At 29.7% G+C, this 103,041-nt stretch overlaps 5 protein-coding genes across 9 annotated transcripts; 2 read left to right on the forward strand and 3 right to left on the reverse strand.

Moving 5' to 3' along the window:
* Positions 1–606: 606 nt before the first annotated feature.
* Positions 607–26,632, reverse strand: LOC107443233 (uncharacterized). Of its 4 annotated transcripts, none has more exons than XM_016057031.4 (5): positions 26,252–26,632; positions 9,067–9,321; positions 5,322–5,528; positions 4,205–4,336; positions 607–989 (listed from the first exon to the last, which is right to left on the reverse strand). In XM_016057031.4, exons 2-5 carry the CDS (start codon positions 9,295–9,297, stop codon positions 891–893), a joined length of 669 nt encoding a protein of 222 aa, XP_015912517.1. In that variant the 5' UTR covers positions 9,298–9,321; positions 26,252–26,632; the 3' UTR covers positions 607–890. The 4 variants fall into 4 exon arrangements, with proteins under 4 accessions (XP_015912517.1, XP_015912515.1, XP_015912518.1 ...); XM_016057029.4 differs by lacking the exon at positions 26,252–26,632 and adding an exon at positions 23,962–24,069 and having other exon boundaries at positions 766–989; XM_016057032.5 differs by lacking the exon at positions 26,252–26,632 and adding an exon at positions 16,777–16,908 and having other exon boundaries at positions 766–989.
* Positions 26,633–27,914: 1,282 nt separating this feature from the next.
* LOC147810826 (uncharacterized) lies at positions 27,915–32,570 on the forward strand. The gene has a single exon (XM_087162101.1). The coding sequence runs from the start codon at positions 27,915–27,917 to the stop codon at positions 32,568–32,570; it is 4,656 nt and encodes a 1,551-aa protein (XP_087018227.1).
* A 2,199-nt stretch (positions 32,571–34,769) lies between these two features.
* On the reverse strand, positions 34,770–52,751 carry LOC107443237 (uncharacterized). Its single transcript, XM_087160836.1, has 4 exons — positions 52,325–52,751; positions 41,981–42,187; positions 37,975–38,100; positions 34,770–36,520 (listed from the first exon to the last, which is right to left on the reverse strand). Exons 1-4 carry the CDS (start codon positions 52,457–52,459, stop codon positions 36,443–36,445), a joined length of 546 nt encoding a protein of 181 aa, XP_087016962.1. The 5' UTR covers positions 52,460–52,751; the 3' UTR covers positions 34,770–36,442.
* Positions 52,752–69,588: 16,837 nt separating this feature from the next.
* On the forward strand, positions 69,589–91,958 carry LOC107443230 (uncharacterized). 2 transcript variants are annotated; one of them, XM_087160838.1, is made up of 13 exons: positions 69,589–69,718; positions 73,279–73,366; positions 74,372–74,533; positions 77,332–77,413; positions 78,889–78,956; positions 81,278–81,363; positions 81,952–82,004; positions 83,951–84,140; positions 86,023–86,362; positions 86,485–86,603; positions 88,871–89,038; positions 90,353–90,445; positions 91,740–91,958. In XM_087160838.1, the coding sequence occupies exons 2-13, from the start codon at positions 73,279–73,281 to the stop codon at positions 91,878–91,880; spliced, it is 1,590 nt and encodes a 529-aa protein (XP_087016964.1). In that variant the 5' UTR covers positions 69,589–69,718; the 3' UTR covers positions 91,881–91,958. The 2 variants fall into 2 exon arrangements, with proteins under 2 accessions (XP_087016964.1, XP_087016963.1); XM_087160837.1 differs by lacking the exon at positions 69,589–69,718 and adding an exon at positions 71,650–71,820.
* A 6,231-nt stretch (positions 91,959–98,189) lies between these two features.
* LOC107443236 (cytochrome b-c1 complex subunit 7) lies at positions 98,190–98,756 on the reverse strand. The gene has a single exon (XM_016057036.4). The coding sequence runs from the start codon at positions 98,646–98,648 to the stop codon at positions 98,307–98,309; it is 342 nt and encodes a 113-aa protein (XP_015912522.3). The 5' UTR covers positions 98,649–98,756; the 3' UTR covers positions 98,190–98,306.
* Between the last annotated feature and the right edge of the window lie 4,285 nt (positions 98,757–103,041).

The following is a 103,041-nucleotide window of genomic DNA, read 5'->3' on the forward strand; positions in this document are numbered from 1 at the left end:
TTCTAGACATGCTCTAAAAACGATTTTTTTTTCCTAGCTACTGAATAATTTTTTCTGTCACTTAGATAAAAAAATTAAACCCCATAGAACGTACTATTGAAAACAGTCAGGAAATAAATAAGCAGAAAAATATCATTTACTTTTGGATAATATACCAATTCTTTAGGAACAATAATTTTCTTGTGTTAACCTTAATAAAGTCCAAAAAGTGTACGTTTTTCATACCTTGGGCCAGTCTCAGTATTGTAGATTAGTCCTGTCCAAAAGGTATGTAACAGCCCGATTGACGTCTTACTCATAAGATGTAAAAATTTTGATGCTCTTAGTAAATATATGAATTTTTAAAGTAACCAATAAAGATTATTTACTTTTCCGCTTATTATTAACTTTATTTAATGCAGCTTACACAGGCTACTCAAAAACTAAGTTATAATAGCATAAACATCGAAATTCAATAAACTAAGTTAACAGAAATATATATTATTCAACAATTGACAACAAGGTCAGTGCCGTTCTGTAAATTAGACCAATTTTACTTACTTTCAAAAAAATCAAATGTTAATGGCAGAATTCGTACACAAAAAAAATTATTAATAGTCAAACGTATAGTGTAGTTCCCACAAAATGCTTTAATAAAAACTTTAACTAAGTCCAAAAGGAAAACACTCTTTAAATTAAATTTTTTGGGAAGAATTCTAAAAACATATATTAAGGTCCTTGACAATGGAACATCCTGCATATAAATAATAAAATATAATGACAAAATAAATAACTAGTCCCATTTATTTCAGTGACTTAACATAATACTTATTATCACAATTAATGAAATTTTGTATAATGACTTAGAATAAAACCGAAAAATATTTTTTTTTTCAATTTTCAAAAGAACACTAGACATTATAGCTTTCAGGTCGCTGAGAGATCTTGTGATACCCTAAAAAGCAGAGAGCACTCATTCCATACGACACGCAAGCCAGAAGACCAAGGACCTATAATAAAGCAAGAATTTAGTACACTGTTATAGTTTTCAATCTAAAATTATGGTAAAATAGCAGGTAGCAATTGGTCCATCCAATTAACCGTAAAGTTTACGGAAAGAACATTTTTACCTCTACGGTTTTGAAACTGTTTACAACTAGAATGGTTAAAAAACCATGAATCGGTCGGACTTTGAATCTGTTGTAAATAAATAAAATAATAGGCTTTTTTTGTGTTAAGCAGCTTTATATAATAGCGATCTATGCGTGGAGGAGAGTATCGTATTTCAATAACTCAGGGTCAGAAATTGGGGAGTGCAGGACATTCCCCTGGAGAAACTATTCATGTGGTGAAGGGAATAAAGAAAATACTGTGATGTGAACGCTGGGATTCGAACCACGATCTGTCGGTCATGATGCTCATAAAATAACCCTCTCGGCTATAATTTGTATCCAGCTGCTAGGAACTAAATAGCTTCATTAAATAGGTTTTAATTAGTGCGATAAAATTCGGTTTGTTCCGTATTTGGTGAAAGCTTAATAAATGGTATTTCTCACACTTGACAGTTTGAATACCATCTTAGTTATTTGACAGTTTTGTTTGCGTATGATAAAATATTAATTAAATAAATGAATATAATGAGCAATTTCTAATAGTGTAGTACCCTGTTTCAGAAATATTATTACTATAAAAAATCTAAGTATTTTATGTGTAAAAAAATGATTGAAAAAAATCATATAAGAAGTACCGGTACTTCAAACAAAAGGATAACTTGTAGTGTATCTAATTTTGCGAGAAAAAAATTTTAAAATATACTCATATATTTGAAATTGAAATTTCCTTTGAAACACAAAGTGTAAATCAGTTGTTGGCGACAATGCTAAACGTGCAGTACCTGTCTCTTATAAATGAAATAAAATATTATGTAAGCATAGCAAATAATAAAAGAGCAAGATTTAATATAAATATCGATTTTTCAATTTCGTAAAATAATATATTCGATTTACAATAGGGAATATTTCCCTATCGTATCTGTTTTCAACGATGTATAACTTTATATAACTTAATTGACAAAAAAGGAAATATATTAAAAAATAAAACACAAACACTAAATTGCTTACGAATCCATAGCTTCAATTAAATATTTGCTATTTTAAGTAAGTTTTTTAAGAATTCAGCTAGAAAAATCTTTAGAAAATTTCATTTTCTTTGTGGTCGTTAGCATTGTTCGTTTATGTTTGTAAACATGGTGATTTCTAATTTTTAACAATTCGAAATAAAGCCCTTAGAATAGAATTAAAATTGTGCGTGCATTTAAAAAAATTTCTACATTTGTCACAAATAAAGCATAAAATCCCATTAACCAAGAAGAAATTAAATATTGTTCATACATTAATGGAAGAAAACGTTAAAGATATTTTGAAAACATTCAAACTTGAACATGTTAGAATTTGGACTGCAAATAGAGAGAGAGAACATCATATTTATTATTCAGAGTACTAGAATTTAGCAAGGCGGTTTTTAATAGAGAGGATAGTCTGCAGACAAATTCTTAATGCTCATGCATATTCTAAAGTTGAATTTCTTTTCAATTTTAGCAAAATGGCAAATCAAATGTCAAGTTCTTCAACTATATAGAGTGAGTAAAATATAAAACATTACACCTTAAACAATTTTTGACTAAATTATCAGAGTTTTAACTACATTCATATTTTTATAATTTTTATTATTTGAGTAGATTACCATTGTCAAATGACTAAAATAATTACGCAATCAGGCACAAAAACGTACTTTCTCTCAATACATTTATACATCTTTATCGAAGAAAGTGGATTCTCGATCCCCCCCCCCTAAGATATGGGAATCCACTAACTGAAAAATATAGTTTTGCGAGTTTTCCTATAGGTCTTTAATTTAATAGCGTATATTAACATATCTTTGCCCAATAACCTAAAGAATGATACACGATTTGAAAAATTATTTTAAAAAGAGCAAAAGAAGAAAGAAATTTATCATTTACTCTGTTCTGGTAAGAAAACGAGTGGACTTGTTATCCCCATATTTCAGAATTAGTAACTAAACATGTCAACAGATGTCACTACCAATATCTAAATGATATTTTCTGAGAAATTATGAAACAAATGTTTGTTTTCCGTTGCCATTCCAACTGAAACATTTGCACTGACATCTGTTAATTTTTTCTTCAGACTGCATCACACTGTTGTTTCAAATGTTAGTTATTTTAAAAACTTCGTCTCATAATTTTTTTTCAGTTAGCAGCGCCCTTTATTGATAAACTTTGCAACTAATTTCGGTACTTGGCAAAAATCAATTTTCTGGTGATTCTGGAGAAGAGCGAAAAAGCTGAATAATTATATATCATCTTAATTGAGTGATTTTTCTTAATTGATATTTTAACTTTTCGGTCGTTTTATGGCACACCTAACAATATTTAATTTAATAATTGTTGGAAGAGTTGAGCATTATCAAATATATAATTTCGACATCCTCTTCATCTCTATCTTGATCTCAAACAAATTATATAATTTTTAAACAAAAAATAATCTAAAACTTAACTAAAATAGGTTAAATCATCCCGGAAAAGTAAAAATTCAAATTCAATTCAAGAATTTCTAAAATGCATCAAATTTTCTTTAAAAAATTTGATGCATTTTAGAAATTATTCAACTCATTAGATTCTTATTATTATCGAGCTCCTTTCTTTAAAATTGTTAGATTTGTTGTTGGCAAATGCCAAGCTTTGACTATCATACCATTAGCTTTCATACCATTAGCTTTCATACCATTAGCTTTCATACCATTTGCTTTATCATACCATTAGCTTACTTTTGAGACAGATCATTAAAATTTCTGAGTGCTTTGCACTTTTTAAAGTGTTAACCATGGAAAATTTACCAGAGTCACGTAAATAACACAAGGAAGAATCTATAAAATTAAATCGAATTAAGTAGGCAAACAAGCAATCATGCCCTGTCAAAAGTCTAAACCTTGCAACGGCTACAGATCTTGGAAGATCTGGGACAAGATCATCCGCATGAAGGAGTACACTCCATTGTGTTAGATTTTTATTATTTATTTGCCTAGTTTAAGGTTAAAAGATTTTGAGATTTTGGAAGATCGAGTAAAAAAAATACTTTTACAGTGTTTGTTTTTTATTTTATTCATTGATTCAAAGTATTCAATTGATGCATAAAACGAAACTCACCGCTGCAGCATTTATCGTTCCATAACCACGTTCATTCTCATATCTTGTACTGTTTCTGCTATAGACATTAGACAATAAATTGAGACTCGATACTAAGAAAAGGAACGAGTAAGCAACATAGTAAGTCAGCTCCTAAAGTAGGGGAAACAGTAACTGGTATAAAAACATAATGAAACATCACTTAAAGTACAGTTCAATTTTCAAAAACATTTTAGAAAATATTGATTTCGAAATGCGATTTCTTTATAAATTTTATAACAACAAACTATAACTGTAAGGTCTATTAACTTTTAAAACTTTTTCTGACAGTTTTTGTTTTACTCGGCCAAGTTAATTTCATTTATTTCATCTCATTATGAATCATAAATAGTTTTTTCTTTGCTCAGTATCTCGCGCACTCAAATTAGCAAATCTGAAATCATTTTCCAGATAGTTAACAATTCCTTTTTACTCAGATTTTTACCAAGCTTAGTTATTTGAACATGATTTTTATCAATGAGAATTTTCAGGTATAGAGCATACCAATATAAATTAACTAAGTTTAAATGATTTTCCAGAGAATCATTAACAGTTTATTCTTACAAAGCACAATCAGTTAACTTTAGATTTCCATCACATGGCTTATTAACAGTTCTTCATTACTTTATTCGGCCCTGGTTATTAAGTTATAAATTATTCCCTATTAATTAACAGCCTATTCTTAGCCATCCAATTTAAAAACTTCCACCTCACAATTTTTTAATGTTAATACAAAATATGATTATTAACTATGTTAACCCTTCAGGACTGATGGCAAAAGGAAAAAGTGCTTTTCCAGGCCCCCACTCTCCGAGATTAGATATACTAATGAAGAATATAGTACATATTGTACTATAATACTATACGTAACGAATACGAGAGTGCTGAACTGAGATCACGACCATGCGTTCTAAGGCCGTTAGAGTCAAAATGGCTCACTTCACCGAGAAACGAGAATCTCGCAATCATGGTCCTGAAGGGGTTAAACAAGAAAATAATAAAATAAAGTATCCCAATCAGGATAATACAAAGTCTGATTACAGGAGCTAAAGCAAGTAAATGAGTATATCTAGATCAAGATTTAATCTCTTCAACTTACGTAAATAGTTTTATACAACGCATTCGCTGATTTTTCTGAGAAGAAGCAACACATGACAAAAATAATGGATTGTATGAAGGCAGAGCAGCCAATTACAAATGCAAAGGTGTCGCTTGATTTGCAATAGAATCCAGGAAAAGAGGTTCCATCAGTAGTAGTATGTCGACATACATTAGTCAAAAGAGAGCACACTAGCAGGCTTAGAACCTAAAATTAATTATAGATGGATAGATATAAAAGGAATAATATTATCGTTAATTATAACATTATAAGAAAGAATCATATTATGGACAATTATCATAACTATCATTCATCACTACTATCACTATCACAACAACCGAACAATTATCACTACTTGTAATTTTAAGGAAATGCTATTTAGTTTTATGTCACTATTAAAACAGCACTTTTTTTCTTCTATAGTGCTGATTCACTAGAAGAAAATCCACTGACAGTTCAGAAAAATTTTAAGACAAGTTTAATTATAAAAATCATATTATTTTAGTTAACTGCAATAATTTCCGTATCTTTAAAACAACTTCAAAAATTTGGCGAGAACCGAGCATTGGACCTCTGGAAACTAAAAAATGTAAAGAAGAGATCAAACTCGAAGTGTGTTTTATATGGGAATATTTCTTGCATGGGAATATCTCCCAATTTTCTAAATAGCTGTTATTTCACCGACACTGCACTTTTTCTTTTGACTAACATAAAACCTTATTCCACGTCAAAGACATAGATATTAAAGTTATATCATTTTGTTCCTTAATTTATAGTTATTAAAAAATATTAAAGTATAGACTTTTACTTATAGGAAGCACACCTTTAAAGGATATTATTTTAACAACCACAAGCAAGATCTAATAGAAACTCTGCTTTTACAAATCGAGTATTAAGTGCTCTAAAGCTGTCTAATTTTTCTATTTTTATCATTCTTGTTCTAACTTTTTAAAGTGTCAGCAATGCTGTAATTGGGGTGGAACGTGGGAAACACCATTCCCCGGAATATTTGGTTTGCTGCAGTAAAAAAAAATATTTTTTTTTCCTTTTCATTTATTCTTTCTTTCCCCTTTATTATTTTTTTACGAAGTGAAACAAAAATTTCTGCTGAAAAGAAAATTTCCCTCTGACAGAAGTGTCAATTGTACTAATCATATTCAAAAGCGCGAGTGAGCTTTCAAATCTGATTGGCGCAATTTCTTAACTCGTCTGTAAACAGACGCAATGAGAATATAAGAATAGACCTATTAAAAAAATGTCATTTTGGAAATATTCATAATGCTTAAAACTTTGACGTAGCTGAAAAGCTAAGTAATAAACGTAAATACTTAAATTGAATTTACCAATGTTTAAGGAGAACAAAGTCTTTATACAAAGTTGTTTTAAGTTGATTTCATGTAGTTCGAAAATTTTTGAATATTAAATTAGATTATATTTCTTTATAACTCTATTTTACATATTTCATAATTTGGTAAGCAAGAAAACCAATCTAAGAGCAAATAATTATGGCCAAACAATAAAAAGGAGGGGCTCATAGAGATCACTTACTTTTTATTTAAATAAAGATAATTTTTAAGTAATTTACACAACTTATTACAGATGTGAACTTCTCTTGCTATTAAGCTCTAACAAAGCAAATCTGTGTCTTTTTTTGTGTGTATATGCGTAGATAAATATTTTCTACCTTCAAATTATCAAGACAAATAAGTAATGCATTGTACTTCTTAAGTCCTAATGACAAATTATGTACTCACTAATATTTTATAAAAATTTATATAGTTTATTATATTATACAATTATTTTATCAATAGCTTTAATGACTAACACACCAAAGATAAAAATATTGCAAATTGGTAGCAAATCCCCTCTTCGAAAATAAATAACTATTTTTTTTAATTAAAACTGCTCAATTAATTTAAACTGGTTGTTTTTAGCCACAAAAAATCGGTCAACTATGACATATACCCTATAGGAATTTGAGTTTCCCCAAATATTTTTTCCAACTACTGCACTGAGTATCGGAATTACTTCTTTTTTATGTAACAAATTATCTTTTTCTGAATCAAACGAGCGAGAGCGTCAATGTCAATTATATTGATGGTGATAAATCAGTCCTATTCAAGAATTCTTATTTCAATTAAAGATAAAATAAAACAAAAATCATTAAAAAAAATTTAAAAAATCTCTCTTACTTATTTATTTTTTACTAATATTTATTTACATGAATCTCAAGCATTTCAACACAAAGCCATAGGCTGTAGTCCAGTTTCCCAATGCTTCTAAACATTACAAAGAAAAACAGCTTGCGTTGCGCATGCAGAAATACGTTTATTGTCCATAATTTGTCATATAGAGTACAAATAGAATAGTTAGACCAATTTTATGAAGATGAGCATATTCAGACGACCGTATTTATCAATATTCGATAAAAGGCAACTGCTACGTGACAAAAAAAAATCTGAAACACCGGTGAGACAATCCGGGACTCTCTCCACTAGCTTCATTTGATATTTAAGTTGTTATAGTTGTAGTTAATTTACGTCGCACTACAGCTGCATAATGGATTATTGGAGACGGTCTGGGAAACATTCCTGAGGATGATCCGAAGGCATGCCATCACAATTTTTGATCCTCTTTAAAGGGGACAAACCTCCTTAGGGATATTTAAGAGACAAACCTACTTGAACTGTTTTATTAATAAATACTGTGAAAAAAATGAATAACCTGGTTTTTGCTTGATCAGAATTAGAACAATACTTCTATTTATTACTACTAGGGAGCACCGTGACAATTCAATCCTGACACAACAGTAACTTCACAATTCTAACTGCAATTTAAATATCAGGTTTATATCCAAGTATGAGGCCGCGATAGCCTGGTTGGCAGGGACTGAACTCACGCTCCTCAGAACGTAAGTTCGAATCCAGCCGGCCGAAGACTACTCGTGTAGTAAATGGTAACTGGTGCAAGTTAAATCTGGCGGGTTGTAAAGACCTCCATGTCCCCATAACAAATTATACCTCTGGGGGTACTGAATTGGAGATTGATCGTTGTCTAATTCATCGTTGTCAAAATTATGATCTATGAATGTATGAATTGATGCATGAATGGGTCCGCCCTGTAAATAGGTGTGACGTATGGGTCTGACAGAAGTTGAATTCTCGGCTGTAGATGGCGCCACTGGAAAACAAAAACACCCATTGCCTTAATGGCCTACGACGACAACAACAACATATCCAAGAATGTGTTTACAAAAGCAGTGCAAATAAAGTTGCTTAGCTGTTTATACACCTAGTTCATAAACCTAAGATTTAATACCATTTGTTTTTAAAATCACTATGTCTAATAATTGATGAACTAATAATTAGTTTCCTATCGAATATCTTTTCTGAGCACGATTGCACTGAAAAGGCCGAGTCATATGATATCCTTGACCAAGTCATATGACAGGCTGAACTTTTAATGTTTCAGTTATATGTGGGTCATTTTCAGGAAAACAGTCATTTTAAATTAAGTTAATGAAATCTAATAAAACTACAGGGAATTTAAATTCTTAATATTATTGCAATTTTTAATTATATTAAGATAAGAAAAATGATTTTAATTTATTAATGTGAAACAGTTAAGATTTTTTAAACATGAAAGAAACTAGACTTCGTACGCACGAAATGCGTGAATTTGTTGTTTAATATAGTATAAATTAGTGTCGCGATTCCTTAAAGAGAGAAATGATTTATGAACTTACCACCTGGCATATATTTAGTATTCCTCTCACACTTTTTAAGTAGCCGACATTAATATCAAAATTGTCAGCATACCAGTGCTTAAACTTCTCTCCAAAAGGTTGACGTTCTGTTGGAGGACCTGCTTCTGTTTGGGATGCCACGGTAATAGAATCTGCATGCTGAAGATCTTCAGATTCCTTTCCCGTGGATTCATCGGTAAGTGATTCATCAGAAGTTTTTTTCTCAGCCATAAGAAATGATGCTGCACCTTTATTCTGAAGAATATCGAAATTATTTTAACTTCTAGATTAAGAAATAGGTTTCAAACATTAAGATTCAAGGAGGATTTATACCGTAACTAAACACCAGACAATTTTTAAATGTAGACTTTGTAATTAGGATGCAAAATGATGGCTAGGATCATGAAAGAGAAAGCCGTTTAAAATAGTCGCATTTAATAAACACCCGTTTTTGAAATTAAGGAGGCATTAACCAAGAAAGGAATGCGAAAAACATTTGAAACTTTTTATAAGAGTCCAAACATATTTTTTGATTTTTATAAAAAGGTTAAATATGCAAGTCAGTGTCTGCGTTTTTGAACTGCTTATATACTGCTATTCGTAAAGCTTGAAAATCGTTAACGCACCTAATTAATTTCAAGATTAATGTGATCCGTAAAAGTGTTAAATCAAGGATTTTCCGAATTTTACCTAGGTTATGTGCACATAAAGTCTTCTGTATTGTTGAAGCTCATAAGTTCGTTTCTTTCATTTCCCATCACGATTCTTTGACATTGACATTGTGGAGGATTGTTTTAACTTAATTTAAAAAGTAGATCAGGTATACTTAATGATACGTATAAATGAAGCTAACCTACGTGAATGAAGCACAAATAATTTCACCAAAATGGTGGTTCTATAGTTTCCCTTCTGGAGGCAAGAACTTTCCTCCATACATTTTGCACTTCGTCATTGAGGAAGAAACAATTTTCGACACTGCGACACATTTTGAGTTGCAACACTGAATAATTTCTAAAAGACCCAACACTGGTCTACTTTTGTGTCGTTATTTGTGATTTATTTATGTTGGTTGGCTTCATTAACTTGATTCTTCAGATATCGACTTATAAATAATTTATTTTTCGATTTTTAAAGAATCAAGTTAAATGAAGCTAATCAGCATCTATGTTAATTTAAGTAAATTTTCGGGTTGAAATAGCCTGGCTGGTAGGGTGTTATGCCCATATCCAAAAAGGTCATGATTTCGATCCCCACCTATCGAAGATTACCTGTGTAGTAAATGGTGACTGATGCACGTTAAGGTCTGGTTTCTTAGGACAAACGCCTTATCTGAGCGTCAGCGGGACGTCAACGTCCCGCTGACGCAAAATACTGGTTTGTTAGCTCAAGACCTGGTTTCTTAGAACTAGCGCCTTATCTGGGCGTCAGCGGAAAGTTGACGTAGAGCTGACGCCAAAAAAATACTTTTTTGTTAGCTCAGCGTGAGCATTCGGTCCAACGCAGACATTATCTCTCATTGCGCATGCGTTAATAACGTAAAAAAATATTTATTTTGAATTTGTATTGATTTTGTTATTGTCGACCAGTGTTTTAGAGAACAAATAATGACTTTGTCCAACAAAAAACACATTACAGCTGAGTTAAATGAATTGTGCTATGTTTAATGAAGAAGCTACGTTTAATGTCAAAATCAAAATCTTGACTGATTTCAATGTTCTGTTGGATGTTGTCCGCCATTGCTTCTGTGGTTAACGTCACGTTGTAATCCAACTGCAGTTGAGTTTGACGGCAATTGTAGTTCAAGATGAGCGTTCGATGACGTATACTATCAAACTTACAAATGGACCAATCAGAGGTTAGCGCTGATTTCCAGCTGACGGCATCTTGTCCTAAGAAACCAGGCCTTTAAACTTCAATCATGTGGCTGGGATTGCCTACTTGATAGGGTATTAAACTCATGTCCAAGAGGTCATGAGTTTGTTCCCCGCCGGCTGAAGAATCTTTCAGTAGAAAATGGTGCCTGGTACACGAGAAATTTGTTGGGTCACAAAGTCCTCCAAGTTCCCATAACAAATCAATACCTCTGGGGTACTGAAATGGAGATTGGTGGTTCTCTGGTTCAGGTCAAAATCACGATTTGTGGATGAATAAATGGCTGGAGGAATGGGTCCACCCTTTAAAAATGAGCTATGACGCATATGTGAGGCTGAAGTCGTATTCTTGGCCATAGATGGAGCCACTGTAAGACAAGAAACGCACCCTCCACCTTAAATTCGCTTGGTTTCACTAAGCAGGCTTGCTGGTATTGGCAAGTGACATCGGAAACAACAACAAAGAAGTGTTTAGTTTAGACGGACGAGTGCTTAGTTGGAAATGTGTAAATTAACGAATGTCTAGAACGAAATGTGAGATTATCTAAGTATTATAATTTGCAAGATCATAATGGTAATATAAGTTCAGCAATTTAACAGTTTTTCCTAGTTAATCTGAATACTATCAAGATAATGTACTGAGTAATTGATTTATCTTTAGCGAAACACTTGCGTTCAGTTAAAATACCTAATGTATACCTTCCCAATCACAATAAATTTTACACATTAGTACCTACACGAAAACCATGTTTTCTTTCCACATAAGCACTCTTCCTAGCAATTTAAAAACGTGGTTCATCATCATAGTGCGATATTTCATATACAGTTAATCTGAAACCACTTTTTTGGAAGACACAATACACTATTACTTCTTTTGTATTTAATTCGTTACAATGCAAAACATATGTACTAATTGTATTTTTGGTAAAAATTAAGTTTCAAATATCATTGTATAAGTTGCTTTTTAATCTTCATTCAGTTTTCTTAAGAATAATAATTTAATTTTCTTAATGAAAATATATGTCAACATGCTTTGTAACACAATATGACATCTTATTTTCCCTTTTACACACGTTTCGTTTAAGAAAAAGCCAGCTTAATCTACCCCTAGAGTATTCATTTGTTAAAAAACTCTTTTTAACATGTATTTATCTCAATATGGAACCAGAATACAACTGGAAAAAAATCATAATTTCCGTAATTGACTAATATTTTTCAAAATCTCTTTATTCTTTTAGCCTAAAAGTAAAGTTCGCCAAAACTTCGCAGTACTGTCGCATTTTAATTTTTTAAAATTTTGTTCAAAATAAATCAATTATTATTGCCTTCAAAATCTAAAAACAGAGCTCCTGTTAATATACGCTTTAGTATAGAGTTGTACTAAAAACATTCTCGAAAACAAAGTATTTAATAATATTTATACAGTACTCTGGCAGTAGTGTTTCATTCGTATGTTATTATTTTTATATATTTCTGTAACAATGATGATTTTAAAAAATGACGTTTTATTCAAAGTGCCTTATTTGAAGTATCATACTTAAACAAAAATCTAAATAATCTCATAGTACACACTCAATTGTTACTAAGATTTAAAAAAATAAAATTATTTTCACGCATGCGTCAGAAAATATGGAACAAATTATCTGGCAGTATTGTAACAGGTAAAAACTTTGCTAAATTTTGTTTAATAATTATGGTGTGTAGCTAAAGCTAATATTTATGCAGATTAAATAAGCCTTTTTCTACTATTAAGATAAGACTTTTTATTCGTTTTGAAGCAAGAAAGTATGGAAATATTGTATTTTTTCCAAATAGAACTTACCAGCTACTATGGTACTCAAATCAAATATGATGCAGAAAAAATAACATATTAATCAATTACAACATCAATAGGGAAAAAAAACTGCCGTAAATTTAAATTTTTAATATGTCGAGAATAACTACTTACCAAGAGATTCATTCAGAAACTCAAGAATTGTCAAATACATATATAAATTCGACATTTAACATCAAAACACTTTTCTAAAAAACTTATATTCTTTAATAAATTTTAATCACTTATGCTAGCCTAGCGTTATTGAATTAAATAAATCGCTGTTTATCAAAACAATGTGAGCTACAAGTTAGAATCATTTTCGTGACATCAGCGAATATTCTGTGACGTCACGAATTAAAAAAATATTAGGAATACTGACCAACGCGATTTTTTGATTAAACGATTTCGCTCCAAATTAGCCGTAAGAAAAATGCAACTATCTCCAAATAAAGTTTAAGCACTTTTTAGCGGAAATGCAATTGTTTCTCATCTTTTGATATTCTTTTGATATTTTTAGTGGTACTTAACGATTTTAACATAGTCTGAAATTTAATTCTAGATCACGTGGTACAACAATGGGATACGTAGAGGTGATGTAGTGTAGGTATATCGACCCAGATTGGTTGTTGAAGCATGGCATTTGTTTATGTTAGCAACAGTTCTTTTCATTCTATTTCGAGTAAGCCAAGCCACTCGAGCATCCATTTTCTTAAGTAACACATTCTATATTCTTTCGCAAAGATTACTTCAGATAAGTTTCAATTATTTCCCTATATATATCTTACTTAACACAAAGACAGGCATAAAATCATGTAGAACATAAACAATCTAATTATGCATCGAAGTAGCCAGGTACACAAAACAAAAATATATCACTGTTTCAATAAAATACATAAACAAATAATGAACCAAAGTTAAGAAAAGACGTAGACAAGAAAGAAGTATATTTCAACAAATTTGATGAGCGATAGGGCACTGTATTTAATTCACTTCACGTTAATTAATATTCTAACTTATGTGGAGAAATTTAGCTACACTTTAAAAATTCATTTTGTTTATAAACAGTCAGCTGGTGCAGACGTCATTGGTTAAATGTGTGGGACTCCGTAATCTCCTTCTTCTTGAAGTGCAAGTACCCAATAAGGTACTATATTTTAAGACAAGAAAAACTTGGCGGAGTTGTAGAAACTACGGTACAAAATATTTTGCCAACGAACTATTTTTTTTCCTCCATCGCTATAAATTAAAATAGAAAATAATTTTTTCGAAATATATACTTGGCAAAGTAAAATGTTACTACTTGATTTGTACGGCGACCACAATTAAAACGATGCCAAGAATAACGCCAAGCTAGAATTATTCGCTTTTAGTTTGAGGCTTCCATGTCTCCGTGATTGCTTTCAATCATAAATCATAGGGCTTGTCTTTCCCATAGGATTTTCACCATATGAATTCCGCAAGATAAGACTCTAGAAGATGACGAACCGTGCTTCTTTTTTTCTAAGGTGAAAAGATGCTTTTTTTTTGTTGACGACTTTTCACATTGCATTTCCACAAGCTTTCATTCACATAGAGTTTAATTTCGTGACCATTTGCACACATTCGATATCGGGATAGTTACTCCTTTTCCTGGAAAAACGGAACGGCATCTTCTTCATTCCTCGGTAAATTAAAAATCATCAACATTTTTTTTCAATGTTTAAATGTAAAAAAAAATTAGTTACTATGTTATGTGATTTGATTGCAAAGCCTAAATGGAACTAAAAGTGAAAGTGGTTACTCTTAGTTTGGCTACTTTGGCGGGTTTTATTTCATGATTTGGCGATTTAATGCGTTTGCCGTCGAAATCAAATAGTATCAGTAAAATATATTATTGAGAATTTTTTAATAAGAGTAACTTAAAACAACTTTTTGTTTTAATTTTAATTTAACTAATAAATTACAAAATATTCATCGGATTTAATAATGACTCGCAAGAGATATGTCTAATTCTTTAAACACAATACTAGAAAAAAGCCGGAAATTATGATTTGAGCTAGAAATAATTAGACGATAAAAGCACATTCCTCAATTCTGGGCTTATTTTCTAACAAGAAAAACAAAGGTCTTAAGAATAAGTTATTAAGATTAGATAAAAGTACAACTTTTATTATACTAAAATACGACTTTTTTAAAATTCGATTTCTCAAGAACTATTTAATAAAAAATAATAAATATTTATTAAAATTTATCTTTTGCATGGAGCAATCATTGGGCAAACGAATTTTATAATTGTGGGCAAAAAATTGTCAATTCGCCTTAAAAGTTATCGAGATATGGGGAAATACGAAAAAAGTAAAATTAACATTAAGGGGTCCAAACTTTCGATCGTTCTCCTGGTGAAACTATGGGGACCATATTTCACAGATTGCGGCTACCTCTCATATCTTGCGGGTCAGAAATCTGAATTCGTCGAAAAAAAGTTATGTTTAGGAATCATTAAGATTGAATTCTAGAACGTAAAGATCCGATCAAAAAGTTATTTAGGGTAATGCATTTTTATTTTATTTCTTTGGGTGCACTATGCATTTACAGATTATACACTGGGAAACAATTTTTTTTTGTTTTTTCTACCAGGAGATTTTTAACAAATCTTATATACCTTCGTATCACTGATTTCAAATCGGTTTCTCACTCCAAGTTAAACTTTTTTAATGACTTCTTAATTCATTTTTCGTCGCAATGTTAAAATTTAAAAATGTTATATATAGCAAGAGTCAAACAAATGGTGCGACAAACTTCTGGGGGACTCACATCAGGAATAAAATTTCATAGTTTATTCGCTTGGCTCTAAACAGGTCATGGAAGGGAAGCGCCCTTAGCCGCATTTGACGACATTTCCTAGCATGGGATCCTATGCATTTATAAGCCTGATGAATGTTCCCTCTGAAGTGACCCTAGAAATTTGCCCTAACATTTATGCTACCCCCTGCTATGTATGACTTTTCCAGACTTGTATTTTTCAACAAAAAATAGACTAAAATGTCAGCTTAAAAATAATCTATGTAGCTTCAAAAGCTAAACTAGTTTCAGATTATAAATCCCCATACCCGAATTAACCCTTTAGTGGGCCATTTATTTCTGGTAAAGGTAAATTAATTTCTGGGATTGAAATTCATATAAGAATAGTAATTGATATAAGGAAAGAAAACTAATTTAGCTTATAAAAATTAATTTAAATTTTAATGCTATTTTTTTTGGTGGTAAGTATATTTACCACGACCTATTAGGAACTTATTGATTTTTATTTTTATTTATTTATAAAATAAATTTCAGAAATGGTGCAAACTTCAGAAGGAATTATGCATTTTATAACTTTTATACTTTTTCTTATATTAAAAAATGGTTGCCAATTTTATTCAAGCGCACTTCAAGAAAGCTGAAGTTATTAACAAATGGAAACCTAAATTAAGAGTGGAAGAAAAGTTAACATGGACTTTAAAAATTGATGGTAAGTATTCTTACCACGGCTTTAGAAAGGGTTAAGCAAGATCTAGTATTTGTATAAATGCAGAAATACCAATTTTCTCCGCTTTGTAATAAAATATTTTCTAATGGTACCGAAACTTATCTTTCGTTTAGTTTTTTTTCTTACTTTAAGTAATTTTTTCAGTAATACATATCGAGAAAAATTATCATATGAAATAACACTTCTTTATTGCTGTAATCTCGCGGTGACATTGTTAAAAGTAAACGTGATATACCTTTTTCTACAAGTTTTATTATTTAACTCTCTACCAATTTATTTTAAATTTTGCAGAAAGCGGAGCAGTTGGCATACCCCAACATTATTATTTATGTTTCTTCAAAAAGTATTACGGCTATCATAATATTATAATGCATATTTTGTTTATTTCAATACTATTATGGCACCCTATATATAAATAGCAGCTTATTTTCAGAAAGCTGCAATAAATAAAAATGACAAATACATAATAAGTGAACTTTTCCCTAATTGAAAATAATTCAAGGTTTTTTACGAACCTTTCATGATATTAACTATGTTGGCCCATGATCACATCGCAGACATTAATTAGACAATCAATATTTTAAAAACAGAAATAATGGTTGGTTGACTAAACAAAACGTAATGAGAGCAATAAGAAAATGATGTTTTGTAAAGAACAAATGAAGTTCCATGCGTCAGAATTCGTAAAATCGAAGCAAAGTGATACGGGATATCTTGAGCTTTCAGTTCGAAAAAAAATTGCAACGAGATACGGCGACCCGTGTATGTTACATCATCGTTACGTTTACGCCCTACGTACGGCAGACGTAAGCAAAAAGTTTGCCTCGTTTCTTGTACACACATTTTGAAAATTGCGCATTCATAAAAAAATAATAACACTTTAAATGAAATAAATAAAAAATATTAAAATAAGTAATTAATAAAATAGTAAAATAAATAATTAACCCTTTATGAGCCAACATCCTCGAATCATTTTCTCGCAATTAATGAAAAGAATTGGAAATCAAAGATAAATCGGAAGTCGTCACGGAGAAATCTTCAGAGGAAGGCATTGGCTCACATTGGGCTGTGTGCCCAACTATGATGATGATGAGCCAACGTCCCTATGAACTTCTTTGAAAAATTATAGAGACTGTATGGTGGCCCGATGGCTGAGTGGTATCACTCATGCCATTGGTCCTTGGTTTGATCCTAGGTTGACTCAGGTTGACTCAGCTTTTTATCCCTTCAGTGGGTTAAAATGAGTAGCAAGCATGCGTGGGGACTAAACAATGGGGGTTCCGCGTTCGGCTGACCTCCCAACCGGAGCGTCTACTCTTTAACCTCAGTGTCCAAGGTCAAGAAAACTGAAATGGGCACAGTAGGCCTTGGCCCTCTATGGCCTGTCGCGCCATTGAGTTTAATTTGTATGGTAACTCAATCGTAAAATTTATCTTGGAAACACAAGACATTTGCGTTTACTATAATATTAATCACATAAACATCAATGTCTTAATCTGAAATAAGATCAATACGGCATTTTAAAATTTAAGTGGTAACCAACACAGAAAGCATCAGATTATTTTAACTATAAAAGCATCATCACTCTTTGCAGAAAAATGCTTTTTTTGCATCTTTACCAAACGCTGCCTTTTTGCAACAACAGAATGGAAAGCATTATGATTGAAGAATATATTGAATGCAGCTGCTTTTATTTATAATTTAATACATTTGTCAAATAAACTCTTTGGCAAAACAATATTAAATATGATTTTTTTAAAGAAAAGGACAAATGCTTCCCAGTGCAACGTAACACAAAATAGCAAAATAGAGCTCAGAGCTGAAAAATTTACAAATTATCTCGAGCTGTAGTTTGATATTCGGATCCAGTTTAGCACAATCTATTATGTTTTTTTTCTGATTTTTAAAAAAAAAAACGATTGTCTGTTTTAAATTGAAGGAAGAAATTGTGTATTTGTTTTGAAAAAAAATTTATGGAATGTCATGTTTTTTGTTGTGACAGTGCACCAAATAATGTCATAAATACAGTGGTAATGAAAACTTTAACCCTTTCGCGCCGACTGTCACAAATACGTGACAGCAAAAAACCGTATCAATCAGGGTAAGAAGATAAAACTGGTAATCAAAGTATTTCTTTAGCAGTTTATTTGTGGGGGAAGATATAATTTTTTGATTTATTTAATTCACCATTACTTTGTTCAAAATAAAACTATTTAGTTATACTTTGAATTAACATTGATTATATATATGATTAAACTAACAATAATTAAAATAAAAGCAAAGTAAGTCTGTCAAATTAGTAACGACTACATTTAAGTTACCGTTTTTTATTTAATTGCAACTTGATTCTGATTTTGTACGAATGCTTTTCTGAATCACCCGTCCCCAAGGAGTTAATCTATATGGTAAAATTATTTGGTACATTGACAAGTAAAAGTCATTAATTACTGTAGATAAAATACTTTTGCCATAATGTCAAAAATTTTAAATACTTAGAAGCTCAACGCCTGGCTGAAGGCTAGACGGAAAAGAGGAAAAGCTGGTTGTAAAATCATTTCAATTTTAACTTATTTTCGGGATGTGTAAATCTATTTTCTTCTAAACTCTTCAACATTATCTACTTTTTCTCAGGAAGCATTTTCTCTTATAAGCATTTTTATATATATACTATTGTACAAAAAATTCCGGTAGATACTGAAATGTAATGCTTCTCGAAAAATTTTTTGGAATGAAATGCTTTTCGTACCATTTTTTGCTCTTTTCCGTCTTGGTATATACAGAGAGTCCAACTTGCTCCACTTTGTAAAAAAGTATTATCTAGTGGTAACGAAATTTAAGTTATACTTAATTTAGTATTTTTCATTGTGAGTTATTTTTTCACCACTACGTATCAAAAATTCGAAGTATCTGATGAAATTCTATTTCATTACAATTATCAAAATGACACTTCTAAAAAGTAGGTGTAATTATTCTCATTCTACAAGTTTTACTATTTAATTCGCTACCAAAGCGTTTACAGAAAGCGGAGCACTTGGCATTTCTCTATATGTAGGCTCTTAGCCTAGGCTCAACCCCGTGCTAGATTCGCTTGCCATTCCCTGTAATCGCTTCTCATTCAATATTGTTTATTCTTCCCTTAAACGTCAATATTTTATACAAACAGAGATGCCAACATGCTCCGAACAGCGGATAAATAAATATTTTCGAGTGATAATTTTATTATGTATGATTCTTGGTTTAGTTAATTTAATTTAAAAGGTTTTTACTCACCACTACTTCTAAATAATTCAAAGGTTTATGAAATACGTCATTCTATAACTGTTACACGCGTTGAACCTCCGAAAAGGTTAAAAAAAATTAACCGAGATTCTACAAATTTTAATTTGTAATTCTCTTCCGTTTTTTAAAAAATTTTGTCAAATACGGAGCAGTTGACGTCTCTGCGAAAACAAAAACTATTTTATTCTCAAAATAAATAATTATTGTAGCTTTATGTTAAAACATTTTGTCAAAGTGGTAATTGTATCGAAATAGGATTTGAAATTACCTGGATATGAAAATTAATCATCTGAACTTGAAAAAACACATTGTGTGACTCACTAAAAAAAAAAAAAATGAGAAATTATTTTACTCGTTGTCAAAACGTATAACGATTCAAATAGAGAACGGTTCGTATCGCTTTTTATTAGTTTTCTTTTTCTTTTTAAAAATTTCACTATAAATAATTAGATTTATATCTGGCAGCATATAGTCATTTTTTTTGCTGCTATTTTTGTTTGACATCTACAAGAGCGCGCGAGCTCTTAAAATAAAACAATAAAGATCTCGTAAGGAAAAAACAAATTTTTATAACAATGGATAAACAGAAAATATTTAAAGCTAAACAGCTAAAAACAATCACGAAAAAGCACAGAAATCTGCAATAACTTTCTATCAAATTGAGACTGCTAAACAAAAATTTTCGTTAAGATCACAAATAGATATGGCTTTTCAACACATCAAATTTTAACTCCGTAGTTGCATTTCAACAGGCTACAGATCAACCAGACACTATTTTTTCTTACAAGTGAAACAGTTGATAATTTTCAAACTAGTAGTTGAATCTTAATTTTTTTTATTTCGTTTTATTTCGTAATTTCTAGTTTTAAAGTCTTATAAATTTTGTGCAGCAACATAAAGCAAACAAAAAGATAAGAAATTCGAAAAAAGGCACTTAAAATTGCAGCAACTTTCGAAGAAATTAGAATTTCGAAAATAACTCTGTGTTAAGTTCATAAACAAATCTGACCCTTTCACCATACCAAAATTCAATAATAAAGTTTCATTCCTGCTGGCGGTAGAGTGGCCCGTATGATGTTTTTTCTACAAGTTTAATAGTTACTATTTCTCGATCTAATTATCAAATGGTAAAGTTTTTTACTCCATGTATATATTTTAATAGGTAATTTTATGTTTCTAAATTTTTTAGCTTTTACGCAGAAGAACAAAATGTAACGTTAAGTTGACGTTGTACACGAATCGCTAAATTGAACAGCGACAGCCCTCACGATTTTTTATTATAGAGAAATTTTCACAAGAGTAATATTTAGAAAAAAGTGACTTAGATTAATAAAATAAATGAGAACTGTAAATCTTTAGGGAGGGTGATGTAAGCGAAGCAAGCAATATTTTTTAACTGAACATAATCAGATTTTGAGGGGGGGATTTTATTGCGGCGAGAAACAAAGAGGATTGCTATACAGTCATGAAGGTTCGTTAGTGGCATGGAACAGGGGCTCTGATGCTAACTTATATTGATGCTAATATTGATGCCAGAGCCGTGATGGTTCAGAGGATAAAGCGTTCACCTGCCAATGAGGTGAGCCGGGTTCGAATCCCGGCGATACGAATTCAGCATCCGGTTTACACCGACCATAGTGCTGACGTAAAATATCCTCAATGGGAGACGGATCATGGATTAGAATGTTTACAGACGAGCCCAAAAATTGCCCTATCAGATTTGAAAGCTCACTTGTGCTTTCGAATATAATTAATACAATCGGCACTTTTGCGAGAGTGAAATTTTTTTTACCAGAAATGAGCAGAAAGTTTCGTTTTACTTCGTAAAAGAAATAATAAAGAGAGAAAGAAAGAACGGATGAAAAGGGGAAAAAATGAGTTTGAAATTTTTTTCGAATATTTTTTTTTTTTTCACTACAGCAAACCAAGTATTTTGGGGAATGGTGTTCCCCGCCAACTGCAGCACCTTAGTTATTGCATTTCTGGTGTAAAAACCATAATTCTGGTAATAAAAACGTGATACATTGTTGCCCTGTTACGGTTGGGTATAGAATAAAAAAGAATGAAAAGCTGCTAACAAGCAAGTGATAACAATTTAAAAAAGGAAAAAACTAAAAATTAATGGCCGGATGAAAAATATAGTGGTACATTTTTGAAGTGGTGTTGCAAATTTTACAACCCAGAAGGAATATTAATTTTTTAAAAAGTTCCAGAAGATAACAAATATATTTTACAAAAGACATACCTCCTCTCCATAGAAGCTATCCAGACCTAGGATGAAAACAAAAAACCATGGCTAGTGAAAATGAAGTAGTCCAGTTCTTTTTTTTTTTACTAAAACATTGGTGTTTATTGGATCTTTATTAGGCAGACATCTAAAAATTACCACAGCGATGCACAACATCTTATGGCACAACGTCTAGCAAATATGGTAACTAGTGGTAGCTGGAGCTGCAGATCGAACTATTTTCAAAAAAGGAACAGCTGCCGATATTTTCGGGACTTTCCTTTGACAGATTAAAACAGCATTGCAATAAAGCTAGAACTGGCTGTGAAGGAGCCCATCAATGGCGGTGTCTGGGTAGCGGATCATATTAAAAGCAGGAGATATCCCAAGCATAAAGCTAGAAATAACTGTGAAGGAGTCCATCAATGGCGGTGTCTGGGCAGCGGATCATATTAAAAGCAGGAGATTCATCAGGAAATTACTTAGTAGACATTAATCAGAGAAAAAGAAAAGCACAGCAGATTGACTTGCCAACATGGCGGTAGACGGGACGCCATCCCAAAAGATGTTCTCTTCCTCAAAAAAGAGGAAGGGGGGAAAAAAACGTCCTGCCAGGGAGCAGCGTGACGTTGGGGTGATGAAAGATTTTGAATGCCCCGGTCATCTTTCGCGCGCTCTTTTTATAAGAGCAAAAACTTAAAAGTTGAAGTTGTAGTACATGTTGTGCAAGTTAAAGTTAAATTATCTAAAAATTACGAGTTGAGACGAAAAAATTGATTATACGTTAAAAGTTACGGTTGAGAAACACAACATACACGCGGAGATGAAAGATGCCGACAACCAGTGCGAATTCTCAGAAACGAAAAGGGTGGAATGTTCTAGAAGAAAAGGGGGTTTGCAAGGAGCTGGTAAGGAATTTTAGGGGGAGAATGTCCAAATTGCACCTAAAGCTTAAGGGGCTAAAGAAAGATGATGAAATAAAAAAATGTATTATAAAATTATAAATTAAGTCGAAAGAATTAGTATTTTGATTTAAAAAAAAACAGGATATTTAGAAAATTAGGCTGTGACCTAATGTCACAATTGTATATTTAAATCATTCATTTACCGTTCATATGGAAATGGCTTACAAGAAATTCCAGTTTCCAAAATTATAGTTCTTATTACCAAATATTTAATAAAAAATTCAAAACTGAAAAGTAAAAACTGAACTAATGATTTTATGCCATAATCTAAGAAATCATGATAAAATTATCAAATTTTGCCACTTTTACTAAATTTTATCACTATATTTTATGGTTAATTTAACCAAAATCATTGGCAAAATGCTTCGGTAAAAAATCAGGTAAAAAATCGGTAAAAATATTTGTTGTTCCCGTAGAGCCGAAAATTTAACCATATTCCTGTAAATACACAAGTGGGCGACCTTTGTGCTAAAATACAAACTAAGGGCAACCTTCATCAGTGCAACAGAAAGAAATGAGAGAAAATAGGGTAAATATAATGCCCTTTGAGCATCCGAAACAGCTGTCTGTATTTTACAAATATTTTTGTGCTCTTTAACGTTGTTTGCCTTAGTTCATATTCCTGTAGTTTTGAACATATTTATTTTTCGAAGTGTATGTAAAAGAATGTTATCGACTCGCAGGATTCGAAAGAAACACGGATATTTATATTGAGTCAAATGCATTTGCAATTGCTGACAAAGGTTCATCGTGAACAGGGCTCCCACTGTCTGGAAAAATTTTCAAAGTGTTAGCAAAAGTGACATATATCTAGATGTTTTAAGCAATCAATAAATATTTAATTTACTACAGATATACGTGGGTACAAAAAATAACTGAAGAAAAATTTCACGATTCACAAATGAAAGATACATTTAAACATTTTTCAATAGTCTTGAAAAATATTAGTTACCACTCATTAATTTTTTCCAAGTCGTGAGAACCCTGGTGAAGTAATTAATAATAAGGCAAATATTTAAGTAGAAACTATAAAGCGTTAAAAGCAGGAAATATCTGTAAAACTTTACTCTTTGAGTACAAGTTTCTTTTCTGTTGTATTCAGCATAGTTTATTTTAATCATTACAACTACCTGAAACTATTTAGGGAGTTATGAATCGCATTTCATAATAAAGTAAACAAATTCTATGTATGCCATAAAAAAATTAAGTAATATTATTATTAGAATTACCTATTTTCACCTCTCATGACGTAACTTCCATATCCGTAGTAAATTACTTCCCGGTTGAAAATAATACCTAAAACGAGAATCTTCTGCTGTATTTCTACATTAGATTCGTTTCGTAATCCTTTAGATAGTAAATTAATCATGATTACGAAATAATTCTCGAAATAGACTTTAAATAAAACTACCAAAGAACATTACATCATTCTGTAGTAATTACTTTAGTTTTAAGAAATGGAATTGTAAAATGAGTTGATCGCAAATTTAGTGTATATCAAATATAAGACTTAAAAGAAAAATATTTTTAAATATTTATTTTTTTTTATTTGTAAAAAACTGCATAAACAAAATAGTATATTAACAGTCGTAGAGAAGGGGGAATATTGTTTCTCTTGTCTAAGACTGTTAAAATTTTGATTGGTGACTGTTAAAAATGACAAGATAGTCTAAAAAAAGCCTCTTTTTTTAAGAGTTTATTAATAGCGTAATAATTAATAACACAGAAAAAGTCCGTTATAACTGCAATTCACAATAGTTTACGGAATTGTCATTATATTGAACTTATCTTTATAAACAAAAATACATATTTAATGTAAAAATTGCAATTAAGAAAAGAATAAATGATAAAATAGTCTAATTTATTTCTTCTCTATTTATTTTGAACAAATATTTTGTTTTAAAATACACATCTGCTGTAAACTGCTTTGTCTACAGTTGTAGACGGGACTAGAAACTTTTTGCAAGATGCAAGAAAAGAAATAAAGTGCAATAGCTTTTGACGTCATTTATAATGCAGAAAGTTGATTTAAATAATACACTGTCAAGAAGATAAATAAAAAAGCATGGTAGTTTAGTGAATAACAAGAGATGTACTTTTTTTATTTTTCAATAAAAATGAGTCCTAAAAATAGCAGAAGAATATTTCTTTTGCCTAGAGGCAAATAAATTAACCAATAGTCCCTCTAATATATTTGCCTTATAAAAATTAAGAGTTAGTATTGGAAGAAGAAAATAAGGTAGAATGATATTAGCTTTGTATTATTTTGCATTGACACCAGAAAACAATTAGGAAAAGTTTACTATTTTTCCCTTTCTGTTATAATATTGCTCGTTTGAACAAGAGGGGGAAAAAATTTTACCACAAAAAAAAAGATTGCGCCGCAATAATTTTTAATTCGTTATAAAAAAAAATTTCTTTAATGTAAGTATTTCGACTGTACACAAAGAAACAAAATTCTGGTAAAATTATCGTACTGTATGGTCGTGAGATTTGTGGTAAAAAAATCATAATTTTGATTAAGGAAACCAAAATATACGGTATTAAAATCCTTCGTTAGGTAATTTTACCGTTCATACGGTAACGGTTTACCGGAAATTCTGGTTATCAAAATTACAGTTCTTATTATCACAACTTTAGTAAAGATATTCAAAACTGAAAAGTATTATTTTGTCGAATAAATGGTTTTTATGCAGTGTTCCAAGATATTATGATAAAATTACCAGATCTTACCTCTTCCCCAAATTTTATCACAAATTATAAAACCATATTTTATGGTTAATTTTCGCCAAATCATAAGCAAAGACCTTCTATAAAAATTCTCAAGCTTTCTGGGGTTTCCATAGAGCCAAAAACACATCAAATTTTACTATATTCTGGTAGTTTTGACTATATGTTTTTTTCACAATATAGCTTGCAAACTTATCGTAACATGCGGTACTCGTTACTTCGAGCATCACACATATTATTGTTCATATTATTCTAAATATTTTGGATTATAAAAGAAATATTATATGGTATACCATTCATTTGTGAATTTTTCCTTTCATATGGTGACGGTTTACTGGAAATTCTGGTTTTCAAAATTATAGTTCTTATTGTCATAAATTTAGTAAAAAATACAGAACTGAAAAGTATATATTTAACCGAATAAATGTTTTATGCCATGCTCGTAATTATCGTGATAAAATTACCATATTTTACCTTATTTTCCCAAATTTGATCACATATTATAAAATCATATTTTATAGTTGATTTTCTCGAAATCATAACCAATGACCCTCGGTAAAAATTCTCGAGCTTTTTTGAGTTTCCATATAACCAGAAACACATTGAATTTCACAATAATCTAGAAGTTTTGACTACATGTTTTTTTCATAGTATAGCTCGAAAACTTTTCTTAACATGCCGTACTGATTATTTCGAGCTTCACACTTGTTATTGTTTATATCATTCTAAATACTTTGAATTATAAATGAAATATGAGGTGCGTTTAAAAGAAGTTTGGAAACAAAATACCTTTATTCTCCCTCAGGACATTAGTAGGTCATAAATGTACTCTTGACATCATTGATAAAGCTGAGAGTACTATAAGTTTCTTCTAATGCGGATGTCATGCGTCTTCAACGAGTGCAAAATAAAATAGGAACAGGCTATGTTTATATACAACGAAGATATCCATGATAATTCTCACCGATGCGATATCCATCGGCTATCTCGAATCAGCGTCGGTCGTAGCAACTTAATATTGTTTATCGTCACATTTAAGAATCAATCATGTTTATCATTGGTTCAAGTTTGAAGCAAAACTTCATGTTTATCCACTTTAACATATGAATTCGGAACAGGGTTTTCCCATATACCCGACAGCTCGTAACAGACTAAATCTGCACCAGTTACTTGGGTTTTCAGCAACAAGCCGTCTTTCCATGGATCTCTTTCAACGCATGCGCACAGCTACATTTTTAATTTGCATTTCTCCTGAGATATTTCACTAAACTTTTTAGAATCACCTACAATCTACATTGTAGTTTGGATATTCAGTATTAGTAAACGCTTTTGTGAATGTAACACTGTGGTTTTTAGGGGAAATTTTGTAGACTTCTCCGTTGCCTAGCAACTGAAAAGAGTTTGATTCTCAAGGGTTGCTAAGCAAAGGACTTGTTTGAGAAAATATTTCCCTTCGCACTGAGGACATTAGTTAACAGCGCACTCGATATCTTCAGATGTTTCTTTTTTTAATTTGCAGGATTCAATAGCATTAAAATTAATAACTTTTTAACATTCATTACCAAATACTTACATGGTATTTGGTTAATTTATTTGACAGTCTTTAAATTACTAAATGATTGTTTAAAATTAATACCTTAATCACTATTACTACACAATAGTTTTGATTTTCGGAACAATACATTATTACAGGAAAGCCAAGAAAATTTTTGATGAACAACATGGCAGTCTGCTTCAATGTAAAAAAAATTGGTGTAAAAAAATTGCTACAGATAGTATTAAGGTCCAGATACTATATTTTTGTACGTCTAATAAGACGCACTAATAATACGTTTAGTTTAGGTACGTCTATAAGAAGAAAATAAGATTCATTAATTGCTAATACTTTTGCTGATAAGTACTTAAATCTTACAAATAAATACTATTATTCTAAATATCCATCTACAATTTTTCTTTGATACCAAAAGCACATAAGCAAATTTCCATTATCGGTTTTACTGCAACTTAGAGAAATTACAGTCTATTGGTCGTTTTACAGATTTCCACACTTAATTTTGCTATATAGGCAAAATACTGCACTCACTTGGCTATATGGGCAAGTAGAAATAAATTTGTTGGCATATTTTTTAAACTTTGAATAAAATTGGACGACATAACAAAAACGGTCGAATAAACACCTTGTCGGGTAACTATAGCACCCCCCCCCCCCCTTTTTTACTCTGCGCGCATGCGCATTGTCCGATCCTCAGTCAGTTGCACGAGGGATACGAAAGTAAGCAGACGTAAACAAACGCTCTGATTATATTACGATGATATAGTTTTGATGTACCTATTTTATCTTCATTCATTCTTAATAAATAATTTTTATTTTATCTGATAATCGCCATCATTTCTTCCTATTCATAATTCGAAAAGAACCCTACAGTTTTGGTGTCAGAAGCGGAGTATTATCATGGCGTTTCTTGCAAAAGCCCGGAAAGCTGAATTGATAGAACTATGTGAAGAAATTGGTGCGGATGCAGACTTATCTATGAAAGTTGTGGAAATTAAAAACGCAATTTTAAGTAGTACAACGTATAAAGAAGATGAAGTTAAGATTATATTGGATAGAATTCTGGAAGATAAAATCAAGATAGAAGAAGAACGAATTAGACGAGAAGAGAGAGAAGAAAAAATTAGAGAAGAGGAAAGAAACGAAAGAATGATTCGTGAAGCTCATCAGTACGAACTAGAAATTAAAAAATTAGAACTGTCTAAAGAAAATCTCAATCATGAAAACGAAACGGAAAACAGACTTGAAGTAAGTCATAAAATTCAACTAACTCAAATAACGCCTAAATTTGATGAAAAACACGACGAAATGGGATTATATTTAATAAATTTTGAAAGAAGAGCAGAGATGGCTCAAGTACCTAAAAAGGATTGGGTAGCATACCTTTTAGCTGTTTTACCGGCAGAACTATCAAACATGCTAGCAAGAGAAGAACCTAAGGATGCTAATAATTACGAATTTGTTAAAAGTCTAATCCTAAAACGATATAAGTTAAATAGTGAAAAGCTTAAACAGTGCTTTTACAGACATCACAAGTCAAATGATAAATCTTGGAGGAATTTTGCTCAAGAACTCGTTAGTTATTTTACCGAATGGATCACAGAATTAAAAATAGAGACATTCCAACAACTCAAAGATTTAATTGTGACGGAACAACTGAAATTTAGAGTGCCTGCTGAAACAAGAGATCATTATTTAGAAGATTGGCTTAAGTTTACAACGCCATACGAACTAGCTGAAAAACTAGATGATTACGAAAGTATTAAAGAAAGTTTCAAAAGAACGAACATTTCTCAGGCCGAAATCGAAAATAGAAAAGAAAAAACATCCTTTTGGAAAAAGAAGACGAATTCCGAAGGAAATAAATATAATACGCCGCCGATCAAGGCCAAACAGCAGTGGAATATGAAAAAGATAAACAAAATATCGTCTGCCGTTCCCTCTCTATGCTTGTTTTGTAAAAATGAACATGAATATGAAAATTGTTACTTGACGCCAGTTGAAAAGAAACAAAAATTAAAAGAGCTCAACAGATGTTTCGTTTGTTATGAATTAAATTGTCGTAGGAATTGTAATCTATTCTGTAATATTTGCAACTCTCCCTTTCATGGAACACTTCTACATGTTAATTTTAGACAAAAGAAAGAAAAGGATGCTCCAAATGACATTTTAACAGCTCGTGTCAAATTTCTAAATAGTGAAGAAAACGATAAAGGAAATAATTATGTTGACGCACTGCCTATGGTAAAATTAAAAATAGACTCATGCATTTTGAATGCGGTAGCTGATACGGGATCGCAAATATCAGTAGTTAAGGCCTGTTTGGTCCCTGAAAAATACAAGACACCGCATGGAAGTGTAGTTTTAACATGTGCTTTCGGACAAACTTTAAAAGCTCCATTAATAAACTTGCCAGTAACTAAATGTGAAGACGATATGAAATTTGGAGGGCCAATTTACATTACTTGTGCCATGGTACCTAATTTGTCAAGCGATTTATTATTATCCGTAAGTGCTCTAAATGAATTAAATTGTAATATTGAGACTGTAAATTTAATAGAAGGCGGAACCAAAAATAAGAAACTGGAATGTAATACGCTAAATGGTAAATTGTCGTGCGACAAAACGATAGACGATGATATCAATCTTAGTATGTTATACGATAATCAAGATGACAATTGGGAAATCCAGAAAATGATTAAAGATACGGTTGAAGAAACTATAAAATGTTGTGCAAGCATGACTACGGAAGCTGAAGTAAACGAGATGGCTAATCAGAACGAAATATCTGACTCTGAAAAATTTCGTGATGAGCAGAGAAAGGACAGCAGTTTGAATTCTTGTTGGCAAGATGCTAAAAAGGGAATTAATAGATTCCGAGTAATTGATAATTACTTATATCATCGAGATACAATTTTAGGTGAACATGTAGATCAACTTGTTGTTCCAATATCACGAAGGAAGCAACTTTTGGAACTAGCACATTCAAGCTTATGGGGAGGACACCTACGTAAAAAGAAGACCGCTGAACGGTTGAAATACTCCTTTTATTGGCCTCGCATGAAGAAGGACATCGATGAATTTTGTAGCACATGTGTTGCCTGCCAATTACAAGCCAAAAAGCGACCGTTCGACGAAGTACCAATTACGCCAGTTACACGCCCCGATGAACCTTTTCAAGCTATAAATGTGGATTTAATAGGCCCCATGGAACCTAACAGTCGAGGTCACAAATACGTCTTATGTGCTGTGGATCAATGCACTAGGTGGCCAGAAGCCCTTCCACTGAAGACATTAACAGCGAAATCGACATGTGATGCATTACTTCAGATATTTTCACGTACGGGGATACCCAAACTAGTTGCCACCGATCAGGGTAGTAATTTCACCTCTGCTCTGACGAAGGAGTTCTTAAGTAGACTTGGTTCAGCACCCAGATTTTCAACTCCTGGTCATCCAAGTTCAAATGGCCTGGTGGAACGCTTTAACGCTGTTTTGAAAGGTATGATTCACCATACTATGAGAGAACATGCAAAAGATTGGGACAAGCATATTCCATTCCTGCTTTGGGCTTACCGGGAGGTTCCGAACACTACGACCGGCGTCAGTCCTTTCCAAATGCTTTACGGACGACGTCCGACCGGACCATTGTCCATATTGAAGTCAACGTGGACCGATGAAACATTGATCCCAATTGGTCAATTGAAATCTGTCACTGATTATCTGAATGACTTGAAAATGAAGTTAGAAAATGCAGCCGAACTTGCTGGCTTGACTGCTGCTGGGAAGCAAGCAGCGTATGCTTGTTATCGAAATCGGAGAACTCGACATAAGGAGTTTAACGAAGGAGACCTCGTTGTTGTTTTAATTCCAGATAGTGATAACAAAGTTTATGCCAGATGGAAAGGTCCTGCAACTATAATTAAAAGAAAATCTACATATAGCTACTTAGTGCAACTTCCCGACGACAACATCAAACATGTTCACGCTAATAAAATAAGAGAATTCAAAGCATCAACAAATAACGTAGGAGTTATTTACGACGCTGATATAGACTTTGGTGACATAGAAAACGTCCCGAGGATTGCTCTAGTAAATCCCGATCCAGCCATTGAAGTAGACCTAAAGCATCTAGATCCAGATAAGAGAACGGACATACTGAAAATTCTTCGAAAACATTCCAACCTTAAGTCTGGTGTTCCACGAATCGCAAATGCTGGAGAACACAACATTAAATTAAAGCTAGGAAGTATTCCGAAGAAACAGAAACCTTTTAGGATTCCAGAAGCTTTGAAGGAAGAAGTTGATCGTCAAATAGAGGAGCTATTACAACTTGGACTGATAGTACCATCCGAAAGTGAGTATGCGCATCCAGTAGTATGTGTCTCGAAGAAAGACGGATCGGTTCGTTTGTGTGTTGATTACCGATATTTGAATGCACAGACTGAAATAGATTCATTCCCAATGAAAAATTCTACTGATTTGATTTATCAAGTGTCTAAAGCCAAATACATCACTTTAATAGACCTACTGGAAGGTTATTGGCAATTGAAGCTTAACCCTGCTTGCCAAGACCTGACATCATTTGTAACTCACCGAGGACAGTATGCTTTTGTTGTTCTACCTTTTGGACTACGTAACGCAGCTGCTACTTTCCAAAGAACTATGAACAAGGTACTCTCAAAACACAGAGGCTATGCCGAATCTTACATAGACGACATAACGATTTACTCAGATGACTGGGATACTCATCTCAGACACCTGAATGCAGTTATGACTACTTTAGAAGAAGCAAATTTTACCGTTAATTTCAAAAGGTGCGATTTTGCGAGGAGAAAGATTAAGTTTCTTGGACATGTGGTAGGCTCTGGCACACATGAGCCTGACCCTGAAAAAGTACTGGCTATACAGAATTTAGAATCACCCAAAACGAAAAGAGATGTTAGAAGTATCCTAGGCCTGTTATCTTACTATAGGGCATACGTGCCAAATTTTTCCGATATCGCTCGTCCTTTGACCACTCTAACTAAACGCAGAGCTCCAAACGATGTAATGTGGTTGAGTGAACACGAAGTTGCTTTTGCGGAGCTAAAGAAATCAATATGCGAAGCCCCTAAGTGCTATTCACCGAATTTCAACCTACCATTTATCATATATGCTGATGCTTCTTCGTATGCTGTAGGAGCTTGTTTAGCTCAAAAAGACGTTCAAAACATCGAATACCCGATTGCCTTCGTTAGCAAGAAATTAACAGATGTGCAAGAAAAATATGCCGTTATTGAGAAAGAAGCTTACGCAGTGATATTTGCATTGAAAAAGTTTGAGACTTATATTTTTGGATCAGAAATTGTTATCGTTAGTGATCACAACCCGTTGAAGTTCCTTACGAATTGTGCTTCTCAAAGTCCCCGACTTCAGAGATGGTCTCTGGCTTTACAACGTTTCCATGCCTCGATTACGTATCGTAAAGGAAAGGAACATATAAATGCAGACTCGTTGTCACGACTAAGTGCAAAACACTGGATAAATGACAGAAACAATTCTATAACTATATAAGAATATTGTTTACACACGTATCCTTTCTTTATTTTTTTTAATGTTTATTTTGATATCTATTAATATAACTTGAGGTGAAAATTTATTTTCTTTAACCTGAGTTGTGGTTTAGTGTTAAGTAAAACTGTTCTATGATATTTTTGAAAATGCTTAAATCATTGATATAGGATTAATGTTTGTGAAGTGATAATTCATACGTAACTAATTCATTTATGAATGCAGTAGATTTTGTTTAAAACTATTATTAGTTTTATTTTTTTTTGGAATTAAAATTTAATTGTTAAACGAAAAGTAAACAATGTTTGTTTTACGCAGTTATTGATTGAGTTTTGTTATATTTTTGTCATACAAGATAATTTTGTGTTAATTTTTATGTGCATTAATGTTTGTGTTGGAAAATTTATAAGTATGTGTTAGTAAGTTCTGTAATATAATAATTGTGATATGTTTGTTAATAATAATTTGATTTGTCTTCAAGAAGACTCAATCAAATCTTAAGGAAGGGAGGTGTCGGGTAACTATAGCACCCCCCCCCCTTTTTACTCTGCGCGCATGCGCATTGTCCGATCCTCAGTCAGTTGCACGAGGGATACGAAAGTAAGCAGACGTAAACAAACGCTCTGATTATATTACGATGATATAGTTTTGATGTACCTATTTTATCTTCATTCATTCTTAATAAATAATTTTTATTTTATCTGATAATCGCCATCATTTCTTCCTATTCATAATTCGAAAAGAACCCTACACACCTCAAACATGATCAAAAGGAAAAATAAATAAATATTATGATCAAAAAATGTAATTTTTCTATTTATACTTATATGTCTTACATCCCTATTTAATGCTTATAATTTTATTATAAATATATTATTATACTTATTAATGTGTATAACATTCCTATCCCATTTAACACTTGCTATGAGCAAGTCAGGCATTGTTTTTTTCTTTTTTACGCTACTCTAATTAAAATCAATGTTGAGTTTGATAGACCACTTATAATATTTTAGCAAAATATTATAATTTTCATACATGACCCTCATAATTTCTAAACTAACAGTACTATTAATTTAATTTCAATTTTATTGGATTTAATGTAAAAATAACATATAAAATCTGCCTTACTAATGTCAATAACGATTTCAGTTGCCGCTAAACGGATATAAATAAAACTTGTATTTTGTATGGATAATTATGTAAAAAAGTACTCCGGAATCAAGGCGAGCTTTGATATTTAAAATCATGCTCATGAATTAACAATGATAAAAATTTTGCTTTTATCACTGACTGCTCAATTATTATACATTTATCGACCATGCAATTCCAGTATGCTAGTAAATATATTTTTAATCCACATAAAGGATTAAAACAAAGATGAAAGGAAAAAATTCATGTCAATTGTTTTTTTTATGGTAAAATTTTTTAGACTGACTTGAAATTCGGATTTAACGAACGACCCGGTTTAACGATAATTTTCCTCTTATCCGAATGACCTCCTTATCAAATTCGGATACTGTAGTACAACATTATTAACCATTTGATGGAGGATTTCCTTAAACATATTTTTCATACTTTTTTCGTTAACTTGCATTAATAATTTAAATGAGTTAAAATAAGTAAAAAAAATATAATTAGCACTTTAATAACTTATGGTTATGAAATAAAGCAAAAACACCGGTGTCTTTTCTGTATTAAAGGTAACACCTTCAAATCACTCATTTCTATACTGTAATTTTTCTAATTTGCACTTATTTAGATTCAAGAGGAATTCGTCATTGAAATTTATTTATTTTACAAAACTAGTTATTGATAAATTTTCTTAATATGAATGCAAAAAAGTTTTGAAACTACTTTTTTTGGATTTTGTTATTTTAGTACAAATACAACTCTGATATTCTTACAGATTTTTTAAGTAACTGTTTTTATAATTAAAAAATACTAAAATATGATTTTGCTTTTGTAATTAGAACGTTGAAAAAAAAAATATATATATATAACAGATACCGGTGTCCCATAATACAGATACCGGTGTTCTAATGTAAACCATTTGCGTTAAATAGTTAATATGAATATAATTTTTACAGACAACAAACAATTATCAACATATTTTTTATTATTTTAAAAGAACAGATTTTTAACAGAATTTTTTTAGGTAAGTAGAATATTTTTTAAAATATATCAAATAAAACAACAAATTCCTTTAATCTTTTTAATAGTTTATTAAACTTATTGCACACATTTCAACAAAGTTAACAAAATAAATTTTATCAACATTGAGTTAACATTTAACAAACTTTTATTGCACACATTTATTTTTTCCCAAATAGGATAATTAACAACATAATTATTATAAACTAAGTACCATCTTATAAGACAAAAAAGTGACTAGATTTAGTCGTTTATAGCATTTCATCACAACACCCAGATGGGATTTCTTTAACATTTCTTGACACAGATTACACTTATGTAATGTCTTCATTCTTATGTAAAACAAAATATCATCAATTTAAACCAATATTTTTTGGAAAAGAAAGTAGCGGAGCTCTGACTTATACTAACTATCTCGAAATTCTTACTACCAGTGCGTAGCCAAAGCTTTCAACAAAAAATAAGCGCCTTTTAAGTACTATATACATTAACAAAATGCAAAATTATTTTCTTTTACATGATCTTGATAAAATAGCTAGTTACTGACAAAGAACTCTTTTCTTGCTTATATTAGCCATTATAAAATGATCAAGAGATTTTTTGGTTTGATATCAGAGGCTGGAAGATGAAGCCTGAAATTAAGAATATCTGGCAAAATACAGCAAAGTAGCACATGAGAGTGCAATAATCTCACCGCACCCAGCTCAGTAGACGCGCATGCGAACTCGCAAGTATTTCATCAAACATGCAAAGTAATTGGCGCTTTCATACGTTATGGACTGATGGTACGCCGAACTAGATTGTGGTTGAATGAATTGGGAAAACGTTGAATAGAACAATGTAAAAAGCACTCTTTTGCATAATACGTGGCGAAAATCGACATGGTAGAGAAAAAGGTTTGTTGTTGCAGAGGTTTTGGTAGCAGGTTTAGTAGAAGGTTTTCATCACAACAAAGTCTACGGAAAAAATTCCGTGCCTACCAAAAGTGCTCGTAAATAGAGGGGGTCGCTACATAGAGGTGTTCTTTCCTGGAGGTTTTACTGTATTTTAAGAACGTCTAACATTATTTAGTTAAAGGCTTTGAGAAAGAGAGAGACTTATTGAAATTACAAATAAACTATTATGAACACATTTTTAGTAAGAGACTAGTTTAATGAAATTAAGTTCAAATTTTCACAACTAAATTCCAAAAAATATTTGATGAACTACTGTAGTTTATTAATGTTTCCCTTAATTTAAAAACTTTCTTCTGATTCTTACAACTGTTAAGAAAAGCTATTTTAAAATTATATAACTGTTTTTATTATCTAAATTGCTTTTCATAATTATAATCATAATATTTTTATTGCTTGTATTAATAATAGTTAATACTTGATTAGCCTTCAGAATGGGCTAATATGTTTTTAGCAAATATCTTCATCAAAATGGAAATTTTAGTGTTTGCCTAACTTTTTAGACGAAGTACAACTTGGCATCATTTAAAATTGAAATTAATATCCCTTACATAAAATATGACATCCTTAAATTTTAAAAATTAACAGTTTTCGAAATTTCTAATTAATCGTTTACGAACATAGCATTCAGACCATTTAAGTTTTCCAGATTCGTTTAAGACTTGATGATATCTTCACTGTGTGCATGCTAATAATATACAAAAGTTCAATTTATGAACTTAGTTTGAATAGTATAGTGTAATACATGCTTCAGTTTATAGATAGTTCTTTTTATCCCATCTGTATCTGGGCTATGAAAGAAAAATAGGTGCTGATACCATAGAGTACACTGTTGATTAGACCTAAGACCTGAAAAAAATATAATGAAAATTATGAGAAATCATCCCTTATTAAATTTATTTTTTAGAAAATAATAATTTCGAATTTAATTATGGCCAAAGCATTTGTCTAAGTCCAAAAGACTGATTTAGAAAAATTTAGATATTGTTCCGTTTCGACTTTCAAAGAGGAGTGTTGTTGTTGTTGTTGTTAATTTACGTCACACTAGAGCTGCACAATGGGCTATTGGCGACGGTCTGGGAAACATCCCGGAGGATGATCCGAAGACATGCCATCACAATTTTTATCCTCTGCGGAGGGATGGCACCCCCGCTTCGGTAGCCCGACGACCTGCGTGCGAAGTCGAGCACTTTACGGTAGCACAGTTTAACGAGGACCAATACCGCACACCCTCGGTCCCTACGCAGAATGATCCAAGTGGCCACCCACCCGCACACTGACCGTAGCCAGTGATGCTTGACTTCGGTGATCTGCTGGGAACCGTGTCTTAACGATCAGTCCACTGCGGGACCAAAGAGGAGTGTAAATAAACCGCCAAATTGATGCCATTAATGGTATACCCATTAATGCCAAGCAATATGAACTCAAAATATATATGATATACGAAAACCAATGCACATATGTAAAACTCCAAAATAAACAAGTGACAGTAAAATGCACAAAAAAGGGGGGAAATCATTAATAACTTTTGATCCAATGATCGGATTTTCATGCACTAAAACTCAATCTCAGTGGTTCGATACCTTAACCTTGAATATGATAATTAAAAGTCGATATTTTATATTACGAAATCATGTTCAAAAACGTACATTCCGTAAAAAAAAGTGTTTCGTTTCTCGACGAATTTCAATTCTTGATCCTCGGGAAGATATAGTCCCAATAGTTTAGGCAGGTATGTCGAAAGAGTGGTACTTATACTTTTAAAAGTTAATTTCAATTTTCGCGTATTTCACTATATCTTGAGAAGTTTTGTAAGAAAAAAAACACAAATATTTTTACTACTGTCGTAAAATTAATTTTTCCAAAGATGATTCCATTTAAATAACAATTCTTAATAATTTTATAGTCGATTTTTTTTTAAATTGTGAGGTATGCAAACTTTTGCATCATTTTTAAAAGTGCTATTTTTAATGAAAAATATAAAACTGGAACAAAATCGGCCGAATAGTTCTTTGGTTCTCCAATTTTTAAAAAGTTGTGTATTTAAACTTTGATTTCCTGAGAATAAATTCAGTAAACTTTCGAAAATCCTTTTTAATATTTTCAACAGCTTTTTCAGATTTGTTGGGACGCTGGTCTGCTAATTTATACAACTCTCTTTGAGTCGGAATAATTAAACAAAATCATTTCTAGCAAAAAACGGTCGATAATCACTCTGAATTCTGTTAAAATGGTCCTTCCTACAAGGGAAACAATGGTAGAAAATTGTACAAAAACATGGGTTAAATGGAAATGTTACGCACCGAAGCTGCAATTTTAGCTTCGTAAGCAGGATCCTTAAAATCTCCTTTCTCGATAACTATCCCGATAAGAAGTGTAAGACTAGAAGACAAATACATGAAACAGGCTAGAAGATGATAAGCAAATTCCTAAAAGAAATAAAACAATACAAATCAGAAATCATGGTAGTGATAGGGTATACTCATCACCCTCAACATCAGAAAGCCTCCACACGGGTTTTTATAAGTTATCTGTGCAGACTATTTAAAAAGTGAACCAGTTGTGCGCATGGAGCCAAATTCTGTTTTAAAAGTAATTAAGAGAAATTTATCATGCATATTCGTGAATTGAATCTGTAGTGGTTGTGACTAGTGAATAAGACAAACCAATCATATTCATAAATTAAACGAATTTTTTGACATATATTTGCTACCACTTACTTATTTTTACTAAATTTTGTATTAAGTGACTCTTTCGATGGCTGGTTTACCTTTGTGGAGGTCTGATCGGACTACCTATACGAAACAGTGTGGGGGCTCTCAGTTATGGAGGCGTTGGTATACTTCACTCGCATTTTTAAAACAGATAGTAGAGAGCATACTATAAGTTCTGTATTGACTAATGTTTAATCGAATTTTCGCTTAATCCATGATTGAAGAGGAAGTTATAATCCTTCATAGAAATCTGGCTTCCACGTGCGTAAGTATTTTAAAAATATAAAGTAAGTTCAAATCAAACCGAGAGAAAACTATGAAATTTAAAATGATGAAAATATTTTTTTCAATGTGTCAAAATTCAAAAACAAATTAGGGCAGGATTACGCAATGTAGTCAGCAACTCCCATTGTTTTTTTTATTTCTTTTTCTTTGTTTTTTTCGTAAAATTTTCAAAATTTTAAAGTTCATATTTCTCTTTCAATTCCTGAGTAATTCAACTCAATTTTTCGAGCAAAATTTAGTTTAATCGCTCTTCATCGAACTCGGCTAGGCGGCCAAAACCAGTAACATTTTTAGATCCAAATTTTCATATTTAAATTTGGTATACCAATCTTTGGTATACCAATCTATACCAGAGTGATTCTTTCAGCTATGGCACTCTCTGCATACACAGCACAAATATCACAAACAACTTTTAGATCGTAGAATCTTGATTAAAAGTAAAAAGTAGAAGTTATCGAAAATGCACCTCTTTCTTAATTTGACAGTCTATTTTAATTATCTGAAAATTATCCTAAATTAACTCAAACAAAAAAAACGTAAATTCGATGGAACAAAATACACTCTTTTGAAGGATATAAAACATTATACAAGACGATTTAATGACGTGCAAAATGTTTAAAAATTAGAAAAAAAAATAAAACAAAAAAAGCGGGAACTTAACTACCTGACCAATCATGTTTTGTAATATGATTTATTATATTAATTATATGCAACTGCATTTTTGAATCACAATAAGAAGATTTCGATTCAGTTTTATTCAATCACATTCGTTTAAAATATATTCGTTTCAATTTTGTAAAATATTATATTAGAACCTGCTTTAAGAAGCCTGTTTGAAGATTTAAACTCACAACATGATTTCGACTCAGTTTTTCATGCGTTCATTAACTTATTTTCCTGTCATATTTAATATTTTTCAAGATTTAATTTTTTTTAATTTTCATGTGTTTTCATGAATTTATATTCAAGTGTAAATTCATTTATTTTCCATAAGTTACTTTACATTTATTTTTGTTGATTTGTTTATCTTCATTTGTGATACTTATTTTTATTTTGTGATACTTACTAATTTTCGGATATTGCTTTCTGATTACATAGTGTTTTTCACAAATTTTTTATTTCTTCCTGCAAAAAATATACCCTTAAGAGTTGTTGGACTATATGTACAGGAAACATAACGTATCCTATTTCTTTTAGATCGAGCTCAAAGTTGATTTAGTTCTTCTTCCTATGTAATAAAGTGAAAACACGCTAGCGTTTCGAAAATTATTCAGGTGTATTGTAAAAGTGCTGCTTTAAACGTACTAGTGTTATTACTAGTAACTAGTGCTGCTTTAAAAGTACAGTAGTACTTTTACTCTATAGAAAATATCGAAAAAAAGTTATAATAAATCAACATTGTTTTCGTCAACGCAGCGAGTGTTCATTGTTTAGAGTAGAAAGCAATAAAATTCCTGTTAGAAAATTTTGGAAATATTAGCAAATTATTTATTATTTTATTATTTTTATAACATTACTTATTATTATAACTTTTACCCTTCGAAAAAAATATGAAAACTATTTATCAACTGGCATTTCGTTGACATACTGTACATCAACAACAACAAAAAAGAAAGTCCGCAAAAAAACCTGGTACAGTGTGTAATTACGTAAACACTGTAGCCGCGGATAAAACCTAAAGGATTGTTGCTTTATTTAATGTCTTATCACTAATTCACTCACTCCGGAAAAAGTTGGATGAATAGCTAAAAAAAATTCTTTTCGATATTTCGTATTTATCGGGATAATTAGCCTAATTGTCAATAATACTAAATAACACGTTTTTACCTAGATACAAGTCTCAAATTTGAGCCATCTGTTTTTTATAAGATAAATTAAAAAAACTAATAAGTTTCAATTCGATATTTTGTAATTATCTGGGTAATCACTCCGATTGAAAGTCTGGAAATAAAAGTTTGCCGAAAAATAGAAGTCTCAAATTTCGATCAAGTGTTCTATATCAGATAAAAGGAAAGGAAAGAAAAAAAAAGTTTCTTCGTGATTAATGTAAGTATTTGAGTAATCATCCTAATTAACTGCATAGTTAAATAACAATTTCCAACCAAATTAGAAGTCTGAATCTTCAATCAATATTATGAACTTGAATGAATCAAAATTAGAAACCTCAAACCATATTCTGAATTTGAATGAATACAAATTCGAATTCTCAAACTTGAATCCTTGATATGAACTTGAACGAATCCAAATTAGAATTCTCAAATTTGATCTGTAACAAATTACAAGGATATGTTTAAAAAATTTATTTCAGTATTTGACAATTATCGTAGCAATTAAGTCAATTGAGAGTAAGGCTAACCACGGTTAGCCTTACTCTCTTACACGGTTATTCATTGAACTTGAATGAATCAAAATTAGAAACCTCAAACCATATTATGAATTTGAATGAATACAAATTCGAATTCTCAAACTTGAATCCTTGATATGAACTTGAACGAATCCAAATTAGAATTCTCAAACTTGATCTTTAACAAATTACAAGGATATGTTTAAAAAAATTTTTTTTAGTATTTGACAATTATCGTAGCAAATTAGGTCAATTGAGAGTAAAGCTAACCACGGTTAGTTTGAAACCATTGTGTGGAAAACTACGTAAGCATTTGGCAACTATCGTAGCAATTACGCCAATAGATAATAATGCTAAACAACTCATTCCCTCTCAAATTACCACCAAGAGTTTGGTGTGCTGTGTAACCGATTCCTGCTAATAAACCGCGAAGAGGTTAATTCGTGCAGGTGGAAAACAAACAAAACAGGTGGAAAACCTCGAAGCGGTGCGTTTGTTAGTCGGACAAACCGACCGCCCTTTTACCCAATCGCACTATAATACTAATGCCGTGGAATCAAAGCAATGCTGCCAAAAGCAGAACAGAAAGTCATGAAGTTATGTAGGCTTAAATTCATGCAAGTGAAGGACAATGTGGTGACAAGGAGAATGTGGGAACAGTGAAGCGATGAGTTCATATAAGCGAACCAGTAGGCTAGTGTTTATCTACAGGAAATATTGGCGATTAATGAAATAATCATGAAATCAGTAATAAGTAAAACATTGAAGAGTTTGAAACAATATAATGATAAGACTCATTTAATATTCTTGTGGAAAGTATTTTAGAAGAAAAACACTTCGATCTCCAAATAGGAAATACAATGTTTCTATTCAAAGTTTTGTAAAAATTCCAAAACATTTAGGTGTAAGAATGTCAATTTTAGAAGAAATGTATTAATACTGCCTTCATTATGCATAAATACTTACAAAGGTAGTTTTTGGTAAAAATGATGCCGTGAAATAAGATACAGTGCTGCAGATGAGGATGACGAGGGAGGTGAAAAAGAACCCGTATGTAACAAGAAGGAAAAACGCATCACTTTTACTACATAGAACTCCCAGTGATTTTCCTGTGAGAGGATGAAAAAATTGACAGTAATGAGCTATCAGAGAGAGACATATCAGACCCAGAACCTGAAACAGAAAGAAACATAAACAGTTAGTCATTATAAGTTATATTTTGTAATGCAACTTAAAATATATAGAGAAAAAAACACTTTTAAATTTCAAATTTATGAAACAATTTTTTTAATTTGCTATTTAAAATATTTCTGCTTTTAGTTTAAAGTTTACTCAACATTTGAGGTTTGTGAGCAATGTTTTTTCCATCAATAATGGACAAAAACAAAAATTTTGAAACAAATAGAATTTTTTTAAATGGTTTAACAGTACAAAATTGCACACGTATTTAAAAATCTGAAGTTTCATACGTCTGTTTACATAAAGCTCTATTTTATATTAAAAAACTGCGTTTGTATAAAATTTTCAATATCCTATGCAAATAATCCTAGTAATTATTAATATAATAGTATCGCTATACTTATTGTTGTATAGCTTTAACACGTTGAGCGCAGCGTCAGCCATCAGTGTGGCTGACACTGGACTTTCCATCTAGGCCGCGACAACCACCGGTGGCTGACACTGAAATTATATTTAGGCTGCGTCAACTACCGGTGGCTGACAATGAAATTACATTTAGGCTGCGTCAACTACCGGTGGCTGACGCTGAAATTACATTTAGGCTGCACCGCTTGCTGACACTAACCTTTCACATAGACTGCGAAAAACAGGTGGCTGACAGCGTATAACATGACATAGAACTATAAAATTTACACTCTTTTATGGAATTGCAGAAAATTTATTCAAAATTTTCTTAATTATTGTGATTCTTGGTTTAATAAATTCAATTTAGTAGATTTTTACCCACCACTATTTTTAAACAATTCGTAGGCATATATAATTCACCACTTTATTCTGATATGTTACGCTAAACCTTATATAAACTAGCAAAATCTGTCGATATTTGCAAATTTAGTTTTTATTTATCAAATACTTATCAATAGCAATTGAGATTAATTATCAAAATAAATCATAACTTGTTACGAAATTCAATATTAAGCTGATTTGTTACAGAAAAATAAATATGTACATTTTGTTAGATATATGTGCCACTGATTTAGTTTCTTAAAACATTACAAGAAAATAGATAGAATTTGAAAATGTAAAATAATTCTTAACATTTCAAAATTGATTTTGTTATATTACTTACAAACCTATATATTTTTCGATCAATTTATGAAGGATTTAGAATAGCATTTCATAACATTTTCAGACAAATTTGTCTAATTTATATGATCAACACAGAAGTTAAAGGTTACAAAGGATTTGCTATCCTTTATTATATACATTATAAATTCGGTTACTGATAATAAAGTTCAACTTTTCAGGTTTCACTGTACTAATTAATTTCAAACCGATGCGTATAAGTTTCTTATGTTCTAAAAGTAATATTATAAATTTTGATTTGGGGAAATTTCATAATTTTTTAACTACATAAAATCTTTCATTATAATAAAGTCGGTTATTTCTCATAAATGAAGTATAATTTAAAATGGAGTAATTATAATTGATGAAATTAAGATTTTAATTGTAATTTAAGAATATACTTAGATGTTTTAGAAATGCAAAATATATATCAAAAGGAGTCATTGCGAGCCAATTTGATTAATAAAAACCTTGATCACTGTATAAATAAGTTCAAAAGTAATAATAAGGTTTCATAAACATTGAAGAACATGAACACAATTTCTCATTTCTATCCTATTTAAAAGCATAATAATTAGCTTTCAAAACATTGAATGAATTCCTGTTTAAACATCCAGTTAGTTTAGCTTAATTAGATAACGATTCAAGTTGTTTTTGTTGTTTCTCAAGCAGCTTGCCAATATCAGCAAGCGTGTTTGGTAAAACCAAGAGTATATAGGGCAGAGGGTGCGATTCTCGTTTTTCAGTGGCGCCATCTACAGTCAAGAATACGACTTCAGATGCACACAAGTCACAGCCTGTTTGTAGAGCTGATCCATTCTTCCACATATCGTAACCTTGACCTGAGCCAGAGAACCATCAATTTCCAATTCAGTACCCCGATAGGTATTTATTTGTTATAGGAACATGGAGGACTTAGTGACACGACAGATTTAACGTGCACCAGACATCATTCACTACACGAAGATTCTTCAGCCGGCGGGGATGAAACTCACGACCTTTTGGACATGGGTTTACACCCTATCAACCGGGCAATCCCAGCCACATGATCGATGTTAAGTTATCGAGTTAATATAGCTTCAGTTGTAGGGAACTTTTTGTATAAAAAACAATAATTAACAATTATTTAATTATTTTGCCTTTTTATTATTTTTAGAACAAAAAATCCAGCCTATAGTAATACCCTGTACACACTTTGGTATTTTTAGGTTAGCCCTCCCGATACAGAATTTACCAAAAATCAGACAAAATAGGAAAATAATACGCATATATTGCATACTTGACAGCTTTAGTTCATTCTAATAATGATTTAAGCAAATGGCGTGGTTGCCACAAGCGACTAAAAATACAAAAAGTGGTGATTAATAAAACTTAAAATTTTATTTTACCTGGTTAAAATAAACCACGTTTTCAAGCATATTACTTTTAATTTGCTATTGAAAGCGATATGTAAAGAATGTTTTTCCATATATGAATAATTTGATATGTAAATCAAAATCTTAACTACGATTGAATAGTTTAAGTTATCAGAAATAAATAAAAGTGAATTGAGTTTTAGCCACTTTTTAAATTTTTAATCGCCCGTGGCATCCCTGTAATGGTAATAAATGAGAATTGAATAAATCAATTGCAGACAAACTACTTTTATATTTTGCCTGAGTTTATTTCACACGTTTCTACACATAATTCATTCATATTACATAATGGATATCAAAATTATTTTAAATTAAGTTCATTAATCAGCATTAAATTTTAAAAAATGAAGTTTTCACATCACTTTCAATATTGAAATAAGATCTACCAGAACATGGATAATTGTTGGTATTTATGATATTTAATTTTCTAGTCTTGTATCTCAAAATAGTAAGTGGTGTAAATTGAATAAACAGGGTTTTTTTCGACTGTTCACTGTTTATTGTTTGTGTTTATTGTTCACTTTCTATATTAAAATAAGATCTTCCAGAACATGGATAATTGTTGGTCTTAATGATATTTAATTTTCTAATCTTGTATCTCAAAATAATAAATGGTGTAAATTGAATAAACATGTTTTTTTTCGACTGTTCACTATTTATTGCTTATTGTCTGCGTTTATTGTTCACTTTCAATATTAAAATAAGATCTTCCAGAACATGGATAATTGTTGGTGTTTATGATATTTAATATTCTAGTCTTGTATCTCAAAATAATAAGTGGTGTAAATTGAATAAACATGTTTTTTCTTCTACTGTTCACTGTTTATTGTTTGTGTTTATTGTTCACTTTCAATATTATAATAAGATCTACCAGAACATGGATAATTGTTAGTATTTATATTTAATTTTCTAGTATTGTATCTCAAAATAGTAAGTGGCGTAAATTGAATAAACATGTTTTTTCTTCTACTGTTTATTGTTTGTGTTTATTGTTCACTATCAATATTATAATAAGATCTACTAGAACATGGATAATTGTTGGTATTTATGTTATTTAATTTTCTAGTCTTGTATCTCAAAATAATAAGTGGTGTAAATTGAATAAACATGTTTTTTCTTCGACTGTTCACTGTTTATTGTTTGTGTTTATTGTTCACTTTCAATATTAAAATAAGATCTTCCAGAACATGGATAATTGTTGGTGTTTATGATATTTAATTTTCTGATCTTGTATCTCAAAATAATAAGTGGTGTAAATGGAATTAAACATGTTTTTTCTTCTACTGTTCACTGTTTATTGTTTGTGTTTATTGTTCACTTTCAATATTATAATAAGATCTACCAGAACATGGATAATTGTTGGTATTTATGATATTTAATTTTCTAGTCTTGTATCTCAGAATAGTAAGTGGTGTAAATTGAATAAACAGGTTTTTTTTCGACTGTTCACTGTTTATTGTTTGTGTTTATTGTTCACTTTCAATATTAAAATAAGATCTACCAGAACATGGATAATTGTTGGTGTTTATGATATTTAAATTTCTAGTCTTGTATATCAAAATAATAAGTGGTGTAAATTGAATAAACATGTTTTTTCTTCTACTGTTCACTGTTTATTGTTTGTGTTTATTGTTCACTTTCAATATTATAATAAAATCTACCAGAACATGGATAATTGTTGGTATTTATATTTAATTTTCTAGTATTGTATCTCAAAATAGTAAGTGGCGTAAATTGAATAAACATGTTTTTTCTTCTACTGTTTATTGTTTGTGTTTATTGTTCACTATCAATATTATAATAAGATCTACTAGAACATGGATAATTGTTGGTATTTATGATATTTAATTTTCTAGTCTTGTATCTCAAAATAATAAGTGGTGTAAATTGAATAAACATGTTTTTTCTTCGACTGTTCACTGTTTATTGTTTGTGTTTATTGTTCACTTTCAATATTAAAATAAGATCTACCAGAACATGGATAATTGTTGGTGTTTATGATATTTAAATTTCTAGTCTTGTATATCAAAATAATAAGTGGTGTAAATTGAATAAACATGTTTTGTCTTCTACTGTTCACTGTTTATTGTTTGTGTTTATTGTTCACTTTCAATATTAAAATAAGATCTTCCAGAACATGGATAATAGTTGGTGTTCATGTTATTTAATTTTCTAGTCTTGTATCTCAAAATAATAAATGGTGTAAATTGAATAAAAATGTTTTTTTTTTCGAAATCACTGCTCTTATTATATATTTTTGAAAACTTTGTTAAAAAGAAAGTCAGAATTATATACACATTAGGAGTTGCAGCTTAAAATTTAAATTAAGAATAACCAAAAAGTATGCCTAAATTTGAGGATTCTCTTTCGAGAAAGAGGAGTTAAAAATATCAAAACAAACCGATTGCTATAGGAAGTTTAAAGGAATTATAAAAGTGGTCCTCCATCGCTTCTTAATTTTTGTCGGAAATCAAACTGATTTCGATATTTATCATTAAGCTCTTTTACATATCAATTTGCAACACGTAATGAATATTTTGCTTTTATTCCTTTTTTTAGGACAAAAATTCTATAAATATACTTTAAGAGTGCTGATTACAGAACACCCTGGATATTCAGTAAACTACCATGTCCTATTGAGAAAAATGACACATTATTCCTTTTGGGAGTATTTCCATATCAGTACCTGTTTGCGCCAATTAAAATAGTCAAGGCCAGGGGTGAAAGCGAGACGGAAAAGAGGAAAGGCTGGTAGTAAAACCATTTCAGTTATAGCTAGTTTTGGGGAGGAGTTTACTTATTCTTTTTTTAAATTTTTCAACAATATCTACTTTATCTTGGACAAGAAGCAGTTTTATATATATGACAGAAAAAGAAATCTTGATAGTTACAGATATTTCATTTTTTTCGAAAAAAAATGCTGGAATGAAATGTTTTACGTACCAGGTTTTTCTCTTTTCCGTCTTGCTATATAAGGGCTTTCACCCATGGTCAAGGCGCCAAATAAATTTTCCTGTTTGTTAAACCTTTTCGGGACGGACTAGTCATAAATGTATTCGTACGGAATCAGTAACAGGACAGTAAAAAAATAAAAAGCGGTAGCGTAAGTTTGGATATAGCTAATTTGACAAATTTATTTTTGCTTTCACTTTAAATCTAACACATCCTATCCTAGTGTGTCAAAAGTGCAACTATGCAATTTTTAATTCGAACTAAGTAGTGGTGAATTAAATAAAGCAAACTATTACTAACCCTCCCACAAATAAACTACTATAAAATAAAGTTTGGCTACCAGTTTTATCTTTTATTACCCTGATTATAGACACCCTGAGAATGCATACCTGCCAACTTTTAATCCCTTCCGTTATCATTTTTCCCAGTGGTATTAAAATGGAATTAAAACTTCAATTTTAAGCAAACAAATACGTTGCTTTTGAAAAAACTGAAGTTGACAACCATGATAATACCGCATATTAATATATGTGCTTAATTTTTGAAAGAATAGTGGTGATCAAAATCATTTAAAAATTAAGTTTATAAAAGAAAAAAATAGTATATATTTACTACCACTTTAAATATGAAAATAAAATCTTCCGCAAAATCCGGAAGGGTTGGCAGGTATGAGAATGTATGTATGACTCGCCGTCTCGAAGAGGTTAAATAATTTATATATAATGGTGTGGAAAATAAGTTCAATTGAATTAAAAATAATACATTAAAACATATATTCTGGTACCACTAGAATACATTGTACAAAAACGTAGAATGTTGGTAGCCCTGTACTGCCGTGCAAATGAAAAATCAACGTAAGCGACAAAAAATTCAAAACTGAGACTTTTATATATTTGGCACTTTTATATAGTAAGCTACATATTGCAAAAAAAATATTTTTTTCAAAAAATAAATTTTGTTTTATCGTTTTTTTTTTTTTTTTTGTTTTTTTTTTTTTTGTTTTTTTGAAATTCTATTTTGCCTTAACAGTAGAAGGAAAATAGTACTTACGCCACTTTTCTCAGAATCAATCGTGAAGCACTTACGCTGTTTTTTCAATTGCACGGAAGTGTAGACAATACCATACCTGCCAACTTGTACGGTTGTTGAAAAAGATTTTACAAAGAAGTAAATAAATTTGAAAGTTTGAATTTGGAAAAAAACTCCCTGCATATTATGTTATTTATAAATTTAACCCTTCAGGGACGGACGAGTCATAAATGTAGCCGTACGGAATCAGAATCAGGACAGTAAAAAATAAAAAACGTTAGCTTAAGCTTGGGTATAGCTAATTTGACAGACTTATTTAAGCTTTCACTTTAAATGTAACACATCCAACCCTTGTGAGTTAAATGTGTAACTATACAATTTTTTACTCGAATGAAGTAGTAATGAAGTAAATGAAGCAAACTACTATAAAAATAGTTTGGCTACCAGTTTTGTCTTTTTTACCCTGAGAATGCATATATACAGAGATGCGAACTTGCTCCGGACAACAAATATATATTTTAAAGTGGTAGTTTATCAACTGTGATTCTTGGTTTAATAAATTCAATTTAGTAGATTTTCATGCACCACTATTTCTAAATAATTCGTAGGCTTATATAATTCATAACTTTACAAAGCAAGCAATAATAGTCAAATATTGGCAAAATTCACTTAGACCGATTACCGTTTTTCTTAATTATTTTGGCGTGTCCGGAGCAATTGGCATCTCTGTATATAACTTCGATCTTAAATAAATATTTTTTAACTAAAGGTTTGTCGTGGTAGCTTAAAAAGTTTGTTCTGAAACTTATAAATTCAAAAGAAATTACATGCTACTACTAAAAAAAAATTTTTTTAACGGCTGTACCTTTTGGCAACTTAGTAGTACGCTTAAAGTAAGGTAACATATTTAAGTTTTCAGATGTTGAAAGAATAGTGATTGCTTAACATTTAAAAGCAATTAAGCTTTCATTGGTTACGTAATGGTTTATAACATTCGTTTAATTAATTAGTATTACCGGACTAGTTACACTGAACCGGAGAAGATTAAATTAAGTTGATAACCTCTGATGTGAGTAATGCTTTACTCTTAAAAAAAATATTGCGAATGCACAATTTAAAATCAAAATATAAGGTCTAGGATATATCTGTAAATACATGTCTTCACATCATAAAGAAAAATATAAAAAATAATAATAATTAAGCTACCAGTTTTCCTCCCTTCGGGATAAAGGTGACTAACGCTCTGAGAGAAAAAAACAAGTAGTAAAATTTCTATACTGATATAATATTTCAAAACAAGTGCTCTATCTTTCCATTTCCAATTTATTGTTCTGAGAACAGAAATCCCCCAACAGAAATATATTTTTTTAAATAATTGGGAAAGTAAAGAGGAGGGTTTTCGAAAGCTCTTTCAGATACTTTGCTTCAGTTATTAGAGTGCTGATCAGCTTACACCAGATTTAAAAATTTTAATGAGACATTTAGGTTTTTCATATTACTTTTATAATCAAAAAAAATAGCCCAAGATCCAGCCACCTATTATTAGGATAATACTTCTTTTCATTCATAACATTCACCAGCATTACTTTCAGCTACTGAATACTTGGAAAAAAAATTTTTATTTAAGTTTTTTTTTACTGTTAATGAATTTTTAATTTAAATATCTATTTAATGCATTTTAATTAATAAATTGGTAGTGTGTAAAAATTAAACTTTGATATTTCTTATAATAATACTTGACATTCTTGACAATACTTGATGAATTCTTTTAAAAAGTTTAGATTAATAAAGATCATAATATATATATATATATATATATATATATATATATATATATATATATATGTCACTCATACTTCGTGGTTGAACATCAACCATTGTACCACCATGCAAGTGAGAAAACAATATTCACAAAAGATTTGCACTTTCGATTTTTTTTTCAAATGCACAGCGCAATATAGGCCGCCTAGACTTCTTTTCCAGCTTAGTTAACCTTCTAACTTTAATTTTTTTCTATGAAAGAATTTCATTTCTGGGAAACGGAAAATTAACTCGTTAGACGTTTCCTTGTTATCCTTAGTTGATTTTTTAAAGAACTACTTTTATTTTTTTTAAATTTTTACTATTTGTTTGTGTAATTATTAATTTTTCTTAAAATAAAATTATGAAATTAGTTTGAATAAGTTTTAGAGCCTCGCTTTGAGGAGAGAAATTTAGTTTCTAGCTCTATTATAATTGCCTTATCACTTACTATACATTCAGGCATCAGATATAAATTGTACATCAGGAGGATTCTTTTAAAAAAATTTGAAATGGTTAATGCTTGCTTGTTTTTGTGTTAAAGACGAGTTGCCTCAATGTATGCATTGAGAAAATTCGATTCAATTTAGGTAATTACATTTATTTCCCTTTTTTGATATTGTTAAAATTTTGAATATAAAAATAATAAACAGTGTATTTTAAAACCAAATTAGTTTTCCAAATTTGTTTTCTACAAAATGGTTAAAGTCACAAAATATTGAGTTCACACTTTCTGCTTTTACTGTTCCGGCGTATCTGAGGATGGATACGATTCTTTTACCCTTCCAGTCTGCCCCCATTTTGATATTTGCTAGTTACTCTCGTGCCATATTCTGGAAGTCGTCAAACTTTGCAAAATTTTGGTACAAGTATCGATACTGAAACTTCCCTTCCTTCTTGGCGGTTCAGGAGACAGGACGCGAGTTCGAATCCTAGCGATTTCTGATCGTTGCGAATTTCGCGCCCGGCTCGCACTGACCACAGCGCTGACGTAAAATATCTTCAGGGAAAGACGGATTATGGATTAACCCTTTCGCGCCGACTGTCACAAATACGTGCCAGCATAAAACCGTATCAATCAGGGTAAAAAGATAAAACTGGTAATCAAAGTATTTCTTTAGCAATGAATTTTTTGGTGAGGTTATAATTGCTTGATTTATTTAATTCACCATTACTTTGTTGCAAAACAAAACTATTTAATTATACTTTAAATTAACATTGATTATATATATGATTAAACTAACAATAGTTGAAGTAAAAGGAAAGTAAGTCTGTCAAATTAGAAACGACTACATTTAAGTTACCGTTTCATATTTATGTACATTCTGATTTTGTACGAATGCTTTTCTGAATCACCCGTCCCCAAGGGGTTAAAGTTTCCTCGCTGTCAGGCAAACTATGGGAAATTTTGCTCTCCATGCAATGCAAATGCGGGTTAGTACCTTCAAAAGGTCCTCACGAAGGCAAATTTTTTCCAATACTTGCCTCTTGTCTCCCTTGTCTTCTGGATTGGGTTCAAACTTACAAACCTACGGAGTTAAGCATTTTGGTAGTCATCATAAACTTTAAAAAAATTAGTCGGCTGTGACGGTTATAATAATTATATTTATAATAACTCAGTAACATAAAATTACATTTATTTATTTTTTAACTAAACTTTTCAAGCCCCCCCAAAAAAACAAGTATTACAAGTTTTTATATCTCCAAAATGAGATTTAATACAATTATGTTCTTTTACGAATGTATCCATACTGTATTCCTATTATTTTCTAGCGTTAGTACTGAGAATAAAATATAAAATCAGACTCACGGTATGAGAAATTTTAAAAATTCCTGGTAGACTCTGGAGAAACGAAGTGTTCAAGTCCAAAGAAACCGCCGGTAGTTTACTTCCGAGAGAAGCACAACATCCGGGATCATTAACATTAACTGCTGTATGCTGCATTCTATTTTCTACACTTTTTTTCTTACATCTGGCATTTCTTGGTATAGTCCAGAATTAAAAATATCCGTTTTGTGCTTCCACAAAATTTATAAACAGTTGGCGTACACTAACACGCAATAGGACCTTCAATTTTCCACTGATAAGTGAGATTTTTTTGAAAAAAGATATTTCTCTTTGGAGTAGGCTGCCTGAAGATGGAAGATCTTCAAGAGTTTGTGCCAAATAAAACGAGAAGAAAAAGCAACAAGGTCTTTGAAGTTGTGTCACTTCCGGGGAGGATGTTACGTCACTCGGAAGAGGAATGTCGCGGGTGGAATACATTTCGCTTCCTCTGTTCTGTGGTTTTTCAAAAACGAGACTACAATGCTTGCCTCATTAATTATGGAGATAATGTGATTAGGGTAATGAATATTTTCCAGAAACCACTTTCATCCAAATAATATAGGTTATTAAAGTATTTATACCTCCCAACAAAAATTGTTTTTTCGTTATAGACTTTTTAACAGTAAGACATGTGATATGTTCTGAAATGTTCCATTGTGTATTTAATATTGTATAATTACGATACGATATAATAGTAAAATAATTGTTAGTATTGTCATGAAACAAGTTACAAATATTAATATCATTCATTTAATGTTGTTTTTTTACAATAGAATTAATTTTATTTAAACGCCCAGGCTTATACTTTCTATTAGAGTAGGTTAAAAGAATTCTACAATAGAATTAATCAACAATAGAATTAACAATAGAATTCTGCTATAGAATTAATCAACAATAGAATTAACAATAGAATTCTACACTAGAATTAACAATAGAGTTCTACACTAGAATTAATCAACAATAGAATTCTACGACAGAGTTAACAATAGAATTCTAGAATAGAATTAGCAATAGAATTCTACAATAGAATTAACAATTTTTCAACAATAGAATTAACAATTTTTCAACAATAGAATTAATTTTAAAGTAATGCCCAAGCTATTGCTTTCTTTTAGAGTAGGGTAACAACGAATTACAATGTTAGCAAAGAATAAAAATATTAATATCATTCATTTAACACTAGGTTTACAGGCGTTTCTTATATACCTATCTCAACGAACACGCGTCAATTTGACGCATGAACGAATACATATAACAGCACTTGCAAAGATGCCAACTTGCTCCCGACAGCAAATATATATTTTAAAGTGGTAGTTTATCAATTGTGATTCTTAGTTTAATAAATTCAATTCAGTAGATTTTTATCCACCACTATTTTTAAATAAATCGTAGGTTTATATACTTCACCACTTTAAATTGGAAAATTTATTACTAAAAATATTTACAGTTTTTTTCAATTTGGTGTGTCCGGAGCAGTTGGCATCTCTGTATTTAGAAAGCAATGTAACTATATACTATAAGAAAAAAATTGAAAATATTATATATATATTTATGAAATATTCTAGTATTTTATTTTTCAATATTCGAGCTAAGCAACTGAAACCTTAAAAATCTGGCATCAATTGACATTCTGTGTTTGTTCTTTCTATTATAGCTTATCGGTAACAGTTGTTTATCGCTTGTTTCATTTGAGATAGCGACACCGGATAACAGATCGAAGTATTGTCGGTACATTCGTATTTATTATTGATGTGATAATTTCAAGTTTACTCAAAATTTTGTCTAAATTGCGATCGCGTCAAATTGACGCATATCCGTAGAGATAGGTATACCACAAAGAGAATTCCAATATTTCAACGCTTTTGAAGAAAATATACTTCAATTTATATTTACCTCGATCAATGGAAAAAAGTCATTACAAGAAATAAAATAAAAATTCAAATATGTTTTGTAATTTTCCTTACAAAACTCGAAATGTGTCAAAATGACGCGTCCCGTAAATTTAGTGTTAATACTGATTTTCTACTACAGAATTAATTTTAATTAAATGCCCAAGCTATATCTGTCTGTTAAAATAGGTTTAAAAAAATTCTAATATTTGTAAAGAATGCTAATATTAATACCAATCGTTTAATATTAATTTTCTAGTATAGAATTAATTTTAAAGTAACGTCCAAGCTATTGCTTCCTGTAAAAATAGGTCAGCAAATAATTCTAATATTTGTAGAGAATACAAATATCATTCGATAAATGCTGTTTTTCTAAAATAGAATTAATTTTAATTAAATGCCTAAGCTGTTGCTTTCTGTTAAAGTAGATTTGAAAAGAATTCTAATATTTGCGAAAAATAAAAATATTAATACAATTCATTTAATGCTATTTGTCGTCAATAGAATTAATTTTAAAGTATTGCCCAAGTTATTGTTTTATATAAAAGTAGGTTGCGCTACCTTTACATAAAACTAATTCTTTCACAACCTGTCAATACTCCTTTATAACTGCCAACTTTTAATCCCCTCCATTATGATTTTTCCCAGTGGTATTGAAATGGAATTAAAATTTCAATTTTAAGCAAAAAAATACGTTGTAATTTAAAAAGCTTAAGCTGACGAACATGTTAGTAACACATATTAATATATATGCTTAATTTTTTTAAAAATAGTGGAGATCAAAATCATTCAAAAATTAAGTTTATAAAAGTAAAGAAAATATATATTTACTACCACTTTAAATGTAAAAATAAAATTTTACGCCAAATGCGTAAAAGTTGGCAGGTATGCTCTTATCCCTCAAAAAGAGAGAAAGTTCTATTCTAGTGAGAAATATTTAACAAATTATGAAATGAAGTATGAAAATGAACTTGGTTTATTGAATATTTGGATAAATTTAAAATAATAAAGAACTGCATTTTTTTTTAAATATTGATGACAAGAAAAGAAAACACATTGGAGAAACCAAGTATTCAGAATCAGTGCAAGGATTGGAAAAACAATTAAGAAAATAAAATTTTTATTATATATATATATATATATATATATATATATATATATATATATATATATATATATATATATATATATATATATATATATATATATAATAAATACAAAAAACACAAAGAAGATTAAGAAAACAATATTACATAATTTTCCAATATGCAAATCCATTTCGGGCCAATCCGTGGCTGAAATTATGTGCATAACAGGCAATTCATGTTTCTTTCTCTTTTCTATTTTTTTCTTAAATAAATATTTATTTTCTATAATTATTAATTGTCAACTTCTTTAAATTATCCAGTTTAATATTACCTGGAGCACATCCATTTCGGGCTCATCCTAGGTAACTAACAAATCAAATGCACTTCAGTAATGCAGTAAAAACGCACTTTAATACAAAAATCCTCTAGTTATGCTTTTATCTCAATTTGCACTTTTGTTTTCATTTTTTGCAATCTGGCAATCTTGTTACGAAAACATTTTAAATCATTTTTGAAAAATTTCCCGTTCATGTAAGTTCATTTGAATTCGCTACTCGCTTTTTTTATTTCATTTCATGTTTTATTCTGTTTTTTTCTTTATATTATATTTTTTATTTTCTGCTTTTACGTCATAGTTTTACTTATTGTGTTCTATTTTATTTGTTTTAATTTTTTTTGTAAAATTTTTTGAGTGCTCCTCACACTATTGTATTGATATATTTTGCTTTAGCTGTATTGATACAATATTAGAATGCACTCTTTTTTGTGGATATAATCGTGTGAGCTGATGAAAAGATTATATCCCTCATTTTCCGGATTTGTTTAAAATGTTTGTCCCTTTTTTTCGAATTGTTTTTTTTTCCTTCCGGTTCCTTGTTATTTTTATTATTATCTTTCTTCTCCTTCTTTCAATGTTCTGTAATTTTCCCTTGTTTTCTCTACTTTTTAAACTTATATATACTTATATATATATATATATATATATATATATATATATATATATATATATATATATATATATATATATATATATATATATAACTTCAAAATGAAGAATAAAACAAAGAAAAATAATAGACATATGAAAAAAAGGGGGTGGGAAATAATAAGTAAAAAAATAACAAACAACATTTTATTTAAAGAAAAAAAAATGAATTGTTAATAGAAAAACCGGAAAAAAAAGATATAATCTTTTCTTCAGCCCACACGATTATATCCGCAAAACAGAGTGCTTTCTGATATTGTATCAATAAAGCCAAAGCAAAATTTATTAATACAATAGTGTGAGGAGCACTCAAAAAAATTTTTTTTATAAAATAACTACATAAAAAAAGATCATAAAAAGTAAAAATAACATGTAAAAACAGATCATAAAATAAAAAGAAAAAACATTAAAAAGGGGGGACTATAAAGCGAGTAGCAAAATCATAACAACTTACATGGACTGTTATTTTTCAAGAATGATTTAAAAATGTTTTCGCAGAGAGATTGCCAGATTACAAAAGATGAAAACAAAAGCGCAAATTGAGTGTAACAAGAGGGTTTTAAAGTGTCGTTCTTACTGCACTGCTGAAGTGATTTGTTATTCTGGGTTTTGATTTGTTAGTTACCAAGGATGGGCCCGAAATGGATGTGCGCAAGGTAATATTATACTGGATAATTTTACAAATTGATCATAAATAGTTTTAGAAGATAGATGTTTATTTAAGAAAAAATATAAAATAGAAAAGAGAAACATAAATTGCCTGCTTTGCAAATAATTTTAGCCGCGGATTTGCACAATATGGATTAGCACATAGAAAAATTATTTAAATTATCAAAGAAAAAATTTTAATAGATAATTTTAACACGGATTTGTCCGAAATGGATTTGCACATGGAAAAATTAACAAAGAAAAAAATTTTTAGCAGATAATTTTAACCACGGATTTGCCCGAAATGGATTTGCACATGGAAAATTATATAAATTAATAAAGAAATTTTGAGCAAACAATTTTATCCACGGATTTGCCCGAAATGGATTTGCACATGGAAAAACTGTATATACCAAAGGAATTTTCAGTAAATAATTCTAACCACGGATTTGCCCGAAATGGATTTGCACATGGAAAGATTAACAAAGAAAAAAAAAATTTTAGTACATAATTTTAGCCACGGATTTGCCCGAAATGGATTTGCACATGGAAAATTGTATAAATTAATAAAGAAATTTATAGCAAACAATTTTATCCACGGATTTGCCCGAAATGGATTTGCACATGGAAAAACTGTATAGATTAACAAAGGAAATTATTTAGTAAAGGAATTTTTGGTAAATAATTCTAACCACGGATTTGCCCGAAATGGATTTGCACATGGAAAAATTATATAAATTAACAAAGAAATTATTTAGTAAATAATTTTGGCAATGAATTTTGGCCTGAAATGGATTTGCACATGGGAAAATCATAAAAATTAACAAAAAAAAAATGTTCAGAAAATATATCCACCAAAATATACGATTAATTCAATGATTTTATATAAAACTTTATTACATTAGTTGGGTATCCATTGTTTTTTATCAGATTTTGAAAGAGTTTATCGATTTGTTTTTTGGATAAATAAATATTACTACATATTCTTTTAATTCTGTTCATTTCATTAAAAGTGGTAATTAAATAGATGCTCCTAGAAACATTAGAATTCCAAGTAACTAGTTTATTAATATTAAAATTAAAATCATTTATTTTATCGTATAAATCAACAAAGCAGATATTTTCAACTTTCATAATACCCAAATCCAAAAAATTGAAATTAATATTATCATCATGATTACGAAGTAAGATTAATTCCTCAGGGTATATATCACTCAATAAAACAGTAAAATCTTGGAAATTAAAGATAATTAAGTCATCAATATATCTAAAAACAAATTTAATACTCAGAGTATAATTTTTTTCATAATAATGCAAAAATAAGTTAGCTAAGAGAGATGAATAATTAGATCTCTGAGGTATTCCATTAATTTGAAGAAAGATATCCCTTCCATTGTAAAGATAATTACTAAAAAGACAAAAATTAATCAGAATTTCCCAATAATCAAAATCGCAACAAAGGATATTTTTAAAATCATGGTAATAATTCAAAAGGACATCTTTTAGTTTAGAAAGGGGAATGCTATTGAAAAGATCCTGGAAATCAAAAGTCGCAATAGAATTAATTTTATTATGTTTAATGAAATCTAAAATCGGTTGATTATTATGATCGGTTGATAGTGATTATCCAAGAGAAACCTTCTTTAGTAATATAGTTAATAATCTTATTTAAGTAGTTAGAGAAAATGGTGCCAGGTTTAGTCAAATAAGTATTAGACCCACATGTGATAGTTCTAAATTTTACTGGAATTTTATGAAATTTAGGACTGATAATTAAGTAAGGAAATTGTATATTGCTAATTTTAATTTTTAATCTCTTGTAAAAAGCTAAAATTTTTTTAATGGCAATATTATTATTGAAATTACTAAGTTCAAAATTTTTACTATTTTTTAATTCCGTATTTAAAAGTTCAGCATAGAATTTTTTACAGAATATAGCATAATTATTGTTAGCTTTGTCTATGGGAGTAATTACAAAATTTTTTTGAAGTTGCTTAATTGATTGAACAATATTAGAAAAATTTGTTGAATTGTTATTCTCATTTAAATTATCCTTATTATTGAAAATAAAGTTTTTAAAGTAATAATAAACTCCCCATTTCCATTCTGTTAGCATACCTAAAGGTAAAGAGAATCTATTTGATATCTTTAAGCAAAAACTATTGAGATCATTAAGAAAGTATTTTAGAATCCTATTGATTGATATATGGTAAATGGGTCTAAATTTTGTGCCTTTAATCATTAAATTCCTAAGTTCCAAGTTTTCTATAATATTTAAATTACCAGTGATAATATGTTTATGATGTTTATCAACAAAATCAAAATATTTATCCTCCTCACAGTGACATTCATAATCGGATATATTAATACTCCCTAAATTTTTGCTTATATCATTATAGTTAAAAATGGTTCTAAAAAGAGATTTGTTATATTTAAAACTTTTAATTATGTTAAAATCTTTTAATGGAAATAAAGCTTCAAAATTTTCAAAAATGTTGTGAAATTTGATCTTATCGAAAATAGGATTTTGAAAGTTAATAACGAAATATAAATTATCTAAACTTTTCTTATTATTAGGCAAAATTTTGCTCATTTTGGCTTTTATAAGATCGAAACAAAGAATTTTGAAATGTAAATTAATGAAAGAAAAGTTAATAATAAGATCGTAGAACTTATATGTTTCATAATTCTTAAGGGAGAAGACAAAATCTTTAATTGGTTTAATGCTATATATATATATATGTCATGTTACGTCTTTAAAGGCTAGATAATTGAAGAGACTTAGGCAGCTTCTGTTAAAAAGGCATTTTATTACTTTAGATGGAGTATTGCAAACATTATGAGTGGGATATTTACATCAGGTTTCCCCCTTTGCAGGGATTGTTTGGTTTTGGCCCAGCTTTATCTAGCCATTGAAAATATGAAAAAGACACGCAATTTTGCCTGTCCTGAGCTTTTAAAGTGAGATTCTGAGAGGGCGTGGTTGCAAGTATTTTCTTATCTGAATGAAACGTCATTCAATTTATAAAATTTAGAGGTTTTGATTCGCTAAAAGTATCTCGCCACTCTGACGGTGGGAACTTTCTGGGACTATCTTCATTGATGAATTATTGCCCATTAACTTCAGAACATAATCTTTTATCTGGCCTTATCTGGTTCATCTTGACTTTTTATGGCTCTTTGTGAGAGACCGACTTCTACATCTTAAACTTGATAAGAAACATATGTTTTAAGCTTACCAGTTAATATAGAATGACTCGTATGAGAAAAGATAATTGAAGAGACTTAGGCAGCTTCTGTTAAAAAGGCATTTTATTACTTTAGATGGAGTATTGCAAACATTATGAGTGGGATATTTACATCAGGTTTCCCCCTTTGCAGGGATTGTTTGGTTTTGGCCCAGCTTTATCTAGCCATTGAAAATATGAAAAAGACACGCAATTTTGCCTGTCCTGAGCTTTTAAAGTGAGATTCTGAGAGGGCGTGGTTGCAAGTATTTTCTTATCTGAATGAAACGTCATTCAATTTATAAAATTTAGAGGTTTTGATTCGCTAAAAGTATCTCGCCACTCTGACGGTGGGAACTTTCTGGGACTATCTTCATTGATGAATTATTGCCCATTAACTTCAGAACATAATCTTTTATCTGGCCTTATCTGGTTCATCTTGACTTTTTATGGCTCTTTGTGAGAGACCGACTTCTACATCTTAAACTTGATAAGAAACATATGTTTTAAGCTTACCAGTTAATATAGAATGACTCGTATGAGAAAAGATAATTGAAGAGACTTAGGCAGCTTCTGTTAAAAAGGCATTTTATTACTTTAGATGGAGTATTGCAAACATTATGAGTGGGATATTTACATCAGGTTTCCCCCTTTGCAGGGATTGTTTGGTTTTGGCCCAGCTTTATCTAGCCATTGAAAATATGAAAAAGACACGCAATTTTGCCTGTCCTGAGCTTTTAAAGTGAGATTCTGAGAGGGCGTGGTTGCAAGTATTTTCTTATCTGAATGAAACGTCATTCAATTTATAAAATTTAGAGGTTTTGATTCGCTAAAAGTATCTCGCCACTCTGACGGTGGGAACTTTCTGGGACTATCTTCATTGATGAATTATTGCCCATTAACTTCAGAACATAATCTTTTATCTGGCCTTATCTGGTTCATCTTGACTTTTTATGGCTCTTTGTGAGAGACCGACTTCTACATCTTAAACTTGATAAGAAACATATGTTTTAAGCTTACCAGTTAATATAGAATGACTCGTATGAGAAATTCTATATTACATATATATATATATATATATATATATATATATATATATATATATATATATATATATATATATATATATATATATATATATATATATATATATATATATATATATATATATATATGAACACAAATCAAATGGCGAGCCGCAACTTTAACAAAATCTTATAGAGGACTCTTTTATTTTTGAAGTTTGAAGGAACATTAAATAATACTGTCAGATTTTTACCAAGTTGTACAAAACAAAATTATTGAATTATAAATTAAAATAAAAAGTAGATTTTTAAAAAGATTTAATTGCATATTAAAAAATTCGGGCTACAATAACCTTAATGTGCACCTATGTATTAAACAATTAGCAATGTATGTATTAAACCTATGTATTAAACAATGTATAAAACAAGATGCAACAGATATCTAATTGTTTAGATATAAAACTTTAAAAAGGTTGGTATTAAAACTTACGTAGTACCACACAAAATGTTCAATGAGAAGATTGTGGTTTGTCTGCTGCAACCACCAGAGAATAGATATTTACATTTTAAATGAAATGTAAAATTTACAAATGTGTGTGTAAATATTTCAGTCTAAAATGAGTGGTTTCAAAAAGTTAAATCGGAGAGTTTCTTCGAGAAAATTTCTAATACACACATGCTAAATTATTTTCTCAAAATACGAAAAAAAATAATAAAAAAAGAGCAACATACGCGATTATTTTTGTACTTGAATAAATATTTTATTGAATGCAAAACCTGAGAAATAAATTTTTTTTGCCCCGTTGTTATGTTACATTTCTCGGAAACGAAAAAATTTGGTTTTTATTAACGAGAAAAGTATTTTAAACCCATACAGATTTTTTACGAAAATTGTCCGCAAAAAAATGACAGCTAATATATTTTGGTTTGCGGGCCACAAAAAAAGCCAGTTACATACTTCGCCACTGATATACATACTTCGTCTCTCTCCTGTTGTATAATAGCAATTAACAGCAACAATTTAACGTTTACAGGAAGAAAAAATTAGATATTTGATTTTTACACACCGTTAAAGTATATACATAAATTTATAGGCACTGTTTTCAATACGTAAATTTTTATGCTCATCTTTAAAAAACAAGAATAAAACTATTTTAACTACCAATTTTCAAGTAAAAATTTATAATATATATAATACATAAAACTCTTGTATGCTAGTTTAATTTTCTATTCGCATTCGATACTTCTGTTTAAAAAATGCTGCTTAGATGCGGCATGAATAAAAAGAAAGAGCAATTAATTGTACATGAATCTTGACATGACAAAATGATTCGAATCGATTATTAATCATGACAAAATTTTAATTTTTAGAAAGATTTCTCTCATTTGTTGAGGTAAGCCACTTGTTGGTATTTTAAGCAAACCTGCAAAATTTTACGCATGTTGTGTAAAATTTTGCTTTTATATTCAAGATGGTAGTTAAATCTATGCTTTCAATTGAATTCTTGCATTTACAGAGATGCCAACTTGCTCCGGACAACAAATATATATTTTAAAGTGGTACTTTATCAATTGTGATTCTTGGTTTAATAAATTCAATGTAGTAGATTTTTATCCACCACTATTTCTGAACAATTCGTAGACTTATATAATTCACCACTTTATAGCACTTACGTCATGCTGTACCTCTTAACAAGCAGGCAAAAATAGTCAAATATTTGCAAAATTTCCTTTGTAGTTATTTACCGTTTTTTTTAATTATTTTGACGTGTCCGGAGCAGTTGGCATCTCTGCATATATAAATTTAATTAAAAATTATTTTGACCCCCGCCAGATCTAATTAAATTAAATAATCTAAATAAATTAGTTGTATATATATAAAAGATTAACAACTTTACGATTAAGTATTTTAACCTTACAGCATATAACTACACAGTCAGAATTCAGTAATCTACATGAATACTCCTTTACTCTATTTGCATTCCATGACCTCATTGAAACACCACAAAATTAAAGATGAATGTGAAAAGGGCCGCAAGCGGCTTCATTTGCTCAGATGTTTAATACAGTCCGGTTAAGTGTTTCAGCCTACATTCCAACAAGTTGTTAACAATATTGTTAATAACTTTTATTTTGCTACTTCTGGGAAAAATCCTCCTCAGAAAGATTAACCCATTCCAAAACAGTAAATTTCGAAAGAAAATTCTACTCCGACAGGATATTAGCCAGTGTAACCGTGGATAGTTTAAGTTCATAGTTCTTCGCTGTTTAGAGAATAGTGATTGCTAAACATTTAGATGCAATTTGCTATACATTTCTAGTTGTTGATAACATTTGTTGGATTAGTGTTGGCAGGTGTGTTTGTAGTAATTGAAAGAAAAGTTTCTGTGTCTGTTTCTCTTATACTCCCTAACAACTATCGTCCTGAAATTTAGACCCTAGCAAAAAACAACGTGCTAAAGGGAATTTAACTCCGATTCTTAAAATCGTTCAAAAATTTTAATGCGTCCTTTCGAGAATTTCCACTTGAAAAATAATTTGCATTAGTCTTTTTTGCTTTGCATTAGTCTAGAACTTTCGTATGTTTTTTTCCAGAAATTTAGCTACGAGTTTTTCTAAGTTTCTGAGGACGCTGGTCAGCTTAAGTTTAGCATTAAAGTATATTACAAATTACACTACAGACGCTTTTTCGATGATTAAAGCTAATTTTGTTAGCTTACAGCTCTGTTTGATCAAAAAACGGAGTTTATTGCACGTTTTTTAACTAAAATTTTCTTTATTTGTTTCATCAGATAAATATAAAGCTCAACGTGGATGGTATGCTGTTCGGTGCTACGTCACTGAATTAGTATTACTAAGGTTATCCGAAATAACGTGTTTATTTTGTTTATAATTATTCTTTTTAAATTGGTTTCTATGAAACTAAATAATATGAGATCAACGGTAGAGGAAATTCGATGAATTGAACAGCTAAAAATGTACACGGTAGGGCGAAAATATGAAGCACTTATATACTGTCTCTATATGAGCAATCTTTCTTTTAGCAGCAAATGTTTTGGTAGATTTCACAAGGCAAAACTGTTGTTATTATTTGAAAGATAAAGCTTGAAGCTTTTAACATGGAGTCCTTTTTGCCCGTGCAAAATTTGCTTTATCAAAATGAACACAAAAAAATTAAAAGCCTTTTTTCTTTTTCAATACTACTATAATTAAAAAAGCATTCTTATTTATGTATAGCAAATCTATTGCTTGCATCAAAACACGGACACAACCACAAAAGTTCTCGAGACAAAACCCAGTGTTGGCGAAGTGATTAGTGAACATTAAAGCTGGGCCTCCAACAGGGAAGTTCTCTCTCTTCAGATTATCTAAAATGGTAAATAATAAAAATTAAATGAACGAAAATTTTTAAAATTTCGCCTTCACCTAAAGACAATATTACTGTTTGGGCTTTCCACATTTTATGTATACAATTTCTGTCAAAATCTTTTTAAATCAAATGTTAAAACAGGAATTCTGCATCTACTTCATATAATGAGTGAAAAATATTCGATTTTTTAACCGATTTATTGATATATTTCTGGCTTGTTTGCTCAATTAAAGCTTATAAGCATCCTTTGTCAAGTACAAGGACAGATAGAACAATACAGAGAAAGACAGCACGAAGATTGGCCCGTTTCTCATACAGCGGTGAAACCATCACCTCACATCAGAAAGCCTCCACACTGTTTTTCATAAGTAGTCTGCGCAGACTATTTAAAAAGTGAACCAGTAGTCCGCATAACGAAAACAATTAAATTACCCTACATCATTACTCAATCAAAAAATTCAAAGCTTATTGTAAACATTTCCAAATAAAATCTTCACAACAGATTAAATTCTGGAATAAGAGCCATATGACGCATCAAAAAACATACTCCCTTTCTTAGCGAAAATACCAGAAATATGACAAGAGTTGATTCTTGTTCTTCTTTCGAAACTATTGCCTGAGATTATTTCCAAACATGAAGTTCACATACAATATTTATTACTCAAGAGAAAGATTAAATACTTAGGGTTAGGATTATAACCGCAGTTTTTTCTGCTGACAAATGCCGTTCAGGGAAATTTGATACCACATCTGGTGTGTGTTTAAAGAAGAGCAATTAATTTAACGAAAAAAACATAAATAGAATGACAATGTAATAAGATAGCGTAGATGCTTAAATTTCTTCACAGTTTATTTCGAATTAAATTTCATCTTTAATTACCGATGTGTCAAGCCACGTAACCTATATGATAGGTCATGATGTGTGGAAGGGTCTTTCGACGATGTCAACCTTCATCTATCAAAAGATGCCCCAAGATAAAGTTGCAGTCTTTTCGGTTGGCCGGGGTGCCTGAGGCCGAAGCGGCCCGTTACCCCTTCATCATGTGGTGAGGATCATTGAGGTGAAAAACCTTCTGGTTCTTGTATCCGTGAAATAAAAGTAGGGATTAATAACTGGACACATAACCCTAGAAAATTTCATCTTGTATGATGAAGATTGAACATGCATAAAAGTAATTACATAAACATAAAAATGAATACATTAATAAAGATAATAATAAAAATACATAATATATAAGTATAGATACATAAATAATCAAAAACACACTTCTTGTACGATGTTTGTCAGTATAACAAGACAATACAAAATACATTACTATATACATCATCTGACTATGCATCACATAATGCTTGTTTTCAAGATAAAAACATCTTTTATATTTTATGTAATTGGTATTTTAGTAATTGTAGAGGTAGACACGCTACAGTACTCCTCCACTAAAATTTTATCTGGAATAGACTCCGATGATTGGATATCACTTGTTGATTCATCACCGTTGTGCGAAAGACTGGGAGAGCTGTATTAAGTTCATCGGACTTTGAGCACTGGTCGTGAGAAGCTGTATTCTGCCGCGTAATTGAAAAAACAGCGTAAGTGTTTCACGATTGATTCCGAGAAAGGTGACTTGACAACTATTTTCCTTCTATTGATAATGTTATGCTATGAAAATGGAAATTCGAAACACTGATAAAACAAAATTTATTTTTGAGAAGAAAAAGAATTTTTAATATGTAGCTTACCATACAAAGATGCCAAATATATATTTAAAACAATCTCAGTGTGGAATTCTTTGTCCCATACGCTGATTTTTTATTGTACGGCAGTATTAAGTTTACCGGATTTTGAATTGTGATCGTGAGAGCTACAGTGGTGGCCAAAAGTGTGAACATTTTTTGAAAGTTTCATGTTTTTCAACTTTTTGTGCTTGTAGAATATATTAATTTTCACTTAAATACAAATGTTTATATATCAAATTGAAGGTGATTTAATGTAGAATTTAATAATAAATACAGTATTACAATATCTATATTACAAAAAAAGTTATGCAACTAATAGTAAGATCTATCTTAGATTTGCATTTTTTAAAGTGATACTTACATAATCAATACTTATTAGGATAACCCTTATTTTTTAAGACAGCTTCACAGCGTCTTTTCATCGAGTGAAAGAGTGTTGGAAGTTTATCTTTCGTAGCCACATGGTGCCAAGAATCAATTATAGCTTCAATAAGTTATCTTTTATTGGATGAACGTTTTTTTCGCTCAAGAATTTTGTAAAAGAATTATTAAAGTGCTTTTTTTTTTTAAATATACTAAACAATGTCATCAACAAGAAGAACTTATTGAACATCTACAAAAAGAACCCGAATTGTCATATTGAGAGAAAATGGCCTCTCTTATGCCGAAATTGCAAGACAAGTTGGTGGTTTAGTGATTTGTTCTGGTGTACGAAAGTTCTGTTTACCTTATGCAAAAACGAAATCAGTGGAAAATAAAGTCAAATCAGGCCGAAAAAAATTGCACAAGTGCTACTGCCGATAGAAAAATTAGACGGCTATGCCTTCAAGATAGAAAAGTTTCATCATATGCCATTAAATGAGAAATGAATGCAGTGGGTATTGCAGTAAGCTCAGGAACAATAAGAAGAAGGTTATCAGGATTTGGACTACAAGCTAGAATTCCAAGGAAAAAACCATATTTAAATCAAAAGCAACGCGAAAAACTAGTTAAGTGGGCAAAAGAACACATTAAATGGTCAGAAAATCAATGGAAGAAAGTAATCTGGAGCGATGAAAGTAAAAAATCTCTTTTTGGTAGTGATGGTAGAAAATACGTGAGACGTAGAGTAGGTGAATCACACCATCCTGATTGCATTGAAGCAACTACAAAAAACCCAACAAATGTCATGATTTGGGCATGTATGTCTGAAAATGGTTTGGGCCGAATTCAAGTGATCGCATTCAGAATGCCAAAAAATGCATCGAAACTGTCCTGAAACCAAAATTGATACCTTCCATCAGGGATCTCTTGCCCAACAACGCACCATTTATTTTTCAGCAGGATTCAGCTCCATGCCACACAGCAAAAGTATGCAAAGCATGGTTTCAAAATACAGGCCTAGATATAATACCATGGCCAGGAAGCAGCCCTGATCTCAATCCAATTACAAATTTGTGGCGACGTTTGAAAATTCTTGTACGTAAAAAAAGTACATCCAAAAAAAGACAACTTATTGAAGCAATAATTGATTTATGGCACCATGTGATTACGAAAGATAAACTCCAAACACTCGTTCACTCGATGAAAAGACGCTGTGAAGCTGTCTTAAAAAATAAGGGTTATCCTACTAAGTATTAATTGTGTAAGTATCACTTTTAAAAAAATGCAAATCAAAGATAGATCTTACTATTAGTTGCATAACTTTTTTTGTGATACAGATATTGTAATACTGTATTTAATATTAAATTTTACATTAAATTACCTTCAATTTGATATCTAAACATTTGTATTTACGTGAAAATTAATATATTCTACAAGCACACGAAGTTGAAAAATATGAAACTTTCAAAAAATGTCCACACTTTTGGCCACCACTGTATTTTAAGATCACAGTTTTATGCGTGGACGCTCCTATGTTTCTATAAGCGAATGAGTGTGAACAGGTTTTGTTGTGTGTGATCGAGACTGTGAAGCAACAGCTCGAGGACAATGTTGCAGTCTCAAATAGTAAGTGAACTGTTCGATGTGGATCATCCATCGAAGTAGACGTGTACAAGTCGAAGTGGGAAGTCCGCTATAGAAGAAATACAGTTGAAATTACATGGTTGTGTTTAATCACGTGGTTGTGGTTGCGTATGGCGTGTAAAGCTCTGGTTTCTTAGGACAAGCGCCTTATCTGGGCGTCAGCGGAAAGTTGATGTAGAGCTGACGCCAAAAAAATACTTTTTTGTTAGCTCAGCGTGAGCAGTTCGTCCAACGAAGACATTATCTCTCATTGCGCATGCGTTAATAACGTAAACAAATATTTATTTTGAATTTGTATTGATTTTGTTTTTGTCGACCAGTGTTTTAGAGAACAAATAATGACTTTGTCCAAGAAAAAACACATTATAGCTGAGCTAAATGAAGAGTGCTATGATTAATGAAGAAGCTATGTTTAATGTCAAAATCAAAATCTTGGCTGATTTCAATGTGCTGTTAGATGTTGTCCACCATTGCTTCTGTGGTTAACGTCACGTTGTAATCCAACTGCAGTTGAGTTGGACGGCAATTGTAGTTCAAGATGAGCGTTCAATGACGTATACTATCAAACTCACAAATGGACCAATCAGAGGTTAGCGCTGATTTCCAGCTGACGGCGTCCTGTCCTAAGAAACCAGGCCTTTAATGCTGCATCTATTATGCTTGGTTTATTATCATGCTGAATCACTCCTAGAATACCTACAAGCGACGTCATGCATCTGTAAATAATAGCATTTGCCTCATCAGCATTTCCGATTAATCAGGTTCGACAAGTGATATCGCTTTTACATATCCTATTAAATGTGATCCAAAAATTAATTCAGCGTGATAGTAAACCAAGCCTAAACTCTGCAACGTTCGCATGCCATGTACAACCACGTGATTAGATTCAACCATTTGATTTCAGCGGTACTTTTCTTCTAGAGTTGCAAGTACTCAACCGTTATATGATGGAGATGTTAAAGCCAGAGGCTGAGCTACATCCTTAAATCGCCATAATAAATCAATCAATGGTCATAATTTTGGGGTTGTGAATGGTAACTTGCCGTTCGCATTATTCCTATTGGTTGCTATCTAACTGATTGATCATTTATGGATTGCCTGTGAGCAGGTAAATAAAGTGACGTCAGCTTAGACATCTCCATATTTTGATTCACAGATCATACTCTGCTACTGTTTGTCAATCTGCATACTCTATAAAGAAGATAATTTAAATCTAATTGTTTCTCTTCTCGGTTTTTGGAGTCAGCATAAGCAAATGCAGGTAGTCAATAATAGATTTACTTTCACCTTTATATCATGAAAAAAGGCTTCCAAGAAATTCTATCACTTTTTAAAATAAATTTAAAAGGAGACCTGCCGAAATAATTAATTCCAAAATTTCTTCATGAATCAATGTAAAGGTAGGGATATATTTTCTGCAATATTATGTAATAATGATCTTTCAACGATATCTGAAATTTACAATCCTATAAATATGAGATTTTTTTTTCTCTGATATATTCAGATTCAATTGTCAACTCTTTGTAATGTAACTTTCTATCTTGAAACTTTAGCGTAAAGCAGTGTTTCCCAAAGTGTGGTACGCGTATACCCAGGGGTACAGGAATAGTTTAGGGTATGCGTTCTAATGCGAAATATCTTGCAACAAACGAAAATTTCAAGAAATTTTATTTAAAAATAAAGCTAGCATGAAAATTTATGATTACGTATTTTTATGTTGGCTATTTTTTTGCAGAGTTAACAGTTAATAATTAGAGTTGTCGGTAGCCAGCTGTGATTTTTAACTTATTATTGCCATTTTTTTATAGTAAAAAATACGTTCAATTTTTTATTAGTGGTACACAGCGTTACGAAAAATTTAGAAAGGGTACAAAAAAGTCATAAGTTTTGAAAATACTGGCGTAAAGAGACATCTCCGCATATTTAGTTTTTAAATGTTGAGTACTGGGAATGTTAGGAAGGAAGAAAGCATTAATACTTTCTATAGATTATGTTAAATATAGAAATTTATATCGGGTGCTTCTGTAATCTTCTCGATTTTTTGTATTTTTTCAAAAAACAGAAAAAATGACTTAAAAGTACGACTTTCTAATAATAAGTAATCGAGATATGAATAATATTCTACACTCTAACCTCATAAAGTGCCACTCGTCTTATTCATCCCTAAAAATCCTGATTGAATGCATTGCAAAACATATTTAAAAAAATACTTATAGTATTGGTTTCTCGTCTTATGTAACACAGTATAAGATTTGGAACTGTTGCTGTAAGCAGTACTAATATAATCCCTTTCCTACACCCTGTAGTCCCTAAGAAACTGATCACTGGTTGCGGTCAGTAAGCGGATGGGTGACCACTTTGATCAGCATACCTAGGGACCGAGGGAGATCGGTATCGGTCCTGGTTAAACTGTTCTATTGTAAAGCGTTCGATTTCACATGCAAATTATCGGGCTGCCAAAACGAGGAAACCATACCCTCTGCGAAGGATGAAAATTCTGATGGCATGTCTTCGGATTAATCTCAGAGATTTTTCCCAGACCGTCATCGATATCCTATTGTGCAGCTCTAGTGCGACTTAAATAAAGTACCTAGCTATCCTTACAAGCTGATTTTATTTTAATTAAAACTCTTTGCATTTAAATAAGCACTTTTTCTTTATCCTTTATCAAAATATCCTCTTTTTTCGTACCTTGACTGATAAAATTTTAAAATTGAAAACTGGAGATATTAATTCGATTTCATCCTCAGCACTAGTCTGTCACTGCCAAATTACTGTGGCGATTGTAGTTGGCGTAGTAGACCATGATACAGAAATATCCCACGATCTAGATAAAATACTGTTACCAATGTACTTTTGGTCCTTTTGGACAAACTGTTTTTGTCAATCATTGCTAATGTCTATTCCACACACTTTTCTTAAGAGAATACGAGATCTAGGGTGGCAAATAAACTAGAAAACTGAACATACTAAGCACACTTGAAAAAATAGCTTTGTAGAATAATTTTTTAAAAAAACGTCTTATTTTAATATCTTAAAGAATTGTTAAATTTCAAGCACAAGTTTTATGAATGTGATAATAATGATGATGATGATGGCTTCCGGGCATTTTAGAGCTCTTTGCTAATTTTCGTTTATTTGAAAACGCAACGACCTATATTTACCAATGAAAAACTCGCCAATCAGTTTCTCTTTCGTATTTCTGAATTTACATACGCGATGTTTTTCGACATCTACTAGTATGAATGCTCCTTTAATTTCTCTTTTTATTTAGAAATCTAAATGTTAACTTAAAACCTGAATTTTGAAGAAATAGGTCGTAAGAAGCGTATAAGTGAAAGCAAACTTTCAAATCGAGGATTCTGTCTATCTCCCATTTATCTCCTTTCAATAAACTTTTTAATATTTTAATGAATATGGTAGTTGTGTATTCTATGACAGAACAAAAGTTCAAAATGCTCAGTAACAGCAACCAATTCATTGGGTCTTCTTATCATATACAGTAATATCTCAATTCTAAGAAACTTGACTTAATGCAACTGGTTTTTTAACAAATGTGCAATTTTTAAAAGTGTCAAATTTTGACTTGTTATTACCCAAAACAGTAAATTTTATCATTGATTTAGTAGAACTAAGAATAAGAGAAATAATATTTAGGAATTTAACTTAATTGATATTTTAATATTGAAACAAGCGTTTTTACTGAATGTTTGGGATGTCTTTCTGTGAAACCAAAATGTTCTTTGATTTTTTATGTACGCATAATATGCTAGGGCTGAGAAGATTTTCGTATCCCGATCTTTATCAGAATAATTGCCGAATCTTGGCAACTTTCAGGCAGCCACATACAAGAAGCCAAAAAAATAAATCACAGACTGGAAAAGAATATCGTAGCCACTTCTGGGCAAACCTCTAAATTTTTTTGAAAAGAAATTACAACCTTTGAATCTATTTGGCATGACAGAACACGTTATAGAAATAGCCCTTGAACCCTTATTAGGATTAGATATTGAGCTTCATTAGCAACCTTAGAATAACACACTAGATCCCTATTTTAAATATTAAATCTCAACCTCTTATCCATCTATTTTTGTTTATATACATTATGTTATTATATACATTAATAGACAAAACAAAGGTTTCAAATCAAGAGTTATATTTCAAATATCTAGGCTATTTAGGACTTCTCAAATACTATCATCAATGAAAAACAATGTAATTTGACACTCACAATTATTCTAGTTTTCTCCTTCAGCTATTAAAAATAAAATAAAAAAATATATATACATTAAGGGTGATTTTATTCTGGGTTTTGGTAAAAAGCTAAGGCATGTTATTTTTTCGTGGCATTCCATGTATCTCAAGACCATTGGTTCACAGACTTTCATGAATCAAAAACTAAAAAAAGTCTTAAAAAATTTTCACTCAGTTCTGCAATTAAAAATTTAAGGAAACTCTTACTTAATCCCATCAACGAGCAATATTTGTTTAAAACTCTCATTACTATTTTAAATGTTTTTTATTAACTTTATGATTATAAGGGAGAAGTAAATATGCATCAGTGGTTATTAAAACATCTCTAACTTATGAAAATATTACTAGTCGAGGTTTTAAATTCTTCTTGGATTTTTTTAAAGCTTAATTAGATGACATTATATTTATTTATTAGCTTTGGCCAAATATATATAATACAGGTTGCCATATGTTCTTAGATTTTTATGGGTGAGAAGCGCTTTCTCTTACATGGTAATTCAGTCAATGAAGTCAAATTAATAAAATAAAATTGAGTTCAGGAATATTTATTCAATTTTGAGTGTACCAATTAAAACTTGTTTCCTTTTTTATTCTTTTTTTACTGCAGATTTTAATTAGTTTAATATGTAAAATAGTGTTTTATTTTATTATATTTTAAATTTTGTTTACTTTTCTTAATTATTTTGGAATCTCTTGATTATTCCAGATGTCAAATTCAAGTGCCTTTCCAGGCGAAGTTGATTCACAACCTGGTTTCAAACCTAATTATGATCCATTGCAAAGTATTTCTTCTGGTAATTCAACGTTTTTATAATTTTTTATTAATAATTACCTACTTAAAGTCTATACAAAATAATAATAACCGAGCGAGTATTCTTGAAGAAAATATTTTACCTTATTTTTCATTTGCTTGTGCTGTTCCTTTTTGTGTAAAAGAAGAAAAAAAATTTTAAAAGTTCCTTGAATTTTTCAAAAAATTTCCAAAGTATTTACATTGTAATATATATAAATTGACGTAAATTAGCATTTAAAAAATTATTTACTCGTTTTAAGAATTATATAATTTTAGTTTCTGCATCAAATACAATAATTTTTAATATCGAATCATTTAGTTTTTGTTTTTTTCTGAAGGGTGGAGAATGATTTCTTTGAAAAAGAGCAAGAAACTTCTAGTAGACTTTAAGATCCTGCTTGTAGAGGAGTTGATATTTTTATTTTATAACTGTCATTGAACATCGGACCAAATTTTAGGTTTACGACTACTAATATTCAACTCTATAGCCTTGTAATTTTGAGCCCAATCCATAGAATTTTGAACCCAATTGAGGTGACTAGGTATATTATAAAAATAACTTTTCAGGTGATGTTTTTGTATTCAAAAATTTAGACAAAGTTAGTTTTAAATCTCTAAATTCCTGCAAGGGAAATTTACTATCACTATTGTAAGTTTATAGCACCCACCTGTGCACGTGGAAAAGAACTGTTAACTTTTAAAGTCTTTTTAAACAAAAGACTAATAAAATGTACCAAGGAATTTATGCAAATGCCATTTTCTTAAACAGGTGTCTATTTTTTTAATAGGCATTTCATGTTGTATTTCTTTTCTGAAGGTGTGTCCATTTCCATGAACATGCATTTCAAACTGTGTCCAGATTTTGAAAAACTCACCAACGATATATTGCTTTTTAAACATAGTTATTCTTATCAATTTTTTGTAATGGTTCCATTATTATTATCATTTTTACTTTATGAATTCTTTAAATCTATCTTACATCTTAATTTTTCCTCTTTATCTGTAGGTAGATTTTGCAATATCCAACTTTGTAAGCCTTCCTCACAAAAACGTTGGGGCACTGTAGAATGCAGTGCCGTTGTACCTAAAGATAAAGCATACAATTCCAACAATGTGCCAACACTGTCATCTAGAGATCCTCATGAAATGATATCCAATTCTAAACTGGGTATTGTCTTTTTTTAAATTTATTTTATGTATGTCTATAATGTTAAAAGAAAGATCAAGTCTTAGCATTTTATCTGAAATCTCTAACCATTTAACCTTAATTCCCATAGAGGATTATCAATGGGTAAAAGATTGTCTCATGGCTGTTTGTGCTGATACCACAACTTTGAAATGCTCTAGTGATTTTTTTGCCTTTTTTTCTCATTTTCCTTTTTATACTTGTGACATGCATAGTTTCTAGCATTATTTGATTGTATTAAGTTATGCATAATAGTTCTGATGTTCGCGAAAGGCATCTTTTAAATATAATTCTGAAGAGAGAAAATTCTTTCGAAAATTTCTGTGGAAAAGAATAAATTAATTAAAAACCAAAGGAAAGATCTGCAAGAACTCTGTAATGTTCTGCGACACTGTCACCATGATTTTGCCACGTGGCAGTATCCTATAGAATAGCTCCATAGAGCTTTTTGAGAGACATCTTTCTTAGTCTCTTCTGAGTCGCAGTGGCGTAGCGAGGGGGGAGCAAGAGGGGGCATCATGCCCCGGGCGCTACACACAAAGGGGCGCCGAATGGTCAGCAAAACAAAAAAAAATTGTTGGATAATTTTTATTTTTATTATAATTTATTTCTGGAAAATATATTTTAAATTTAGTGCCGGTGAAATATAATAAATGTTAATTCGTAAATAAAAAGGAACACTAATCAAACTGTAATAATATATTCATAATAGAAATGACACGTCTTTTCCACTGGGCTGACTCGACCTGTGTCTGTCAGCACTTCCTCATGGCATCTACGCTGTGTGGTTACATATATTATCTCCAAATATTTGCAGTGTACGAAGTACAAACATCAGTGTACAAAGTGTTTGTATGTTTGTACAGAGTACAAAGTACAAACATTCTTTCTTTCAGAACACTATTTATTTTTGTTTCTATAAACGCAATGTAGCTTACGCTTGTTATTTTAAATCGATAACAATAGCACTCTAATGTACTTATATGTACAGTCAAGGAAAAAAGTATCCCGAAAATAACAACTAAAAGATTGTCTATTTTTTAATACAGATACTTCTCAGACACACAACAAATACAGCGTTTTGCTGTTTCTAGGAAAGGACACAAACGCCGTATTTGTTGTGTACCTGAGAATTATCTGTTTCAAAAAATAAATGATTCTTTATTTGTTACTTTTTTCCGGATACTTTTTTCCGTGACTGTATGTACAGATGCGTGACACTTGCGACAGGTTGTGGAATTCCGCTGCAAGTTAGGTAAATACCCGAAATATTAACGTTTAAGTTATTTTGTGCCTGTATTTTTCAGTTTTGCGTCATTGTCATCGCGCTCTGCTTAGAATAAAAATGAAATGTTATTAAATGTTATAAGTTTAATGTTAGCATAAATTATAGTGTATATTTCACTGTGTTGCTACCTTTCAAGTTCAAGGCATTCTTGGTTAGTAATAAAACAAATAAGATTACTTACTACATCTACTCGACGATTCTATTATTCAGTGAATAGGGTATGAAAAAATTTGAAATGATCAACTTTGATGATATTATTGATAAATTTGCTTCATCAAAAGCGGAAAATTTATACATAGTAATTAGTTTTATTAATGTATTATAATCATATTATTAAATATATGTATCTCCTTAGAGATAATAAATATTTACTTTTTTATTGTTTTAAAACTGCCTGTTTTTAAAATATTTCATTATAAATATGTAAAATAAATAATAGGTATCTTTTGAACTAATTCTAGATGATCATATACATTTAAAAATCTAGTCTTGTTTTCTCAACTCCATTTTTTGTCTCAAATTTAAGGCCTAGCTTGAGCCTATGACTTTACTTATTTTACTTTATTTATTTATTACTTTGCGAGTATATTTTACTTATAATATTAGATGGTTTTCGAATGGGGGGGGAGGCGCTAAAAAGGTATTGTGCCCCGGGCGCGAGTTAAGCTCGCTACGGCACTGCTGAGTCGCCTACTAACCTAAGAAATGTCAAACTGTTAATAAAACAAAAAAATTAAATCAGCAATCAACTTCTTACTAAGGGCGAGCTCGTGGTGCTTCTTAAGAAAACCTGTTAACATCATGGATCTTCCAGAATCTCCCTCGGGGCTATTAAGGTTCCATGTTTCTAGCTACTGGCTAATCACTACTTTCTGCAGTCACATCTGCACCATATTAGACCATATTGCAGACACTCCTGAATGTAATTTTGTGGGAGGAACATGCTGACATGTGGCGTGACATGCATGTGTGAGGAACATGCTGACATGTATAACCTCAAATTTGAAGATGCTCTCTTCTCCCAAAGTTATCTGTTTGTAATCCCTACTGTAAGACTTATTATGCTTAGAAAAGCAAATGTAAGAATATAATTAAAAGTCATGTTTTTTTCTTTTTAATTAACAAAATTGCTTTATCTGGGCTTATAGCATGTTTTTCCTTAAAATGATGCAACTTATTTTGCAAAAAGAGGGAGGATTTCTCATTAAAAATTAGTAAAAAAGGTGATTTTCATCATTTTGTTTAGTTTATTGTAAAATTTCATGTACACAGAAGAAAAAAAAATTTCGATTTGTTTATTCAGGTTCATATAGGTTGAGTAAAATTATTGCACAAAATGTCTAAAGCTGTTGCCTGAAAAGTGTGTAATCCAAATTATTCCCCCAAGCAAGTAAAAGGTGCCACTTAAGTTTATTTCAAATGTTGCTTTAAAACAATAAACACAGTAATTAAAAATGTTGTGCATCAATTTATTTTTATCATTTTATTTTAGGCACCAATAATGCTCATTTACAATCATTACAATCTCAGTTACAGAAAATAAAGGCCAATTCTAATGATTTGCCATTATCCAGGTATTGCATTCAATTCTATTCAATAAAAGTTCTTTTTTTTTAATGTGTTTTATTTTTTGTCAAAATATATTTTGCCAATGTTAGGATTTTGTAAAATTGTTTTGGTATTTAGGAATTAAATAGTAATCAAATCATTTATTTTTAAAAAATTAAATAGAAGGCAAATTAAGGCTATACTGGAATGTTGATAAAAGAATGAATTTTTGAATTAAATAATTGAATGAGTTCACTTGTATAATTTTTGGTATTTCTGTAAACACAGTTAAGTGAAATATGTTTTGTGAGAGGAAAAATTTACTGAATAGAAATTAAACAAAAAGTTTTTAATGGAGTTAACATGTTTTGAATCAACAAATTCATTTTATTTAGAAAATTCTTAAAACTATTACTTTTTTTTTCTTTTAAAATTAATCTTAACTACTAAAAGTATCTATTATTATATGCAAAATTTGAGTTAAATTTCTATATATTTTGTGAAATAATTAGCTTATAAAAATCACCCTAACTATAGTCAAACTATTTTATTAAATTATCTATGTTCCTATATCTCATATAGATGTTTACTTTTTTTTAATCAATTTAGTTTTATGTCTAATAAATTATACATACTTATAAGATAATCTATAATTTCTTCAAATGAACTGAAAATAAAATTTTGTTTTATCATTTCAAGGAATCTGCTTATAAATAATTTTTGCAATTTTGATACAATTATGTGTCTTTTGATTTGTCTTTTATAAAAAATAAATAAATGAATGAATGAAACATAGCTCAATATAGTTAATATGTTAATATTGTAGAGACATCAATTTAGCCTGAAAAATTATTGAACACAATGCTTTTTGCTTTTACATTACTGATTTTTTGTTGGCCTCACATTCTTATCTGGAAAGAACTATCAGATTTTTGTGGTGAACAAATAAAGTATGTTATTAGGTAGAAAATTTCTGCAATTATATACTTTTTTGTAATTATGTGACAGATTTAACATTATTGAATTAATAGATAAATTAGTTACTTTTTCTACTACAATAATGCTATAATGCTCCAAACTAAGGAAAAACATTTTAAACTTTTTATTTATTTATTTGTCTTTTAATCAGAAACTAAAAAATGCTTACAATTTTTTAAAAATTCGTTTGACTCTATGTGATTAAGTTTAACTATTCTGGACACTTAGCAATAGTAAGTATCTAAATGATATTTTATGTAAACATATAAAAATAAGAACCTTTGTTGTAGTTTGGGGAAAATAATATAATATTAATATTGTGAAGAAATTAGTTTTTCTCTGAATTCTTAGAAATAAGCATGTTGAGAGTGTTTTTCCTTCTACTTCAAGCAATCAGAATAAAACTAGATTTTATTGCTTGCATTTTTATCTTTCAAACCATTTTAATTTTCTTATGTCTTGTTTCTATTAGCTCATCTGTTTTATTTTTCACTAAAAATTTTCTTAACGTTTTTGTCTGTAGGTTCTTTACTCGAAAAACATATGCTGTATTATTCTTAATTTTCCTTTTTATGGGTTTTGTCCTGTATGGTAAGTCCTTTACAATATTTTATTAACACTGTTAATATTTTATAAAGTTGCATGCATTGTCTCTTATAACTGAGTACATCTGAATTTTTAACAAAAATAATTTATGGAATTTATTTATTTTATCGCTAGTGTATAACTTTACTTTAAGTATATTGTGTGTAAAGTAATTTTCACCTGATTTTATAAAAATCCTGGTAATATGTAATAAATGGTTGGGTAAATGTTTTGTATATATAGAAATTGGATTTGACTAAGAATTTATAATTAAGTTTTAAAAAAAATATTTTATTGAAGTTGTAAAGAAAAGGCTAGAGATTATTCTGAAAATTTTTTGTCAGCAATGAATGAATATAAAGTGGAAACCAATGAATAAGAAGTAGTGAGTGATCTTTCAAATGACTAAAAAAATGTGCTATAAGCAAATTATTAAATCGATTCTACCATTTGTTGTTAAGTATTTTTGAATCATTTTAATAATGCTTTTAATAAGTGGTAAGAAAAAAAAATAGTACTATAAGGTTGTTACTATATATGACAGTCATGCCACAAAGTAGCAATTCAATAAACCTCTGCTAATATTTATAATTAAAAGCTGATACTTATAAGTTTGTTTTATCATTTAAAATCAATTTATACACAGTTACAGTTCTATGTTACATTAATCTATGTTTGAAAGTCATTGTTTTGTATTCACTTATATATTTATTATGGTTTTTATGCATGTATATGTTTTGTACTTACAGTGTTCTCCCTAAGAATTTTTAAAGGGCAGCCCTCCCTGCCTGCCATTTGATCTCTATAAATACTTCCTTTTTATAAAACGAAAAGCCACCATCCTTTAAAAACACTGACTTTTTTATTTATATTCCATTTTTTTAAAGTGAAGAAAAATTAATTCACTGTTTAAACAATAATTACACACTGGTAATATTATCTGTATTTATAGGTTTAGTTATTATTACTATTACAAATATTTACTTTGTTTGGATTAATTTTTACTGGTTAAATTTTTGTAAGTTTCTCTCCTTTTTTTTTTTTTTTTTTTTTTTTTTGAAAGTGGTATATTAAATTGTTTTAAGTGATTTTAAAAGTATTTTTTTTTTAAAGAAAATGCACTGTTAAATGTTTATTTTCTTATAATTTTCAGTTTAAATTATAGACAAAAGCTTTCAAGTTGTTTATCAATTAATCCTTTTTTTAAAAAATTCACTTCTTTTGAAAATAATTTATGCATAGAGATTGTTGTTTAGCATGCCTTTAATTAGTTTTTATAAACTACAAATATTTCAGTTATTTTAATAATGAGTGAGAATTACTTTTTGAAATGTACACGTAAAATAGATAAGAGGGTAATTTAAAAATTTTTGAGGATCAATTTCAGCTGTTACATAATATTACACATCTTGATAAATTTTTATGGCGTTAAGTAAGAGCCCTTTTTAATTCCTAGGGAGAACTCTGGTGCTTGTTTTCGTTGTACTTGATTTCAAACTACAGTTAGTAAAATGAGAAAAAGTTTCTTCATATTTTTTTATATGTACCATATTTTTGTATCTGTTACTATCTTAATGTATGTTTAAGCAGTTTGAATATAGTTTGATAAATATGATCAGTTTGTTTTACCATTTATTGTAGATTTTATTAGCTGTTTCAATTGTTAAAAAATAGCTATAACAAGGGTTCCCAAATTTATCCAATCTCTAATTGAATTTCTTTATAGAAAAGCACTCCAGAAAAGAAAAAAAATTTACTGTCTCATAAATCCATAAAATATAGATCTGGGGTATTTTGTATGTATATCGGGAGCATTTTGTTATAAAATTATTTGTTATTAATGCATTGTATATAAATACATTTTGAAAAAAAAATTACAGAATAAAATAGTAAGAAAATAAATTAAGTTATCTTACAATGCTCTCAGAATTAGTGAAGAATTTGCTCACATATATTCTATTTTAAAAATGTTTGTACAAATTAAGTTTTATGCCCCCCCCCCAATTTTTTTTTTTTAAATAAATAAATAAAAATTAAATAAAGTGATTGGTAAGAAATCCAATAATGCTTGACAATAAAGTTGTAAAATCACAATACATTTCAAATTAAATTCTCAGAATTTACTCTCAGAATTAGATATTATTTCTTTAAACTTCTTTAAAACTAGATCATAGGATCACCCTAATCTCTCTAGTCATCCCTATTCTCTCAATACATGACACCCCAGAGTGCAATACTTCATTAACTCATGGGGTATAATACATTAACTTTTTTTTATGTTTTAGTTTAACTCAATCGAAAACATTTTGTTATGATTTTTAATATAGGTGCAGCCTTTAGTGAAACATCAAGATGGATTTCTGGTGTTTTTAAATCGAAAGTCGGCATATTGTCAAACTTAGTTATTCATCAAGTAAGTTAAGCTTTAAAAATAATTGCCTTTTTTGTAATTAAACCTAAAAAACCATGTGTGTGTATATATATATATATACATCAGGAGTCTGTCCGAGCTAAATTTACTACCGTTTAGCTGCACCTTCTTCACAAATTCAACTTTAGGAAAAATGGTAGTCTCACAAAATACTTTTTCTTAAAATTTTATTTTTGTGTGTCATAAGAAACAATAAATCCATATTTTTTCCATTTTTTTTTGTGTTGATTTTTTAACATAATTTTTAATTTTCACATATTATGTCAAAATTTTCACAAAATAGGCACCTCTCAAAAAAACCTAGACAGACCCCAAATATATATATAAGGTAAAGATATAAAGAAAAAAAGGTGAAAACATTTTTAAAGGAGATGAAGAAAAACTACCAAAAAATAAGAAATTTATTTTAAACATTCTTTTAAATGGCTAAAAAAATTAAAAAGCCAACAATCAAAATAGGAAACAGATTTTTGTAAGGGTTTTAATTAAGCAATAGAAGCTAAATTAAAAATTTCAGATTGTGTGGTATTAAAATTTTTGTTCATTTAAATATTTTTTCTTTTGTTTCAGATTCCTATGATGCACCAAAATAAAGAAATTGAGAGAATTTGTTCATTAAAAAGGTAAGTTTTAAAAAAAATACTTCATATTATAGTATGGATTTCGTGAGATTTGATTGTGTACAAAATTAATTATAGAATTAAAAATCATACTGTTTTAAGCAATTTTTTGAGTTAGTTCCAAAAGTTGATGTTAGGTATTGGGAGTACAAATTAGTCCGGTCTGTTTTTTTGTGGTCAAAAATGCATTAATTTTTTAACTAAATGAATAAACAGATTAATCAAAGTATTATCCATCGTGAGCTACTACTTTTCCCACCTCTCAGGCAATTTTCTAATTCCATCTCGAAGAAATGGATAGTCTTTTGAGGCTATAAAAGTTGGGAGCCAATTTTCGATTTCTGCAAAAGAAGTGGACCGGTGACTTGCCAAATCATGCTACATCCGCCGGAATGACCAGTAATCAGAAGGAGCAATGTCAGGTGAATACAGCGGGTGTGGTAAAATATCCCACTTGAGCATTTCCAAATAATTTTTACGGCATGAGGCCGACCGTTATCATGCATAAGAATAAGTTTGTCATGTCTTGACTCGTATTCCTGCCGTTTTTCTCGTAATGCACGGCTCAAACAAATCAATTGTAGCCTATACCGATCGCCCGTAATGGAATCGTCAGGCTGTAGCAGCTCATAGTAGGCAACACAATTCTTCTTTCACCATTCTTGAAGCGTCAAAACCATTCCTTACATAATTCATCAGTTGGAGCATTGAAACCATAAACTGCTACAAGCATTCGATGCGCTTCAGTTGCACTTTTCTTGCAATTAAAGCAGAAACATGAAAGTCCCGCAAATGCTGCTTAGTTACCACAAAATTTGACATATTCAACAAAGTAAAAAACAGGGTTTTTGTATGAAAATCAAAGTGATATAAACTGAATATTATTGACATATGTCTAACCTCTCTGAAACCACCAAGACCAGCTGTCACCATGAAACATTCATAACAGCCTGAGCCATCTTTTGAAAACGGGCCGAACTAATTTGTACACCCAATATAATAAATTTATGTGAAAACAACTATAAACTCTATTGTATGAGCATCAGTCTTCAATCAGGACAACCATATTTTATTTTATATTTGTTGTTGAACAACCAACCCCACTGAGTTTACGACTACTAATGTTCAACTCCGTAGCCTTTTAATGTTTAACCCAATACAGAAGACACGGGAACTCCTGGATCAAGTATTTGGAGAAATTTGCCTTTGTGGAGGACTTTTTGATGTGACTAACCCGCATTTGTGTTACATGAAGAAGAAAACGTCACATGAAGAAGTTAGCCTAATGGCAAGGGAACTCTGAATGTTTAATACCAGAACAAATCATGTATTTAAAATGTTATATATGTAAGAGAACAAATATTTAAAATGTCAATGTTTTTCTGAATTCTCCATTTTTCTAAAAAATAATTCAAGTATTAAAAACAATTAGTTACAGGGGGTGGGCAAAATAAGGGAAACACTTCTATTCTAATACATTTTTCCATGTTCCTCCATAAATACTTAACTTCAAAAATGTTTAGATCATGTAATTTCTCATACATATCAATAAAATTCAAAGGTTTGAGGGACCGATAAACTAGCAGAAAATAATCTTTTTGAACACCCTATGCCAAAAAATAATATTTCTATAAATATTGCATATAATAACCAAATTAAATGTCACAAGTTACAAACCTATTGCTTCATTTTTTGGCATAGGGTGTTCAAAAACATTAGTTTTCGTTTGTAATTTATTGTTGGTCCCTCCAACCTCTAAAAGCTTTAATTTCTGAAGCTATGAAATATTTCGTTAAGTATTTCTGGAATGAATATGAAAAAATTTATTGAAAAAAAGGAGTAATAAAAAGAAACCAACTAATTTTCAGATTGTATTTGTTCAATTTTACAAATAAGTTAGTTACATTTTATGCATTCAAATATATTCCATTTGGATTCTTGTTTTTTAGTACAGATTCTAATTTTTGTAATGTAACTGAAGAAAAGAATAAACATATCAGAATTTCTAAAGCAGTTGTGAAAAATTCTGAGCTAAAGTATTCGCCTGTACAGTCAATCCTGAATTTTTATGATCATAAATTTATTCTGTCTGAACATATTGCACCATTTGAAAAACTGTTTTTAGCCACCATGAAAAAAGTAAGATTTTTTTTCGACAAATAATTTTGCCCGGTAGTATACATTTTAAAACTAAATTTCCATTTAATTCTCTAAGCATTAAGTTTCTTGGCAAATTTTCATTAAAGTTTCTGGCTGTGTAATTTATATATATAAAAAATTTTTTTAAAAAAATCAGTTTAGGAGCTCATCCAGGAGAAGAAACTTTATTGACTGCGCAAAGGCTAGTTTTAATTATTTAAGTAGCATAATTAAAGATATCTAGTATCTAAAGGTTAAGAATATTGTAAAGCTGTTAACTGTTATGTTCATTTAATATTCGTTCTGTATTAGTACATTGATGTTATTGTTGCTGCAAAATTTGCCAAATTGTATTTCATGCATTGAATTTTAGTCTCTCCTGAAAAATTTTACGTGAAGTGTAAATACTTCTTGGGGATTTTTAATTAAAATTCTTTTTTTCCCCCTGTCGAAAGAAAATCACTGCTAAAATTGGTTAGACTTTTAATTTCTCCTCATGACGATGATAGACTTCTCTGAATGTATCATTGATTGAAGGGAGGGTGACAAGAACACCCCTTTGGTGTTTCCTGTATTCAGACAAGGAAAGGTCTTAAAAATAAGTTAAAAAGGGCATGTGATAACAATATTTGTATACTGTATATCCTAGTGTATGAATTAATATTTTTAACCCCCAAAATTTTATGAAAATCAGGGATCATCTTGTACACCAGTAATAAAGTCTGGTTTTTATTTAATTAGTAAAGTGCTTCTAAATTTAATTTGAAGAAGACCATGCCCATTTTGTTTTTAACTTAATTAACCAAATACTTCTAAGGATCATTTCTCAAGCATTATATTTTAAGTTTTCCATTTTTAGCTAATAATTCTCTTTAAAATTCAAAATTAATCACCAGACCAAACCACAGATAGTTAAACACATAATTATGGAGAAAAAAAATAAAGTTATATAATTATGGAAACAAATATAAAATTATGGAAAACAAGGCATTAAAATGAAATTCAACCTATTTAATTTGAAAGTTTCTGTTTCTCGAAACATTAGTCTTGTTTACATGTAGTGTGTGAAATGCTTTTTGATGAAATATTTTTTTATTAATGTATATTAATAACCTGATATATATATTTTTAAGTAGGTGCAAATTGTCTAATTTAATGATACCTCATTTTTGTCTGTAAAAAATTTAAACTCTCATGTTATGGCCTAAGTTAAAACATAAGCATTTTTGCCTTTCTTGTTTTAAATTATTTTTTCTGTAATTTTGGCCTTTAAAACTACTCGATTTATAATACAAATGTGATGAGCCTCGTAGCTATTAACTATGTCCACAATTATAACTCTTAGTTAACAAATTACAGGTATATCAGAAAATTTTGGCACTGTCATATTCCACTGGAATTTGTTTCATTCTTTATACTTGTATGTTTAACATAATTTAAGTTGAACTATTGTAACCTTTTTCTAGCCTTAAACAACAAGTACTAAAGTTTTCCACCACCATATTTTGGAAACCACACGTTTAATTAACTGTAAATTGCTATCTTATACTAATGATTATGCACACCTGCATCTAAAAACCTTATACTTATAAATTTTAAGCTGCAATATTGAAACTACGTTATATTCTTCATTTTAATGCTAAACTATTAATTGTATGATATTTTCGTCAACGAAACACTATTTAGTTTTTGTATCAGTTTGTAAATTGTGAATTTTATTAATGATATAATTGTGTTCTAATAGAAAAAATGAAAGCAAACTTTTCCAATACTTTGAGGTTGAAAAAAATAGTCTTACTTAGTATTATTACAAAAAGTAATATATTTGTTTGAAATTAAAACTTGGATTTCTAGATTTTTGACTTAATGTCTTTTATTTTAGTTGATTTACAATGCTACAGAGACTGGTTCCTCCTATTTCTTTCATGACTGGTTACAATCAATAATAGCAGGTACCATAGAAAATAATACTCAAAGACTAAAGCTCGAATTTGAAACATTAAAAGATACAGCACCTCCCACTCATTGCTGTACACAGAAAATGGCTGAATGTATGGTAAAAGACTATTCTAAGTTCAAAGAAAAAGCTGAAAACACCATTGAGATGCCGAATACATCTAACAAGGAATATATTGCTAGTATTTTCCGGGAACTCTTTGATGAAATGTTACGTTACGATACAGAAAAAAAGAAATTAGTAGATTTTGCCTTGAAATCAGCAGGTAATATTTTTTTTGTTTTTGTCAGTACTTCAATGTTGATATGAAAATATTTTAATTTGAATGTAGCTGAGAATAACTAAAAAAAAAAGAAATGTTTTAGAAAAAAAAAATCTTTCTTTTAGGTGGTAAAGTTTTGTCAGTTAAGCAGACTGAAAATTATTTTGAAAGGAAAGTCTCATATGGTTTTTTAAATTACATAAAACTTATAAAGCTGCAGAATTCTCCAGAGGAAGCTATACAGGTATTTTGAAAACATAATTACTTGACAAACTTAGATACCTGACTACATTATTAAACTACAGGAAAACTAGGAATGTCAGGAATATTCAGCCACTATTTGGTATTCGGCCCCTTTTGCCGAATAATCGGTAGGCTGATTGCTTCGCCAAATATTCTGCCAAACATTGGGCAAATTTTTATTTATTTATTTTATTTTTTTTGGAAATATCTTTTTGACAAAGCTTTTTTTTTTATTTATTTGAATAGGTTTAATAAAGAATAATCTAAAATCTTATTTTTTACTTTACATTATTAGAAATAGTTTTTACACATATTTGTTAAGTTCTGAAACTTGCACACAGCTTGCAAGTTCCTGTTCTGCAAGATAAATGAAATATCGAAATTTGAAGAATTGAAACTACAGTTATTCTGAATTGTGAGTTTTTACACTTTTTGATTTTTTAGTACTTCTGATTATATTTAGGCAAGTCAATTTCATCTTTTTTTTCCCAACAATTTTTATTTTAAGAATTAAGAACGTTTTTTTTTTCTTTTGCTATTTTTATTATTGTGCTGCGTTTTTTACAGAGCATTTCTCGTAGACTTTATTCTTTTCTTGTCACTTTTTTTCCTATTCAATAAGACATAACCTGTTCCTTTTTTTTTTTTTTTTTTTTAAGTTCTCTAATAAATAACTATTACAGTTTTCTTACCTTTTCCTCATACCAATAATATAGCAAAGTTTTGATTGATTTTTAATAATGACTAACTTATTTTTATATATAAAATTTTATTTATTAATGATTTTTTTTTTAATTTTGCTATTCGACAGATTTATTTATTTGCAGAATATTTAGTATTTGACCAAATCACTATTCGTTACATCTCTAGGAAGAACTATATTATTTTTGTAGTTTACTACAACTACTTTGTTACAAAAATGTAGTTAAATACAACTACTATTTTTTTAAATGTAGTGTCTGCAAACTGCTTTTGAACTGTAGTAACTACTTCACTACTTTAAAAAGACAAACTTTAATGAAGTACTTAATTTACACATTCAAAATGGTTTTAAATTGAAAAAAGAAAATTGGCTTACATTAAACATAAGGAATTATTAAGAAATATTTATTCATGTTTACAGGAGTCAATTTGTTATTCTAAAACAATTTTGCTCGAATTATATTCATTTAACTCATTATTAATGTTTGCAACTTTGTTAAGTGTTTAATGCTCTTTTATTTTCTCTAAGAGACTTAACTATATCGAAAATATGTTGCCTTCCTTTGAAATAACGACATCGAAGTTTCACGAGTGTACATTTATATGTGAAAGTGTGACCAAAGTGATAAATTATCTTTTATTATAAATGGCTATTTTATATATTAGTATATGGTATTCATAATTCTTGTTATGGCTCAGCCGCAGCCACATTGCGTCCATTGATGAACCCATGAGCATTGATGAACCCAGGGTGCGTTGCGTTTTTAAAAAGTGCTTAAAGGTGCTTATTTTTGGTTTTTAAAAGCAGTTAAAGGTGCTTTTTTCCTTGGGTATTTTTAAAAAGTGCTTGATTTTCCCTTTTTCAAAATGAGATATTTCCTTTACCATGTTGATTTTTGCTACGAATTATGCAAAAAGACGCAATTTACATTGTTCTATTCAACGTTTTCACAATTAATTCAACCCCAGTATTTTTCGCCGTATTGTCAGTCCGAAGAGTAGGAAAACGCCATCCGTATTACACGATTCAAAATTTCATGATTTTTGACAATTGTCAAAAACAATGCCAAAAGGGTTTTTTTTTTTTTTTTTTTTGGACATGATGCTTAAAGCAAGATAAAACCGTCAATTGTCAAAAACTTTCCAACCTTGCCTAATTGTGATATTTTTTTAAAGTGCTTAAAAGATGCTTATTTTTTGTCGAATAATTTGGCTACACACAATGATGAAGATTTCGGTCAAATTCGAATTCGATTCATCAAACTCAAAAACTTAATTACTTTATAAACTTCTTTCTTTGCTAAGCTAACATTAAAAGTAGTTGCCAGGAATCAGTACCAACTACTGTTTTTTTGTGTCTCTCTACTTTTTTTTTTTTTTTTCAAAAAAAAAATAGCATGCTACACTCAAACTACAAAAAAAAAAAAAAAAAAAATTAACGACTGCACTAGGTTCACTACTTCTACTGTGCTACTTCCCAGTACTGATTAATACATGTTGTACCTGTATAATGTTATGTGATTGAATTACTCTCATGTTTAATAAAAATTTATTTTTATTTTCTAGCCTGGAATGGAAGCAGGAGAGTGCTGGGCTTTTAAAGGAAATCATGGGATTCTTGTTTTAGAATTGGCCAATATTATTCATCCTACTGGATTTACAATTGAACATATATCTGTTTCACAGTCTCCTTCAGGTGCTATTAATAGTGCCCCAAAGGATTTTTCAGTCTGGGTAAGATACTTATAGTTTCAATTTTAAGTTAAAAATTAAGGGATACTTAACACTAAACATATCTACATTTCACATTACAATACAACATACGGTCTTTAGACCAGTCATGGAAGGTTTAGTGTTAACCATTAACTTGATACCGAAAAAATTGCAAGTTATCTATTTGATCAGAAATTTTTACATCATTCAATTCACTTATACTTAATTAAGCAAAATAAATTTACTCAGCTGGCATGAAATTATTTATTATGGCTTAATTAACTGAAATGCTTAAAATAATTAGTACCTTAGCTTTAACTATTGTTCTGTTTTTAAATAAATAATCCCAAGAAACTGAGGCAATAAGATTCATTAAAAACATCATTCGCTTCAAAAAATTACAAATTGGAAATAACTATATTTCCAATAATTTACAATTGGTAATTTTTTGAAGCAAATAAAGCTTTTAATCAAGTAATATGCTTCCATTTGTCATCAATGCATCAACAAGTTATCTTTTTACCAAATTAAAAATTGTATTTGCTTCAAAAATATATAAATAACAAATAACAGTAGACATGTTTCAAGGGCTTCAAAAATACATTTTCAATACTTATCAAATGTGAATGAATGAAATTATCTATGAATGAAGTTATTTATGTGATTATGAACTTTTATTTCATTTAATTCACTTAAATAATATGAAGTAATACTCAGTAGGCATGAAATTATTTATTTCTCTTAGTTAACTAAAATGTTTAAAATATTTAATATATCAGTTTTTTTTTTTTTTTTTTTTTTAATATCTTACATTTGTCCTCAATGCATCAGCAAGTTATATTTTATTGTGTTACATTTTATTACTCTAAATTAACTAAAATGTTTCAAATAATTAGTATCAAAAAGAAGGGTACTTTTAACTACCCTTCTTTTTGATATGTCTAAAACTTAGGAATCATATTTTGCTAGAATTTTTCTCTGACATCCAGTCAATTGATAAGTACTGATTAAATAAAAGTCATTTTGCTAAAGGGGATATATTTTTCTAGGAAAAAAGATTCAAATTTTGCTTAAAAATGAAGTTTTAAATTTTGTTTTTGATTTTTAACTATTCTTGATGTATGTATTTTGTGTAACTTTATTCATATTTAATGGTTACACTCTTAAAAAATACATTTGAAAAGGTCCGCCAAAGATTTTGTTTTCCCAAACTACCACTGGCTTGAAGGGTAACATATGATCGTGATTTTACTATGACTGTATGATTTAATTATTAGATTTATTTTTGAAAATTTTAATTTCTGAGTGATGAGTTTTTTAACATTTTCATTTTAGGGTTTGTCGTCTGATAGTGATGATCAAGGAAAAGCTTTTGGGATATATTCATATAATTTGAAAGGATATCCGGTGCAATATTTTCCTGTTCAGGTAAGTTAGAAGTGTACTTAAAATGAATTCGGTATTTAAAACAAAGATGATTTTTATAATTCATGAAATTGTTACATTCGATTAATTTTATATAAAATTTAACGTTACTTTTAATGTCTTAATAGTTATAATTTATTTTTAAATTTAATTTTAAAATATTCCTGAACGCTTTTCTTTTTTTACCCAAGTTAGAGGAAAGTGTACTAAAAAAAATGTCTTTTTCAAATTATTTAAAAGATATTTAACTTTCACTTTAACTATGAATTATTGTTTTAATTATTAATTTATTGTTCAAAGATAATATTGATTGGTTAATGATTATACTAAAAACAGTAATATACTTTGTTACATTTGACTGAAATTATAAATTTTATCTTTTAAAAAATATAATTTTTCAGAGAGGTATATCTTCTCAGGTAAACATGTGTATCACGATTCTGTTCTGTCTCTCTTACTGAACTAAATATAATGCTGTTTGTCAAACTCTCTTAATGTACCAAGCAAATTAATGTTGTACTGAGCATAAAACATTCATTGATATTAGTACAATAATGCCCATTCCATCAGGGGTTCTATTAAACTTAAGTTCTCCATAATATACTGTTAATATTAATGTTTTTCATTTCATAATTATTCTGCCCATGGTGGGCCTTGGCTTTCTTTAGAAGATTATTTAGTCCATTGTCTTCTAATTCTTTACCTTCAGTTCTCTCTTTTAGGAGATTAGTTTTTGAATAAGATAAAAAGGCATTACATTTTTCTGTTTTAACTTGGTACATAAAATTATGATTTTTGCTAAAAATCAAATTTTTATTAATTTGTTCCTTTTGCAAAATTTATAATTTCATGACTATTACTTAACATATTGAGTGTTTCAAAAATGACCTACTGTTAGAAAATTATGTTTTTAAAATAGTAAAAAAATATAAATCTACAGTTTGCTTAAAAAACCTAAAAACTTATTGTTAAATAAGTTTCAAAATCACTCAAAAAATTCAACAGATTGCACTGTTAAGTGAAATTGTAAAAGAAAAAATTTTTGAAGTAGCTACTAACTGCAGTAACAACTTGCTGCAATCTGAGGTGAAAATTTACTGAAGGATATACAAATAAACTTAGCAGGAATAAATTTCTTGTTTAATAAACAGAATGCAGCACACCCTGTATGTGTCCCCTTCCTTTTTCCCCCCTCTCAGTAATTTTTGTGACATTAGTTTATAATTAATATAAGCATATTGAAATTATTTTTTTACCTATATTCAAATGTTTTTATTGTTGATATCATTCATTTTAGAATAAATTTAATCAGCCATTCAAATTTGTGGAGTTACGGATTCTCTCAAATCATGGAAATTCAGAATATACCTGCCTTTACAGATTCAGAGTCCATGGAATAATTGCCAAACAAACTTCTGATATGATAGTTGTTTTTTAAAATCAGTGCTTTGTATTATAAATTACTTATATCCTATATTGAAATATTTATACCATTAATAAACATATCAGTTCATAAGTGTTGCTTTGTTTTTAATAATATAATTTATTAAAAAGTCTAAATAATCTAACACTGCAATCTAAAATAAATAGGGCTAGCAAAAATTAAATCAGCATTTTAAACTTTTTTTGTATTCTTACTTTATAATCTGTTCTTATTTTAAAACTTTATTTTCTATATTTTTTACTTCTTTTAGACGGCTTAGTTAGAGAAGAACTACTTAGCATAATCATGATTCCTCAGAATGAATGGAATGAAAAAATTTAACTTTTCAGATTTATAACATATCTAATTGTTAATTTAGAAACTAATGCTTTTTTAAAATAAAAGTTTACAAAATATGTACAGCATCAGTCAATTTTTATTCTCATTTTGTCCGATTTTAACCTTATTAGCTTTCCCTATTTATATATGATTTACACTTGAACAAGTTTTCATTGAATTTTATAATTGTATGGAATTTTATCTTTTATAAATAACTTTTTGAGGAAAAAAAACAGTAAAGTATCACACAAAACCATTCTATAAAAAAATAATAATAAATCTTACTTGGCAGCAAAAAATTCATTATTTTTTGAATTTCTACATAGAGTGCAATTTTTTTGTTTTAAATTAACATTATTTGCCGTAATTCAAAAGCAATGCATGTAATGTGTTTTGTTGGAGTAAAAAACAATATATTTTCTTTTTTTTTTAATATGCAAAAAATAATTTACAAGCTTAAAAAGACAAAGTTATTTAGGTTTGCAAGGTAGTTTTGAATTCCCAAATAAGTCATTCTGAATTTAAAAAAATTATTTTTCCAACTGAACAAAAAATTGATAGACAAGAATATAGCTCTTGCAAGCAGAAAAAAAAAAAAAAAAAAGGTGAAATTGTTTTGCGCCAAATGTTTTATATATTTTATGGCAGTTATAAACAATTAGTAACAAACTAAAATATCTATTTCTTTTTCAATGTAAATATTTTACAGAGAGTCATTTTTGTTTTTAATACCTATATTTTCTCTAGTATCTCATTTGTCATTACCAATAAAACAAATTCAAAAATTTCATTAATTAAAGAATTTTTTAATAATTTTTGAGTCACTCATCTTCCTAACTTTCTGAAAGCAAATGACACCATTAAGGTCTTATAATATCAGAATTGTGTTATAAATTAATTTGTGATGCATTAAAAATTAATTGCATTACAAATAAATTGCATTTTGCAAGTTACAACTTTATTGTTATGTAGCACATTGCTCAACAAGTTAAGAGTAAAATTAACCAGTTTGCAATGTATTACTAGTATTAATTTTCAAATGAATAAATAAGAAATAAAAAAAATTAGCAGGGTGAAATTACTAAATTAAGAGCTATTTGTGATAAACACTCTTCAATCTTTGAGGACTTTATCTTAAGACGTCTTGTCATGCATTATCGTTGCTGACCATTGACAAACACTTGCCTTACCCATTTCATTTTCTGAAACACAGGGTGATATAATGTATTGCGTAAGTTTTGCGCATCTTATAGAATGTTTTACTTTACTTCCACATTCAATTACAAAATAATAGCCAGTGACATGACATGGTTTCTGCGTAAAATTTCCGAACATGAAAATATTAAAACACAGATTAAGTTTCAATAAAATAAAATTTAAAAGCAAATTTATATTATACATTCGTCGGCACCTTCACAGCCCAAAAAATAATGACTGATGCAAAAAATCGCACCAATGCAAAATATTAATCATTGTACGCTGTAGTCATTAATATTTTTTACTTGAAAAGCTTCTGTCAACAGTTTGTGAATCATTTTTACTCACCAAAATTAAACAAAAAAAAAATTCATTCATTTTATTCTAATAAACTCATATGCGACTAAAAACGGGGCGAAAAAAATTTACTGTAAAGGTAAGTTGGGCAGCTGTTCTGTTATGCATCAAATTAGTATTAATTTTAAACTTATTTTATAACTTAAATTTGCAAAAAATTAAATTATTGTTTAAAAAATTTTTTTAATATGTTTCAATCCCTAAGGGCTTCAATAATATTTAACCATGTCGTTATGCATAATTTTCCATGTTTTAAAATAAGAACCGATATAAAATTTGAGAATGGTAATTCGAGAAAAATAACTCATTATTCTTGAATTCGGTTATTTTGTTTTGAATTTTAAAGTTTGATTAGAAATACTGATACAATTCATAAATGCATATAGTTTATTCAATATATTGTTATTTGAAGAAAAAAAAATTTATATTGTAAAATTTGCTATTTTTTATAAAATTTCACTCAAACTGCCTCATTTTTTAAAAAATATATTTGATTATTTGTTGAATAAAAATTTATTACTGGTTCCAAAGTTCAGTACAGGTTTAATAAAAAAAAAATTTAAAAAAAGGTCCTAACTCACAGGCTTTTTAGGGCCAAGTATACACAAATGTCATTCGCAGAAAATGTGTCACCATCATGAAAATTTTTTGTAACGTGACTCATTTTATATTGAAAATCAATTTTAGAAAAATAGGAAATAGAAAATTTGGTACGTAAATTATACTACTACATCTAATAAAAAACTGTCAAAATTAAGAGAAAAATATGCTGACATGTATATATAGTATGGCATCAATGTAGTTTTATAATAATTAAAACACCAAGAAAAAAATTAGAGATTTTCAAACAAATTTTGTCAAAATTATCTAAGTAACGAAAAGGTTGAAACTAATTAAGAGAATTAATGAAATACATTGCTTGTAGAAAGTTTTTAAATTGAAATTTGCAGAACTCAGCTCGAGTCATTGTAGAAAAGTAATGAAAAAAGTGACTATATGACTATAGTTTAATGAGTGATAAAAGTGACTATAGTTTAATGAGTGATAAATAGTGACTTAGGTAAAAACATTAACATCTTAATTACCTTAAAAATATATTGGTTTAGAAACTTTACTTGCTGTTGAAATCAAATATAAACTTAAATTACATTTTAATTAACTATAACTAAAAAAAATAAATATTCTATTATTTTTCCTAACTAAAAAATTTTACGTGTTTAACTTCAGCTTAAAATATTATATTAAAATAGCAGTAAAAGTATACAACAAAAATATTGTTGCTATCATGTAAAGTCAATACATTAAATGATCCCAATTATTAATTGTGATCATTTGTTTTAGCTTTTTTCAGGAGTCTTAAAATAATTTATTATTGCAAAGAAAAAAACTAGGGGAAAAACATCTTAGTTTTACAATGGAATTGCTGTGAAACAAGTGCGGCTAAACTTAATTACTAAAATTTTGAAATAATATTGTGATAAAAGTGTCAAAATTCAAAAAACTAGCCGAAAAATTAATACTAAAAAATAACAAGAAACGTTCATTTACAGTGGAATCATCGAAAAAAATGCCTCAAAAACGATACTGCCATAATTAACCCCTTCATCACCTGAGGAGAAAAACCATTCTCAAGATACGTACTAAAATGAGAATACACTAAGGAGATCACGCCCATATGATTTTGAGTTGTTATAGTCGCAGAAATAGAAGTCTATTTTCCTGTATGGATACCATCTGCCGAGAAAGAATTGTGTGATCACTGTTCTAAAGGGGTTAAATTTGAAATTAGCATGCTGTAAAAATATAGGATAGAAAATATCAATATAGGATAATATATATAATATAGGATAGAAAATATTGAAACAAAAAAGAAGAAATGGAAAAGGGGTTAAAAAAAAACAATAGGGAGAAAAAGTGATTTTTAAATAAATCAACAAATAGTCATTACTGAAACCGGAAATTCGTTTAGTATTAGAACATCATATTAATTTAAAATATAACATTGTATTAATATCAAATGAAATAGATAAAAAACAATTGGAAGAGGACATGGATTTATAATGGAATCAAGTGTGTCAAAAAATGCTAGCTCAAAAATGAAAAAAAGCATGTAACATTTTATAAAAATATTGGAATGTAAAAACCCATAATAGAAAAGACCAAAAAAGTGAAAAATAATTTTTAAAAAAAAAACTTTCATTCAACAATGTGAAATTATCACTGTGAATCAAAAGAAAACCAAAATTGAAAAATCATGGAGCACTTATTGCACGCCATGCAAGTAGTTCCTCACATGTAGTTTTTAAACATTTGCATGTGCATACAGGCTAAACACAGAGGGGGAATGGATTTTTGAATAAATCGTTAACAAATAGTATTGTTACTGAAATCCATGTGACGTTATAACATTGTTTGTATAAATTAATAATGAAATTTTAAAAAACCATATGAAAATGACTGACAAAATGCTCGTAAAACGAAGTAGATTTACGATGAAATCAAAGATGACAACTCAAATTTGAGTGCCGTAACATCATATACAAAACAGCACAATTAGAAAAACCACATAGAAAGGGCCAAAAAAATCTAAATAATTAATGACGTCAAAAATAATGAAAAACATCCAATGATGTGAAATTATGTGTCAAAATTATATTACTCAAATTCACGTGGCATAGTAAGATCCTATTTCTAAAAAAATAACAATATAAAAGTAAAAAGTCTATTTACAGTTTTTATTTTGAAAAAAAAAAGTAAAGACGTTTCAGCACTTAATACTAACTTAGTAAACTTAAGAATGCTTAACTTTTATGACACCAAATTAATCTTCTTTTACACGTCGCACAATTGGGTAAGTCTTACAACACTGCCATAGGTAGACTGTGAAGTCATGGATTCAATGAAGAGGGACATGTGAAATCTTTCTATTAATTGAGAAGAAGGTGTGAAAATTTGTGAAACACAAATAAATAAAGGCAAGATAAGTGTCTAAACCTAACAAATAATGAATAAAATTACTATTTTTAAAATAATGACATTAAGCGAGAAAAATGACTCATGCTAAGTCCTGAATATGAGTTCTCAGAAAGTTTTTCATTTTGTCTAAGTCTGCAAAAGGCTCGCGGAGCACCTTTTGCGTACTGCTGGTCTAAACAGTTTGTATTGATTTACCTTTATAACTAAAATTAATTTATGAAAAGCTATCAGTTTGAGAAATAAAATTATTTATATGGCTTAAAAAAAGTTTTTAATTATCTTATTCAAACTGTAAGATATAATTTATAAATTAAGTTTATATATTATTATAAAGCATAAAAACTGCTTTTTTATATCTTAATCATTTCTATGACACTAATTAGTATTCAGATTTTTATGATTGCATTAAAATTTAATTAGGTTTTAAAAACTTTTTTTATTGTCCAGTTAAATGCAGAAATTGAGAATTTTTTTCAGATTAAAAATAAAATATGTACGACTAAAGAAATTTTTAGTATAAAATCATTGAAAAGTTTATTCATCCAAAATAATATTTAGTAATTTTTTACTTATTTATCATCCCTTCTTAATGTTATTCTGTACTATTATTATGACTTGATTTCTATTATTATTCCAAATTAAAGATTTTTCACTAAAGGTGGAAAAATCTTTAATTTGGAATTTATGAAAAATTTATGAAAATTTATGTAAAATTTATGAAAACCTATTAAAAACAGTATATCACTTAACAAAAAATGGTTACATTACAACAAAGCAAGTGATAAATAGTTATTGACATTAACTTTCATATTATAAGCAAACTTAGGAATAAAAATTTAAAATATTTCTAAAATAATTTTTTTAAAACCTTGCCTAAATGCATCTTAACAGTGTATAACCTGCTTTGCTTGATTCAACAAGTAAAAAACTGAAATGCATATATGTATATCAAAAAATACAGTTAAAAAAGGCACAAAAATTCAAGAGGCAATCATATTAGAATCAATCAAAAGAAAAGCTGAAGGGTTGTTAAACTAGCAAATAATTGGAGAGATTTCCTTATCGTGATCCGTAGCAGAATAATCACCAAGCCCCAGCAACTTTCGGGCAGCGACCCACGGGGAACTAAAAAAACATCACTGATAGGGACTAACTCATAATCACCCACGGGCAAACATCTACATGTCTTGTTTTTAAATTTACAAGCTTAAAATCTAGTTGGCACAACATGGAAATATCCCCAAATAATTTTAAAAATATGCAATGCCAGTTAAGAAATTTTTCTCTTTTTGGAGGTTTTTTTTTTAGTTGCTCACATGGATGTTGGCAATTTCTTTAGCATAGGTACTACCTAGTAAACATATAATTTCAGGCGATGAAAACGTTAATTTATTTTTTCATACGGTTTATCATTTTTTGTTAATCATTTCAATAATACAGAAATATACAATATCATTCGCTATAATATTTTATTCATATTTAGAAATACCTAAGAATTTGACAACCAATTTTATAAAGAAACAATGACAGAATATCTATAAGATATATTTTGAAAATATTATTATCTTAAGTTCAGTGTGCTTTAACCCATTTCCTGCGTTCATCTAACTCACGTTGAACTTCATCGATATAAGGTTGAAGATAATGGTTGTTCTGATCCTCTTCAAACTTCGTCCACTGGTCTTTCGGTAAAATGTCATGCTGAATGGTCAATTGAAATGCCCGCTGAATGCGATAAACTCTTGCATCTATAACATCCTGAGGTAGTCGACGTATCGCTTCTTTCACCACTGGCGTTTCATAGATACAATCATCACGAAATAAGCCATATTTCTGGTAACCAGCTTTATTAAAAAACCATTTCTTCACTCCTGGAGTAGCTATGTATTTTTGAACAAAGCCACGAAAGGCCATTTTTATATCAAGTTTTATTTCTCAAATGTTAAATTCTAGCAAATTCCAAGGTTTTGTTTTGAAGGGCACTATAACAATTGTGTTGCCAAAAGAATTCAAAGCAATTCTTATTTTTAAATGCTTCTGATAAAGTTTACAGCTTACATAGTACTATTTCCACCTAATTTATTTCGATGCTTCAAGGAGCTTTCATGCGCGCAATCGAAAAGCTGATTGGCAAAATTCGCCAATCCGGTTCACGCTCGCATATGCGATTTTTTTTTCGCATGAAAAATTGAGCTAGTAGTACAGTTATTAGTTTTCAAATATCATGCAAACTATTGCGATCAACAATTACATAAATTTAGTAGTTTATAATGTGAGATTACTTTCTCCTTTTAATATAAATTCTGAACTATTTCCCAGAGTAAAGCTGAGCAGTTGCTTGGACATGTTTTATATATACAGTCCAGGCTAGGTCATCTCAGCATTATCAGGGAACTACTAGAGGATAAGCTCTGTAAATATATATATATTACAAAAAAGTAAAATGCAGTGTAATTATGCATATTTTCACTCATAAACAACAGTAAACTTAGCATATATATTCAGATATCCAAGCAAACAATCAGCATGCAGTTGTAGTAGAATTTCAAAGGAAAAATGTTATTTTAAAATCTTTCAATTTTCAATGATTTATTTATAAGAGAAATTATGAACATTTTGTTCAATTAATCAGCTTGTATACTGCTACATTCAAGCAAAATAAAATATTTAAAAAAGAAAAAACAGTTACATTTGAATAAATAGCAAACAATAAAATATACTGTGCTTAACCTGTTGCAACGATTCACCAGTAGCGTTACCCTAAAGAGCGATGAGAAATATTCCGATTTTTTTTCTCTCATTGCTAAGCCTTCAACAATAGCTTCCAAAAATATCCTCCGACTTTAATTACTTAAGATCAGGACGATTCTTTAAAACTAAAATAATAAAATTTAAGTTTGAAAATAGAAACATATTAGATAAAAAAAAAATTATAAAACAAAATCAATAATTGTCAAACACACCGAATTTCGCATAGATTTTTGAATGTGAACACACTCCTCATTCGACGGGTCGCACGGAACTCTGGGAAGAGAGCTAATTAATATGAAGTGCACTTTAAACAACCTCAAAATAAGCTTAGATATAAATAAAATCTCATACACCTCAATGAATACCTGACTCTCTTTAGTTGAAATAAAGTAATTTTTTTAAACCTCATAAATACCTCTTTTGTTATAACTGTCAGAAATCTTAAAAATGTATTAACTGTATAAATCTGTGTAAATAACTGTCTCTCAAGACTGCATATCTTGAAAATCACTTCCTCGTGAAATCCTTCCAAAAATCTAAAGTTTGATTACCCTTAGTCCTGTTTTGCATTCATGCATTTTAAACAGGCAAAGTTTTCTTGTAAATTTTTTTCACATTGATTTTAATCATAACAATCCCGAAATAATAGAACTCATAGTCCAGAAACTATTGACTTATGTACAAAAAGTACAAATTTAAACTTGTTCCTATTAACGCATCTGGTATTGCTTTCTAAATAAGCGGAACATTGTTTTTATGTATTTATTTTATGCTGAATGACTTATATACGAGATAATAGAATGAATTGTTTATAAGTGATAAGCGGTTTTGTGCATAAAAGTGCTGTTTTTATCATTGTTTTATAAACTTTTTAATTTTCTATCTGAAGATTATCTGAATAAATAAGGGACATTTTCCAATTTCTTTTTCAGAATTGAGTGAGATAAAATTGGAGTTAGTTTTGAAGTTACAAGGTTTTCTTCATAATAAGTGTAATTCATAATAAAAGAAAATATTTCAATTTTTGAAGCATCGTTTTTTGTCTCATTCGATTGTACGGGAAAATATACGTATGAAACAATACTTCAATTGTCTGTATAACAATGTAAGATGCATACATGTACAGATTTATATTTTTTGTACGTATAGAACGCTTATAACTTCTCAACCATTAGTCCGATCGCTTCGGGATCGGTCTCATACAAATTAGCTAGGAAAATTTACATTACGTGTTCAGATAGTTCCTGGTTATCTATGTGAATTGTATACATATGTTCGTGTCGTAAAAAAATAGTATTGATTATGCACTATGCACAAAAGCTTCTGCAACTTTTGTTCTTTTGACTTGTGTATAGTCTCATTAAATTTACCGCAATGTCTTACTTGTTTAAATAGCAATATCTGATGCGCAAATAGGCACAAATACAAATTTGTACTTTTTTATACATAAAAGTCTTATAACTTCAAACTAATAGTTGGATTTTTTCGGGATTCGTCTCATTCAATTCAGTGGAAAAACTCTACCATAGGGTTTCTATCATAGCTTTCCATCTCACTTTATTTGTGGCCAAATACTTTGCCTCTCTCCATGTCTTTCCTTTTGTTTTCAATCGTCTTGCGACAAGTATTTTTAAGTATTCCTCTTTTTCTATCGCCATGAGGGTTACAATTATAAACTTGTTTTTTTTTTCTTAAATTTTTTAGGTTTACGTAGAACATGGCAAATCTATTTCCATTTACGTTTCTTAATTTTCAGAACAATCGGTTTCTGGTTTGCTTTTCTAAGGATATTTGCATTACAAATTTTTAGGAACCAATTGATATGCAAGATTCTTACTAAACAGTTGTTAAAAAATACTTGGAAGTTTTTTTCATTGCAGTGCCATGTATTGAAGAGATACAGAATAAGAAAATCGTTTTCTTAGTATTTTCTTCCAACTTTAATAAATTTTCTGTTGCAAGTTGAAAATGAAATTTAATTTTAAATTTATTAATAAATTTTTAAGTTTTAAATATTTTAACACAACTTATATCTATTCAAATACCGATGAAGAATAAGTATTAGACCACAATTTTAAGTTTAACCTCACTTTAATGAATCAATTTTGAAATTCTGAATAATCCTCATGGAAAAGTAATACCTACGTGCTTGATAAGAAGTAATTACCAGTAACATCTTGAATGCATTGTGAACTCGTTTATGCTTCGGATAAGCTTGCTGCTCTTTGAAAAATGTGCTCTACGTCAAAGTACAAAAAAAAAGGTCTTTTTTCTTAGCTTAGTTCCTTTTTCTGGAATTCTACAATCCATTTCAACAGCAATTAAACGATTAAAAAAATTAATGCATTTTATTTTTTTTAAGTTCAAATACATATCTATCTCTAGCTTTTCAAGGCAAATTATTAAATAAATACTAAGTAGTGATTGAATAAAATTTAAAAAAAGAAAGAGTTCAATTCGATTATTTATTTTAGCACAATAAAATTGCAACTAATTTGTATAACATACATGCACACATTCCTCTTTACTCCGAATCAAGAGCATAGGACTTCTATAATAGCATTCCATCTCACTCTATTTGTATTCAAATATTTTTCCTATTGTTTGTATAAACTTATAGAGAAAAAAAATTAATGACTTAATTTAAGTCGCTCAAAGGAGTAAAAAAATTTCATTTTCAAACGTTTCGTTCATTTTTATAGTTCGTCCTTGATTTCTTATTTACAATCAAATTGCAAATTATTTTAATGAAGTTGGAAATATTAAAATTCATTGTTACTTACTACATCAACGTGTTAGTTGCATACTTTCTTTCTATGCAATAATTTGACTTAAATTTATTCATAGTTACATGAAAATTTAAAATCATTTTGAATCTCTTTAAGATATTAAATGCTAGTTTCTTATTGAATTTTAATTAATTGATAGTATCTCACAGCATTTAAGACTGAAATTGAAAATGCAAACAAATTTTGTCGTTGATAAAACAAATTTTTTATGAGCCCCGGTGATGCAATGCAGCATTGGAATGAGTTTCTAAATGTTAAAAAATTAGACCACAAACTCTTTTTCTTTTTTCAAAACTGTGGTTTTTCTCCATATCGACGTTTTGTGCCGTTTTCAAACAAAGTGTAGACAGCACTGGCTTTAGATCAGCTAAACTTAACCTAACAGTCCTGAGTAACAGTTGCAAACTCACAGCAGTTATAAAAATAGCATATTATTAGCAAAAAAGCAACATTTCATAATACGATAGAGCAGCCTTAAAGACAGAAAAACCGCTATCATCTACCACTAAAAATTTTCTGTTCAACATTAGTAATAAGGTAAAATTTCTTACCGAGTATCGAAAAGCTCAAGACATAGTACTAAAGTAGACCTCATTGCACATAAATTACTTTATATAATTTATATATGATTCAAAAACTAATTTACCAATTATGAATGATAAAGCTATTTTAAATAAATAAATAATTATGTTTTTTGTTTACGTTTGCTTTTAATTTTATGTCATAAAAATCAGTAAGCTTTAAAAGATAAGAGGTTTGTTTGGAAT

This window comes from Parasteatoda tepidariorum, chromosome 4 (assembly GCF_982258835.1).
Source record: "Parasteatoda tepidariorum strain Cologne lab strain chromosome 4, Ptep-v5.0, whole genome shotgun sequence".
NCBI classification, from domain to species: Eukaryota; Metazoa; Arthropoda; class Arachnida; order Araneae; family Theridiidae; genus Parasteatoda; species Parasteatoda tepidariorum.

Excerpts from the sequence above, each read along its gene's own strand:
- LOC107443237 (XM_087160836.1), bottom strand. The coding sequence starts at position 52,459 with ATGCAGCATACAGCAGTTAATGTTAATGATCCCGGATGTTGTGCTTCT. Across the intron at positions 42,188-52,324 it reads TTTTTAAAATTTCTCATACC|GTTCTGGGTCTGATATGTCT; the intron begins GTGAGTCTGATT and ends TTTCTGTTTCAG. Across the intron at positions 38,101-41,980 it reads TTTTACCAAAAACTACCTTT|GAATTTGCTTATCATCTTCT; the intron begins GTAAGTATTTAT and ends TATTTCTTTTAG.
- LOC107443236 (XM_016057036.4), bottom strand. The coding sequence starts at position 98,648 with ATGGCCTTTCGTGGCTTTGTTCAAAAATACATAGCTACTCCAGGAGTG.
- LOC147810826 (XM_087162101.1), top strand. The coding sequence starts at position 27,915 with ATGGCGTTTCTTGCAAAAGCCCGGAAAGCTGAATTGATAGAACTATGT.
- LOC107443230 (XM_087160838.1), top strand. The coding sequence starts at position 73,279 with ATGTCAAATTCAAGTGCCTTTCCAGGCGAAGTTGATTCACAACCTGGT. Across the intron at positions 77,414-78,888 it reads AATGATTTGCCATTATCCAG|GTTCTTTACTCGAAAAACAT; the intron begins GTATTGCATTCA and ends TTTTGTCTGTAG. Across the intron at positions 84,141-86,022 it reads TTTTAGCCACCATGAAAAAA|TTGATTTACAATGCTACAGA; the intron begins GTAAGATTTTTT and ends CTTTTATTTTAG.
- LOC107443233 (XM_016057028.4), bottom strand. Across the intron at positions 5,529-9,066 it reads TACTAAATATATGCCAGGTG|GTTCTAAGCCTGCTAGTGTG; the intron begins GTAAGTTCATAA and ends AATTAATTTTAG. Across the intron at positions 4,337-5,321 it reads CGTTGTATAAAACTATTTAC|GAGCTGACTTACTATGTTGC; the intron begins GTAAGTTGAAGA and ends CCCCTACTTTAG.